Source organism: Schistocerca gregaria, chromosome 5, assembly GCF_023897955.1.
Source record: "Schistocerca gregaria isolate iqSchGreg1 chromosome 5, iqSchGreg1.2, whole genome shotgun sequence".
NCBI classification, from domain to species: domain Eukaryota; kingdom Metazoa; phylum Arthropoda; class Insecta; order Orthoptera; family Acrididae; genus Schistocerca; species Schistocerca gregaria.
The window spans coordinates 453893866-454038044 of record NC_064924.1 but is presented as its reverse complement, the minus strand read 5'-3'; the positions used below and the strand labels follow the sequence as shown (position 1 = coordinate 454038044).

The window sequence follows — 144179 nt, the reverse complement described above, 5'->3', positions numbered from 1 at the left end:
CGGTCTGTGTAGTCAAAGACGGAAATTGTGCATATTACAACTATCTTTGTGACAAATTCTCGAAGTCCATCTCTGCAAGACATAGTACCATGACAAAACTGCTATTTCCAATACACGGAAAAGACAGTGTGTCAGCAGGAAAAGCGAACTGTCATGGGAAATCAAAAGCGTGACAGTTACGTTATGAGGGTTGCATGAAATCAGGCGAAATCTCGATGTGGGAAAACACACTTGGCAGGAAAAAGTGCTGTTGCAGGCATCTTTATTTGCTCACTGTGTGCTCCGAAATCAAAGGAGCGATGTGACGCGATCGACAGAAATACTAGAAACACTACCCAACACATCTGTGCGGAGCTTCATCGTATTTTCACAGTTGGTTTCCATCTCGCAACCTACTGGACCTTACTTTTAAAATAGTCCTCGAGTAAATAAATATCACATGCAAGAAAAGTGTTAAAAGATTTGCGTAATATTATGAAATTTTTGAAATTAGTGTTTGTGGAGTGGAAGATGCTTAACCTAAAAGAACTTGTCCAGAGATGGTACATGAAGTGGCCATTCTCTGTTTACAACTTGTTAAATGCTGTAAGAATATAGGTCGCTGGTCTGTATTAATTGATTTTGACAGAACAGGATTCTTCCATCACTTGTAAATATACCATTAAATTCAGTAATATATTGCTGCAAACGAGAGCAAACACTTGACTTTATTTTTGCCATTACATGACACCAAGTCAGAAGCTGATGTGAACCACATCTTGTTTCTGTGTTCCAAATTTGACAATGAACGAACGGAATTTCTGAGGATTTTGATGAGTGTATAATACATTCTCCTTCAATGAGCGTCTTCTCCTTTGGTTTTTAAAGACATTCTTGAGAGCATAGGGAAAAATCTATAGGACTCTTATTTTCATTTGTCAGTATAATTTATTATTAAATTTGAGAAATAATGTGAACATATAACGTAAATATGTCTAATTTACTTATCATTGTAAATTGATAACGTGAATATGTCTAGTTTAGTTATTCTGTTTGCTAAACATTTATTATGGAAAAAGTTGATCGCTTGAGATTTCAGTTCCGTAAATAAGCAGTTTTGTATTTTCTCTGTACGATTATGTGTTCTACAAAACATGTGTTCTCTATGGCTAAATAGCGTATAAACTCTGGAGGCCAATAACACAAACAAGGTATCGACAGTCCCTTCAAGTAAGATACTGTATTAACTGTGTGCTTTAAATAAGGCGAGGACAAAGAAGACACAGCGTCAGCTATTCATATCATAAGGGATTCCCATTTCAGAAAGGAGGTCACTCACTGTGCAGTACGTTTACAAATGATGTTAATTAAAATTTTGTTCTCATAATATGACAATGCACAAGAGTTTTTGTTAAATTTGAAAATCACAACAAAGATAAGTGATAAATCACGAGTTTTTAGCAAAGCTGTTTAAAATATTTATTCACATAAAATATTACAAAACATGTATTTTTATGTGAGACAGAATTTCGTATACGATTAAAGTGTGCTGTTTCGGGAATTTCTGTCTCAGTTGCAATTATTTATCTATAAGCAAAGAAGAAAATATTTATTAGCTCAAAAATCTATTCCGCAGTTATCAACATATACTGAGGTGAAAAAAAAAATCATGGGACAGCAGTATGCCCTTTAACAGATGGCAGTAGTTCGTGTACGCACGGCATGAAAGGGAGTACATTGTCGGAACCGTCATCTGTGAACAGGTGATTCATGTGAAAGGGTTTCCGACGTGATTGTGGTCACACGACGGGAAATACTGACTTTGAACGCGGAATGGTAGTTGGAGCTAGACGCATGGGACATTCCACCTCGGAAATCGTTAGGAAATTCAATATTCCGAGATCCACTGTGTCAACAGTGTGCCGAGAATGCCAAATTTCAGTCATTACATCTCACCACGGACAATTCAATGGCCTTTACATGACGACCGAGGGTAGCGGAGTTTGCGTAGCGTCATCAGTGCTAACAGACAAGCAACGCCGTGTGAAATAACCACAGAAATCAATGTGGAATGTGCGATGAAAGTATCTATTATGACAGTGAGATGAAATCAGGCGTTAATTGGCTATGGTATTAGACGGCCGATGCGAGTGCTCTTACTCACAGCACGACATCGCCTAAACTACTGGAAAACTTGGGCCTCGTCACGTGAGACCCGATTCCAGTTGGTAAGAGGTGATGGTAGGTTTCGAGTGTGTCGCAGACCCTACGAAGCCATGGAGCCAAGGTGTCAAAAAGGTGCTGTGCAAACTGGCGGTGGCTTCAAAATGATGTGCGCGGTGATTACGTGGAATGGACTGCGTCCTCTGCTCAAACTGAACCGATTGACTAGAAATGGTTACATTCGTCTACTTCTATACCATTTGTAACCATTCATGGATTTCTGTTCCCAAACAACAATGGTATTTTTATGCACAAGAATGCGCCATGTCGACGGGCAACAATTGTTCGACATTGGTTGAAGAACATTGTGGACAATTCGGGCGAATCATTTGGCCATCCTTATCGTCCGACATGAATCCCATGTGTTGGAAAAAATGATTCAAATAGCTCTGACACTATGGGACTTATCATCTGAGGTCATCATTGCCCTAGAACGTAGAACAACTTAAACCTAACCTACCTAAGGACATCACACACATCCATGCCCGAGGCAGGATTCCAACCTGCGACCGCAATGGTCGCGCGATTCCGGACGGAAGTGCCTAGAACCGCTCGGCCACAGTGCTGGCTGCTGTTGTAACTTTACTGTTTTACAGCAGTAAAAATACACATGAATCACATATTGACACTGCTACTTACAAGCGAGTTGTAGTAAATCTAATGTAGTGCATATAAACGGGCAAAGGGACCTGTTGCTGTTTCATTACACTACTGATGACATGTCACTAGAAACAGTAACAATCACAAAATACCTCAAGTAATCATCCGGAGTAACCCAAAATGGAATGTAGGAAACGCAGATGCCAGGCCCATATTCATTAGGGGAATCGTAAGAAAATGTACTCCATCCACGACAGAAGCGGCTTACAAAGCAATCGTCTGACCGATCTTTTTTGACATTGCGCTTCATTCTTGGTTCCTTAACAGATATGCTAAAAAAACTCCACTAGTAGACGTTTAGACGGTACAAGAGAAGCACTGTGCGTCATGGAGAGGTTTACTGTTAAAACAATAAGGTAATAAGTTTTGGGCAACATTTTACTTACCCCACATACGTCCCGCGAAACGATCAGAACGAAAAACCGAAAAATTAGAGTCAACACAGTTTACCGACCATCATACTTTCAAAACGCCGCCTGCATGTGGAACAGGGACAGGGCTTCAATGATAGATTTATGAAAGAGAAGGAAGTCCCCACATGCACTCTACCTAAGTGCCAGGATGTACTGTATATGCCATACCTAACAGAAAAAAAAACGGTATCAGAGTCTTCGATAGCGAACATTCCATTCTCGACTTGCGGAGATAGAATCAAATGATGGAAGTATTCTCCAACATACATCATAACTTGGAATGTGGGTGTTATGCATCTGATTTTCGGCGCAGTCTACTTATAGACGACCTCCGTTTTCACTTTGGCCTCCAATTCGCGACCGATCGGACCTTAATGAACGAATAGTCCTCCTACATTCTCAATACATAATGATGTGGATCCAAAATAATTCTTCAGGGAATAAAAGTAGATTCTTCGAAATAGTTTTGAAGACTGTGTCGAAATGGGGGTTATCGTTTCTCTTCCATGACAGGCAATCTAAAAGGAATTGAAGGTGAAACTTCTTAAAACAGTGTTGACATATCATACACGTTAAGGTCGTTGAGTCCTGCTAGGGAATCGATATCAGCATCCTGAATATCGATATCAGCGGGTTATGCAGTATGAGGAACGTCTCACCTCATGGCATTCATACAACAGAACTGCCGGACCCCGAAACAATACAGTCGAGAATGAGCTTATGCGAAATGTATTCCGTCACGAAGCTCGTAATGCATGCGCAGTCACCGTGTATTCGGTACGTACCTGGCGTTCATCTGCATAAATATACAGGTGCCGTAGACAATCGGACGCTTTACCTCTCGATCAGAAGGATCGCGTGAGGGGCGGGGGAGGGGTGTGGGAGGGATGGGCCAAATGGCAGGGAGCACGCCTGCGCAACGGCGCCCACGGCTCCCGTGATGCATCGCGGCGGAGCGCGACGCTAAGAGCGCGCCCGTGTTTCGTAATCGTCGCAGATACGGGAAGGCGCGGGCTGGACTCAGCAGGAAGGGGCGGGCGTGACCAGCAGCAGGTGGCTGCATACGAGGAACTCCAGTCACGTCCAGAATACGAGCTCCGTCATGTTCCCAGGGATACCGGGCTGCTTGTCTCCGCTGTCACACTCGTTCGTCACTCGTGCGCACAAGGCTCACGAGGTGTCTAAGAACTGTACCCGGTGCTTACCTTTTTCTCCTCAAATAACTTTTGACAGGTGAAAGATAGGTATACCTTTTTTTACCTGGACGAATATTGACCAGTGGTCGTGAAACAAAGACCAATCCTTAAAAAAATGCCAAATGGAAGTTTACGACCCTAGTAAATGTTCGTAAAAGGGGCAATCACAAAGTTACGGTCTGAGGGCGTTGCTGCAGTGCATATACACTCCTGGAAACTGAAATAAGAACACCGTGAATTCATTGTTCCAGGAAGGCGAAACTTTATTGACACATTCCTGGGGTCAGATACATCACATGATCACACTTACAGGACCACAGGCACATAGACACAGGCAACAGAGCATGCACAATGTCGGCACTAGTACAGTGTATATCCACCTTTCGCAGCAATGCAGGCTGCTATTCTCCCATGGAGACGATCGTAGATGTGCTGGATGTAGTCCTGTGGAACGGCTTGCCATGCCATTTCCACCTGGCGCCTCACTTGAACCAGCGTTCGTGCTGGACGTGCAGACCGCGTGAGACGACGTTTCATCCAGTCCCAAACATGCTCAATGGGGGACAGATCCGGAGATCTTGCTGGCCAGGGTAGTTGACTTACACCTTCTAGAGCACGTTGGGTGGTACGGGATACATGCGGACTTGCATGTCCTGTTGGAACAGCAAGTTCCCTTGACGGTCTAGGAATGGTAGAACGATGGGTTCGATGACGGTTTGGATGTACCGTGCACTATTCAGTTTCCCCTCGACGATCACCAGAGGTGTACGGCCAGTGTAGGAGATCGCTCCCCACACCATGATGCCGGGTGTTGGCCCTGTGTGCCTCGGTCGTATGCAGTCCTGATTGTGGCGCTCACCTGCACGGCGCCAAACACGCATACGACCATCATTGGCACCAAGGCAGAAGCGACTCTCATCGCTGAGGACGACACGTCTCCATTCGTCCCTCCATTCACGCCTGTCGCGACACCACTGGAGGCGGGCTGCACGATGTTGGGGCGTGAGCGGAAGACGTCCTAACGGTGTACGGGACCGTAGCCCAGCTTCATGGAGACGGTTGCGAATGGTCCTCGCCGATACCCCAGGAGCAACAGTGTCCCTAATTTGCTGGGAAGTGGCGGTGCGGTCCCCTACGGCACTGCGTAGGATCCTACGGTCTTGGCGTGCATCCGTGCGTCGCTGCGGTCCGGTCCCAGGTCGACGGGCACGTGCACCTTCCGCCGACCACTGGCGACAACATCGATGTACTGTGGAGACCTCACGCCGCACGTGTTGAGCAATTCGGCGGTACGTCCACCCGGCCTCCAACATGCCCACTATACGCCCTCGCTCAAAGTCCGTCAACTGCACATACGGTTCACGTCCACGCTGTCGCGGCATGCTACCAGTGTTAAAGACTGCGATGGAGCTCCGTATGCCACGGCAAACTGGCTGACACTGACGGCGGCGGTGCACAAATGCTGCGCAGCTAGCGCCATTCGACGGCCAACACCGCGGTTCCTGGTGTGTCCGCTGTGCCGTGCGTGTGATCATTGCTTGTACAGCCCTCTCGCAGTGTCCGGAGCAAGTATGGTGGGTCTGACACACCGGTGTCAATGTGTTCTTTTTTCCATTTCCAGGAGTGTAGAAGATAGCGCGACACCGATGCGTGAGTATAACCACCGACATGTAGGCAACGGATTAATGTAGTATCATGTCTTTCTAACGTGTGTGCCGTAGATGCACAAACGTGACGTATGGCAACGTTATTGTCGAATGCACCCATGCGGTAGACATCCGTGGGACAATGAAGAAAGTGCATGCAATCAAGGTGAAACGTCCGGGAAAACTGCGACGTTGAGTGCTGCTGCTTCATGATGAAGCATGTCCTCTTATCGAAAGAGTCGTAAGAACAGAAGTTAGCCGACTCAAGTGGGAGAAACTCGAGCAGCCACCCTGAAGGCCCGACCTTTCCCTCGTGCGGTTATCACGTCTTTTGCCCCTTAGAAAGGGCCTTGAAGAGTCGACGATTCATGTTGTACGAGGTTGAGCAAGCAGTTACAGACTACTTAAGCGGCAGGACGCGATGTTTTGCCTGACTGGGCATTTTCAATCTGGTGCGTCGATGGGATGATTACCTCAGCGTGCAAGACGATTTCGCCTGATTGGAGTACCGATTCTGGACTGTACAGCCTTCGAACGGAAACTTTTTGATCGCCACTTATAAACCAGTTTATTACGTCACAGCCGCTAAGTATACACTGATGTATAAAACGTATGGACGAAAGTAATTTTCGCATGATGCTTCATTGCCAAGTGACATAGTTCGATGGAGCTTGGAATATACAGTGTGACAATTATTGAACTATATGAAATAAAATCGTCATAACTTCTGAATGGTTGGTGTTAGGACGTTCAAACTGCACGGTTGGTCGAGGGGCGTTGTGAGAATTAGTATGCGCTGTGTGGTTTGGTTTGGCGACGAAGCCCCCTTTCATTTGGATGGGTTCATCAACAAGCAAAATTGGCACATTTGAGGAATTGAAAACCGGCATTTCGCGATCGAGAAGTCACTTCACCCTCAACGTGTGTGCAGTTTCCAGTCAAGGAACAACCGGTGCAATATTCCTCGATGGAACGTTGTCTACGGAATGGTCGTGAAGGTTTTGGAAGATGATGTCATCCCCATTAACCTAAGTGACACTGATTTCGATAAGCTGTAGTTCACGCAAGACGGAGCTCGACCCAGTCGAAGCAGGAGAGTGTTTGGTGTCCTGGAGGAGTACTTCGGGGACGGCATTTTGGCTCCAGAGGCCACTGGGATCGACCTAGATTGGCCGCCGTGTTCTCCGGATCTGAACACATGCCACTCCTTTTTATGGGGCTATATTAAAGACAAGGTGTGCAGCAATTACCCCAGAGTTATTGCTGAGCTGCAAACAGCCATTCAGGATATCATCGGCTGTATCGATGTTCCTACGCAACTTCATGCACAATTTCGTTGTTCGTCTGTGCCACATCATAGCCAACGATGGCAGGCGTATCGAACATGTGATACCCTAAATCGTTTACGTTTGAATAAAGTGTGTGCATGTCGTGGTTTGTTAACTAATTTCCTTTTTTTCATGTAGTTCAGCAACTATCACCCTGTACGTAGAAAGAACGGCTACACTATAACACAGAAGGTCGTTGAAAGAAATACGCAATGAAACTAAAAGAAAGTAAATTTTTAAAGACAATACTTACACAGAAGTTACGGCTACCTGCGATGGTCCCTGCCGTCGACAAAGGCGGCTTGATAGAGTGTGTGATCGCCTGGGCAGCTGTGCGTGCTCTGCAAATTCCTCTCAAGCTGGCCCCAAGTCGGGGGTACGAGCAGGACAGTGCGTTTGGCGAATAACCTCTCGTTCGAAGAGCTCCTGCACCTGCAGTGTTCTATACCACCGCGCTTTGTCATCCATCAAACTCAAGTCGGACCGAATGCACCCTTGAAAAGACGCACTGGTGTGTTTATTTATTTATTCGTAAGGCTAGGGCCCCCCATCGGGCAGACGGTACACCGGGCGCCGCTCTTTCAATTAGACGCAACTTCGGCGACCTGCAGTCGATGAGGATGATAGGATGATGATGGGGACAGCACAACACCCAGTCCCTGGGCGGGGAAAATTCCAACGGCCCAAACGGGAATCGAGCCTAGGCCCAGAGGATTGACAATCCGCCACGCTAACCATTCAGTTACCGGCGGTGGACACGCATGTGGTGAAGGAGTATAGTCTCACAATAACGTTGGCCGACAAACGTGCAATGTTCAAAGATTTGAAGATCAGTACATCCACCGAACACTATGCCTCCACATACCATAACACCGGGATCACCGAAACGATCATCTTCGACAATGATCCTGGGTGCATAAAGTGTTCACACCGCTCGCCACATGAGGGCACCTCCAGATTCACTGCTCAGACTGCTCTCATCCCAGAAGAGCACGCTATACCACTTCTCTTTGCCCAGTCACTATGCTTTTGGCACGGTCTCCTGTGCGGTTGTCAGTGGAACACAACGCGCTGGTCTGTGGGCAAAGAGACTACCCCCATGCAGTCGCAGTCTCTGTGCCATTGTGGGAGGGTAGGATTGTGTGCCTTGCAGTCTTGTTACAGGTTGTTCCAATTCCACCTTCTGTTTGACGTGGGTCCCTTGTTGTCTGCTGCACAACCTAGCGGCCGTCTGCTGCTGTAGTTGACCGTGGTCGACCAACTCATCTTCCTCGGACAGCAATGCCTGTGGTTCGTAACACTCTCCACGCACGTGAAATAATGCTGCGAGTAATACCACACTCGCCGGCCGCTGTGGCCGAACGGTTCTAAGCGCTTCAGTCCGGAACCGCGCTGCTGCTACGGTCGCAGGTTCGAATCCTGCCTCAGGCATGGATGCTTGTCATGTCCATATATTAGTTAGGGTTAAGTAGCTCTAAGTCTAAGGGGACTGATGACCATGGTGCTCAGAGCCATTTTGAACCAACACCACACTCCTTGACTAGGCTCGTTAACATCTTCCAGTTCCCCGATGATTCTTCAAATGGTTCAAATGGTTCTAAGCACTATGGGATTTAACATCTGAGGTCATCAGTCCCCTAGACTTAGAGCTACTTAAACCTAACTAACCTATGGACATGACACACATACATGCCCGAGGTAGGATTCGAACCTGCGACCGTAGCAGCAGCGTGGTACCGGGCAGAAGCGCCTAGAACCGCTCTCCCACAGCGGCCGGCGATGATTCTTCCCTGCTTGAAGTAATCCTACTGTGTCTCCGGGCTATGCTTTGATGAAGAACAGCACCACAGTTCACCGTGACTGTTCGCCGACTGACGCAAACGTGCTGTCTTCCCCTGTTGCTTCAGCTGCCTCGTGCTGCAGAGCCAACTCCATTTGGCGGGATAGTCATGCTGACTTCCAGCCATGTGCTGTTCAATCTTCTATGCACTTCTGAGAGTTCTTTGAAGACAACTCGTGCTCTTTCACTCATTTCCACCGAATGATCTCCTGCTTAAGATTGACAGAGCAGCGTATATAAAATATTGTGAATATTTTACACATTTTTAAGCGATCGTGACGCAATACGTTATTATAGAGATACCCAAACATTTCTACGAATCGACTAATCGCAAAGATGAAAGCAGTAATTCATTTTTATGCATATATTTGTACACCGAAATAGCATAACTGCATTAGAGAATTTCAGTTTTTTTACCAGCTTTTACACCTGTCAAGAAATTATGGAATAAAAACTAATAGGAATGTAAGAAATGTTCTGCTTTTCTTACGTGCTCCTCAACAGTGTTGCGAATGTATTATTTACACCACCGATCAAAGGAACTAGCTCCACCGAGGCAAGCGATACGTGATGTTTAAACATCGCTCGACAGAGAGGAGAACGTGGCGTCAGAAGGTGAAAAAAGGCAACAAATATCTTTAACGTATCAAAAGTTTTTTGGAAGAGAAAGCACTGGGCTTCACACCTTCAATATAAAAAGTGTGTGTGTGTGTGTGTGTGTGTGTGTGTGTGTGTGTGTGTGTGTGTGTGGGTGGGTGGGTGGGTGTGTGTGTCTGTGGGACAGTGCAAGTTAGATAACCCTTGTATCCCTGATTGTGTACCGAGCGAGATGGTGCAGTGGTTGGCACACTGGACTCGAATTCGGGAGAACGCAGTATCAATCCCGCGTCCGGCCATCCTGATTTAGGTTTTCCGTGATTTCCCTAAATCGCTCCAGGCAAATGCCAGGATGGTTCCTTAGAAAGGGCACGGCCGATTTCCTTCCCCGTCCTTCCCTAATACGATGAGACGGCTGACCTCGCTGTTTGGACTCTTCTCCCAAAGAAACCAACCCCAACCCTGATCGTATGAGTCGTGTTGGGCAAACAGTGACATATAGGAAAGGAGGAAATGTAAAAATGCAGTAAATGTCTCAAAAATGAGATCGACAGGCAGTGCAAAATGGCTAAGCAGGGATGGCTAGAGGAAAAATGTAAGGATTTAGAGGCTTATCTCACTAGGGGTAAGATAGATACTGCCTACAGGAAAATTAAAGAGACCTTTGGAGATAAGAAAACCACTTGTATAAACATCAAGAGCTTAGATGGAAACCCAGTTCTAAGCAAAGAGGGGAAAGCAGAAAGATGGAAGGAGTATATTGAGGGTCTATACAAGGGCGATGTACTTGAGGACAATATTATGGAAATGGAAGAGGATGTAGCTGAAGATGAAATGGGAGATACGATACTGCGTTAAGAGTTTGACAGAGCACTGAAAGACCTGAGTCGAAACAAGACCCCCGGAGTAGAGACCATTCCATTGGAACTACTGACAGCCTTGGGAGAGCCAGTCCTGACAAAACTCGAGCATCTGGTGAGCAAGATGTATGAAACGGGGAAATACCCTCAGACTTCAAGAAGAATATAATAATTCCAATCCCAAAGAGAGCAGGTGTTGACAGATGTGAAAATTACCGAACAATCAGTTTAATAAACCACAGCTGCAAAATACTAACACAAATTCTTTACAGACGAATGGAAAAACTAGTAAAGCCGACCTAGGGGAAGATCAGTTTGGATTCCGTAGAAATACTGGAACACGTGAGGCAATACTGACCTTGCGACTTAACTTAGAAGAAAGATTAAGAAAAGGCAAACCTAAGTTTCTAGCATTTGTAGACTTAGAGAAAGCTTTTGACTGTGTTGACTGGAATACTCTCTTTCAAATTCTAAAGGTGGCAGGGGTAATACACAGGGAGCGAAAGGCTATTTACAATTTGTACAAAAACCAGATGGCAGTTATAAGAGTCGAGGGACATGAAAGGGAAGCAGTGGTTGGGAAGGGAGTAAGACAGGGTTGTAGCCTCTCCCCGATGTTATTCAATCTGTATATTGAGCAAGCAGTAAAGGAAACAAAAGAAAAATTCGGAGTAGGTATTAAAATCCATGGAGAAGAAATAAAAACTTTGAGGTTCGCCGATGACATTGTATGTCTGTCAGAGACGATAAAGGACTTGGAAGAGCAGTTGAAAGGAATGGATAGTGTCTTGAAAGGAGGATATAAGATGAACATCAACAAAAGCAAAACGAGGATAATGGAATGTAGTCTAATTAAGCCGAGTGATGCTGAGGGAATTAGATTAGGAAGTGAGACACTTAAAGTAGTAAAGGAGTTTTGCTATTTGGGGAGCAAAATAACTGATGATGGTCGAAGTAGAGAGGATATAAAATGAAGACTGGCAATGGCAAAGAAAGCGTTTCTTAATAATAGAAATTTGTTAATATCGAGTATAGATTTAAGTGTCAGGAAGTCATTTCTGAAAGTATTTGTATGGAGTGTAGCCATGTATGGAAGTGAAACATGGACGATAAATTGTTTAGACAAGAAGAGAATAGAAGCTTTCGAAATGTGGTGCTACAGAAGAATGCTGAAGATTAGATAGGTAGACCACATAACTAATGAGGAGGTACTGAATAGAATTGGAGAGAAGAGAAGTATGTGGCACAACTTGACAAGAAGAAGGGATCGGTTGATAGGACATGTTCTGAGGCATCAAGGGATCACCAATTCAGTATTGAAGGGTAGCGTGGAGGGTAAAAATCGTAGAGGGAGACCAAGAGATGAATATACTAAGCAGATTCAGAAGGATGTAGGTTGCAGTAAGTACTGGGAGATGAAAAAGCTTGCACAGTATAGAGTAGCATGGAGAGCCGCATCAAGCCAGTCTCAGGACTGAAGACCACAACAACAACAATAGGCATAAATGTGGAACGCCTGTAGCAGTTTCAATCAAATTTGGTACGAAAGTGATTTTGCTCTCATCATGATACAAACATGATTTTAAGGATCAAGATAACTGTTAATAATAGAAAAGTGCATATGCGATTTACCTTCTGGAAGAATGTACCGCTAAGTTAAGAAACGTCAAGCACCGTTTGAGGTAGAGTGGTGTGAGAAATGGCGACACGTATATATATATATATATATATATATATATATATATATATATATATATATATATATATATATAAACCTTTATCAGTCTTGAATCCGCTATTCGCTGGAACGTTAGGCAATTCGAGATAATCTCAATGCTTGTACGTGCCAAAGTTCGGTAGAATTGAACAAATAGGGCTGAGCAGAAACTTTTGGAAAGTTTTAGAAACGAATATAGCTTTGTAGAACACCGGCGAATGATAGCCACACGTTTTCAAGACGAATTTTTTTTAGCGGGTGTGAGAAAGGTAAGTATGAAGGAAACTAGGAGAGGACGTCTTGCGTGAGAGGTGTCATATTTATTCATGCTAACTATTGGAGATCGGAGAAGGAACATGCACGGCCAAGTCTTCTTACAAGCTCAAATGCCGGTCTAGTTTTTTTTTTTTAAGTGGTGACGTCCATCGCGAAGTTGGTTGACCCAGTCTTATATTTTGGTTTACAAAACTATCAGAAACGGTTGCGTGAAAGGAGTATTTTTGTACCTAAAAATGAAGACGTCCTCGATATTAACAATCATATACTTGCCACGTTACCAAAGTAGTGAATAAATGTAGGATGTCCCAGGAGGAATGGTCAGTATTCAGGGATATGACAAGAGTGATCCTCCGAAGGAAAATGTATAATAAACATGAACTCTAAACTGAAGAGCTTTGGGCACTTCACCTTCGATACTATGAAACATATCTCCTCTTCTGTAAGAAGAGATTTCCAAACTTTGGAAGGAAAGTTTTCCAAACTTTGGGAGGAGGTAGTACATACCAAAGTAAGACAAAAGTAAACATGGTCTCAAAAATGCATGCCTTAAGAGCTATGAGCACTTGTTCAGTAGGAGATATGTGCTTCACAATAGCGAAAAGAGATTGATTAGAAGAGATTTGTTTCACAATATGTAAGATGATGAACTGCTCTTAGCTCTTAAGGCATGGATTTTAGAGACCCTTTTTACTATATTTCTTTACTTCGAATGATGATTCCTATCGTTCGACGTTGAAAATTCTGCGTGGACCACTCTGTATAAATCAGTAAATACCTTAGGAGAGCTGAACGACCTCTTCAGTTTCCCAGCAGAGTTCCTAAGCTAGATTAACCCAGTTTAGTTGACACCAAAGGGGATTTTACTTTTAGTTTGTTCTCCAATAAGGTACGTGTACCAAACAAGGACCACCTAACGTTTAGGAATTTCGTATTCAGTATGTGTAAGTGCTAAGATTCGGAGATTAAAGAAAATATTTAACTCTTGCAATTGGGCCCTATCAGGAGACCTTGTTCCTAATATGGCCCATAGCAGCATCTTGATCATATTAACAATCTGGGGCATGTAAATTTAATCAGAAATTTAAATTGTTCTGACAGCAGTAAGTAACAGGAACAATAAATCTAATCATTAAATTTTCAATGAACACATGAATAATGATTCATGAAACTGGTTTGGCGCATTTAAATCATATTTTACAGTTGGGGCACAGGAAATTTCGCACTTTGTCTTTGGGTGTCAAACCTACACAGTCTTCATCCACATATTTCATACAATTTTTTGCAAAGTCTCATGTCGAATATTCTGTCTTCACAGCGCACGTGACAAAACCAGCCAACCTCTTGCAACACTTTCTTAGAGGTAGAGCTGCTGCTTGCTTCAGGGCGTCTTTATTATTGCATTCTTTCTTCTGAATATCCTTGACTGACAGTGAATTATTTTGCGACGTGTACCTTCCATAGACTCAATGGTTTCGTTAGCACCATTATCCTTTTGATTCTGCGTGAACAGTGACTTACATACTACTGGCGCCTTGTGATTTAATGCCTCCTTCTGTTGTGTGTGTGTGTGTTTTTTTTTTTCAGCTTTGGGGTTTGCAAAATTTCCTTGACAGTACAATCGAGATCTTCAGATGCATCACTGTCTTCAAGACTGAAGTCAATTGAACTATCCCTTACTGAATATGCCTCAGTTTCTGATGAACTGGTATAAATGGAATGGCGTCTCTTTTTTCGGGATGCTTTTGGGAATGAGTGAGCCTCTGGCACTTTCCCTGTTTCAGGGGCAATTGTCATGTCTTCTCAGGGTCAGGACGCTCTGATAGGAGAGAGGGAGCGAATGCAGTGTCTAGAATATCTTCTGGGTCAAAAGGATAAATCCTTGTTGTACGGAATTCAGACATGACATTTTTCCAAGCACACGTCTATTAATTGGTCTGTTTTCTTCCCTTTCATGTGTAGACCATTACAGCTGAACTTCGTCGTCCCAGTAAGACTCAAACTGCTTGAAAACTGATTTATTCATGTGTTGCAGCTCAGGTGTTGTGTTGGTGAGTAAACAATAAAGCCTGACATTGTGCTCTTCAGCAACGTCGCAAATTTCAGGGTCCAAATGTGACGATGCTCAATCAAATATCAAAATAACATCTTTTGCACGCTAGTATCTGGCAAAATGATGTACCCATTTGACGAATGTCGCAGTATTCATTGAGCTCTTATCTGTCATTTCTATTGGTGCCCCAGGTGGCCCTATTCTGGCTTTGATCGCTTTCCTTTGAAAAGTATCTTAAGAGGAATAGCCTGTCTAATTGCATTCCCACGTGAGACAATGGTAACATTTTATTCATTTTCTGGGGCAACAAAGTACAAGCGTTTCTCACCTTTCTTCCCTAAAACTTCACGAGGTTTGTGGAGTGAGAGGTGACAGCCCTTTTCGACCATATTGTGGATAAGGTGAGGTTTGTCAAATAACTCCAATTCGGACAAGACCGTTTTCAGTTTCTGAAAATGATCATTTACAAGAATCCTCTTTAGCTTTGGAGCTCTTCTTGATTCAAGTGTTGTGCCTTCCTTCTCACAACGTCCGGGTGTCTTTGTAGGAAGGGTCTGAGCCACTTGCGTCCAGCCAATCACTTTGTCTCATTAAAAGGATACTGCGCACTATTCTTTTCACAATCTACATATACACATTTTTGAGCACCTTTGCTGTAATTGGATACGCAACTTAAGCGAATCGAAAATTTCTTTGGCAAAGTTCTCTTTTCTGAGCTTCATCAAAACGTGTTTTTCGTCCCAAACTTTTGGTTGTTGGTCCAGAACTTATGTGGTTGCGTAACGTACGTCGAGGAAAGCTGTATGTTTTGAATGAGGCTCTGACAGGCATCCCTTCAGCAAGAACTTCCATAGCTCGTTTTAAATTATCTGTATCCAAAGTTTGCTCTTTTCTTCTGTGGCTCGATCCAAAAACAAACATTTATAGTAAGCCTGACGTTGCTGAATTGGGCTTTAAAACTGCGATTTTATATTTCTTTAAAGTACCGTGCTTCAGTCATAGCTACTAAAAATTATTGATCTATATGTAGAAGGCCCTGTCACAAAGATTATCAAGAAAGAATTTAAGATGTTTTCTTGTGACATTTCTTGCAATGAGCAACTAATAGGTCAGTAAAAATGTATAAAATAGTTTAGATTTCATTTAGAGATAGTAAATACGTTTTGCAGAATACGCTAAAATTAAATATGCATTGTCATTACGCACAGCTCTATAGAACAGAATGCCTAATGAGGCCCGCCCGGGCCTTTTTTGGAGCGCCACGGATGGGCCCTATTGGGACCACCCAGTTTAAAACGAGTGTGCGTTATTATATTAAGAAGATAATGCCACTATATTAATACAGCAAAATTTTCTGTTGATAAGTACATATTTAGTAATAAAAATGCTTCATAACCCAAACGATTGCTTTGGATGAAACGTACCGTGAGAATAAGAAGCAGCTCTCCTTCGTTGAAAGCCGTAGCACAACTGAAAGTAAAATGGCCGGCACGAGAGAGGGTGCTGCCTTGGCCACTAAATGTCACAAACTATCACTAACGAAGATATTTAGCGCCGTTTTAAAACTTTCTTTGCTAGAAAATGAGAGTGGGCGTTATCAGGAACCGGCCTTTACATGCTGGCCAACAAGTACCAGCCAACAATTGCATTAACTGATGCTCTATCCCCATATGATGCCGTAATTTCAGAAAGTCTTCTACAAAAATTAAAGTCTTACAACTACATGCCTTCATTTTTCGATAACAATAACAAAAAAAATAGTTCAAATGGCTCTGAGCACTATGGGACTTAACATCTATGATCATCAGTCCCCTAGAACTTAGAACTACTTAAACCTAACTAACATAAGGACAGCATACAGCACCTAGCCATCACGAGGCAGAGAAAATCCCTGACCCCGCCGGGAATCGAACCCGGGAACCCGGGCGTGGGAAGCGAGAACGCTACCGCACGACCACGAGAAGCGGGCTCGATAACAACAGCATAATTAAATTATTTGTCAATAGTAGAAAGAAAATGAAATCTTAGCCAGAGTGTGGCGTGTATAAAATAATCTGCAAGAACTGTGGGGATGTATCTGTTGGTGAGTCAGATCTACGGCAGTTTTGTTAGTGGAATGTGAGATAATCTGAAGGTCACGAAACCCAGATTCAGCCCTTGCGGAAAGTCTTTCAACAGAAAACCACCTATACGACGTAGATTGTGGCGTGTTACACACTGTCAAGAAAAGCAAAAACATGAAACTACTGAAAAAACGTCAGGTTAATAAGCATATGATATGAGTTTTAAACGACAGGACACGAATTCTCCAATACCCTTTTGGTTGATATTGGAATTCACCCAGCTTCCTTACTTTGGTTAGCAAGCGACTCCTCAATATTCCCTATCTTTCACATAGGTTTTTCTCATTTTCTAGAAAGAGAAACTGGCTGTCCATTGACTGATGATGCAGTAAAGATGTCTGACGACTGGCTGGCCAGTGGATGCCTCTTGTCAGACGCTACATTTCAGCGACTGACCTGCGAGTGGGACGAATAACTTGCCAAGAGACTGCCAGGCTAAGGTGAGGCTTCCTGGCAAATTTTCTCACGTGTGTAGAGACCTTGACTTCTCACTGAAAGGCCGTACGTACGCGTGGAACGTAATTGCATGCAGATAAGGAGGCGATCGACTCTGTCTGATTTGTACTGCAAGGATGAAAAGCAGAGCCGCAGGGGGAGGTGCGTCACAGCCGACTGCGAACTAAATGAGGAGCCACACTTATCTCGATGGTAGGCGTAAGGACAGGCGTCTAGGTCGGTCGTAATGTGTGGCAGAAGCGGGCTGAGAGGGTGAACTGCGCGGAATGCACCGCAGGCGCTACCAGAACACACACACAGAGATAACAGACGCAGAATGTAGGTTTTGTGCGGAGTCGCGCACGACCGCATACGTTAGGCCGCGCCGTGAAAAGGTTAATTGATGCTCGCGGATGCTCTGGGAGCGACCCGCAAGGTAAGTGAACGGCCGGGATCAAGATCCGCAGCGGGGACGGGCTCGGCTGCTCGGCGTTATTTACGATCGCTCGGCTGCCCGCGAGTATCCCACGCCACGACCCAGCGCCGCGCTATTCCAGAATCCGGGATCTGCAGTTCCATTCATGTACAGTAGTACAACACCACTGATGTATGTTACACGTTTGACATGAAGTACAGGTCGGTTAAATGAAGGATGCATGTGTTGTGTCCACCTTGGCGTGGGAACCAATGCTCGAGAGGCAGATTCCGCTCGTCGGTGACGTATTGGCCTTTTCCTCGGACTCTTGCAAATGACGTATCGGCTTTAGCCGAACTCGACGAGTTAGAGACTACTTTACAAAGGACTCCGAGAAAATTGCAGCGCTATTTAGAACCTCAAACTGATGCGTCACAAGCATCGGCTCACCAACACATGAACAAGTTCAGTTTGAAATGTTAGAAAATTACGTTAGTTTATTGGCTGACCAATTCCGGTATGATGTTCGACGTCGGTACTGCAACAGGCTGTTGCAGTATACGCGTAGTGGAAAGGCTGATCCTGATTTATTTTTTATTTTTTGTGAAGCATGGATGCATTTATTGCTGTACATGACCTCTAGAACAGTCGACGCTGGAGTTCTGGATCTCCTCATCATTTGTTTGGGTCAAGCACGAATGTGGCCTGTTATTTGTGCAACACTATTCACTGGACCAATCTGTTTTCCCCAAAGCATAACTTATGATAGGTACGTGAAAAGTATACAGCAACCTTTGTTCATACGGTTAACAACTAGTGGAAAGACCTTCAGGTATTTCATGCAGGGCATTGGAAAAGCACACACCACCAGTATCTCAGTTGTTACTGTTGTGGTCTTCATTCTAAAGGCTGGTTTGATGCAGCTCGCGATCCTAGTCTATTTTATGCAAGCCTTTTCATCTCTGCATAGTTACTGCAACTCCTATATTTTTGTACCTAATCACTGTATTCAAGCCTTTGTTTCCCTCTACAATTTGGACACCACCCTCCTCCCCACTGCGAGCGCTAGTACCCCTTCTCTCTTAATTCAAACTTTTCTCCTTTCCTACTCGGAAAACAAAGTGAACTGTTGTAGTACTTCCAGCAAAATCGAAGTGGAGCAAATTGATTCCCAGTGTGGAATATTAGAATGGGATTTTAGTTCCGACAGTCGCTGGGCGACCAGGGAAAACCTTATCAGAAGTGGGGGACAGCAATTAGTTTCAATTTGCTCCAGCACAATCAATAATACTCAAATTTTACTTCCGTATATGCTTCGAGACTTTCAACACATCTGGTCGTCAGTCTCAGGTACACATAAAAGTAATACTACGCTTCTTTCTGCATTTCCAAGGGGTGTTCAATAAGTAATGTAACACATTTTCGGTTGAAAAAAATTTGTTGTGGGACATGAACTTCCTATGGGTGACGGAGCTATACACGGTTTTCAAAATGGCATCAGTTACGGAGGTGCGTTCCAGGCAGGTTGATGGAAAACCAGAGCATCGTAGATATTCATAGGCGCTTGCATAAAGTCAACGGAGAGCTGCAGTGAACAACAACACGGCGAGCCATTGGACGAGGAGCCTGTCATCATGGCAACAATCTCGCGCAAACTTTTCCAGTCTACAGTGTGCTGATCAGCAGGGCACAGCTGTGATTCTTGGAAAGCTGGAAAGAGCGAACACTGTCACTCGAGGTGACCGACGGATCATAACCAAAGTTCTCGCTGCACAACTGGACGTGTCTGTTGAGAACGCTGACACACTGCTCCACCAGTTGGGATACTCAGATGTGCACAGTCCGCCTCTCGCATTTTCCTACTTCCATCCGTCCGTCTGTTGGCCCAATGAATGATGCTCCTCACGGAAAACAGTACTTGGCTGATTGGGAGGCTATTGATGCAGCCTGATGTTGCCTCCGACGTTGACCAGTAGAGTGGTACCATGCAGGCACACAGATTCTCTCATTAAGTTGGGGTAAGGCCGTTGCATTGAACGCAGATTATGCTTGAAAATTGGGTTTTGCAGCCAAAGCAGTGGGGAATAATATAATGTATTGGAGCCCTGAATAAAACAAACCTGCTTTCCGATAAAAAAAGTGTTGTATTACTCATTGAACGCCCTTCGTATTTTAGACACTGTGTGTTATGGGACCGTGGGGATTAGTACTTCAGCTGTGAGATTGTTGCAGTGGCTCTAGTCTTAATCCACGTGGGTGAACTGGGAGGTTGGATGATGGTCTAAATACGTAAGGTGACTACGTGACGCAGTGCTAAGTGACTGGAAGTCAGACTACCCTGTTCTCCACAAGCACATTGTAGGAGCTGCAAGTTAAGCCTGTGACACGTGTGGTCGCATAGATACACTAGTAAGAAGTACAACTTAAAAAAAAGGAAGACTTGACTCAAGTAAAATCTTGAACCCAACCAATAGATTTGCAGAATTTTTGTATTAAGGATCCATCAGTAAGTAATACAATAAAAAAAAGAAAGATGTTGGCCTAGGCGCGGTGCAAACCCTAGAGTCAGGCAACATGTTCTTTCGGCCTAAAGAGTTAAGTACCACCCAAAAGGTAGGTTCAAAAAATGAGATGAAACGCCCATATTACTTTGGAACGAACCACACAACTTATTTAAGAGAGACCTTAAGCCCTGAAACCGTAGATGCAAGTAAATTTCCACTTATTTTTCTCTGTGTGGTTGTAATTCCCGAGATCACATATGTATAACGCATCTTTGTTCGAATTAACAAATTTGAGGAAAATGTACAACTGAATAACAATAAATAACGTTTTGTAGTTTGTCGAACATTTTCTGAGCCTACTGATTCGCTATGCAATATTCACCTACCTGTCGCATGATCGATGAATAATCTTTTGTGACCATTAATATAAGATGGAGTCTTGAAGCGCTGGATCGATATTCCCAGTGTCCCAGCGACATGGCCGATTACGCTGTGGCGCCGCTTGGACATGTCTTGCTTCATTTATTACACGCTTTATGTGGCCTGATTCGTCTCGGGTGGTTTCACCAGAAGTATCCGGTTCTAGTGAAGCTTCAGTACTTACGGATTGTACAGCTGCACATAGTTCTGTCTCAAGTTTTCCGGTAATCAGAGAATATTTTTCGTTTTTTCCCCTGTTGAACTCTTCCGAAATTTGTGCTCCCGAAGCTATCATTGAGCCGCGCCGCTTCTTCCTTTGCGACACAGTTAAGGTTAGTGTCTATTTGAACGACCTGCTCCTGCACTAATCGATCCAAATTATCGTTGATCATGGTGGCTAATTTATTAAACAGGTCGGTAAACGAAACAGTAGTTTTACTAGTTTGCAGAACTTCCTCACTATATTGGGATTTCACATCCGATTCATGTTCAGAAGTGGCTGGGTTTCTGCCCAAATTGGCTGGTTCGCAGCACTGCCGCCATCGACACTAAATTCAGCTTCTACAACATTCATCTCATCCATCTTTACTAATTTTGCAAACTTAGTCATACCACATAAAAACAAATGTTATTAAAACAGTTATTTTTAAACACTTGAAACAATTTAACAAAATTACGTGCACTATAATAAAGTTAATACGCATATTTACAAGGTGGCTGCAATTACAAAAAAGAGAATGACATCTTACCCATCTTGTCCTCGCTCCATGCAAAACCGGCAATATTAAAGACGATTTTTCACAAAAGTGAAATTTGCTAACTGAAGACTTGTAATGAATGAATATGAGTCAAGGACCATTCAATGCAATGATTGAAAAGTCGTGACATACAAATGCAAGCGATTGAATGATAGCTTTCTTACGGTTCTTGCTGATGTAATTGTGCTTCATTCACTATTAAAAATTTCTGTATTATCTCCAGTAAAACATTTCCTTTTACTTCTGCCCTTGTAATAGTTCATCCAGACAATATCTTTTAATTTCTCTCCTAGATTGGTCAACGAACATGCAACAGAAAATCACAGATTGTAATTACAGACGATAAAATTTTATTTTTCGTGCCACACGTTGGGTGCCAGATGAAAGGTGCCTTTCTCGTATGTTGAAATGTTTAGATGAAAAGTTTCTCAATAAATGACTATGCATAATATTGTGAATGATATAAAACTTTGCATAAGTTAATTACCGTGACGAGAATACACGTTCCAGTAATGATGGTAAATATTCTTTTTATGGAATCACAGTGAAGCGCAAGTGCAGGAGCAGCTGCGGACAGTTCTTAAGCTGAAAAATACCTAAAATAAAGAAAACGATCTAACGACCGGCAAATTAATTTCAGAGGGAGGGAGATTCTGTCTTCAAATTAAAAAAGGAATTTACGATACAAACCCAATAGTGTCCGGTCGTTTCATCATAGAATAATCTTCTTTGAATTTCTTGTCGAAGACCACTGGAATTCATTTATATTCAATGGCAATTAGATTCATGACAAAGGAAGTTAGGAGAGTTTTTGATTTTGAAATAATTAAACGCGACTAAGTATAACAATAAGGTAAATTTTGGCACAAAGCAGGAATGCAATAAGCTTATGTCTGACGTCTATCAGCTCACACAGGAAGAGGCACAAAAGTGTTTAGACGACAGTTGAACACATATATATTCGTTTGCCATAAACTACATAGAGTAGAAATTCTGCAAGCTTTATGGAATTTGGATTCTTCGACAAATATTCACCTAGATTACAAAGGAAAAAATAGTTCTTTGGCTTTTATATTTTTCTCTCACACACATCACTTAGAAAATGTGATGCTTCAGCCACCAAGCGCAACTACAAATTCCGATGAAAACTATTATCTTGTAAACTAACCTAAAGAGCAAAATGCAATGCCTATACAATATTTCCTTGTACTAAAAATTTCAGGTACTACCAGTACAACGATTTACACAGATTTCGTAAACTTGGGTTGCAGATCACATATCTTCACAGTTGAATTTTTCTTTGAACGTACGTAGTAGAGCCAGAACGACAGTTACCACAACTTCTGCCAACACAGTCCGATATAGACCATCTTATTCATGTGTGACATGTATGTCAGTTTTTTCTGTACTGCCCTATCACAGCACAACCTAATGGGCAATTCAGAGTTTCTTCGTGGTTCTGGCATAAATATGGCTCTGAGCACTATGGGACTTAACTTCTGAGGTCATCAGTCCCCTAGAACTTAGAACTACTTAAACCTAACTAACCTAAGGACATCACATACACACATGCCCGAGGCAGGATTCGAACCTGCGACCGTAGCAGCAGCGCGGTTCCGGACTGTAGCGCCTAGAACTGCTCGTTCACCCGGCCGGCGGTTCTGGCTTATTCTACAATTTATGGATCTGAGTATATTTAGAATCTGCTTCCACTTGATTTCTGCTCGTATCTCGTCTTGTTTACAATAGGATGCGACGTGTAGTTGGGTCCGCAAAATGCTATGAGTTTGCCTTTACTACTCGTATGTACGTGCTACATTTTATTCCAACACTTCCTCTACGGTGTTGCAATGTTGATAAGTAAGAAAACATTACGACAAACTAAAAACTACAAAGGTAGCCTCACTTTGTAGATTGATTTCATAACGTTGTGCAAAATAATGCTATATTGTCGCGTTTAATTATGGATTGTAATTTTCATCATTTGTATGATAGTAATTTCGCTTTTAATGACAAACTTTCGTTGTTCTTATTATGCAACATTGACGATGAATGGAGATGTTCTTTGGGGACGAACTAAAGATGGGGATGTGTAAACGAACCTTAAATTCTAGTCTGTTGACGTCTCGGCACATCACTTCATTTTGAATGATACCTCGGCCATACTCCCTGCATTGCGCCTTTATATACCCAACTCTTAGCCTTAGAGAAAATGAAGAATTATTGAGTAAAAGGTACGATCGTACCTCAAGGCAGTGCAGTAGTTGCCTGAGGGATTGTTTTACGTTTCAACCTGCAACAGAGGTTTACTCTTATTTAGCCCATAATCTGTATATTGTTCGACTGCCATTCACCAGTTTATTTAATTTGTATTTTAAGTAATAGACCCACCCTTCACTAAGGAAAGAGCGTGTCACAAACTATTAAAAACTGGTGGCTGTAGCTTTTTCACGATAAATAACTAAAATTTACAACGTAGCACAATGGACATAAGATTTAATGAAAATTTAATTGAGTTTAAAATCTCTAATTTTAATACCAATGAAAGTTATCTTAAGTTCGAGGGAAATGTTCAGGAACTGTATTTATGCTACTAAAAGACATGGCCAACTAGACTGGCATACCGAAATGCGCGTTCGTAAGGTACAACTGGAACACAAACTAATAGCTACTGAACTATAATAATGCTACTAGAATAACTCAGTCGTATCTCGGTTATGTAACACGATAAGCATGATCTTGTGTCAGATTATAAAATGGTTTTGAGAAATTCTGTCCCATATAGGGCCAACGTTACTGCCGGCCACGGTGGCCGAGCGGTTTTTGGCGCTCCAGTCCGGAACCGCGCGACTGCTACTGTCGCAGGTTCGAATCCTGCCTTGGGCATGGATGTGTGTGATGTCCTTAGGTTAGTTAGGTTTAAGTGGTTCTTAGTTCTAGGGGACTGATGACCTCAGATGTTAAGTCCCATAGTGCTCAGAGCCATTTGAACCATGTGAACCGACTTTACTGAGTTTCTCTCCGTCTATATTTGTCATGTTACATCGTATTTCACAGAACTGAATTAGTGCTTCTATACGTTTATCTGCTGCAGCACCTGTGATTATAGACATAATCTTCTAAGAAGCTCGTTTTCATAGACGAAACTATTCAATCCAATCAGACAGTTGGTCTGATATTCCGTACGCTCTTATTTTGTCCGTAAGGCAGCTATGTGAAAGTGTGTCAAACGCCTTTTGTAATTCAAGGAACACATCAGCCTGGGCCCCAGTATCACATACCTTCTGGCTCTCATGGACGGACATAGAGTTTTAAGTCCAATACTTCTCAGGAGGTTCTGACAGGTCGGTAGATAGAAATAGACTTGTGAATTTGTTGAACACTGCACGCATGACTTTTTGTGGGATGCTTTTGTATGAAACAACGTAGAATCTTAACAACGGATGTACATCTTGACATATAACTGCTTAGTTTTGGTCGGAACGCTGTACATCAGTTATGACAAACTATATGAGGAACTCCTACGATACGGCTGTTGTTGGTACAGCAAGCTGCCTGTAATTTCTGCCTGTAATTTCACAGCAACGTTAATAATACGGCCAACACCATCTTGATAACACTCCGCAGTAGCTTTTTGTATATATTGTTCACAATTGTGATGTTGTTTTCCGTACTAGTAGCGAAGAAAACCACTCGGAATCTATTTCATGTTTCTTCCAGTTTTACATTTATGGCCCATTTAGTTTTTGGACGCTGACTGCTATAACAGTGGTCACTAAGCCTGTCTTCCGATGTTGGGACGTATGCTTAAAGGGGAGGTTTACTATCTTTTGATCCAAAAAATCAATTTTTTTAAAATCGCATTTTTGGATCCATAAAAGTGTTTAGAACCCCCCTTGAAATGGTTTTCCGAATACGGAACGGAAATGTTTGTTTATCGCGGTTGAACAAAAATATGCACCTGCCTGAAATCGTACTTTTTCACGCACCAGTTATTTTCTTTCGGAGGACGAGTTATTGTACCGGTGCTTGGGACGAAACACACAAAATTCAAATGAAAGTTTGAACGCTTGTGTTTGGAAGTTAGTCCTCAAGCATTTGCATTCTGGTGGGAAGACTGTGGAGATTGCTACTTTCCTGGCAGTGAGCAGCTTCAACGAAGGGTATTCAGCAATTCTGAAGACCGCCACAACGATGGACGTCACCCTGGGACTCAATTCGACGTAGTTGGCCAAGCATTCGGACGACCACCGGATTCAAGCGGCCGACAACAGCTTGTCACTGGCCGTACGAGCGGCTCTGGAGCAGCGCAGGATGGCCCAGATCGAGCAGAACGCCCTCTATGAGGAAAAGAAAGGACTAGTTTATGGACCCGGGATACCACATTGAACGTACGTTGCATACTATTGCATTTATATGTAGTCAAAACTTCAAACGCGTTTTTCTCGAAACGACTTTTTTTTTATCGCGTGGTATGGCAACGACGAAGTTAACTAAATTGTCTAGGAGTTGTACCACTTTTATTCCGATCCATCAACTACAAATAATTTTACTTGGCCGACGAAGTCGAAAATCGATGAAAAAAAAACATTTTTTTTCAAATGGCCGCCATTTTGTTTACTATGGTCCAAATATCTTAAGCGAGGTACAACTCCTAAAGAATCTTATATACTTCGCTAACGTAAACTCAGTTTTGATTTTAAACGAGCTATCTGACCTGTGACATACCTCGCGTGGAGGTCTACATCGACATTTTGTTTCGTCCCGAGGCACTTCAGCATTTGCTCTTCGACATTTCCGGTCGAAGAAATTCCAGTTCGTGGAGGAAAAATCAGTTAATACTTTTACCAAATTTGACTTTGATATCTATAACACATCCAGAGAAAACAATTCTCAAAGAACATGCCTTTTTCGGGCCAAAGGTAGTAAACCTCCCCGTAAGTCTCCCATAAATGCAGTAGTGATGAGGCAATGTTAGACAGTCAGTAAACGAGAACAGAAACGCGTGAAGTGTCTTAAGGTACGGCGCTGTGAATATAATATCACAACAAAAGAATAAGTTCTCACGGGAAAATTGTTTTCCACTCGTCTACATCTACGTCTACATCTATACTCTACAAACCATTTTATGGTGCGTAGTGGAGAGTACATTGTGTACCAGTGTTATTTCCTCCTTTCCTGTTTAATATGGTTCAAATGGTTCTGAGCACTATGGGACTCAACTGCTGCGGTCATTAGTCCCCTAGAACTTAGAACTACTTAAACCTAACTAACCGAAGGACATCACACACATCCATGCCCGAGGCAGGATTCGAACCTGCGACCGTAGCAGTCGCACGGTTCCGGACTGCGCGCCTAGAACCGCGAGACCACCGCGGCCAGCTTCCTGTTTCAGCTGTGAATGGTTCTTATGAAGAGAGATTGCCTCCATGTGACTCGAATTTCCCTAATTGTACCTTCACGGTCTTCTCGCGAGATGTATGTAGGAGGAAGAAACGTGTTATGACTCTTTTAGGAAGTACACCCAGGGCACTTTTAACAGTAAAACCGCTTTATGATCCAGAACGGCTCTCTTGCAGTGTCTGCCACTGAAGTTGGTTGAGTATCTCCGTGACGCTTTCCTGCTTGTTAAATGAAGCCGTAATGAAACGCGCTGCTCTTCTTCTGATCTTCCCTATTTCCCCCATCAATCCTATATGGTAAATTTCCCAGGCTGACGAGCAGTATTCAAGTATTGGTCGAAAGAGAATTTTGTAAACTACCTCCTGTGGTGAGAGACTTCCTTTCCTGAGAATTCTCCCACTGAATCTCAAACTGCTATAGGCCTTACCTGCAATTAATTTTATGTTGTAGTTTCACTTCAAGCGCTCAGTAGATAATTTGTGGAAGTAACTGCTTCTAGTCATTGTTCTGCAGTCGTGTAATATATAGGTGCTCTTGCATATTTCTTGCTGTGTAGCAGCACCTTTGTGGAACAGCTACCAAATATTTAGCCGTCACTCAGGTATCGCCCGTCCTGGCTGATATTGCTCCATAAGATCTAAGGAGGAAAGCGGCTAAGCTAAACTTGCTCAAGATCACATAAAAACTCTCCCTTGTACGATGTCCTATAAGATACGGTAACAACCCGATAGAAATCACGCAAACCACCTTGGGTTTTTCAGGAATTATCAGTTCTTTCGAAGTGATCTCGAAGTGCCAACAATTCTGTAACGAACTTCAAGAGAGGTGTGGCTACACTTGAATAAATGATGTTTCCTTTCATATGCTGACTGCGACTGCGGATTCAAGGAGCAAACAATAGAACACTTTGTTAAGGACTGCCCATGATTATCTGAGGACTCTACAGCAACTGACCCAAAATGCTCTGGACATCTGGATATTTCCATTTCATTGCAAATACTGTAGTGTATTTGCAAAACCATATGCTAAGGAAATAAAATCGGGTTATCAGACAATAAAGGGATTTTCTACAAGGTGTACAACTTTGCTTCCGCCGTTTTTTCCCCAAAATTTGAGGCTTTAATGAAACAAATTGGATACACATGTATCGTTCAAAGTATTTTTCATCGCTGGCGACTACTTTCTCACATCTTTCGGGCAGTGTACTAATCCCGCGTCGAAACGATTGTACATGTTTTGAAGCGATCCACCATTCAATCCAATTTGTGACTTTTTCATGAGATCGAAGTGTTGGTCAGCCACGCCATGGGCCATTGATCTAAACAGGTGATAGTCAGTGGGAGCAATTTCTGGAGAATACGGCGGGTGAGGTAGGAATTCCAATTTCAACGTTTCCAAGTACGTTTTGATCTCTTCTGCAACGTGGGGTCGAGCTTTGTCGTGCTGCAAAATCATTGTATTGCCTCTCGCTGTATTGCGGCTGCCGGCCGGAGCGGCCGAGCAGTTCTAGGCGCTACAGTGTGGAATCGTGCGACCGCTATGGTCGCAGATTCGAATCCTGCCTCGGGCATGGATGTGTGTGGTGTCCTTAGGTTAGTTAGGTTTAAGTAGTTCTAAGTTCTAGGGGACTGAAGACCGCAGCAATTAAGTCCCATCGTTCTCAGAGCCATTTGAACCATTTTTTTTTGTATTGCGGCTATTTGTCTTTTAATACTCTGCTCAAACGCATTAATTGCGCTCGATAACGAGCACCTGCGATTGTTTCACTTGGTTTTAATACCCCATAGAACACGACGCCGAACTGGTCTCACCAAAAACAGAGCATGATCTTGGAGCCGTGAATATTCGGTTTGGCCGTCAATGTGGAATCATGGCCAGGATATCCCCATGATTTTTTTGGTTTAGGGTTATCGTAATGAACATATTTTTCGTCCCCAGTCACAATGCGATTCATAAATCCCTTCCATTTTTGCCTCTGAAGCAACTGTTCCAAACACGCAAACGCCGTTCAACGTCTCTTGGTTTAGTCTCACACGGGACCTCAAGCTCATTTTTGCTGAATCATGCCCATAGCCTTGAGACGTCTGAAATGGCTTGCTGTCTTACTACCACTAATCGTACCAATTCTTCTTAGCAGTGTCTCCAGTTCTGCATCTTCGAAGGCATTCTCTTTTCCATGATTATGCCGGTCTACGACGTTAAAATCAGCGTACTTGAAGCGTTGAAACCACTCACGACACGTTCTTTCACTAATAGCGTCCTTACCATACGTACTTTAGAGCATTCATTGAGACTCAGCCGCTGTTTCCTTTATATTGAAACAAAACAGTAACACCTCCCTCAAATGACGAAAATTAGTCTCGTAAACTGACATTTTCAATCAAGAACAACTTTATGATGTAGACACAAATCGACTAATGTTTGAATGAGTTTATGTTGACCGAGGTCCAAGTTAACTGCCTGACGTCTGCGATCTGTTTCTTTGGACCGCTACTTACCGCTGTCACCACCTATCGGCAAACGGTGGAAGCAAAGTTGAACATCTTGTATATATTCGTTATACGTCACATATGTTTATGTTGAGGATTAGCAGCCACTCGCAGCACCAAGCGTCAATACTCTGCAGGTCTACCTGCGTTTCGCTACTATTTTCTAGCTTTGTGATCTCTCTCTGTACAACAGCAACATCCAAAAAAAGCGTCACAGAACTTCCGACATTATCTGCTAGGTCTGGGGACAGATTATGTAAGATGGGTTGCCTGTCTTAACATGAACCCACAACTGGGCAGATGATGTCAGTTGGGTTGCATATCTTAACGTGAATCCTCAACTGGGGCAGATAATGTAATATGAGTTTCTTAGCTTGACGTGTAACCATAACTGGGGAAGATTATTTAAGCTGAATTGCCTATCCTAAGGTGTCTCTGTGATTGGGGCAGATGATGTAAATTGGGTTGCCTATCTGGAGAGGTGTGAAATATTTCCCAAGCCAGTTTCGTTTTTCTCTTCCTATTTGTGTTGGGAATTACTAGGACAAACAGAAAAACGAACAAACGTTCAAGGAACAAAGTGGAGAACAAAACATGATTATGAGCGAAATGAAAATGAAATTTGGAAGAACATGTAGCCACAGGAATGGGTGGTGGGTTCATCAGGAAGGTAGTTTCCTGAATTACAAACGTTCCGAAAGTATTCTGAAACAACGTAATGGTGATGCTGAGAGGATGGGGTGGGTAGGATGAAGGAGACCATTAAGACAGCAGAAAGCAGACAGGAACATCACTGACATCTGTCAGTGTGCCAGAAGAACACAGCACATGGAGATTATATCAGAAGAGGTTTCGACGGAATGGGGACGAAACATTACTGTGTAGTTTTATGCATCCACAACGTTGCCGCAGCCTTGATGTTCTAAGTGAAGCAAACAACGACCGTGAAAATCCACTTTGTATTAAAAGAATAAGTTTGAAAATTTGGCTTAAATGCATTACAGTAAGACTAAATAAATTGTAGGCAACATACAGAAAAGAAATAAATTAGCATTACCGTTATGGAATAAGTCGATGAGTGTTTGAAACTATGGCTACTGTAAATATTAACTCGAGAGGAAACATGAGGAAGCAACAGAAGAGTAAAAATGGCTTAGAATGGTTTCACTAACCAAATAAGATTTTCAGAACTAAACTTCCCTCATGTCTGGACACAAACGTCCACAAACAGTGTATATTTCTTATTTTGAGTTATGGAAATGAGATTTCTGTTTCCTCTATAGACATGGAATCTTAATGCGAAAAGTTGAAATGTGATTGACTCATTTGCAATGATAATTCTGATTATGTTATGGGCCACATATATGAGTTAATTTGTAAAGCTGATAAATGCTCTGAAGCCTTGTAATATCGCTTTAACTATGCCTATATAATTATACACTTTGGAACAATGTTTGGCTCTAGAGATGTTGGTCGAAGAGGTTAGCTTTACTTTGTCAGATCAGAGGCAGATTGTGCGTGTGGTGTTGTACTTGGTTTAAAATGGACGGGTGCTCGCCTGACCTGCCCAGGAGTTGTGGCAGCATTATTTGGAGCATATTTTGTAATATGATGTTTAAAGTCAGACATTAAACAGAAGGATTATATCATTATATGAATGAGAAAATGTAGCATTTAAAGTTAACGTGGATTGTTATATTTGTAATTACTTATTATGCTGACTGTTATCAGAGTGATTATGATTTAGAATTTCTTTAAGATTTTTTTCATGAAGTTGTATGCGCCTGTCTTTCACCGCAGTGATAAATGCTAAAGGGACATTTTGCCAATTACTTCACATGTGTGTGGTGTGGAAACTTATATTGTTACTATAAATTAATGAAGCTCAGTAAAAACTTAAAGTTTAGTTCCAGTTATTTCTTTGTCGGTGGAATTAGTACCCGATTTTTCATTTGCATTCATGATTTTATTTGATTGCAAGTCTCATTGTAAACCACGATTTGTGTGCTGAGTAACATTTTTTAGGGCTGATGAAATAAAGTCTCGCATTGCATTTCCCGAGTGCGTTGAATGCAACTTAATTTTGGCAGTTAGATCACTATCTTATAAAAAAAAAACTGCAGAGCACACGAGCCGTCCATTGCGCATACCTAAGCCATAAATTTCTTTATCGTTGTACTTCATATTCAGAGTCAGGCACAGTGATTGTCAGAGAGCATTGACGAGAATAATATCAGTATAAATTCAGAATTTTAATGCGAGTGAAATATTTTATGAAAGTGCTACATTGTGTTTTCAAATAGATTTAACGGATAAAGTCAAATGTGTTTTATTGTTGTGCAATGACACTGATAATTCTGGAAAAGCAATTGTTTTCTAAGCTAACAAAGATTCAGAACTTTCAGGGCCAACATTTAATAGAAAGTCATATTGTCACAGTGTCAGTTAGCGTATGTAAATTTTACTGAGAACATATATCTTTCTCGCAATCGTATTGTGTGATCGACCAGTAAGTCGATTTCACATCGTGTAGCGTGAGCTTCACATATTTCCATCTCAAATAAGCTTCAGATATTTTCAGTCAACATTTCTCAGTTACTCAGGCTTGCATATTCACCGCCTGGCTCTACAATTATACGAGTATTAAAACCTTTTGAAGGATACTTTCAAAGTACTGAAAAACTGAGGCCTAATCGGCGGACAACGGCGAGATGGTTGCCTGTTGGGGTTTACACAGCTGGCCACTAAAGTTTCAGTGCCACATTGGCGATATGCAACAGACGTCAAACAGGCGTCAAGTGTATCATTTGTGTGAAAATAAAAATGATTACCATTTTATCGTTATTGCACTATGTAGGTAGCAGTAACACCATCTATATTGTATGTATAAGGAAGGATTACACGGCTGGTTTATCATTCAGAAACCGCATTTCAATGTTGTTTTCTTTGTGAGAATACCATTTTATTCATCGTGTAAGAACGGGATGCGTCTGCCATCGCGTGTTGGAATTCGTCAGCGGCGGAGTGATGATTTATCGTTCGACGAGATTGCTGCTCACGTTGGTAGGGATACTGTGACAGCCATGCGAATATGGAATCCATAGTTTACCGAGGGACACATTGAAAGCCGTCCACAATCTCTACGGCCCAAGGCGAGCAACGCCTGAGAGCACACAGATATTGATTGCTCGGCCGTACATGACCGTACAGCCACGTCACGAACCTTTAGTCGGAAAGTGGGCTTGTTTGCAGAGATACTGGTAACTTCACGGCGTCTGGAGTACAAGGGGCTTTCATTACGGCGATCATTGATGAAGCTTTCGTTGACGCGAGAGCAGAGAGAGGTGCACCGACAGTGATGCGCCGAACGACAGTACTGGGACTGTACCCCATCACGGTGACATGTTCCAACGAGATAACGCAAGACCACAAGATTCCCGTGCTCTGCTCGCATACCTTGATTCAGAAGGTGTTCTACTGTCGCCTTGACAGCACGTTTCCGAGATCCCTCACCCGTTATATTCCTCTAGCGGTGGTTTACCGAAGGGCTGTCAAGCCATTGCTCCTAAGCGACTAGGATTACTGAACCCTGTGAAACGAAGTACCCGTATCTGTCAGGAAAATGCAGTTCGTGTCTTATGTATAGCCCGGTTACAGCACCGAGCTACGTGGTGCAGTGGCCAACACACTGGAGTCACATTCGAGAGGACGGTTCAAATCTGCGTCCGGCTATCCAGATTTAGGTCTTCCGGGATTTCCCGAAATCAGTCAATGTAAATTCCACGATGATTCCTTCGAAAGGACATGGCCGATTTTCTTCCCCATCCTCGGGACACTCCGGGCTTGTGCTCCAACAAACTTGATGCTGACGGAACGTTAAACTCTAATTTTCCTTCCTTCCATCCTACCTTCCGGGTTACAGACATTGGTACTGCCAGAGTTGTAAGCTTATATGCGCTACATTTCGCTTCGTATACTGGGTGTTTGACTATTATAAGTACAAACGAAAAGAGTGAGTATAGGACATTGTTTAACTTTGTGTACTGCCTTACGGCAGGTCTTGTCATGGGGGAAGCGTCGTCAGAGAGGTCCACCGCATGAGCGTCTAGGGAAGTGATTCCAGTGGTGGTTTCTCATTGTCTTCCACTGATGACGATGAAATTATAATGAGGACAACACAACACCCAGTCCCTGAGTGGAGAACATCTCCGACCCAGCTGGGAATCGAACCCGGCCCCTTGGCGTGACAGACTGCCGCGCCGACCACTCAGCTATCGGGACGGACTATAGGACACTGCAAGAGGCAAAAAATCCTAAAAAATCATAGGCCCGTAAATTAACAGTTTCCATATTACGATATATGCATTAGTCCAATCACACCGATGTTACAACAGTGTTAATGTCTAAGACTACATTTATTTGGGCACACGGAAAGTGAGGTGTAAATTTTAACAAGCCTAAACGCTGGTAAATAGCGTTTCGACGACAAGGGCTGTGGCCTCGTAGGCCCGCCTACTTGAAACCGTTCTATATTTATTATATTTAAAAGCTTCGGCGTATTCCAGCCTTGCTGATAGTGTCGGTGAATCCCGGGAATGTGTTGTAGGTGATTGTCAGTGCATTTGGAACATACTTGGGATCTTTGAATGTGTACGAGCATCGATGAGGAAACGTAATGAAGCCTGCTTTCATGCCATGTGCAGCAGTTGTTGTAGCACATTGATCCTCAAGCACATATCTACAGTCAGAATCCTCGGGGCCTTTGTCGTAAGGTGTTCATGTACTCAGTCCTAATACGTTGTTTTGGGAAAATCATTGATTTCTGGACCTGTGCTTATTAGGATTATTTGCTTGTTTCATTGTGCTGTACTCGCCCTTTCCATTTGTACCTACAATGGTCAAACAACCTGCTTAAAGCCGAATCACATACAACTAGAGATGCGCTACTGAAACTACGGTTAAGCTGTTTTGGCACATCCGGAACCGTGCGACTGCTACGGTCGCAGGTTCGAATCCTGCCTCGGGCATGGATGTGTGTGATGTCCTTAGGTTAGTTAGGTTTAAGTGGTTCTAAGTTCTAGGGGACTGATGACCACAGCAGTTGAGTTCCATAGTGCTCAGACCATTTTTTTTTTTGTTTTTTTGTTTTAGCTCACTGCACAAATGACGTAGTAAATGGTAGAATTAGTGGTGTATTGGTAGAACTGGTAGAGGAAGGAACATAAATGAATGTATAAGAGAGTCGACGGCTCCTGTTTAATTTTATTGTTAGCTTGGTTGTTTGTTTTGTACACAATTAGAACCACACACCATTCAGTGTTAGTCCATTGTGTATTTTGTGTCCTCACAGAATATACATCGCGTTTTATACGTAATACAAATTTGTTGATTGCGTAACGTCGGCTCTTTTATGTAACCAGAATCAATTACTTTTGATGCAAGTACTGTTTACATGCACAAACATAAAAAATTATATGTAATTACTGTTGTTATTTTGTACTCAATAAAAAGCTTTCGTCACTACAAATGAAAGAATTTCGTGCCTTATTATTGATTAATGTGGAATTTGTTTATGAGTGACAGAAACATGTTTTATATAAGTTCGACGAAATATTGATGCAATGTTTGATGTATTTTTCTTTTGCGCCCTTTTTATTTTATTTTTGTGTTGTTGATGAAATTCCCTTTTCTAGCACTAAAACGTAGAGGTAACCCGGATATGACCGTAATTGACCAAAGCTACTAGGAAAACTGCTGTAATCTGCGCTTAATTATTGTAGTCTATGGTAGTTTTATAGCTCTAACTACAACATTAATCATGTATTATTCCTGCAATAAATAAAATTTACTATTTGCTGTCCTTCTTGGAGTTGCAATTTTAATGGTACTAGTGTACTAGAAGAAAGACGAATAAGTAGACCAATGAATAGACTGGAGTGAAAGACCTAATAATGACTGTGATGAAAATACACAGAAAGCGGGTAGAACGTGTAATGAGGTGAATGGATGGCAGACGGACCGGAGAGTTTCTTTGCTGTAGCCCGAGATCGGGACGACGCCCTAATGGAAAATGGGTAAACGACTTTAGAAAACATGCAGGGACAATAATAACACGCAAAGTTGAACAGCATGATGTCTGGTAATGTCAAATGACTGATGACGATGGTACCGTAAACAGGCATACTGTTTACATATTGTTTTATGTTATCTCCTAGATTTATGTATTCAGTAGTATCATCATGTGACCACCGCACAAACTCACGAAAGGGTCGTACGGAGGTGAACAAGCGATGTCCATTCAATCGCTCAGCCAAGAGCGAGCTAAAGTAGTTGTTACGCGTGTTGCAGTCGCGTTAATTTCCTCCATGTCGGTGTACTCACAAAGAATCCGGTGGGACGGAGTAAGCAGCTGGCAGAGTTACGGACCCAGACGGCACGCCGATACTCCACCTGCTCCAGTGCTCGCCACGGCGCGGTCTCCGGTCGGAGGGCGAAGCACGGAGGAGCGAGGCTCGTGACCTGTGTTGTGAAACGTCACGCCACGCCGTGTGTGTGTGTGTGTGTGTGTGCACCCACAGCAAGCTAAGGAGATACAGTACAGAACTACCTACACCATCTGCAGATATGACGCCAGCGTCACCCAGACCACATGATATCTGATGACTGATGGTCACGGAATGTTTAATGCAATGTTTCACTTCCTATGTACTTCAGAAACTAAAGTCGTTAAGATCGCAGTATTGCGTCACCAAATCCTTACAGGCTACGACTATCTTACACTGTATTAGTTTGAACTTATACATTACACGTTCTTATGACTATGAAATCGTAAAAGACGGAGACTGTAGATGTGTCGATAGAATTAAAAGTTCGAGTCCGCTAACTATCACAGCGTACTTGGTAAACTGCCTAGTGTTGTTGTCACGGTAACTGTCCTGCGAAGAAAGGCCTGTCACCAGATAAGAGACAAGAATCAGGTATCGTGATAGTTAATTTAAATGGTCAGCTAGTCTCATGGGGCTAGTAATAATAAAATTTAACAAAATAAAAAATTTTGGGATAAAATACTGTATTCGAATTTTAAGATAAATTATAGCTTCGAAACGACGAATTCATTTTGTGTGGCGTACCAGCACGCTTGCGAGGCACGTTTATGGGATGAATACTGTAGGCGCTGCAACTTTAAAATGACGGGCACAGCTCAGCGCAGGCACTTACGTTTTCTGTGTGTCTCTACTTTTTTTTAAAAAAAAGAAAAACATCTACAAATTCCAGTCGATTTGTTTGGATCTGATTGCCTCTTCCCGTATCTCCACTTAATATTTCAACAGCTCTTGAAGAAATGATAAATGTAGGAACTAAAATTTCTCACTCTCGATTATGGTATTCGTAGCTGCAGTTTTCGGATGTGCTGAATGTAGTTCACTAAATTTTATTGCTTCTTTTGATAAGTTCTGCGTAGAGTCAAGACACTGTGGAGTGACCAGCGATGGCGTGATGCATCGCCAACAACACATCAGTAAATTGTAGCTGTGATTTCATTACCGTCGCTAAAAATTTCTCTTTGTTATTGATTGCTGGTGTCACAACGTAGACTAGATTCCTATGGTCACAAATTTAGCCGTTTCATTACAGTTTATCGTATTCCGTATTGGTTCGAGTCCTTAGCAGATGCTTGTGGTACGCACGTGTATTGAACGCTGACATGTACTGTATTTTGGTGTAGGTTTTTTTTTTCAATATTAGATTGAATCTAGGCTCAGTGGATTGACGGAGTGCCATTATTAGATTCCGCAAAAGTGATTTTTCAATTAAGGAGTTGAAAGTTAAAAATGAATCTTTCACTAAAAAATTGTTAAGAGTGCTACATAAACAAAAGAAATAAACTGACAGTAACAAACAGGACAGTACTGATAACTTTAAATACTTCGTGTAATGCTATATGGGGTACTAAGTGGAGAAAAATGAGGAAACCAGTAGCAGGCAACGCATCTACAAATTATTAGTTAAATATGAGAATTTGTCTTATATCGGGACACAAACCTGGATTTCCCAACTTAACCTCTTTGGTGATTTGCACACGCCTCCCAGACCGATCCAAATCTTCGTATGTCACAGTGTCAACGTCCCATACTGTCAAATATTCTGTGATTCCCGCACAGTCAGAACATTGTTAATTTTGTCATTTTGCCTTACTGTGGTATGAAATACAGGTTGGCAAAAAGTCTGAATTTTTCAGTGTCTATATAGTCTAATGCAATAACGGTAGACAGTGCCGACGATCAGCAGCCGTATAAATGAACGAAATCTATTCGCAAATGACGAAAACGATTGTGCATCACCTGTAAGAACTGTTAGTGACAGCTGAAAATTTGTATCGGATCACGAAGCACTAGACGCTACAGACACTGGACAATACAGACTTTGTGAACCTGTAATTCGTGATTGAGCAATCCAAAACGACGAGAATAACAGTGTTCCTACCTATGCGGGAATCACAGGAATATGTATGAAAATGGGACGTAGACATTGTGATATTATGGAAGTCTGGACCAGTCAGTGGGGTAGGCGTGCACGGATAGCCGAAGCTGTGAAGGCGACGCTGGTGTTAAGTGGAAAATACAGGTTCGAGTCCCAGTCATCTGATTCGTTTAATGCGGCCCACCACGAAATCTTTTCCTGTGTAGACCTTTTCACCTCATAGTAGCTATTGCAACCTACGTCATCATTTATGGCGCACGTATGAAGGTGAACCGGTACAGACTGCTAACAGTGTAAAATGGCATCCAACTCCAACCCGCCAATATTACCCAAGGTGGAAATGTCGAACAGGGTATATACCTTAACCTCCTAAGATCATCTGATCTCAGTTCTCTAGTACTAACTGTCTGGGGTCATATCAAAACTGAAATGCACAACACCCACGGGAATACAGAAGAAGAACTGGAGCAGTAAACCGCACACTCTCGTGAAGTTTACGAAATTATACCGGAGTGTTTGAAAGAATTCATAACTCACTGTAGAGACGACACATAAACACGCCCTTTAACAGGTGGGAGCGTACAGTGTATTGTAATATATAATGTGCATTTCTCGTTAAGGTGGGCCATGGACGAAAATCGAACCCAGTTAAATGGAGGCTTAATAGAAAAGCTTACTTTTAAAATACATTTGTACTAACTAGGATAATATCTGATGATGATGTTAGTGGCTAATCGTAACCACACATTCGAGATTAGTTTACTGGTTAGTTTCGGCTTCTATAACTGCAGGTTTTCACCCTCACATTTTGCATTATTAATAGTCTAAGTAAGATAACAGTGATTGAGGCACGTGCAGACAGTCGTAGTTCTGTTCTCCCATACATGGGTAAAAGGAACAGGAGGTATCTAACGATTGTATGAAGCCCCTCCTCCGCTAACCGTGAATTATTTTGAAGAGAATGCGTGCAACATATAATGAGTCACATTTTAGGCTATACCAGTTTTCTCGATACCATTGATTGGCTATTTGTACGACATTACTATTTTCGTTGGATTCTTTATCTCTTGAACTGCATACTCTCTCGAAAGATTTTGACTAAATTTATTTTCGTTTAATTTATAATTTTGTTGCACCGTTCCATGCGAAACAAAGGATCACGTAAAATGTCGACAGACAGGCGCGTCTGGAAGAGTGAGTTCGTGTCGCACACGTGTCCCGAGGAAGGGCCAAGGTGAGTCCGAGGCTCCATTCCAGACATGCCAGGAGGAAGGGGTGCAGGAGGGGGTGCGTAAGCTGAGCCGCGGGCAGTGTCGCAACGCGCTCGCCGCCCCCGCTCCGCCCCCACCGTCGCCCTATTCGTGACCTATCGCCCCCACCTTTCCGCCGGCGTGTGAGCAGATCACATCGCTGCCGCAGTCGTGAAGGGCCGGCACAAAAAATGCGTAACCTACAGGGCGACGTAATCCACTTGCGGCGGGCGCATCCTCGCCCACATCTCTCCACACTCGGTCCCCCCTCCCCAACCCCCAGGCCAGCGGTGAAGACGCTCCGACACAGCAAGCGATTCGGTATAAAAGGGGTCCCCATCGAAGAGTCGGTCACCAGTTCACTCGACCTCAGCACACAGGGTAGCAGGTGCAGTGGACTTGGAGCAGGACACCTCACAGGAAAGGAAACGACATGGCTTCTATCAAGGTAAGCTCCAGAATATATATCCTTCAATCATGATGTATAAGTACTGATCCATCCGAGATCACCTACGCCCACGATTTTAGCCGCACACCAACACTTACATTTCCGTTGGAATACCTGTGATCAGCCTTTGTTGAGGAACAATGCACCTTTAAGTTCTCCATCGAATCTTACCGATACGTCAGTTTTCTGTAGCAAACACTTTTTTAATGGTTTCATTCCTTTTTCCTCCAGATTTTGCATTTCTGGGTGAAGATGTGGTAGAATCTTTATACTTTATGCCCTGCCATTTCTCCAACAATTTTAATGTAACATTATTTCGAATCAGCGTCATCATGATTATCACTTTCTTCAAGCATTGTACACATTCAGCTGCTGGGAACGTCATTACTGCTAGTCTTTTTATAGAGTCTTTTGTCTGCCACCGCCGGCTGCGGTGGCAGTGCGGTTCTAGGCGCTCCAGTCCGGAGCCGCGCTGCTGCTACGGTCGCAGGTTCGAATCCTGCCTCGGGCTTGGGTGTGTGTGATGTCCTTAGATTAGTTAGGTTTAAGTAGTTCTAAGTTCTAGGGGACTGATGACCACAGCAGTTGAGTCCCATAGTGCTCAGAGCCGTTTTGTCTGCCACCCCGCAAATGTTCATCACCTGATATATACATTCCACTATTTATCTGTTTTGATGTAGATAACATACAATCCAAACACACACACACACACACACACACACACACACACACACACACACACACACACATATATATATATATATATATATATATATATATATATATATATATATATATATATTAATTAAAGGCGAAAGTAGAGATGTTCGTTTTTGCTAGGTCTTCCGAGGTAAACGAGGTGGACACTGCAAGAAGTACCCTCAGTCCCACCTTCGGAAACCACAGACTCAACAATGAGACCTTATCTGCAGTGATTAGTCTTACTCCTTACGTGGAAAATAATCAGAAATTCACCTCTAGTGTCACTTTAAAATCAGACCCACTGCAGCTTCTCTTCCATGTTACTGGTTGCTGTGACGCTTATCATTTCGATTTCTACTGGGGAATCTGTGAACACCACAGGTTTCTGGCTGAACGCTCGTCTACTCTGGCTGTACCCGACACACAGGCTCGTGCATAGCATTTATGAGACCATATATGTTTGATAATAATTTGCCTGGTTGTAAATTATTGCTTCCCTCAGGCACGTGAACACCTTACCTCTTGATTTAGTTTTAATGTGTTTCATTCTCCAGTCCGATGGGCAGAGAAGGCAGATTGAGGTTCGGACATTGCTTCGATCAATAAATCCCAGCGAAGTAGGGGAGGGAGAAAGGGTTCCCTGTACAGTATTTAGCAAGCAATTTCAAGGTCTGGCATTTGGCTCGAAGTTACGAGAAACTTCTGAAAACTTTGGTGGAAGCCGGGAGATTAGAGCTATTTCTAATCTACATTTGGGATAGTTTATCCCAGACAAAAATATGCCGCATTGTTCTGTGCATTCTTTTCCTGTAAAGAAGAAGGTAACGCCCATGACTCCCTCGTCATTTTACGCAGTTTACCTCTCTTTTTTTGTTTATTTTCGTAACATCTTTTGGGAGGCTGGGAGTGGGCCAAAGATGTTCCAAACTGGGAAAATATTGCGTCGTATTTTAAGGGCACATTTTTATTATAAATAACTGTGAGAGGCGTAGATTACGACATAGCAACCTGGAGCCATTGAAAGATAGTGTCCCATGTTACCCAGAGAAGTTATATGTCCAAATCGTCTATGTTTCATTTCTAACGGATTACAGAGGTATGATCTTCCAAGATTCGCAGTAGTAAGATAATTAAAATGACTGATTACAGCTAACCGCGAGTTTAATTTCATAACGAGACATGTGTCGTCTGTTAGATATAGTGAACGGGAAGAAATGAGCTCGAATTCCATGTGATTATGTGCCCCGCGTTCGGCCATTATGCCAGAGGTACTGCTCAGTAGTCTTCTCTGCTGTCAGTGACGAAAGGATGAAATGTCAGGGAGGCACCGAATCCAACCGCAAGTAGAGGCAAGGCAGATGTAAGGAAACAACTGTTTAGTTATGTCTGTTGACTCAAAATGACACTATCTTTGCTATTTATTTAGCAAGATTTGTATTACAACTCAGTTACGAAAGTTAGTGACAGAACGATCCTTTACGACGCAAGGAAACTTACTTTCGTGATTACGTCAATGCCCCTAATTCAGCCCAGAGAGACGAATGCGTGACATTGAAAGTGCCACAAAAGACTCGTTAGTCGGGCTATGATTCTATATTTTGAGTAAGGAATCACAGCGGTTAATATTGCACTCAGATGGGTGAAAGTGAAACTGATGAAAGGTGAATGTCTAGCGACCAGTATTTATCTAATTGTGTTGTGAAAATTCAATGGAAGTGACGTCGAGGTTGATTTGTTGTTTATGTATTGGACGATGGCTTACTAACACATTTTTGTACCACATTTTTGTTAGGAGGCATCTATCCGCTTTCTCTATTGTCATGATACTTCTGCTCTTTCTAGAATGGCCACTGTATAGCGGTTCGATGCAAGTTAACTGTGCTTGCGAGATTGGTCTGCTGAAAGTGTCAACCTGAACAGTAAGCAACCAAATTTTGGAACGTCAGTTAGGGGGCCAATTAATTCGTTCACAGACTTGTCAAACACTGCACATGATGGTAGAGGGAAATGAGAAGAAATCGTGCTTCCAATTAATGAGAATAAACGATGTAACTGCAGCACGAGGTGATGCAAGCTGTCAGTTACGTGGCACATCTTTGCATCGATCTGCAACCGTTGTTCAGAGATTTCCGACCACATATTTCTTATGTTAGTGTCACATAAAAGCCCGGTTTATCTGTCAGGTACGGCTGTATCGGTTTTCACTGCAAACCCACACGCTGTGGTAAACTGTAGAGGTTCGCATTTTCAGTTGTGACAAAGAACGAGATGCCAGGTTGTTGTTTACTTTAAAAACCATGAGAAAATTAGTAAGATATTCAACTGGCTGTAAGCACTATAGGACCTAATATCGGAGGTCATCAGTCCCCTAGACTAAGAACTACTTAAACCTAGCTAACCTGAGGACATCACACACATCCATGCCCGAGGCAGGATTCGAACCTGCGACCGTAACAGCAGCACTGTTCCGGACTGAATGCCTAGAACCGCTCGATCATAGCGGCCGGCAAAACTAGAAAGAAGAAATATGAGTAGTGGTGTGCGGAATGGCGCCAGAAAGGAGGCAAAAAGGCGACAGCTACCTGTTAAGTAAGCTGACAATTGAACCAAATATTTGTAATATTTTTTTTCCTTTCAGGTGTATGAAGCTACTCCCAGTTACCGCACCCTTTATCGAAATAAAAAAGGATATCAAGGTGAAAAAATCATATCCGCTCAGGAGAAAATGAGAGCAAACTCGGGCTCTTCCCAATTGACTACTTAGTGCGAGTGTGTATAGTTCCTCGTCCAGGGGAAGTGCTTCGATCTTGCAGAGAACCAGATCCACAATACTGTAGTACCACATCGACGGCTCGCGAACGTGGTCCGGAGATATTTCAAATTTCAGTGGGCCTTCCTAAATCGCTTATATTGTAACGACAGCGTCCTCTTCACCGTCTGCCTCGGACTTTAAATTTTTCTCCCAATTTTGTGGGAGCAGCTCCCTGCTTTCCTCCACTGTGTTATAACTTTTTACATTCAGAAACAAGATTCCGATTTATGCACTTCAAAGAATTCGTCAGCACCGTTCTTTTTACGACTCTACATGTTGGTGAACGAACACATTGTTTCAGAAACAAACTCTATTACAACTAGCAACATTAGTCCGCCCCTGGTAGCTGAGTGGTAAGCGCGACGGGATGTCATACCTAACGGCCCCGGTTCGATTCCCGGCTGGGTCGGTCATTTTCTCCGCTCAGAGACTGAGTGTTGTGTTGTTCTTATCATCATCATTTCATCCCCATCGACACCCAAATCCCCGACGTGGCGTCAATTCGAAAGACTTGCACCAGGCGAACGGTCTACAGATTGGAGGCCCTAGCCACACGACATTTCCATTAGTAAGCTGGTTTGAATTTGTCACTAATTGCTGCGACGAAATAGGGCGATCTGCGAGGTGTAGACATCAAACCTGTGCAGGCAGCACGCGCACACACTTCGGTTTCTACAACTGAACACGAAAAAAGATGTCAATTGGATTATTTTGTCTGTTTGTTTTGTTCTATTTTAGGGCTAAAAAAATTCGATTATTCTCCGGTCGTCTATACAGGGCGTAAACGGCAACTGTTTACAAAGTACCACGGTGGTGTATGTGAAGTCGAGACGAACAAAATGATAATTGAATTTCATGTTATTTTTACCTAAAAAATATAGAATTTTAACAGTATAAAAGTAAAAAAAAACTTTCTGTTTTTCTGTTCTTCTTACTACGAGCTACAACGCTTGGAAGGCTTAAGCTAGGATGTAATAATAAACGTAATTGGTTTTTGCATAACGCTTACAAAATTATAACGGGAAAGTTTCATTTAATAACGTTAACGAAATAGTCGACTAAGATGGTAGCGTAAGATAGAGAGAGAACAGTGAAAGTCTCTCAGAGTGCGCATGCGTCGCAGCTTAGACGGTTTTGTAGGCCAGTTTGAGATTGTTTCTCGATATGATTGCCGCAAATGTTCCACATCACCAGTGTGATATGATCCAAATAGTTACCGTTTAGGGCGTATTCACCCGGAAAATTTTGTTGGCACTAACATTCCGCTTCAACCACTACGGGTACAGTTGAGGAATTTCGAAACGTAGATTTTACTTTCAGAAGTGAAGGTCGGCACGCACTATATGGTGACTTCTTTACCAAATAAATGTACGAGTAGGTGCAGATCACGAACGATCGGGGGGAGAGGGGGGGGGGGGGTTGTAGATGAAGGTAAGATCGCTCTAGCGTCTCTAGATTCACTGACAACTTACAGTGTACACGACGTATTACGTTTTCAGGCTACCTGCCAGACCCCGAGAAGCACCTGCAACGATTAGCTTTTACAGTGGTGCGAGTTCTCCCTAGTAAGGAGGAAGTTGTCGTGAGTACGGACACGTGCTGTAAAGTGCGTGCCTGCCGAGTGCTGAGCCACGAGAGGTCTCCCTCTCTGCGGCGACAGTGACGAATAATTGGACACGGGCGACGACTCCACTGGGCCGGCGTGTAATGCAATGCGTGGGGTGTGGGGCGCGGATACCGGCTTTCTCTGGCACAAGAGCGGAAGGCGCGCCCAAGGTCGCCGCCCGTCTCGTGCTCATGGGAGCTGCTCACGACGCAGGCCCGCTAAGAGCAGCGACACATCTCTCTCTTAATGCTCCCAGCAGATAGAGCCAGCCGCAGGAGAAGTAAACAAAGGCAACGGGCCATTTCGAAATAAGCCGGCCTCAGAAAACAGCGCGTGTTTTCTTTGACTGTGCGACTTAAAACGTGTGGCGGATGGAATCCATAGGGGAACAAACAGAGCTGCTGCTTATCGGAGTCATATAGCTTGAAGCTAAAATCGTGACAAGGAAACAGAAAAACAAAACACGCTCCTTAACTGAGAGAATAGTCAGACAAGCAACTTCAAGGTACGGCAAGGGACTTAAACGACGACTGTTCGCAAAGTAAGATCCGATCGATCGCGAAATGGAAACCGCAGCGAAAATCCAAGGAAGCTTTCCATAGATGTGTTGGACGGTGTTACTAGTACGCCCGTCCACTGCGCCACGTCGCTCTCTTCACTTTTGTGCGCACAATGAGCACGTTAGGATACCTAGAAGAATAGTATCTGTGAGAGATTTCGCCTCATTTCATGTACATCCCACACAACGTACCTCTCGTGCTTCTCCTTCTTCATGACAATTCTCGGCCGTACACTGCTGGGGCAATGAAAACGCTCCTGCAGCCTTTCCGATGGGAACTGTTTGATCACTAATCGTAAAGCCGAACTTGGCGCCGGCCAGAGTGGCCGTGCGGTTCTAGGCGCTACAGTCTGGAGCCGAGCGACCGATACGGTCGCAGGTTCGAATCCTGCCTCGGGCATGGATGTGTGTCATGGCCTTATGTTAGTTAGGTTTAATTAATTCTAAGTTCTAGGCGACTGATGACCTCAGAAGTTAAGTCGCATAGTGCTCAGAGCCATTTGAACCATTTGAACCGAACTTGGCTCCCTTCGATTTTCATCTCTGCTCACATGAACCACTGGCTAGCAAGACATTATTTTGACACAGGCAACAAGTTGCCGATCGGCGCAGAGAACTGGCGGAAAGCACAGGAGGCTGCATTCTGTGACGGGGTATTGTAAAGCTGATACAATCCTACGACAAATGTCTTTCATATTCTGATGCTAGCACAAATAAAATAGAGGAGCGAATGATTATTTACAACTTTTACAGAAACGAGACAGCCGTTGTAAGAGTCGAATGACAGGATAGGGAAGGAGTTGTTGAGAACAAATTAGACAGGGTTGTGGCCTATACGTGATGTTAATCAATCTGTACATTGATCATGCAGTAAAGGAGACCGAGGAGTAAATTGTAAAGGAAAGTAAAGTTCAAGGAGAACAAATAATAATTTAAAGGTTTGCCCGTGGCACAGTAGTTCTGTCAGAGAAGGCAAAGAAGTTGGAAGAGCAGTTGAACAGAATGGATAGAGTGTTGAAAAGAGATTATAAAATGAATATTAACACAATTGAACAAGGGTAACTGACTCAAATTGCTTCAAGAGACATAGAGGGAATTAGATTAGTATCTGAGAAACCAGAAGTTTTAGATCAGTTTTGGTATTTGGGGAGTAAAGTAACTAATGAACAATAACAAGGAAAATATTTCTGAAAAAAGAGGAATTTCTTAATGTTTCAGATAAATTTCAGTTTTAGTAAATATTTTATGAAAGTATATGTCTGCAGTATATCCTTGTACAGAAGTGAATCGTGGACCATAAGTAGTTCAGAAAAGAAAAGAACAGAAGCTTGCGCTTGTGGCACGCAGAAGAATGCTGAAGATTGGATGGGTAGATCAATTAAGAAATGAGAAAGTAACGAGCGGACAAGGAAAAAAGGTAATTTATAGCACAAATTGACTAAATGAAGGCCGGCCGCTGTGGCCGAGTGGTTCTTTGTACTTCAACCGGAACGGCGCTGCTGCTACGGTTGCAGGTTCCAATCCTTCCTCGGGCGTGCCTGAGTGTGATGTCCTTAGAGTAGTTAGGTTTAAGTAGTTCTAAGTCTAGGGGACTGACGACATCAGATGTTAAGTCCCATAGTGCTTAGAGCCATTTGAACTAAATGAAGGGATCGGTTGATAAAACACATCCTGAGGTATCAAGGAACTGACAGTATGAAAAGGAAAGGAAGTGTGGGGAGCAAGAACTGTAGATGGAGGCCAAGAGATGAACTCAGTAGGCGGGTTCAGATGAACGTAGATTGCGGTAGTTATCCAGAGATGAAGAGGCTCTCAGAAGACACATAATCACGGACAGTTCTCAAACGAGTCTTCGGACTAAGGACCACAGCAATGCTCAGTGTAACTATAAAAGGATGACGCTTTTATCTGTGGCGATGTTGTAGAGCTAAAACCTGTAGCGAAATGCAGAAAAACTCGCAAAGGGTTCACGCATGCTGTAAGTATTGGCGTTGGCCTCCCAACAGATACAAATGTAACATACTGCACATAGTAAATTATGACCAACAGCTGAACATTTGCCTTACGTGCATAAAGGGCTCACGATAAATGTTACAGGAGAAGAATTTCCTTTAGCAACATACTCCTTTTGGGATTTGATATCGGTAGCTGAAACCGAGGCAGTAAAAACAGTTTACTTCTCACTTTCCGCTTGGTGAGTTAAAGGTATCTCAAACATTTTTTGACTTCTTTAAATGTTATTTCATTACGATAAGAATTTCACTCAGCTGACGTAAATACGCTCAGGTGACGAAAGTCATGGGATATTTCGTAATAGTGTCGGACCTCCATTTGCCCGGCGTAATGCGTCAACTCGACGTGGCAGGGACTCAATAAGTCGTTGGAAGTCCCCTGCAGAAATATTTAGCCACGTTTCCTCTCTTGCTGTCCGTAACTCCGAAAGTGTCGCCGGCGCAGGATTTTGTGGGATTCATGTCGGTCGATCTGGGAGGCTGATTCGTTCGTTCGCCTTGTCCACAACGTTCTTCAAAACAATTGCGAACAAATGTGGCCCGATGACATGGCGCATTCTCATCCATAATAATTCCTTCTATGAATGGCTGCAGATGGTCTCCAACTGCCCGAACATAAGAATTTCCAGTCAAGTACCGGTTACACAGCCCACACCATTATGGAGCCACAACCAGCTTGCACAGTGCCTTATTGACAACTTTCATGACTTCGCTTGGTCTGCGCTACACTCGGATCCTACCATCAACTCTTACCAACTGAAATTGGGACTCATCTGACCATCGTCTAGGTTCTAACCTAAATGGTCACGAGCCCAGGAAAGGCGCTGCAGGTGATGTCATGCTGTTAACAGGGACACTCGAGTCGCTCGTCTGCTGCCCTACCTCATTAAAGTCAAATACTGGTACGTTCGTCGCAGGAGCCACATTTATTTCTGCGGTTAGTTCACGCCGTGTTGCTTGTCTGTTAGCACTAACAACTCTGCGTGAAAACCAATACTCTCGTCCGTTAAGTGAAGGCCGTCAGTCACTGCGTTGTCAATTTTGAGAGGTAATGCCTGAAATTTGGTATTCTCTGGACGCTCTTGACACTGTGGCTCTCGGAATATTGAATTCCCTAACGATTTCCGAAATGGAATGTCCGATGCGTCTAGCGCCAACTAACATTCAAAGTCTATTAACCCCCGTCGTGCGGCCATAATCACGTCGGAAACCGTTCACATGAATCACCTGAGTACCAATGACAGCTCCGCCTATGCACCGACCTCTTATATCTCGTGTACGCGATACTACCGCCATCTGTGTACGCTCATATCACTATCCCATGACCTTGTCACCTTAGTGTAGTAAGCACTTTGTTGTGAAGTTTAATACTCGAAGTGGTCATACTGTCCATAAGATTTTAATTCCCGACTCTACTGTTAGAAAATTATAATTTATATAGTCATTGTTCTGTATTGTTGAGTTCGTGGTCCCTGACTCTTAACCAGCAACTTTATTTCCTTCTTTCGTTATGCAGTTTTAGGCAAGGGAACAACGATAGATACACGTAGTTCTGGTCTCCCAAGCACTGATGCTTCACATAGACGTAAGAAGTTCGATTCCCGGTATTGGTAGAAGTATTTTCTGCGGAATTTTATCGATAATTGGGGTGTAGTACTTCAGAATCATTCCTGGGTACTACGCTATAGGTATATTTTACGAGATAGGTGCAATACCTCCGTGCAGTACGCTATGGAAAGAGGATGGGACATTGTTGCACATAGCCTCAACAAACATTTGCTTCGATACATATCTCCGTTATCAACCCAATCAGATCTATCCAAAAATAAAAACAAAGGATTCATTCTCTCTCTCTCTCTCTCTCTCTCTCTCTCTCTCTCTCTATATATATATATATATATATATATATATATATATATATATGCAGGTACAGAAACACATACACACAAACACACACACACACACATGTGAAATACATAATAGTTTAGTTAAGTACCAGTTCCATTCGTACATTGGTTTCTATTACTGTATAATAGTTCTCTAAATGTTGTTTCAGTCACCTGCCCTAAGGATGCATTACTCCATTCCAGCCTCTTGCCTGCTATTCTCATCATGTCAATGTACCTGATCGGAAACGATCTTGTTACTGACTCTTTAAAAATAGTGTTTCAGTTTTATATATTTCTATGGTTGCAGAACACTGCATCATCAATTGGTACTGAAGGACAAGGCCTTGAATCAAACGTCTAACGGTGACATATCGTATCATGGGGAACAACTTTTGTTAGAGACAAAATGTTTGTTGATGCTTTGCAGCGACCCGAGGAGTCTTTTAGAATTGATTATACCCCTGCGAGGTGGCAGGATGTAGGCAGCCTGCAGCGTTCATGTGCAGTTTGTGTTGCCTACAAAGCTCCGATTAGAGACACTCGTTCTTAAGGTTTTCTTGTTGGAGATTACCAATTTGCTGGGTAGGTAGTACGCAGGTTCAGCACACCTGTTTAGTGGACTCTGCTACTTTGGTGAAATATCATCGACAAAGGGCCGTTGAATTCAACGACAGCCGCCGCTGTGGCCGAGCGGCTCTAGGCGCTTCAGTCCGGAACCGCGTGACTGCTATGGTCGTAGGTTCTAATCCTCCCTCGGGCATGGGTGTGTGTGATGCCCTTAGTTAGGTATAAGTAGTTCTAAGTTCTAGGGAACTGATGACCTCAGATGTTAAGTCCCATAGTGCTCAGAGCCATTTGAACCATTTTTGAATCCATCGACAAGACTCCTAGAGTCGCCGGGTAACACAAGCGAATATTGTGTCTGTAACGGAAGTGCTTCCTAGTACCACTTGATACCTAGACTTTGAAACACCCTGTATGTTTATGAGCGAGTGTGTGTGTTTTCCACATCAGGAAATTAGGCAGTGAAATTGTCAAGTATTCACTGGAAGTCGTTGCCTACCGTACTGTAAACACGGGGCAGACCAGAGTCTGAGTCAGCAGCTGTTTGTTTGGGCGGCAGGTGGCGCTGGCTGTGTGCTGTCTGGTGGCGGCTACTTCGGTGCGCGCGGCGCTGCTGCCCTCAGGCAACACGGGCTTCAGCCGAGGCAGCACCACCGGCGGCGGCAACGGCTACGGCGGCGCAGCGCCCCCAGCCGGCGGCTTCGGCGGACCCAGCGGCGGTGACAACGGCGCTGTGAGTACTCGCTGCCACGTACCTCGCCAGAAACGCTACTTGTCCACTAACCGAAGACTGTCAGACGACCTAGCTCGGGAAGAGAACGGAAAGGAACGAAGGGCGCTATGGCATTGTCAGCTAGGAGCTCCAAAGAGGTTGTTCAACCCCCTTAATTGGAAGGTTTCCTTCCTCCAATGGTTCTTCTTCATGAGAATTGTCTCTCAAGTGCATCTCTTGAGTATATGTAACTAATGCGTGTGCTTACAGTGTGAGGTCGCGTTTGGGTTGTATGACGATGAGAGAAGGGAGAGGGTAAGACCTGGTGCCGACACAGAGCAGACTCCTCTGAAATGGCAACAGTGTGGGCACCAGGCTTAGCATCCAAGTCCGGCAGAGGTATCAGCACTTACCGTATACCTCACTTCCTGAGACACGTTGGAGAGGTTTCGAATTTCAGCCAGGAAATTGGGGTGATACCTGTAGATCAAGAAGTTGACGCTGTCACGTCTGCTTCTTTTTTCGATCAAATATTGGTAGTGGGCATTCCTTTCAGAACCACCACCATATTTGGTATTCGAACTGTCTACAAGCGAGTTAATCGCCACCGCATAGTCTTCGGTTATTGACCTCAGATACGGACCCGCAAAAAGGCTGCATTTCAAATGCCGGGGAACAACCCTTTAGCAAATGACATTTGTATGTTGCTCGACAAAACAAAACTGACCATTCGTATTGTTCTTCTTTGTATGCGTACAATATTCTGTGTCAGTGCTATTTGGTGTGTTGCATTGTATTGTATTGTATGTTTACTGGGGGCCTAGAAACGACGGAGAGGCTCCGTCCCCGCCACAGCGCAAGGCGACTACCGCAGTCCACTTCACCCCTCCGCCGCCCCACACCGAACCACTCTTTCAGGTTTATTGTGCGGTTTGGTCCCCGGTGGACTCCCCCCCTCTCCCCCCCTTCCCGGGGAACGTCTCATACCAGACGAGTGTAGCCCCTATGTTTGCGTGGTAGAGTAATGGTGGTGTACGTGTACGTGGAGAACTTATTTGCTCAGCAATCGCCGACGTGGTGTAGTTGAGGCAGAATAAGAGGAACCAGCCAGCATTCGCCGAGGCAGATGGAAAACTGCCTAAAAACCATCCAAAGACTGTCTGGCTCACCGGACCTCGACACAAGTCCGCCGGGCGATTCCTGCCGGGGCCAGACGCTTCTTCTTTCCCACTCCTGAAAGCCGTGCGTTAAACCGTCCGGCTAACCGGGCGGTTCAGTCTGGAACCGCGCGACCGCTACGGTCGCAGACTCGAATCCTGCCTCGGGCATGGATCTGTGTGATGTCCTTAGATTCGTTACGTTTATGTAGTTCTAAATTCTAGGGGACTGATGACCTCCGATGTTAAGTCCCATAGTGCTCAGAGCCACTTGAACCATTTAACAGGGCGGGCGCTATTTGGTGTAGGGCCCACTACCTTATGCAATATTGTAGGTTGGGAAGCACGACTGTTTTGTAAGCCATCGCCTTTGTAGAGTGATTTCATTTGTCCAACATCGTATGTCACCCCAATAACCTACAACACAGTCGATGTGAACATTCCATTCCACATCCTCACAAATTGGTACAGGCAGTTATTTCGATGTGTTGACATATAATAAGGGGAAAAAACAGTCAATGATAGTATATAACTCGTGGTTGTCACTCATGAAGACTGTTGTAGATTGTGAATTAGAATTACAGTAAAGCTGTCCTCAAGCCGGAAGTCAGACTGAACTCCACAGCACTTTACTAGGAATGGTGCTGTTGGAGAGGATACATTCCTGCCTCCCTCAGGTCAATGACGTGATTTACCCATCGAGTTACAGAAAGATTGCAAGATTGACTACGATGCAGATAGGCATTTCCCACGTACGCAAATCATTGCCAGAGATGCAAGTATGAGCACTGTGAGAAATTGAATCCCGAGCTTGTTGGAAGGCTTCTTGACACTTGACCAATTTTTCACCGAGGCACACAAATCAGAAGTCGGGAACCTAATGATGGCTATCTGATGAAATCAGTCCCTTCGTTTGCTATTTCTTAAAGGAATGGTCACAGGCTACTCAGTCATATTTTTTGCCATTATTGTAACATATATAAAAAAGTCTGGACACAAGTTAAAAGCCAGATTTCGGGAAATGTACAGCGTTTAACAGTGATGTAGTGGGGGAAAACAGAAATGTAGGGAAGATTTACTTTAGTGACAAAGGTACAAAGATGCAAGACTTTCAATCCATATTTTCGAGACTGGATGTAGTAGAGCAAGAAGGGCGCTTACAGCGCGTCTATTTGTTTATTCCCGATGCTTTTTTCCAATAAGATAGGTGATAGGTTCAAATAGCGAGAACTAACTTGGCCACGGAACGAGGTGGAGCCACCCTTCAGTGTAACGTAGAAGGCACGGAAAGTGATCGGGGAAAATGCCTTCGTGCGTAGTCGTGATTTCTTACTGTTACTGTCATGAATTTATTGACGATTAGAAGAAAGGATGGGGGGGGGGGGGGCAGTGGTCACGGAAAAGGTAACGGGATGTGCGGACAACATGTTTCAGGTGCGTATGCAAATCGCAGAAAGAAGCACAAGATTCTGAGTGGAATGGATCTCAAGCTACTATCACGAAAGAAGAAAAAGTAGAAACGGGATCGAACCCACCCTCTCTGCGAGGCAGTCACCCTCCGATCTCCAGATGACGACGTCGAACAGAATTTAGCAAACGATGTTTACCTATTCAAATCTGACAGGGGCGTGCAGCTATTCGCCCTGACGTGAGACTTTTAATTAACTGATTGACAAATTTCCCTTCTAGTAATGAGGCAAATGTTTCTACACCATTTTTTTTGTTTTTAAAGCGTTGTTGGTCATCTTCGTCGAACACTAAAGCCTAAAAATATGCTAAGGATTACAAATCAGTCTTTTGGCAGCGATGCCGATACCATTACGCTATGAACGGAAGCACTTACAGTATGCCACTAATTTAAGTCAGATAGAATATCTTTAACTGGTGTCATCTACATCTACATCTACAAGACTACTCTGCAATTCACATTTAAGTGCTTGGCAGAGGGTTCATCGAACCACAATCATACTATCTCTCTACTATTCCACTCCCGAACAGCGAGCGGGAAAAGCGAACACCTAAACCTTTCTGTTCGAGCTCTGATTTCTCTTATTTCATTTTGATGATCATTCCTACCTATGTAGGTTGGGCTCAACAAAATATTTTCGCATTCGGGAGAGAAAGTTGGTGACTGAAATTTCGTAAAAAGATCTCGCCGCGACGAAAAACGTCTATGCTGTAATGACTTCCATCCCAACTCGTGTATCATATCTGCCACACTCTCTCCCCTATAACGCGATAATACAAAACGAGCTGCCCTGTTTCGCACCCTTTCGATGTCCTCCGTCAATCCCACCTGGTAAGGATCCCACAACGCGCAGCAATATTCTAACAGAGGACAAACGAGTGTAGTGTAAGCTGTCTCTTTAGTGGACTTGTTGCATCTTCTAAGTGTCCTGCCAATGAAACGCAACCTTTGGCTCGCCTTCCCGACAATATTATCTATGTGGTCCTTCCAACTGAAGTTGTTCGTAATTTTAACACCCAGGTACTTAGTTGAATTGACAGCCTTGAGAATTGTACTATTTATCGAGTAATCGAATTCCAACGGATTTCTTTTGTAACTCATGTGGATCATCTCACACTTTTCGTTATTTAGCGTCAACTGCCACCTGACACACCATACAGCAATCTTTTCTAAATCGCTTTGCAGCTGATACTGGTCTTCGGATGACCTTACTAGACGGTAAATTACAGCATCATCTGCGAACAGTCTAAGAGAACTGCTCAGATTGTCACCCAGGTCATTTATATAGATCAGGAACAGTAGAGGTCCCAGGACGCTTCCTGGGGAACACCTGATATCACTTCAGTTTTACTCGATGATTTGCCGTCTATTACTACGAACTGCGACCTTCCTGACAGGAAATCACGAATCCAGTCGCACAACTGTGTCTAGCAGATATGCTACCACTCTAAGCTCCATTTTGAGATATGCAGTGTGCTTTAGAAACCACCTGAGTAACGTTTATCTTTATTTTGTGGGTCTCTTCCAGATATGGATAAGGTGGAACTCGTATTTAGAGGAAGCACTATAATAAAGATAATCTACTTCACTGATATAAGAAAAATTCTCAGTTGCTTTAACTGCACTCGAGCTACGTGAATTTGACCCATTTTTGGGTAATTCCTCCAAAATACATTCCCTTGGAGAGCCAGAATGAGAAGAAGGTAGCATAAGTTCTGTCGTTATTTATGTATCCGTGATAGTTCATTCGAAGCGGTTGATTTTTTGTGTCTTAATTGTTTCATTTCAGGGTATCATTAACAACTAACTACTCAGTTTCCCGTCGAATTTCGAGACTGATTCTGCTGTCCTGGACACAATGATTTTACAATAAACATTAGATTTCCTTTCTACATTCCCATGCAAGATTATTCAAGGAACCTAATGTGATTCGTCAGGTTTCCAGGTAGCAAATAAATCCTGCATGGCAGCTGTTAGATGATATTTGTCCTGTAGAATTCGTTCACTGTCTACAAGACTAACTTCACAACACTCACTACAATAAGACAGACAAAATTACTACGGTACGACCGCCTCCAGCGGGGCGGAGTGTTAAGCTTGATCGAAGTACGGTAGCAAGCACGATTTCGTCAGCTTTCCTACCCACTCTCTGCCTCTTGTGTAGACAGTAGCGGCTGGCCAAGTTCCGTGAGACTCTGAAGGGCGGATTACTCTTACACTATCGTCAGGCATAACGAATAGCTAGCAAAAGGCGTACGCAACGAGGTCTGCAGAGGCCATTCAGCACCTTTCACCTGGCCGGCTGATCAAACACCAGAAATGTCATGGCGGCCGCCGCGTTGGGCCAGCGCGGACCCTCTGGGAAGCGGGCCTCATCAGATAACATTGTTCCTGAGGATCCGACAGGCGGGGTTGCGCTGAGCAGCCGATCACTCGCGCGGGATGTTCCGCCACCGGGAGGATGCGACGCGAGCCAAAGGTCGGATCGCTTTCACCCTGAGTCACCAGGCGTTCACAGTCGCATTCACAGCGGCGCGTCGCGTCCGTCCGTGAGCAATACGCCGCAGACCCAGCTCTGTGGCGGCCTACTTCCCGTGGAACGCCAGAAACTCCTCTTTGCTCACTGTCTCGATAGCCGTGCGGTCAGCGCGGCGGATTCCAAACCAAAGGGACCGAGTTCGATTCCCAGCGGACTCGGAGATTTGCTCCCCTCACGGACTGTGTGTTGTGTTGTCCTTACGTTCGTATCGTTGTAACTGGCATAACACTACCCAGATGACTGTATGGGTACGTCCCGTAAGCCAATAAGTTTAAAAAGAGTTTCAGATACTCAAACTGGTGGACCGTAAAATATTTTTATACTGCCGGCTAATTAAATAGCAACATCAGCACCGATAACAAGTAACGAAAATTTACTTACTGTGTCTGTACAGCGGAGAAGGAAGAATACAGGATTTAACTAGTAGGTGACCTGACGGTGCGCAAGGGACGAAATTGAATAGACAGCCTTTTCACCTCTGGTAGCAACAACAGCTGCAACCTGAATGGGCTCGAGTCGAACTGAGCTTCGATGACGGAAGCGGGCACGTCATTCCAAGCTGCGTTATTTAAATTCCAGAGTTCATCAGTCATAGTGGATGGTGACTCGTGACCAGATGCTTTCAGTAAATGTGAGATCTCGAGAACGTGCTGACAGGGGCAACAGCTGAACACGTGGCTGGGCCCGTATGACTGTGACGGACTTAATGTGGAAAGCTTCACTATCCCTGGAGCACGCAAATACGAATACGTCCGACGTGATGGCGTACGTGGAACTGGGTCTCGTCTGAAAAGACGACGTTGCGCCGCTCCAGTGTGCAGTGTTGTTGGGCTCACTATTATCGGCGCATCTCTCTCTGCTGTTGCTCCAAGAGAAGCTGCTTCAATGATCTCTGTACTGACAATCAGTAGTGCTGTAAATATCTTCGTACTGTCTGTGCGGATATCTGTCTTCCTGTAATCAAGCTCATTCCCTGGCTGAAGGTATGTGACGTGGCTGAACGGTCTTGCATATCTGACCGAACAATATGTTAGTCCTTTTGGGTACTATTCCCCTGTTCGCGCAGGACAGTTGAAATTCTGTATCTCGCCTCCAGAAACCATTGATTCCATATTCGAGTGACTGTCTTGGGGTACCGACTAAGGCGAGCAGCAATATCGCTATAAACTGCCGTCTCTTCATCATGATCTCGCAGCTGTATAACTGCAACATGTGGTCGTGGCAACGTTTCGTCATTATGAAGACAAGATCCAAATGCGATTTCTGAATGAGAAACCCACTTCCCTGTCTTTCCTTAAATACAGAATATAGATTGTGCCACTCATACTTACCACTGATTGCTGAAGTGCTAATCTTTTGCATAGACATTTTGAAGCATGTAGTAAGCTTCATGCCACTTTCGCGTTGTTCTATTCTGCCTACATGATGCTGGAGTATTAATGGCTAGCACCGTAACTGGAAAAGTGCTGTCACTTAAAGTTTTACACTAATAAGCTTTTATTGTCAGACCCATTTTCGTTGACGATGCTCTGCTCTTCAAGAATACATAGTCGTTGAACGACCAAAGGAAAATGCGAACGACTTGTGCAACGTTTCTTTTCGACGTAACTGAAATCTCCTTAAATTTGGATGTACGCAAGGTAAAGTATATAATAAAAAGGAAGAACCCTACGCTACTCGACTACAAGTATGGTTATGAAGACCTGGAGCTCAGCACATACTGTAAGTATTTAGGGGTAACGCTGAGAAGGGATACCATGTGGGTGGAAGAAGTAAATCACTACCAGAAGATCTGAATTAAACACTCAGACTTGTTGGAAGGGCTTTTGGGAAAGCACACAGTACCTGTAAAAGATACCCCACATAAAACGTAGTGCGACCAAATACAGACAAGCATCCCAGCGTTTGGAGAATGTACGCACCACACAGGCATGAGAGTGGAAATTGAACGAACTCAGAGTCGCGCAGCCAGCACCATAACGGGTCTGTCTAGGTTATACGAAAGAGTAACACAAAAACTCAGGGAATGGCACTGGTATCATAGGACGAAAAGCGACGTTTTTCTGATAGGTATGTATAGACGACCGGTATTACAGGAATACTGCATGACAACTCTGCTCCTGTCATCGTATATCTCGTGTGGGGACCATGAGAATAAAGAAGGAAAATGCTGCACTCACATAGGGATATACAGAGTTATTTTCACAAGTTGTAACATAGTCACGAAAAAATTTTCAGCGATCCAGGAAAATATTTCTTTCATTATAACTCCAATCTTGGATCACAATGTGTATTTGTAATCAGGTTATTAATTTTGATCTTAAGACGGTTATTACCAACCGAAATTAATAACCTGATAACAAATAAACGTAGTGATCCAAGACTGGAATAATAATAAAACAAAAGTTATTTTTATGACTCGCTCAGTACGTTGAGTACGATAGAAATTCGTTGATGTTGGCACGGGGTACCTCTTGCCAGGCACTATACAGGGCTTTGCTGAATATAAAAAAGTTCCGTGTTCTGACCCAGACGGTGTCTTCCCCTGCGGTATGGAATATTACTGGATCAGCGCATTGCCTCCTGGCCGTTCTCGACTTTCTTGACCATGGAGCATCTACTTCTCAATCAAGTAGCTGCTCGGTTGGCCTCACGAAACTGAGTGTAGTACCGGGACTGGAACCTGGATCCACCGTACAGCAGCCAATCACTCTGAACACCAATCTAGGGTGGCCGCCTTGGTAAATGTGCGGAGTGTATTATAAATAGCAGCGAATACTGACACTGGTGAAGGTATTCGATTTTAGCAGCTAAAACGTACCAGTAAACATGGACTCACAAACGGAAACGCGAGGTTATGAGCTACCACTGATTTTAGTATGACACACTGCCCTCATTAATCCAAATATACGTATCTGAAAAGCGAACTTTTAAGTCGTGACCTGCACGTGGGATCTAGCCTTGTGTGAGCTGAGGAATCAACAAAATATTTTCGCATTTGGAGGAGAAAGTTGGTGACTGAAATTTCCTTAGAAGATCCCGCTGCAAAGAGGAACGCCTTTGATTTAATTATGTCCATCTCAAATCCTGTGTCATGTACCTGACACGTTGTCCCCTATCTCTCGATAATACAAAACATGCTGCCTTTCTTTGAACTTTCTCGATGTACTCCGTTAATCCCATTTCGTAAGGATCCCACACCGCGCATCAGTAATCCAAGAGGACGGAGAAGCGTATGTAGGCAGCCTCTTTAGTAGATCTGTTCCATTTTATAAATGTCCTGCCAATAAAACTCAGTCTTCATTTCGCCTGCCCCCCCCACCCCCCCATAATATTTTCTGTGTGTTCGTCCCAATTAAAGTTGTTCGTATTTGTAATTCCTATGTATTTAGTTCAATTTACAGCCTTCGGCTTTGATTGATTTATCGTGTAACTGAAGTTTAACGGATTCCTTTTAGCACTCATGTGGATGACCTCACACTTTTCATTATTTACGGTCAGTTGCGTATTTTCGTACCATACTGATATCTTATCTAAGTCGTTTTGCAATTGGTTTTGATTTTCTGGAGACTTTACTAGACTATGAACAACAGTATCTTCTGCAAACCACCTAAGATGGCTGCTCAGATTGTTGCCTAAATCGTTTATATAGATGAGGAACAGCAGAGGGCGTAGAACACTATGTTGGGGAACACCATAAATCACTTCTGGCTTACTCGATCATTTTCTGTCAGGTGCTACGAACTGTGACTTCTCTTACAGGAAATCACGAATCCATTCGCGTAACTGAGACAGTATTCCTCCTAAGCAAGCAATTTGATTACAAGCTACTTGTGACGTACGGTGTCAAAAGCCTTCTGGAAATCCAGAAATCCGTAATCAGTTTGAAATTCTTTTTCTCTAGCACTCAAAACTTCGTATGAGTAAAGAGGTATTTGTGTTTCATAAATCCATGTTAACTATGTGTCAACAGACCGTTCTTTTCGAGGTAATTCATATGTTCTAACACAATACAGGGCTAGAATGAGATTTTCACTCTGCAGCGGAGTGTGCTCTGATATGAAACTACCTAGCAGATAAAAACTGTGTACCAGACCGAGACTCGAACTCGGGACCTTTGGCTTTCGCGGGCAAGTACTCTACCAATTGAGCTACCCAAACACGACTCACGCCCCCTCGTCACAGCCCTATTTCTGCCAGTACCTCGTCTCCTACCTTCCAAACTGTACAGTGGTCCAATTAAAACATTCATATTTCTTTACGTATTACATCAATATGTAATAAAAATGGAGGTTCCTATTTTAAAAAACGTTGTTGATATCCGTTTGACCTATGGCAGCGCCATCTAGCGGGCCAACCATAGCGCCATCTGGTTTCCCGCTTCAAGCTAGACGAGTTTCGTTCTTTGTAGTTTTTTTGTTTGATGCTTACTTCGTGAGATATTTGGCCCGGTCACTATCAATGGACCACCCTGTATGATTGTTGAGCAGCATTAGGATACTGTGAAAGGAACCTAATTGGTATATTATCTGAACTGGAAGACACGCTACTAGTAGTGATTTAAGTTTCTTCACAACTCCGAGGATATCTACTTGTAAGTTGCTCATACTGGTCGCTGCTCTTGAGGTTCAGTAGTCGTTAGCAACCGCTGTGCTTGGTACGTTGCAGCCGCAGCCGTACAACTTCCAGTACGAGGTTCGCGACCCGGAGAGCGGCAACGACTACAGCCAGCAGGAGAGCAGCGACGGCCAGACGGTGACGGGCCAGTTCCAGGTGCTGCTGCCCGACGGCCGCAACCAGATCGTGCGCTACTCGGCCAGCGACGCCACCGGCTTCGTGGCCGACGTGCAGTACGACGGCGGCAGCCCCGGTGGCGCCTCCCTCGGGGGCGGCCAGCGACCCGGGGGCGGCGCCGGCCCCCAGGCCCCCGGAGGCGTCTACCTGCCCCCCGGTCGCAAGTAGGCCGACCCGCCGCTCCGCCCACCGCCTAGCGCTGTGACACGCGCCGTCGCAGCCTCTCCCGCCACGGCCAGTCTCGATACGCCTATCTGCCAGGCAACTCAAGTGTCGTCCCGTCTAGTTTGTGCTTAATGTCTACGGCAATACTTCGCTATAGCTCGCATTTGTATGTATTACTTAGTACAAACACCTCTTCGCAGTAAATCCCTGCCCTTCTCTAATGTCTGTCTGTAACGAGTGATTGGGGCAGATAAGGTATCTGTGGAGAGATTGAGTTTGTGTTTGTATTTAAAGGCAGGGTGCTGGAGGTAATATATGTTTTCTAGTAAATAAATGAGCAGAAAGTGCTGCAAACAATTTGTTGAATTTCTTTCTATTTATATATTCACACTTCACCGTTTCCACATTTCCATCAACAACCGCATGCCAGTTATGATACCTCAACATATCGTATCGGCTCAACTTTTGTCCGACGTAGTGCTCATTTCGGTGTAGCACAGACTCAGAAGTCGTTGGAAGCCGCTGCAGAAAGACTGACCCATGCTGCCTATATAGCAGCCCATAATTGCGAACACATGAGGCAATACTGACCCTACGACTTATCTTATAAAATAGATTAAGGAAACGCAAACGAATTTTTCTGGCATTTGTAGACTTAGAGAAAGATTTATTTTTGACAATGTTGACTGGAATACTCTCTTTCAAATTCCGAATATGGCAGGGGTAAAATACAGGGAGCGAAAGACTATTTACAATTTGTACAGGAACCAGATGGCAGTTATAAGAGTCGAGGGACATGAAAGGGAAGCAGTGATTGGGAAGGGAGTGAGACAGGGTTGTAGCCTTTCCCCGATGATATTCAATCCGTATATTGAGCAAGCAGTAAAGGAAAAAAAAGAAAAATTCGGAGTTGGATTTAAAATCCATGGAGAAGAAACAAAAACTTTGAGGTCCGCCGATGACATTGTAATTCTGTCAGAGACAGCAAAGGACCTGAAAAAGCAGCTAAATGGAATGTACAGTGTCTTGAAAGGAGGATATAAGATGAACATCAACAAAAGCAAAACGAGGATAATGGAATGTAGACGAATTAAATCGGATGATGCTGCGAGAATTAGATTAGGAAATGAGACGCCTACAGTAGTAAATGACTTTTGCTATTTGGGTAACAAAATAACTGATGATGGTCGAAGTAGAGAGGATACAAAGTGTAGACTGGCAATGAAGAGAAGTTTGTTAACATCGAGTATAGATTCAAGTGTCAGGAAGTCGTTTCTGAAAGTATTTGTATGGAGTGTAGCCATGTATGGAAGTGAAACATGGACGATAAATAGTTTGGACAAGAAGAGAATATAAGCTTTCGAAATGTGGTGCTACAGAAGAATGCTGATTATTAGATGGGTAGATCACATAACTAATGAGGAGGTACTGAATAGAATTGGAGAGAAGGGAAATTTGTTGCACAACTTGACTAGAAGAAGGGATCGGTTGGTAGGGCATATTCTGAGGCATCAATTGATTACCAGTTTACTATTGGAAGGCAGCGTGGAGAGTAAAAATTGTAGAGACAGACCAAGAGATGAATACACTAAACAGATTCAGAAGGATGTAGGTTGCAGTAGGTACTGGTATATGAAGAACCTTGCACAGGACAGAGTAGCATGGAGAGCTGCATCAAACCAGTATATTGACTGAAGACCACAACAACAACAACAACAACAACAACTATTGCGAAAGTGTTGCCGGTGGCGGATTTTGTGCACGAACTGATCTCTCGACTATGTCCCATAAATGTTCTATGAGATACGTGTCGGGTGAATGGTCCAGATGGTTCTTCAAGCCAATACCGAAAAATTGTGACCTGCTGACATGGCGCATTGTCATCCTTAAAAATTCCATGGCTGCAACTCCAAGTAGCCAAAAATGCAGAGGACCCAGTCCATTCCATGTAAACACAGCCCACACCGTTATGTAACCACGACCACCTCGCACAGTATCTTGTTGGCACTTTAAATCCATGGCTTCGTGGGGTCTGCGCCATAATCGAAGCCGACCACCACCTCTTACCATCTAAAATTGGGGCTCATCTGACCAGTCACGGTTGTCCAGTCGTCTAGGATCCAAACCATGTGATCACGAGCCTAGGAGAGAAAATGCAGGCGATGTCGTACTGTTACCAAGGGCTCTTGGGGTCGGTCGTCTGCTGTCATAGCCCATTAACGCCAGATTTCGTCGTACTGTCTTAAAGTCTACGTTCGTCGTACGTCCGACATTGATTTGTTGCTTGTGTGTTAGCACTGACAACTTTACCCAAAAGTTGTTGCTCTCGGTTGTTATGTGAAAGCCGTCGCCCACTGCGTTGTCCGTGGTGAGAGGTTATACCCGAAACGTCGTATTCTCAGCACACCCTTGACAATGTGGATTACGGAATATTGAATTTTCTAACAAATTCCGAAATGAAATATCCAATGCGTGTAGCCCCAACTGCAATTCGGAGTTCGAAGTCTGTTAATTCCCGTCGTGCGGCCATAATGAGGTCGCAAACCTTTTCACGTGAATCACCTGAGTCCAAATGACAGCTCTGCAAATGCACTATCCTTCTATACCTTGTGTACGCCATACTATCGCCATCTGTATATATGGGTCTCACTGTCCCATGACTTCTGTCACTCAGTGCAGATGCATCTTAGCTTCTTGCGAAGGGCATAGCACTTGCAAAGTGTTGCTAAAAATATAAATCTTCGTTTAGCTTGTCCAAACGAACTGTGTTTCTGGCAACGTGTCATAATGTTTCTGTTTTGTTCTTTCTGTTTTATGCTAATATAAAATGCAGCACTTGGTATTATTCTGTTTTGTGGAAGTGGAATATAAATTTATAATCATATAATTTAACTGAAAGGTATAAACATTACTAGACTTCCCCACAGGGATCACGTAGCTGTACACGGACAAAGCTGACCAAGACATTGCAGTATGTTTACAAAATTCTTATGATACCAGGTCTATGTTTTAGTGATGGAGAGACAAAATTTCTGGTTATAAGTAAGAACAAGCTAACCATCCTGTGTGTAGACGGATTAACCTTCAAGAGACATGACCAGTTCAAATGTGAAGACACTGTATACCCAATCAAAAGGACGGTAGTTTAGTTGCAGCTGTAGTTGCTCTAAGATAGAAATAAACGAAAGCCGGAGCTCCCAGGCTACTGAATTCATCCAATGCTAAAAGAACAAAATTACTAAAAAGGTGACAAGAGCATGAACGAAAAATAAAACAGTATACTGTGGAAATAAGTAGGGCCTATAGGATTTTCCATAGGCATGCTTCATTTACTTCTGCTAAGGGAGACGGGACATTAATACACACTAGACTCTCACTTTGATTGTTCTAAATATGACTAGTTCTTTAGATTCACGAATTGAATGATTTTCCTATGGGCAAGTGATACAACAGTGCCTATAAAAGACATATCGAGTAGCCGTTACTTCATGTGAGGTCAATGGTCTCTCCTCAGTTCATTAATGGTTGCAGCCTTATAACATCCACGTCTGAAAATACGGATGAAGAACAGAGAAGACATTGTCGAATGCCAGTGTAACTTTGTACACGCTCGCAGCCTAGGCAGATATGCTAATAATCAGATTTGCAATTCTCTGTGATGGGTAGAACGGCCACCAGAATCTATTAATGTTGTCTCCAGGAGTGGTAGGGTATATAAGGGGCGTGAGTAGCGTCAGATGTAGAGTAATGACTGTGCAACACAAAGCCTTCCCACGTACTGGTGTGAGACAGCGTTTTCAGCACCTCACATAGTTTGAAAGGGGCTCCGTTGCGGGTCTATTTGTCTGGCTTGTCAAACTGCCCAATATCCAAATTTAGAGGCTTTTGGATGAGACAGTGGCCTGTTGTGGGACTGCATGGGAGTGTGAAGGCAGGTATACTCGTCTTCAAGATCCGATCGACCATGGACAACCACCTACACGGTCATCGTACTGTACATAAAGCACATTGATAACCTCTTCAAAACTGCGCTTACCATCCGAGAACAACTAATGACCTTTCTGTCACATTCGTGGGTCATCCCGCGCTGTTGGATGGGGATTCGTAGCAGCCGGACTCGGGAATTACCATCCCATAAACAGGCTGCCATTAACACCACAACAACGACGGCTGCGTTGCGATGGCGCCATGACTAGGAAGCAGGGACTGCTGAATGGCGTCTCTCTGTGTTCAGCGATGCACTGCTCCGTGTGGCCATCGTCGGAGAGTACAGCGGCGAAATGGGAAGGGGTCCCATTCTTGCGGTATTTGGGAGACACAGGTGTTACTTCAGACAGCGGCCGGCAGTGACTGAGAGAATTCTGTCACCGCAACAGAACGTCACTGACATACTACACTCTTGGAATTTGAAATAAGAACACCGTGAATTCATTGTCCCAGAAAGGGGAAACTTTATTGACACATTCCTGGGGTCAGATACATCACATGATCACACTGATAGAACAACAGGCACATAGACACAGGCAACAGAGCATGCACAATGTCGGCACTAGTACAGTGTATATCCACCTTTCGCAGCAATGCAGGCTGCTATTCTCCCATGGAGACGATCGTAGAGATGCTGGATGTAGTCCTGTGGAACGGCTTGCCATGCCATTTCCACCTGGCGCCTCAGTTGGACCAGCGTTCGTGCTGGACGTGCAGACCGCGTGAGACGACGCTTCATCCAGTCCCAAACATGCTCAATGGGGGGCAGATCCGGAGATCTTGCTGGCCCGGGTAGTTGACTTACACCTTCTAGAGCACGTTGGGTGGTACGGGATACATGCGGACGTGCATTGTCCTGTTGGAACAGCAAGTTCCCTTGCAGGTCTAGGAATGGTAGAACGATGGGTTCGATGACGGTTTGGATGTACCGTGCACTATTCAGTGTCCCCTCGACGATCACCAGAGGTGTACGGCCAATGTAGGAGATCACTCCCCACACCATGATGCCGGGTGTTGGCCCTGTGTGCCTCGGTCGTATGCAGTCCTGATTGTGGCGCTCACCTGCACGGCGCCAAACACGCATACGACCATCATTGGCACCAAGGCAGAAGCGACTCTCATCGCTGAAGACGACACGTCTCCATTCGTCCCTCCATTCACGCCTGTCGCGACACCACTGGAGGCGGGCTGCACGATGTTGGGGCGTGAGCGGAAGACGTCCTACGGTGTGCGGGACCGTAGCCCAGCTTCATGGAGACGGTTGCGAATGGTCCTTGCCGATACCCCAGGAGCAACAGTGTCCCTAATTTGCTGGCAAGTGGCGGTGCGGTCCCCTACGGCACTGCGTAGGATCCTACGGTCTTGGCGTGCATCCGTGCGTCGCTGCGGTCCGGTCTCAGGTCGACGGGCACGTGCACCTTCCACCGACCACTGGCGACAACATCGATGTACTGTGGAGACCTCACGCCCCACATGTTGAGCAATTCGGTGGTACGTCCACCCGGCCTCCCGCATGCCCACTATACGCCCTCGCTCAAAGTCCGTCAACTGCACATACGGTTCACGTCCACGCTGTCGCGGCATGCTACCAGTGTTAAAGACTGCGATGGAGCTCCGTATGCCACGGCAAACTGGCTGACACTGACGGCGGTGGTGCACAAATGCTGCGCAGCTAGCGCCATTCGACGGCCAACACCGCGGTTCCTGGTGTGTCCGCTGTGCCGTGCGTGTGATCATTGCTTGTACAGCCCTCTCGCAGTGTCCGGAGCAAGTATGGTGGGTGTGACACACCGGTGTCAATGTGTTCTTTTTTCCATTTCCAGGAGTGTATATCCTCGTGTGTTACCTCTTATGTGACAGTACACTGTTGCCATTTTTCGACATAGCAGTGCTTGGTTACACGTTTCACGTCTCTCTATGAATTAATGCGTGATGTCGAGTTACTGCTGTGGCCAGCAAGTTCTCTAGAAGTGTACAAAACAGGTGTGGGACCAGTTAGGATGTCCTAGTGCATCTAAGATACAACATGTGATCAAAAATATCCGGACACCCCCAAAAACATACGTTTTTAATATTAAGTGCATTGTGATGGCACCTACTGCCAGTTACTCAATATCAGCTACGTCAGCAGTCATCAGACACCGTGAGAGAGCAGAATAGGGTGCTCTGCGGAACTCACGGAATTCGAACGTGGTCTGGTGATTGGATGTCACTTATGTCATACGTGTGTACGCGGGATTTCCACACTCCTAAACATCCCTAGGTTCTCTGTTTTCGATGTGATAGTGAAGCGGAAACGTGAAGGGACATGTACAGCGCAAAAGCGCACAGGCCGACCTCGTCTGTTGACTGACAGAGACCTCCGACAGTTGAAGAGTGTCGTAATGTGTAATAGGCAGACATCTATCCAGACCATGAGGAATTCCAGACTGCATCAGGCAGTTGAAAAACGTTGTGTGGAGTGACGAGTCATTGTACACAATGTGACGATCCGATGGCAGGGTGTGGATATGGCGAGTGCCTGGTGAACGTCATCTGCCAGCGTTTGTAGTGCTAACAGTAAAATTCGGAGGCGGTGATGTTGTGGTGTGGTCGTGTTTTTCATGGAAGGAACTTGCAACCCTTGTTATTTTGCATGGCACTATAACAGCACTGGCCTACACTGATGTTTTAAGCATCTTATTGCTTCCTACTGTTTAAGAATAATTCGAGGATGGCGATTGCATCCTTGAACCAATCGAGCACCTGTGCATAATGCACGGCCTGTGGCGGAGTCGTTACACAATAATAACATCCCTGTAATGGACTGGCCTGCACAGAGTGCTGTCCTGAATCCCATAAAATACTTTTGGGACGTTTTGGAACGTCGACTTCGCTCCAGGCTTCAGCGACCGACATCGCTACCTCTTCTCAGCACAGCACTCCGTGAAGAATGGCCTTCCAGTCCCCAAGAAACCTTCTAGCACCTGACTGAACGTATGCCTGCGAGAGTGGAAGGTGTCATCCTTAGGATGGGCCAACACCCATATTGAATTCCAGCATTACCGATGGAGGGCGCCACGGACTTGTAAATCTTTTTCAGACAGGTGTCCGGATACTTTGGATCACATAGTGTATCAAGGACCAATTACAACAGTTATAGGCCAGTTAGAACCAGCAGAGGATACAACGGCTTTATGACACCCTTCTCAACCAACTCAGCGCATGCATCCATGCCAGAGAGTGTGCAATGTTACACTGCTTAATGGACTCATACCGTCAAGTCGGTCGTAAATTTGAATTGTTTTTCTAATCATTCAAATGACACCACGTATACTCTCAATCCGCGAAATTTCATTTTGTTTACGTCTTCATATCTGGGTGCTTCGCTGTTTTCCTCAGGCTCTGTACTTGTTGTATATATTGGTAGATACGATATTTACACTAAATTTCCACGAGACTTAATGGTTCAAATGGCTCTGAGCACTATGGGACTCAACATCTTAGGTCATAAGCCGCCTAGAACTTAGAACTACTTAAACCTAACTAACGTAAGGACATCACACACACCCATGCCCGAGGCAGGATTTGAACCTGCGACCGTAGCAGCCCCGCGGTTCCGGACTGCAGCGCCAGAACCGCACGGCCACCGCGGCCGGCACGAGACTTAATGAATTAAACGAAACTGTACTGCACAACGAGTCATGTTTTTCTGAGGATCGCTACCAGTCTTATAGAACCGATAGTGAAGCACTTCAACAATTTATACTCATGAGAAGCAGAATTAGAAGCAGCTATAGTGTATGCCATAGAGCGCTATTTCCGCAGCAGCGATTAGAACAGTTCGGCTTGTTAAGTGATTGGGATGAAATCGTACCGTGCACTACCTGGTAGCGTGACAATAGAGAGCAAAGTAAGTGAAACACTCGCTCGATACGGTTCAGACCATGGATGGCAGATGCATGGTATATTCGTAAGTTGAGCAAGCGTTGGAATTTTCAAGTGCTGCTGCGACGAAGGGGTTCCACGAGCACCTCGGTTCGAAGAAACGGGATGCCACCAGGAGAAAATGCCGATTTTAACGCGCTGATGACAGTAGGCTTCAATTGTCGCGGATCGTAACAGCGCGTAGAAGGGTTACAGAACAACAAAAAGCAATTGAATAGACATGCAGAACCACCTCTTCGTCGTGGGAAACGGAGGCCATCACAACACACTAAAACTTCTGTTCAGTGTGCCAAAAGGCACATACATTAAGATAGGAACGGGAATACCCTCACTTAATGCTCAGAGCATACAGAGAGGTCTCAATAGACGAAGTAGAAGTTGCCACACGCCGATACTTATTGAACCCAAGAAAACCTTGTGTAAACCCCACGCACATGCCGCTACCTGGATAGCAAAGTATGATGTGCAGTGCACCCCTAACCCACTTCTGTTTGACCCTGAAGACCTCAACTACTATGATGTCGCAGCACTGCTTGTCACACATTCTTTGAAGTATTTGGTTTTCATCCATTCACAGCACAGAAACATCACACACAAAAATCTTAGGGAAAAGGTAACAAACGATCTGCATAAAAAGTACTGGATGATCAAAAAGTCAGTATATTTTTGAAAACTGAATAAATTACGGAATGATGTAGATAGAGCGGTACAAATTGACACACATGCTTGGAATGACATGGGGTTTTATTAGAACCAAAAAAATGCAAAAGTTCAAAAAATATCCGACAGATCTGATCAGAATAGCAATAATTAGCATAACAAATTGAGATAAAGCAAAGATGATGTTCTTTACAGGAAATGCTCAATATGGCCACCATCATTCCTCAACAATAGCTGTAGTCGAGGAATATTGTTGTGAACAGCACTGCAAAGCATATCTGGAGTTATGGTGAGGCATCGGCGTCGGATGTTGTCTTTCAGCATCCCTAGAGATGTCGGTCGATCAGGATACACTTGCAACTTCAGGTAACCCCAAATCCAATAATCGCGCGGACTGAGGACTGGGGATCTGGGAGGCCAAGCATGACGAAAGTGGCGGCTGCGCACACGATCATCACCAAACGACGAGCGCAAGAGATCTTTCATGCGTCTAGCAACATGGGATGGAGAGCCATCCTGCATAAACATCGTACGTTCCAGCAGGTGTTTACCAGCCAAGCTGGAGATGATGCGATTCTGTACCGTATCGGCATACCTCTCACCCGTCACGGTAGCAGTTACAAACGCTCATTTCCTCGAAGAAAAAAGGCCCGATAACGGATAGATGTGGTAAATACAACCGATATCGTCACTTTCTCGTCGTGCAATGGAGTTTCCACGACAGTTCTAGGATTTTCGGTAGCCCAAATTCTGCAGCTGTGTGCGTTGGCAGGCCCTTGAAGCGTGAAATGAGCTTTGTCGGTCCACAACACGTTACTCAACCAATCGTCATCTTCCGCCATCTTTTGAAACGCTCACACCGCAAATGCCCTCCGCTTCGCTAAATCGCCAGATAACAGTTCATGATGCCGATGGATTTTGCACGGATAGCATCGGAGGGTACGCCTCACTGCCAACCAAACAGTAGTGTATGGAATGCCGGCGTGACCTGCGACTGCACGAGCGCTGACTTTCCCGTGCATAGACGAACCCGCTACAGTCTCCATTTCTTCCTGAACTGTATCAGCAGCATTACGCCTTGTGCTCGGTCGGCCACTACGTGGTCTATCGTCTAAACAACCAGTGGCTTCGAACTTCGGAATGATTCTCGCCACAGCTGCGTTTGGCAGCGGACCTTTACCCGTCCGAGTCCCCTTCCTATGGCGATAGGATCGTAACGCTGAACTAGCACATTCCCCATTCTCATAATACAGCTTCACTAAAAGTGCCTTTTCAGGTAACGTCAACATGCAGCGACTGCTGGCGCATCTGTTTCTCTCTCTCATTACAGCTCCTTTTATACACGACTGCCATACGCAGTCACTGACGTTTTGCTATCCAGCGCCATCTGTCCGACATTTTGTAAACTTTTTTTGTTCTAGTAAAACCCCATGTCATTCCAAGCATGTGTGTCAAGTTTTACCTCTCTATTTACATTATTTCGTGGTTTATTAAGTTTTGAAATTTTTACTGACTTTTTGATCACCCGGTATATACGTATGACAATCTCTCATTTACTACATATAGCCTACTTTGATCTTTACTTGGCGTAGTGTATCAGTCTACATTGTCTCTGGGCAGACTTAATTCCACCTATCCATTTAGAATGACGAGCCTGATTAGATCACCAAAATACTTACATTGTATTTGTAAGAAAATAGAACGCCCAAACCTGCCCTTAGCATTTTATTTATTTAGTTGCAACCAGTTTCGTCGCTTCAGTCCATTTGTTTGCACTGAGTTTTAGCTATAAATTACCACATAAAACAATAATATCCATTTCACGTGCTCGAAGGTACCCACGGTTCTCCTAGAGGAATGCAATTTAAAGCATTGTCAGAAATCTGAGAGAAAAAGGGAGGAAAAAACCCCACGATCCGGCCCTGAAGACCACGCGTTGGTCGACCGACCGCCACATCATTCTCAGTCATACGTCATCGGACGCTGAATGGAGTTGTGGTCAGCGCACCGCACTCCCTATCGATGTCGACGTTTCGACCTTGGAGCCGCGTTCTCTTAATCACGTAGCTTCTCAACTGGCATCACAAGGCTGAGTGCACCGCGGTTCAGCCCTCCCGCCTTATAAAAATCCTTACCAATACCAGGAATCGAACCCAATTCCCCGCATGAAGGTTTGTCTCATTAACCACTGGATTATAGACTTTGACGAGAGCGACGAGGTCACTATTACATCGGTTGCTTTTAAGTTAGTTCAATTCTGCAAAACTGCTCATCCAGTCACCTCAAACGCTGCATGGTACCTACGTTTCTAACACCTAGTACTCGTTTATAGCGGATTGCCGACGTTTAAGTACACGTGGTTGCCAGCGTCGAGCTGAGGTGTTATTCATAGAAATATACGAGATTAGTACTATTTTGAAATCAGTTAAGTGTTCTGCACTCTTTTTCTGACACTACAAAAACTATCCCATAGACGTTAGCTTTATCCAAATGTGAATAACTGATCCTATGTGCAACATGGTACCATATCAAGGAACAAATATTCTGTTGAAATTTATAAGTGTTGCAATCGAGAAACATCTTGTCATAACTGTATTTAATAGTCTACATGCTACGCTAATACTCTGCTACACATTAAAAATGAGCAAGTGACATCACATTAAGGTTGGAAGAGCTTTGCTTTCAAAATGCTATAGGCTAATATGATTGCCTTTATTTATCACAATGAAGTTCAAAAGAAACACTAATATCGTTTGCTCAGCAGTTCGGCTTCAGTTCATATTCTAGCGTTGGCAACGAAATATAAAACACGTGAAAGCTACCATGTATATGACCTGCGTTGCATTTACACAAACTAGACTTCCGCCAGAGCACAAAGACAAGTGGTTTCAATTACCATTAAAATGTATAGCACTTTCTATAATACATTTGAGCAAAGCACTTTTACAGAATTTAAAGGTAGTCTACAAACTGAGTCACATAGTGGCACACCACGGTACACGAGCAACAAAAATACCCAAAAATAAAATTTTAAAAAAATAAAAATTTGTATTCTTCACAAAATGAACAGCTGTGTTAATACATGCTCATTACCGGCATATGCAATTAACAGCATAGTGCATGGAACTCAAAGCAGTGCGTTACACTTACCAGAGCCACACAGTTATTCCCAATAACCATGTGAGTGACTCGGTACATGATCCACAACGGCTAACCGCCCAAAATCCACTCGCTCAGCCCGATGTGAACAACTATCATTGGGTTGCTGTACTTGCATTCATATGGTAACTCAATTCCTGGCGCCTAGAAGAGAGATCATTTCATGACTATCCACTGTCTGTAACGAAGACTGCCCTATCACACATCCCAGAGCTCTCCGCACACGCCCTTTATGACCCCCAGTGTGGCACTCAGTCAAAGATATCGATAACTGACGGCAACAAAAATCGATAGGAGCCCTTACGACCCATCCTACCCCTCTGTAAGCTCGAGAAATTCCACCACCTTGAGCAAGGATCTGCGAACAGCTATAGTTGGATGCCAACTTTGATCTGGGTGACGTACGCCCTTGATTTCTTGGCTATAACGAAACTGCAGACAAAGACACAGACTGTGTTCGGTACTTTTCTACCTTGCAAGCGCCAGTAAAACGAGGTGACAACTTTCCCGAAATGGCACCATCGGCTTGTCGTCGTACACCGGAGTTCCGGATGAAAACTTGGTCACCAGCTTTTATCTTAAATGCAAGCTGAGGCTTTTATAACGCTTTGCCCATATCTGGTGTGCAAGATCATTATTGGTCTTGTTTCATCTCCAATTTTGTTGGATAATTTCAGAGGTGATTTCGTCTGGTAGGAGATCACTCACAGACCACAAATTGATGAAGGAAGAATTGAGCAGTTAGCTGAAAACCAAGGTTGCGGGCATTGCCCTGATGACTTCATGATGGTATGGGTCAAATGACAGGTTCAACCAGGGGGTGGATATATCCCTTTTGTTCTGAGTGCATACGTGGAATAATATCATCGCAGATTCGAGATTACATTTTACCCTCTCCACAAATGGGAGTTGGGAAGGGTATGGACGCGTTACGAAATGTCTCGCCGCGGTTTCAGAACAGGACCTCACGAAGCTTTAGAATAAAAATGACGGAACATTTTCACTAACCAAAATTAGCGGATGGCCAAAGGTGGAAAAGTTTTTGGACAAATGGCAGGTTGAATAAGCAGCAATAACTCTGCAACTCGGAATGAGCCACAAACACCTGGAGAGGCCTCCACAGCAACGAAAATATGGCAGCTCCAATTTCGGGTTCGTGGCAATGACCCAATGTATGCAATAAATAACTTCTCCATGGGACAACTGTAAAGCATAGACTGAAGGAGCTCCTTCCAAGAGTTAAGATCTGACTCAACAGTCTTGCTCTTCTCACACTCCCACAATAATCTGTGGATATCCTTACTTAAGGTCGACCATGTCAGGTGCTCTTTGACATTCACGGTTATTTTATGGACATCGAGATATTCCCAATTAACGACTGATGAAAACATCTAAAGATCACAGTAACAAATTCTCCAGCTAAACAAATCTCGAACTTCTTGTTACTCCTGGTCATAGAGGCCTTTATTTAAACTATACCCTGGCACCTGCTCCATGGCAAGGGGTTCTGTTTGATTTACTGAATTAAAGGATCCTGGCTCTGTTTCTCTTTCATATTACCAGAAATTTGGGAGTCCTCTGTTAACATGGCCGAAACCCAATTTGTATCTTCAATCCCATCATTCCCCCAGAATTCATTGTTATTCTCGTCAAACATGGAGCAAAACGCATCAGTTATTTGTTTTTCTGAATCCTTAATGTGCTGCGATAAGAAACAAAATGAAACGATGTGTACGGTTCTCTGTGCAATTCTTCCTGATTTTCAAGGATGGGCGAGGACCAAGCTTAAGGCCTAATTGTTGGCTTCAAGTATGAATTGGCGCCATTCCAAATAAACTTTTCCACTACCAGGGCCACTCATTCATAGACCGAGTACTTCACCTCAGCAGAGGGATAGGGTCCTAGAGGCGTAAGCAACCAGCTGACGATCACAATCTTGCTCTTACAAGGGCAGCAACAGCAGTAACCCCAGAACTCAAAATGTCTGTTTGTACACCGAAAAGGTGCTCGAAATTTGGAATGGCCAAGACAGATGGATTACTGAGGGCCATCCTAATGGCGTCAAATGAGCACTGGTGATTCACTCCCCACTGAAAGCTGAAAAGTTTCGCCCTCTTTACGCAAATTATTGAATTGGGTGGCCAGCTATGCAAAATTACTGATGATCTTCCTGAAAAAGTTCGCCATACCCATAAAACAGGCGACTGTTCTTATTCTTGGGAGGGGGAATCTGTGCAAATCGTGTATTCTTTCGTTATCTGTTCTAATAGCGTCGGTTGATGCCATCCATCTCCAAAAAGGAAAGTTCTTTGCGGGAAAGATTCATCCTGGATGGCTTTACAGTTTAATTAGTGGCATTGAGGCAGATCGAGATCTGACCCAGATGCTGTATGTGGTCTTGGAATGCCTGCTGTAGGCAGTCGCATCGTCTAAGTAGCTGTGTACAGCTTTAAACTTTACATTGCCCAATATTGCGCCTAAAAGTCGTGACGAAACAGCAACCCCTGTGTATAACCTGAAAACAACCCTATAAACTCGTAGAGATTTCAGCCGGCGCAAAATGCGGTTATGTGTTTGGAATCTTTGGTGAGCAGGTTTTGATGAAATGCCCTATTTCATTCTAAGACAGTGAACCAGCTTTCATCAGCAAATCAAGTAAAAAAAAAATCTTACGTCCGCTAGTGGCACTGACTCTAAAATCACCTTCTGATTAAGAGCTCTATAGTTCATTACCAGATGATAACGCATCCCCTAACGTTTAGGGACTAAAGACATCGCTAGGGACATGGGGAAGTAGATGGCCATATAACATAATCGCGGAACATGTTATCCACAAGTTGCCACAAGGATTTTGTCATGACAGCCTTTACAGTAACTGTCAGACAGAAATATCGTGGTCAACCCTATTTTATATTTAATCTATTTATAACCCCCAATATGTCGGCTAAGACAACTGGGATTGACTGAGCATCTCTAGTAATCCCTTAGCTTGACTTATACCTAAGTGACTTGTTTCAAACCCCACATCTAGCGACACAGGATTGTTGACCCTTTACACCCACTGACAGAAACGCAAATGAAACTCTCTATCAGGGCAAAATTTAAAGGAAAAACATCTAGGAGCATTATTCAGAACCAGTCCCATTAGTTGGAGACAGTCACATCCTGAAACCAGATTAAAATATACATCCTTAACTACAATCGCCTCTGTTAACGGTGAAAAAATCTTGAACTCCAACACTCCTTCACAGACAGCCTATTGAAGGCAGAACCTGACCATTGGCAGTATGAAACTCTGGGCTGTAGTTCGTAATGAAGGTGCCTTACATACATCACAGTACATCAAGTAAGAGTCGTGATCATCAAATGAGAGACTCTTTCCAGAATGAAGCAGGGAACATAAAGGTTTGTGATTTCACTCTGCACAACGGAAAGAAAAGGACTTATTCATTAGTGTCCTAATGCATTTAAATTGCTTTTGTGGTAACGGAGCCTAGCACATTTCACGTTACTCTGGTGTCAGCTGTTTGGATGCCCCTCGCACCATACTGGATATTCACGTACAAAATGTCCTGGCTCGCCACACTGGAAACAACTCCTCTCACTGGATGACACAGAACCAGTTTCCTTGTTACCTTGCTTTTTACCATCTCCTGTAGCAAAAACGTATTTTGCCAAGCTACACTTATCATTTACATACTGTATACCTTAAATATTAGAGACCAATCTATCTAATTCCAGAAACGTGATGGGTTTCTGGGAAAACGTCACACATGAGCGATCATCTGGCTTCATTGCTTCTAAAATATTGCCCGCTGCATCACCATAAGCTACTTTCAAATTTAACATGGAGATAGCAATGCGAATTTCCTCAGTTCGCTGCTCAAGGGGCTGGGTGCAGGACTCAACAGGCAAAAAATACTTGTTCATGAGCTCACAGCTAATCCTCTGTATCAATTTTCGCTGAACTTTTTTCTTAGGTTCCACAACATTCCCTCCTTGTGCAATATCTTAGTCACACCCTTTCATAATGACTCCTGATTTAAAGGGAAAAGTAGCTGAAGGATCAAATGATGCAAAATTCCAAATGCATCAGCGTGAAACTCGAAGCGGGCAGATAGCCATAAAATCTCCACCTCTTGTCCAAGATAATTCACCAATAGAATCGCAATTCCTTGATGCAAGTGCATAATGCAATTTGGAAATCTACCGAATGATTGTATGAGAACCTGATTCTTTCACCTCTCTCAGAATGAGACTAACCTCTTGATCTACCATCTCTTTATCGGCCTAACCCAACAACTTAAGCCTAATTTGTAATTCAATGGCTTATATCAGTAATTGCTCAATACCAAAACACTGTTCCTTGACAGGCTTAAACGTTTTCAAATGTAGCAAGTTGTTCATCCAGTGATTAATTTCAGCTTGAACTCTGATGCTTGATTCCTAGTGGGATTATTGGCTTCCAAGAGGTGAAAGTTCTCAAGCATGCCAGAGGAAGCTATAGAGTAAATGTCAAAAGCTAGACCTACCTCGCCAATCTTGTCGAAGTTCCTCTTTTTAAGGGATGCTAAACCAACGCCACCTAGAGAGAGGACATGTGCACTCAGCAACCCACATACCAAGAGTAGTCTTACAAGTCATGTCACTCGAAGAACGGTTTCTACTGGCAGACATTTCTAGAAACGTTTTTATCTGATTAAATATTATATTTCTAGTGGCATACAACCCTATTTTAACAAAATTAGCCTTATATCAAATATATCTTGTACAATTAAACTTACCTCTTCTGATACAGAAAATCCGAAACTTACTTTAAACTTAACGATTCTGATACAGAAAATCCGAAACTTACTCAGTTACTGATGGCTTCATTAGACCTATAAACATGTTTTTCATTATACACAAATTGCCATGTTTAATAATAAAATCATCAAGATCATTCCATATGAAATCGAACAATAAAAAATTTAATTTGAAGGTCAATGATTTAGAAGTTTTAAATTACTTGTTTTTATTCTACCTATCATAGAATTCATTAAGAATTCTAATTTTTAAAGCGACCAAAAACTGGAAATTTTGTATTATTTGATGTATTAAAACAGCCACATCCCCAAAACAAGTGACGTTATGGATCTGAAATTTGAACAACTTTTTCATTTTCTTCTAAGGTTCAAAAGTGTTTGCTACTTTACTAGATTCAGAAAAATGTTGACTATTCCACAATCAATTATTTAATTCTTAAACTTTCAAAATTAGAATGTTTTTGTTTTGAAAAATAAAATGTAACTTCTACAGTATCTATAATCTGTGTGCTAGATCTGATGATAGTATTCCAGCACGAACATACTGAAATAAATTTAATTTTAGTGAAATTTGCTTTGGCAACTATATCACAACTTTTACAGACTGGTTCATAAAACTATGGTTCATAAAACTAAAGTTAAAATGATACTAACAAGTTTCTTGTGGTGCCATTTTTGTAGCAGCTATATATAAATTGCAGTAGCTTAAAAGAAAAATCCCTTCTGCTAGCTGCACATTAATTACTTTTTATTTTACTTGTGCACCCAGACCTATTTCAACTGATTTACAAGGTGTCTTCAATAGATGTTAGATCAGTGTCTAAAGCTGTTTGTCGTACTATTAATGAATTACAACTAACATAACAGAAAATGAGTACTACCAATAAATAGTAATTAAAAAAAATCATTTCAATTTTATTGATGCAATAATGAATCGGTTTCTGAAACAAAATTATGAAAGCACTGAAGATTGAATAGGGGACAAGTTGGTGCAATACAACATGTGACACATGAGTCAAGATTAATGTAGATACTTTTCTAAAAAGTAGCAGTGCACTTTACAGAGAAAGCAATTAGATTCAGTACAATCTGACGACTCTAGCACTAAACTTCACTAGCATGCATTATTAGGTTTGTGTAATGGTATTTAAAAAAGGTGTTGATTTTGGTACACTCACAATTAATGTATTAATAGAATTTGTACTAATGAAATTTACATTTTTATACCTCTTACAGATTTTATCTTTTTTCTGTTAGTGATTTATCTTTTTTGATTTCTTAAGAACACACACTGTGGATAAAAAGTGGTCAAAGTGTTCTTGCACTCCCTTGAAAAGAAGCTCACAAAGGGTATCTTGGAAATTTCTTGGAAGATTGATCTGAATTTTGGTACTGAAGAAAGAATGAAAATCTGCACTTTATGTAGAGAGAAATTATCGATGAAAGAAAACCTGAACCACTGATAACTGAAACCAAATTATCTTATAGACAAGAACAATTGACTTGTAGAATATCTGATGACCCTGAATGTGTGAATGCTGAAGAAAGTTTGCATTTGTTGAACACCTCTTTAGCATCAGTAAGGAAATCCTCAATAATGAAGAACTTTATCAGATCAAATAAATACTTCACAGATAAAGTTGATGAAATTGCATTGAAATTAACTGAAACTTTCTTTCAAATAGAAATGGGTGAACATGAGAAAATATGTGGCAGTGATGATACACAAGCAGAAATGAACTACTAGTGTAAAGAAAAGGTTTACATTTTAAGTAAAAGTGAAAAATTTGTAGTGTTGACTTCCCTGATCAATGTCGGCAGTGCACTCATATAGAAAGAGTCTGGAGTAAGCAAATACATCGTAAGAAAAGAAAAAAATAGTGGAAGAAAACGACATACCAGCACTCTCTGCTCCTGATTCTAGGCCTGGACAGTCCGTGACTGCTAAAACAGTTCTGTTAGTGCAAGAGTTTTATTGTAATGATAATACTAGCAGGTGAATACCTGACTAACAGGATTATATTTCTATGCGAAACGATGGTGATGGCAAGGATATGTATGTTCAAAATGGGTTACGTTTACGAAACCTAAGAGAAGTGTACAAACTTTTCAGATCAAATTGGATTCTCAAATTTCACTATATTAAGGCCAAACCGTTGTATTATATGTGGAGCTAACGGGGGTCACAATGTTTGCGTTTGTACAGCTCATGAAAATGTGAAGGTAATAACAGTTGGAGCAAGTAGCACAATGAGCACAATGAAAAAAAAAGAAACTATCAAAATCTAAGGCGTCAAGAACTAGACTGTTGGTTGATTTCACAAGGAAAGATCTATTACTCAATCCTTTTTTAAGCAATAGCTTTATTGTTCTTAATAGTTACAATGAAAACAGGTTAATAATGAATTACAATACTGATATAGCTTATTCATATAGTGTGATTGCAACCATATTCCTCCACACAAATTCTGCACACTGTATAAAGTTAAAGCTTAATTCAGGCTTCTCTTACTTTTGTTAAATATGTTTTTCTTTGTAGGGTCGACATCCTTCAAAATGCTTTGATTCTTTTTGCTAGTGAAATTGTTAAGAAAAAACATTTGTTCTGCAAATATCTTGAGGAGTCATTAAAACTGAATTTCATGTCAGATTTGAAACCAGTTCTCTTTCATTTGGTACTAAGAACTTCAGTTTAAAATTTACCACACAGTTTCTTTATTGACAGGTAAGTAGTGACAAACACACTGCTAACTTGAGAGCAAGGTGTAAGTAGTTTTGCTCTACTCACATTCTGCTTTAGGGAATACATTTCTTGATCACCTAAAATCTCACATAACACCAGAATACCTTTAAAAAAACTCACATTTTGTATGTTTCAGAACAGAGTAATAACAGTAACCTGCATATGTCAAAACAGGTAAATCATTATTGCAATTTGCTCGCATTTCTGATGAATTAAGTACTGTTTTATCATGCAGGGAACAAATATCAAAGTCAGTATTTGGTACCACAGAGAAAATATCCTGAATGGATTGTACGCTGATCTCTACGAAAACAATTGATTTTGAAACTAGCTTGATTACAGGGGGCAAGTGTACATTCTTTTCTACCTACACATCTGCCTGATGATGATGTACTGACCTGCACATAATGGCCTATGCTTTACAAATCCCTCTTCAAGCAAATCAGTCTTATCTTACACCATTGACAAACAAACAAATATAATTTGCTGTTCCTACACAGTGAGATAAGGCGTGTTTTGTATGCAGGGTTTTGAAGGGCATCAGTTGTGACATCACTGAAAACTTTCACAGTTAATTTAGTGTTTTGTTTTTCAAAGTTATTGTTTCTCATTGTTTTCAAAGTCATACCACAACAACGTTTTGCTAATGTTCATGTTCAACATCATTTACATTCAGTAAGGTGTCAAAACAGGCGTAATGCCTGCTAGAAACATTGTTTTTAAATGTGGGATAAATCGTAAAAAATGTTGTTTGTTATCCCAGATGCACTTCATAATGCGTACAGAGTCAATTAACAAAAGCAAGGGTCTCATTGAACTTTAGGGTGGTTACATATATAAGAGAATGCAGTGGGATTTGAAAATGATGACACTGATTTTCTATTAACACAATTATTGTCTGAAATGACAGACAATTCTCTGTATCCTGTATTTTCAAGACCAAATAGAATTCTTTTAATCCACTGATGCAAATTATCACCTGTTAATTTCTTGACAAGCAAAATATGAACAACATCTTTAAAATTACTCTGTATATTGTGGGTAATGAAAAAAATGCTGATATTGCTGTCTAATATTCACCATTTACCATATCAACAACATTTCCTCCTTTGACTTCTTTTAGATATGTTTCATCTATAAGAAGGTTGACATAATATGTGGTTTAAGAAATTTACATTTAACTCTTGCATATGACAAAAATTATTTTCACGTGATTCTTTCTGGATACCTGAGGTAATACTAGAACACACTCTTTGAATTGTTGATGGATGAGGGCCTACAAAAAAAATCCATATTAAATCCATAAGCACATGGAGAAATACTGTAATATAAACAAGAAAGTATCATATCTGATGGAGTATGCAAAAGTTTCTTTGATCATAGTAACTTCAGCTATTCAATGATAAAGTGAATGCTTTTGCTCTTTTCATACTCAGATAACTAAAATGTCTGCAGAATGTCACACTCAAAACTCTTAATCTTCTCAGTATTATTTGCTATGTTAATCTACATGTCTGCTTTTTCCACTCTGTCTAACAGATTATCTGATTTGACAATGCTTGAAAACTTTCGCAGAAACTCATCCCTATTTAGGCCTAACTTGTTTGTTCACTTGTTCAAAACAAATACTATTCATCATTGGTTTCACTAACAAGAACAGAACATTTTGTCACAGGAGCAGGACCTGTTTGAATGTTAGTAAATAATACAGATGTAGTTTTTGTAATACTCCACAAATCAGACAGTTTTGACATTGACAGTTTGACCTTCAGCTCACACTGTGATGCAATGGACCGAACTTTTAAACATACTTCCCTTTCCTTCAGACTCTCTTCAACAGGTGAGTGAATATTTTGCTCTTCACGTTTCTGCTTCTTTACCTCAGGACCAACCCTGTAGCCTCAAGGTTTGCTCAAACAGTGAGGGCAATTACAGAAACAGATGGAACTGCTTCTAGTCTCTTGCAATTCTTTTATAATTTCATGAGGGCAAAAATGTTGTTCGTACACTTATAACCAATAACCCATAAGACAATTATGAAGGACCATTTATCATGATCACAATAAAAAAGAACTAACATTACTGAAGGTCTACTTTATAATAGTATAGTAGAAACTATCATATTTGTAAATGGATTACTGTTACTTAAATGAAAAACGAACTGGGGTGGAAGGATGCCTTGACAAGTAGAATGTGACACCATCAAATTATGAATATCAGACTATGTTGACATATGACTCAAAACTGAAAACACACTACTCATAATACATACATAATTCTCTATGAAGAGAACACTTAAAAATGAGAAATGACTTTAAACAGAGTTGTCCAATATACAAACCAGTGAGAAATATCTTAATGAATGCTTCTTCACATTCCTTTCCATCATCAAGCAGACACTACGTACTAACAGCCCTCTTGTTTCTAAAAGGTGAAGCACTGGCAGCGGTCACAATCTACAACATACAAAAAATGGTACACATCGAAACACAGTAAAATTAGTGTATTTTACTCATGATGAAGGACGTAACTGTTGATAATTGTGAGAACAAGACAAACTCTATAGACTTCAAAAAAACTTCATATCTAAAATTATATGAAGAGCACATTTTAAATTGTAAAACCAATGTAAACCAGTGTGGAATGTGGGAAAAAGTGAAATAAACATGGGAAAGGAGGAAATCATTATCTCAACTAGCTGTAGGACTCTCAACGAATGTTCTGTGAAATACGAACTTTCCCTTGTATCACAAAGTGCTGATATGTCTGATCTTCAAGTCTTCCATTTGCAGTCACAGAGTAAAACAGGTGAAAGGTTCACTTGGAGAATAATTACTGCTACAAATCTTACCTACTCGGTAAACAAGCTGAGCAGATCCAGGGCAGAGGGCTACAATGGCCTCAATAACTGTGTTCAAAACTGTACAATTATGGAAATCAGGACGCCTATGCTCTATCCAGTAAATCAAATTATTAATGATAGTACTTTCCCTGAATATCCTGAAAATACAGTTACATGTCCAATATACAAAATGGTGACAGAGACATACAAGATAACCATAGACCACAATCAATTTTCTCTATACCATCTAAAATCCCAGAAAGTTGCACAAATATATAACTTTAAATGATGAAGCCAACTGCATGGAAAACAAACTGAAAAGCTACCATACCCGAATAACTTAACGTGTTAAACACAACTTTTTGTTGGATTTCTAAGAGCAGCTTGGTTCACATTGTAATAAAACCCACATATGTAGTATTCTAAATCAGCAATGTGCTTTCAAAACATTGACACAGTATGTGCTTGGGGATGTATAAATTTAAGCTTATGCTTCACATTATCACCTTCATTTTACAGGATAATCATAATTGAACATTTTGACTTACTTTTGTTATTTTTTTTATTATTAAATTTTGTCTGGTGATAGCTCATTTTAATTTTTCTAATAATTTTTCTTCATTCGGAAACTGAAGAACTTGCACTTTGGGCCTATAAGGTAATTGCCTTTTCTACTGGTCACACAACATCGGTATGGTATTTCATCTCTTAGTAGCGCAAATTAGCGCTGTGTATCACATAATAAAACTAAAAACATTATAAAAGAGTTACACCATGTAGCATTCATGCATCACTGTGCTCAGCACAACACGAGTCGCTTCCTTTGGTTATAACTACTCTCGGTATACCTATCATGCTGTTTGCAGGCAATGCTTATTTTAGTTTTTAAACATAAAATATTTCGTTTGCTTGGAACCAGAAAACTGAAATGCTTTGAGGTATTAATCTTTGGCATGGGAGAAAAGTCATGTAAACATTAAAATATTTGAATTTACTGAGTTCGCCCTGACATAAACGGCTGTAACAAACTAAAAGTGAAATTTTTGAAACTTAATACATATAAGAAAATTTTAGTACATTTGGAGGAGTGTTCTAGTTTGATTGGTTGATTTGGGGGAGGGGACCAATCACCTAGGTTATTAGTTCCATCAGATTAGGGAAGGATGTGGAAGGAAGTCGGCTGTGCCCTTCCCAAGGAATCATCCTGGCATTTGCCTGAATTGATTTAGGGAAATCACAGAAAACCTAGATCAGGTAGGCTGGATGTGTGTTGAACTGTCTAGTTTGAGCAATATTAGTAATAATGAATGTAGTACAAAGAATTAAAAACGATCTAACACAATAGTAAATATCTCTTTGAGGTTTAATACTAAGAAGGTATTCAGAACGGCAACGGCCATCTATGCAGTAAAAATTATACTGAATTAGTGAGCCACAAATCAGTGAGAAATGCCATATCAGTCTTTTAGTGGCAAGCTACCATTTGTGCGATAAACTACCTAGTGCAACAGGTATTAAACGCTTAGAACAATGCGCCATAACGACTCAAAATCTAATTTAGACTGTACAGCAGCTGTACAACTTCACAAGCACATAAACTTTTCTACGGTAACAAGGTCTGCTAATCAATCTGCCCAATATGTGGAAGGCACATAATTCTTACAACTACCGATGAACGACGGTTGGAAGAGCTTTACTTTCCAAAATGATACTGGCCAATGAAGTATAAAACAAACACTAATGAAGTTCACTCATCAGCTTGGCTTCAGTTCATATTCTAGTGTTGGCCACAAAATACATGCTTTGAATTTATACAAACTGAAAACTTCCGCTAGAGTGCAAAGACGAATGGATTCAATCACCATTTAAATTTACAGTACAACTAACAGTTGTACAACACATTCTAAAGAATTTAAAATCAGTCTAAAAACTGTGTCACACGGTAGCACACCACTTAGTACTGGAAGAGCACGGCACACAAGCAACAGAAACGACCAAAATAAAGAAAAATATAAAAAAAATGTATTCTTCACAAAATGGCCAGGTGGGTTACTACATGCACATTCCTGGCACAAGCAATTAACATCAAAGTGCATGGAACACATAGGATGACATTACATCTAAGAGAACCACACGGTACATCTTAGTAACCACATAGGTGTGTCGTTGCACGATCAACGATGGCTAACCGTCCAAAATCCACTCTCCCAGAACAGCGTGAACAATTGTCCCTGACTCGCTGCACTTGCACTCATGTGGTGGCTTACTTCCTGGCACCTAGAGGAGCCATCAGTTCTTGATTACCCACTGGCTGGACGAAGACTACCTGACCAAACACCCCAGAGCTCTTCACGCATGTCTTGTATGAGCGCCGGTGTGGCGCTCAGGCAAAAATCATGACTACTGATGGCAACCAAAATCGATAGGAGGCTGCACAAATCATCCGCCCCCACTGTGAGCTCGAGAAGCTCCACCTCCTTGGGGAAGGAGTTGGAAACAGCTATAGCTGCATGACACATTTCACCTGAGTGATGTGCATCCTTGATGTCTTGGCTACAACGTGATAGCAGACAAGGATGCTTACTGGCTTTAACGCTTTGCTCACCTTACAAGGTAATATAAATCGAGGTGACAACTTGCGCAATATTTCCACACCACCTGCCCTCTGCATCGAAGTTACGGATGAAGACTTGGTCACAAACTTTTATCGTAAATGCACGTTGACCATTGTTATAACTCAACGCCTGTCTCCCGTGTGTGAGATCAGAATTGGTCCTGGTTCATCTCCAGTTTTATTGGATAAATTTCAGAAGTGATTTTGTCTGGAAGGAGATCGTTCGCGGACTACAAATCCGTCAAGAGAGAGTTCAGCAGGTAGCTGAAAACCATGGACATGAGCAATGCCCTGATGACATTTCATTTCATTATTACTTCGTGATGGGCTGAATTGAACGCTAGATTCAGTCATGGGATTGATTCGTCTCTTTTGTTCCGAGTGTCTGCATGCAGTATCATCAGCGCAAATTTGAGGTTAGAGTTGAGCCTCTCCACAAATGAGGGCTGGAAATAGTATGGAATCATCGTGAAATTTTGAAACATTTCTGCTAAAACTTGAAGGCGTCTTTCTAAGTGTCAAGTTAGTATCTGAGAAATGTGAAAGCTTATTTTCATGTCGACATACGTAAATCTTGGTCCAGGGCAACATAACCATGTGAAAATTTAATTCTGAACGAAAATATATCGAGCTGTCGCTACACGATGCGAAATGCAGACTAGCCGCTACATCAAACAGTTCGTCTGCGAGAAGGGAATCTGTTTTCAATGGAATTTGTGCATGCTGTCTGGCTGTGAAACAAATTATTCAGATTAAACAGTTGGCCCTGAATATAGCTAACATTTATCTTGGTCTTGTAAACAATCACGGGTAAATGAACAAAAACATTTACGCATCTGACTTGCTGATAAAATTGCTTGAAAATTGACAAGCGCTTTACCGAAATCTTCTACTGGCATTAAGCCCCTGAACTGCTTTGGTATTATTTTCACAATTACACTCAGTTCAAACAATTGTAAAATAACAACCACCCAGATTACCTTGCAAAAAAACTAGTGTGAAATTAAAAGGTAGCAGTGACGGCACAGCACATTTGTGCGACCTCCCGTGAATGGTTCAAAATTTATTAATTTACATATTTTCGGATTCAGCGAATCCGAACCAATTCTTAAAGATTAAAATAAACGGATAGTAGAATCTTATAATAGAAATAAATCAGTATTAAAACTGACATGTGTATAAAATAACATTTCTCGAACATTGTTTAGTCCTATGACTACAAAATGGTTTTTTTGTATTGTAAAAACAATACTACTTGTCACAACTAAAATTTAATTTTCTGAGAGCATTTTACAGTAAATACAATAGCAATGTTAACAGGAGCTTTCATCTTACGCCATACAGCATCAATCGCTAAAGAGTAGCTAATAAAGTTTTATAGGTCAGTGAGGAAGACGAGTGTACGTCGCGGTACATACAGCTAAATAATTATGCTATATTTATCCCGCGTAAAATTCGAATCTCAGGGGAAAGCTATACAACGATGCACAACATTTACGGTATATAGTTAATACTGTATGATACTGAAATGTAGTGAGTCACTATATATCGAAACCTGGGCGGGTGAAAAATGTATTTACAAGTGCTCAGTGAATAAACTGAGAAGCAATTTTTGAAAAAAATCTGTTTCTTCATTTAATATTTCTGAATAAAATGTTTTGATCTCAAAAACTCTCAATTCCTTGAGCATAATCAAAATTACCCCTTTATGTGCGTTGTAGTATTTTAAAACTGTGTTGAATTTCACCTAGTGTGTGGTTATTTTGTACAAGATGCCTTGTAATACTGCCTTCTTTACTGCCATGTGTGTGTTGTATGAATCATTTTTTAAAGGAAGTTCCAGTCTGCGTTTGTGCCACATAAAACTTGTCGCAATCACCACAATTGACACTGCTTTTGTGACTTTTGCATTTTTGCAAACCGTAGCCGATCTCGTAGTGCTGAAGACTCCGTTTAATATTTAAAAAAAAGGCCAACAAACATAGACTACGACATCAAGACAAGGTCTGTTTTTCCATGGATTGTGGGAATCAATATCGTACCGTACCACCGCGCCGTGCCTGACATCATTGGCACAAGAGAGGTTTAACCCCAAAATGTAAGTCCGCAAATCGACCTTTATTTGCGTCCCTTGTAGTTCTTTTGATACTTTTTGTGTGCTTGCTGTCCGTTTTACAACTCTCGCTACATAACTTGGAAGGCTGTAATGTAGAGACAAAGAAGGAATAGGACGAGGCTGGTGTTTGACGACCCGTCGACAACGAGATTATTGGAGACGGAGCGCAAGCTCGGATTAGGAAAGGACAGAGATGGAACGCGGTCGTGCCCTTTCGAAGGAACCATCCCGGCATTTGCCTTTAGCGATTTAGGGAAACCACGGAAAACCTACGGCCAGACGCGGGTTTGAAACATAGTCCTCCAGAATGCGTGTCCAGTGTACTAACCACTGCGCTACCCCCGTCTTTAATGTAGAGACAAGGGTACATGTCACTCTTGCATACACGCTAACACAGTGTGTCATAATATAATTTGCCATTAATAAAGCTATTCTCTGTTTTATGTTACATAATTCTATTGTTCCGACTATCCTGAATTAATTTACGGTGCTATTCCGTTTCCTAAAACCTAAATCACACTTAATAAATGAGTGGAGTTCCATGTGCCGCAGTAATCTGCTGTATACGTGTCTTTGTAGAACTTTTGCAATTTTATTAATCAGAGTCACTCAGAATGGATTATAATTTGTTAGGATTATCCGGATACTTATTACTGACATTCTTCATTATTACAGATTTTGCTAATTTCCAGCTGGCAGGTCCCTACTCAGTATTAGTGAACTGTTGATCAGTTAGGTTATGGATGGAAATATCTGCACTTTACGTCTTTGAGAACCTCGGGATGAATATCACCTACTTTATGTAATAGACGTTACGTTTTGCGCTACCTTTTAGCAATATCTGAAGATGGTAACTTATTTTTACCGAAACCGGTTATCTACAATAAAAAGTTTTATAGTGATATCGCCTAAAAAGTTCTTCTTCTAAGTAATGACCACAGATAGCCGCTTGGAGTTCAACATGAGTAGACTTACGTTTTTCGATTTTATTATGTGTAGGATTAGTTCTTCTTCACGAAACGGTGTAGTGATCCAAATCTTAGGATATTCACAGTGTAGCTAGTATCTTTACTTCCCGTGCCGTGGGGGAGGAGTGTGCCAAGCAGGTATTCTGTTGATTGTCTCCAAGAACGAATCATCGAGCCATCTTCAGTTTTTAGTGTTGGTATAACGACTGTTTTTCGTTTTTTTCGTCAGTATTTTCTACTAAACCCCACGTCTCGACCCTTAACTGGTTCGTGATGTACCTTCTGGTTGTGTTGAACGAACAGTTCTTGTTAATGAGTTTTAAATTTTCCGTATTGTGCCACTCTGTCTAAGGGATGGAGTGGGAGGACCTGTGACATGCTTTTTGGGTCGGTTCCTACGATATCGAGTACCTGTCAGGTGATAAAGCCATCTTCTTTAACGGACTGATGAAAATTTTGGATTCTAGGCGCGCTGTCTGGAACCGTGCGACTGCTACGGTCGTAGGTTCGAATCCTGCCTCGGACATGGATGTGTGTGATATCCTTAGGTTAGTTAGGTTTAAGAATCCAGAATGAGATTTTCACTCTGCAGCGGAGTGTGCGCTGATATGAAACTTCCTGGCAGATTAAAACTGTGTGCCTGACTGAGACTCGAACTCGGGACCTTTGCCTTTCGGAGGCAAGTGCTCTACCAACTGAGCTACCGAAGCACGACTCACGCCCGGTACTCACAGCTTTACTTCTGCCAGTATCCGTCTCCTACCTTCCAAACTTTACAGAAGCTCTTCTGCGAAACATGCAGAACTAGCACTCCTGAAAGAAAGGATACTGTGGAGACATGGCTTAGCCACAGCCTGGGGGATGTTTCCAGAATGAGATTTTCACTCTGCAGCGGAGTGTGCGCTGATATGAAACTTCCTGGCAGATTAAAACTGTGTGCCCGACCGAGACTCGAACTCGGGACCTTTGCCTTTCGCGGGCAAGTGCTCTACCAACTGAGCTACCGAAGTTCGACTCACGCCCGGTACTCACAGCTTTACTTCTGCCAGTATCCGTCTCCTACCTTCCAAACTTTACAGAAGCTCTTCTGCGAAACATGCAGAACTAGCACTCCTGAAAGAAAGGATACTGTGGAGACATGGCTTAGCCACAGCCTGGGGGATGTTTCCAGAATGAGATTTTCACTCTGCAGCGGAGTGTGCGCTGATATGAAACTTCCTGGCAGATTAAAACTGTGTGCCCGACCGAGACTCGACCTCGGGACCTTTGCCTTTCGCGGGCAAGTGCTCTACCAACTGAGATACCGAAGCACAGATCTACCTACCACTGGCAGTCGCCCAACTTCCAAAGCGCCCTATAGGCTGTCACGAGTGGAGAAATATTTCCTGTGAATCTCGTTTTCATCGTCCAGGACGAGCCTGCGCTATAACTCCCACGAGAACGCTCACCACCATAAGACAATATCAGGCGTCGCTGCGATGGTAATCTCCGCTTTCTCTGCGGTGTGCCGCCGTGCTTTCCCGTCTGCAAACACCGGCCGTCGGGCCGCCCCCGCAGCTGTCGGCGCTTTGTGCAAGACGCGGGCATCCGGAAGCTGCGGGCACGGACCGCTTCGTTAACAGTGCTCTGCAGATTGCCGCGGGCCCGCCGACGTCATTAGACCGGCTTAGCAGGTGCTAACTGCGCAGCGAGAGGGACGATGCGAGCCTGTCCAGTTTCGGGAGCCGCTTGTCTACCGGCGTAGGCTGCCGACATAGTGGCTCCGACGTCGGTGGGTTCCGTTGACGACCGACATAGGCCGCATACGAGCGATCTTTTCTAATCAGTACGCCAGTATGGGCGCGGTCACACTATAGCCGATCATATCTCCCGAACGCACAGACTTCGCACGAAAGTCAGAGAAACGGAAACCACTTTGTTCTCTTCGGTCAAATCGACCGATGTTCTCGCACACGATATATGGAGCGTGAGAAATTGATAAGTTTAGCCCAAGAAAGAGTGAGTTAGTGTTTCTTTAATTTACGTTTAAGGTCACAACATTTCTGTTACCAGATTACCGGTTTCGGTCTATAATGACCATCATCAGATCTGATTTACAACAACTAAGTCCTAATGTACTTCAACCATAGTGGCATCGTTAAAAGTTAAATGCAGCACCAGTATCGTCAAATATATGTAAATAACATCATACGCACGAGTCATGTTGTAAAAAAAAAAGTTCAAATGTGTGTGAAATGTTTTGGGACTTAACTAAGGTCATCAGTCCCTAAACTTACACACTACTTAACGTAAATTATCCTAAGGACAAACACATACATCCATGCCCGAGGTATGACTCGAACCTCCGCCGGGACCAGCCGCACAGTCCATGACTGCAGCGCCCTAGACCGCTCGGCTAATCCCACGAGGAGAGTGATGTTGTACATTAGGTCTTTGTTTTTATAAAACAGATTTGATGATGGTCATTATGGACCGAAACCAGTAATCTGTTAAGGACACGTCTGTGACCACAGACGCAAATTAAAGGAAATTTGTTGTATATATGAGTCGCTGCTTTATTCGCGACAGTGTCACAGCTTGTGAAAAGAGTTTGTTTGAAGCATCCTGAGGACGAAAATATTGTAAATGAGTTATAGATCCGAATCTATGGAGTGCACTCTCAGGTTTATTCGAAATCTCAAATGCGCAAAATCTTTATTGGAAATTTTAGGCATAGACTATAGCTTCAAAAAGTAATGTGTTCAAGTGAAATGGGAGGCGTACCTTATATGCTTATAGCTACTGTGGTGGATCTTTTTTCTCGTAGATTGTCACTAGTTGTCTACAAATTATTATTATTTCTTACTGGCGTTTTATGCCAGTAGGATAGTGGTTTCGTTAGTTTGAAGTAGTTTGCAAATGTCGTAGTCGGCATGTATTTCCACTTTCATGTGCTTTAGCTTTTCCGAGTACCTTACGCTACGTTTTATGCTTGTCTTTCACTCATGTACTAAACGACAGTCATTGAAGGTTAATCGGCGTACGTCTGCAAAGCTTCAAATAGATACAACGAAACAGAGTGACTATAACTTGCTTTTCAAGATCACCACGAATTATCTCGAGTATGTAACAAAACGTTTCTCCTATCATCTCATATATTTGTAAAACTTGTCTGGTTATTTCGATAACTGAGGACAGAGTATATAGTAATCGCCCCATTCTGTACGGTACACGAAAGCTCATTCACATGCTTATGGCGCCTCTTTAATAGCAGAAGCCACTGTCTAGCACTCGTATGCAAGAACACAGGCGTCGTGGTATCCAATCCACCCTCAGAGGTTAAGATCTAGCCTACCTCAAACATAAAAAAGATTCTAACCTAACTTTCTTGACCTTTATTTTATCGTAGTGATCGTTCCTCCCTATGTAGGTCGGTGTCAACAAAATATTTTCGCATTCGGAGGAGAAAGTTGGTGACTGGAATTTCGTGAGAAGATTTCGTCGCAACGAAAAACGCCTTTCTTTTAATGATGTCCAGCGCAAATCCTGTATCATTTCTGTGACACTCTCTCCCATATTTCGCGATAATACAAAATGTGCTGCCCTTCTTTCAACATTTTCGATTTACTCCGTCTGTCATGTGTGGTATGGATCCCACACCGCGCAGCAGTATTCTAAAAAGACGGACACGCGTAGGGCAGGCAATCTCCTTAGTAGGCCTGTTACATTTTCTAAGTGCCCTTCCAATAAAACGCAGTCTTTGGTTAGCCTTTCCCAAACATTTTCTATGTGTTGCTTCCAATTTAAGTTGTTCATAATTGTAAGACCAAGGTATTTAATTGAATTTACGGCTTTCAGATTAGACCGATTTATCGTGTAACCGAAATTTGACAAGTTCCTTTTAGCACTCAAGTGGATGACCTCACACTTTTCGTTATTTAGGGCCAACTACCAGTTTTAGCATCATTCAATATTTTTTCTAAATCGTTTTGCACTTTGTTTTGATCTTCTGATGACTTTATAAGGCGATAAACGAAACGACAGCGTCATCTGCAAATAACCGAAGACGGCTGCTCAGATTGTCTCCCAAATCGTTTATATACATAAGGAACAGCAAAGGGCCTATAACACTACCTTGGGGAACGCTAAAAATCACTTCTGTTTTACTCGATGACTGTCCGTCAATTACTAAGAACTGTGACCTCTCTGACAGGAAATCACAAATCCAGTCACATAACAGAGACGTTATTCCATAAGCATGCAGTTTCACTACGAGCCGCTTCTGTGGTACAGTGCCAAAAGCCTTTCGGAAATCGAGAAATACGGAATCGATCTGAAATCCCTTGTGAATAGCACTCAACACTTCATGTGAATAAAGAGCTAGTTGTGTTTCACATGAACGATGTTTTGTAAATCCATGTTGACTGTGTGTCAATAGACCGTATTCTTCGAGGTAATTCATAATGTTCGAACACAACACATGTTCTAAAATCGTGCTACTTATCGACATTAACGATGTTGTTGTTGTGGTCTTCAGTCCAGAGACTGGTTTAATGCAGCTATCCATCCTACTCTATCCTGTTCAAGCTTCTTCATCTCCCAGTACCTACTGCAACCTACATCCTTCTGAATCTGTTTAGTGCATTCATCTATTGGTCTCCCTCTACGATTTTTACCCTCCACGCTGCCCGCCAATACTAAACTGGTGAGCCGTTGATGCCTCAGAATATGCCCTACCAACCGATCCCATCTTCTAGTCGAGTTGTGCCACAAATTTCTCTTCTCTCCAATTCTATTCAATACCTCCTCATTAGTTATGTGATCTACCCATCTAATCTTCAACTTACTTCTGTAGCACCACATTTCGAAAGCTTCTATTCTCTTCTTGTCTAAACTATTTATCGTCCACGTTTCACTTCAATACATGGCTACACTCCATACAAATACTTTCAGAAACGACTCCCTGACACTTAAACCTATACTCGATGTTAACAAATTTCTCTTCTTCAGAAACGCTTTCTTTGCCATTGCCAGTCTACATTTTATATCCCCTCTACTTCGACCATCAGCAGTTATTTTGGTCCCCAAATAGGAAAATTCACTAGTCTCATTTCCTAATCTAATTCCCTCAACATCACCCGATTTATTTCGACTACATTCCATTATCCTCGTTTTGCTTTTGTTGATGTTCATCTTATATCCTTCTTTCAAGACACTATCCATTCCGTTCAGCAGCTCTTCTAGGTCATTGGCTGTCTCTGACAGAATTACAATCTCATCGGCGAACCTCAAAGTTTTTATTTCTTCTCCATGGACTTTAATACCTACTCCGAAAATTTCTTTTGTTTACTTTACTGCTGGCTCAACATGCAGATTGAATAACATCTGGGATAGGCTACAACCCTGTCTCAGTCCCTTCCCAACCACTGCTTCCCTTTCATGCACCTCGACTCTTACAACTGTCATCTGGTTTACATACAAATTGTAAATAGCCTTTCACTCCGTGTATTTTACCCCTTCCACCTTCACAATTTGAAACAGAGTATTTCAGTCTTTGTCAAAAGCTTTCTCTAAGTCTACAAATGGTAGAAACATCGGTTTGCCTTTCCTTAATGAATTTTTTTAAGATAAGGCATAAGGTCAGTATTGCCTCACGCGTTCCAACATTTCTACGGAATCCAAACTGATCATCCCCGAGGTCGGCTTCTACCAGTTTTTCCATTCGTCTGTAAAGAATTCCTGTTAGTATTTTGCAGCCGTGGCTTATCAAACTGATAGTTCAGCAATTTACACATCTGTCAGCACCTACTTTCTTTGGGATTGGAATTATTATACTCTTATAGTAGTATGAGGGCGTTTCGCTTTTCTCATACATTTTGCTCACCAGACGGTAGGGCTGGCTCTCCCAAGGCTATCAGTAGTTCTAATGGAACGCTGTCTACTCCCGGTGTGTCGTTTCGACTTAGGTCTTTCAGTGCTCTGTCAAACTCTTCACGCAGGATCATATCTCCCATTTCATCTTCATCTATATCCTCTTCCATTTCCATTATATTGTCCTCAAGAACATCGCCCTTGTATAGACCCTCTATATACTCCTTCCACCTTTCTGCTTTCCCTTCTTTGTAGCTTAGAACTGGGTTTCCATCTGACCTCTTGATATTCAGGCAAGTGGTTCTCTTTTCTCCAATGGTTTCTTTAATTTTCCTGTAGGCAGTATCTATCTTACTCCTAGTGATATACGCCTCTACATCCTTACATTTGACCTCTAGCCATCCCTGGATAGCTATTTTGCGCTTCCTGTGGATCTCATTTTTGAGACCTTTTCATTCCTTTTTGTCTGCTTCATTTACTGCATTGATACTATGCCGTTAAAGTAAGTGAAATGAACCCATTCGTTCTGTTCCATTCATTTCCGTCCGTATGTTTACAGATCAGCTGAAGAGCAATTTCAATGACCTCAGTTTTCTGTTCAGTACTGAGTAACAATAAAGAACGCATTTAAAACTTCTTGTGGTACGTGATGTCAGTTTTTCTACCCACACTGTTCGTGATCTTCGCTATCGAGGCGAAGGATCGAACGCAGATCCCTGGATTCTACGAGCAGTGCTCTACCAGATGCATTGCACGAACACGCCAAATAAAACAAAACAAGGCTTCAACTTACCACAGACTCCTACTCTATTGCTCTTAAAAACAGATTTCATTTGTCATCCAAAGTTAACAGAATTACGTCAATGAGACCTAGAAAGAAATGAACACAAAACCAGGGAAAGCAGACACCAGGCCGAGCTCAATTGGAAGACTCCTAAGAATATGTTATGTTGATCTCTCTATTGGTAAAAGATTCCGGAATAGTCCCCAGCTCGGATCTCCTCGAGGAGACTGCGAAGGGGGAGGTTACCATGAGAAAAAGATTGAATAATCAACGAACGTATAACGTTCTTCGAGACGGGGCGTGGAATGTCAGAAGCTTGAAAGATGAAGGAATTCGTTGCGAGCCGCATCAAACCACTCAGAAGACTGATGACCTAAAAAAAAAAAGTGTTCTCTGGCTAACATTATGTGGTGATCTACGTAGATGTCGTTGTACGAAGGGTGTTGAATAAACAATGCAATGTTTTTTCTGAAAGCATGTTGGTTTTATTCAGGATTCCTGTATGTCATATTATTCCCCATTGTTTTGGAAACAAAATGCTATTTTTCAAAATAATCCGCGTTCAATGCGACGCCCTTACGACACCTTGCTGGGAGGGCCTGTATGCTAGCATGGTACCGCTCTAGGGGAAGGTGGGGGAATGACACGCATGTGGGTAATCCCACGCAGACTGATTTACGCAATTTGAATAGCGCAAGCTGTTCCCAGTTGGTGCGACACCCTGCCGGCTGGAGTAACAACTATCACGCACCTTACGCCAGCCATTTTCCAGTGGCATTGTTGTAGCAGTCAAGTATTGTTTATTTTAGGCGTGTTTCATATAGTTTTCGTCGGCTGTATTTTGCAAGGTAAGTGCCACTGTCAGTTGCTTTAATGTAATTCTTGCGTATTAACTACTAATCCTAGATGAAACCTTTAATTTAATTGTAGATTTGTCCCGCTATTTGAATTAGGTGCCGAGTTATGCTTAGGGTAGTCTTCGATCATACAGTGGGGTAATGCCACGCAGATGTTGAAGTGCGTGGTATTCCCCCTTCCAGGTTAAATTTTCGATACTAACGAGTTTTTTTAAAAAATTTCAGATGGGTAGATATTATAAAAGAAAAACACAGAAAGCAAAATGGACGCAAGAGGAACTTTGTAAGGCTTTTGATGCCATCAAATCTGGAAGAAAAATACGAGAAGTATCAAGAGCTTTCGGAATTCATGAAGCTACTCTGCGAACGCGAATGAACGTAAAAATACCGAGGGTCCAAAACTTGGAAGAAACCCAACATTTTCGACATAACAGGAAAATGAGATTAGGGATCATGTTATTACAATGGCCAAGCTCCTCTATGGCATTACATGCATCCAGCTGCGAAAGATTGCATTTGAGTATGCAGAGGCTAAAAACATTGTAAACAATTTTGATAAGTCATCTAGGTTAGCTGGAAATGATTGGCTTGCTCTATTTTTAAAAAGAAACCCAAGTATTAGCATGGGAAAACCTGAATGAACTAGCATTAACAGAATACAGGCATTTAATGAAGAAGAGGTTAACGCTTATTTTAAAAACTTAGAACATTTCTTTGAAAAATATAAAGAGAGGAGAGTGTTCAACACCGATGAAACGGGCATAAATACTGTACAAAAGCCAGAGAGAATTTTGGCTCCTAAAGGTGTTAAACAAAGAGGTAAGGCCACGTCTCGGGAAAGGGGGAAAAACGTGACTGTGATATGTTTTTTCAGTGCTGCTGGTGCCTACATCCCCCCTATATTTATCTTCCCCAGGAAGAGGATGTCATATCTCTTAAGTAAAGATGGACCAGTTGGAGCAATATATGGTTGTTCTGTCAAAGGCTGGTCCAATGAGTCATTATTTTTCAAATGGATCCAATATTTTCAGAACAATGTAAAGTCAACTATTGATTACCCTGTGCGGCTAATTTTAAATAATCACAGCAGCCACATTTCACTTGAAATTTTAAAATTTTGTAAAAAAATTCTTTTGCATGCTAACCATACCTCCACAAGCTTGAACCACTAGATGTTACATTATTTCCTTCTTTGAAATCAGCTTTCAATAGTGAATGTGACATGTATATGAAGTCACAGGTGTATCAAAAAATTACATCATATGAGTTAGCAGAACTTTTTAATAAGGCATATATTAAGGTCACTACCATGGACAAAGGGCAGTCAGAGTTTAAGGCAGGTGGGATTTCCTCTTTCAATCCAAACAAATTTCACCATGACGACTTACAACAATGTGAGATCTTAAGAGATGTTTCCTTGAAGATGAAGAGGTTCCGAATGCAACAAATGGAAATGAAGCGGTTGCATCTACAAACGAGCCACATATCCCCAAAAGGAATCAAGAACATATTCCTGGATCTCCAGCAGAAGATGTTCCACTTCTAGTAGGCCTATAAAAGGTCACAACAACATCAACTAAAAGCGCATGTGTCAAGCACGTTAATGTATTTAACATCTCTTATTCCAAAACAAAAACAATTTCTTCCTAAGACGAAACAAGCCAAGAGAAAGCCTAAGGGAAAGTCAGTGATCCTTACAGCTACTCCAGAGAAGAATAAACTGCTAACAGAGTTATCAATAAAGAAACAAAAAGAATCCATGGAAAAGAAAGCTGAAGGAAACAAGAAAATGAAGTCTTAATGACAAAGCAGATAAGTGGAGAAATCTTCAACTTCAAAAAGTCTCGAAGAAGATACAGACATTATATAAAAAGAAACACCACCAAAAAAGTTAAATTAGCAGCGAGGATGACCTAAATATGGACTTGCAGAACATTTGTGATGACGTGAAATGGATGATACTGATCCATTGGCGATTTCAGAAGAAGTCTGTTTAGTTTCTGGAGACTTTGGGAAAGATGGAGAACTATGGTGTCGATGTATGTCTTGTAGCGGATGGAGTCATGAAGAGTGTAGTGGTTGGAACACTCCAAAAGGTTACAAGTGCGATTTTGGCTGTATGAGAAAATGAACTCTTTTCACATCAATAGAAATGTAAAAAACGAAACTTATAAAAGATGTTTGTAGAATTACATTATTTCGTTCTTAAATATACTGCTTACTATTTGTAGTAACTAATAAGCAAATAAAAATAGAGAGTATTGTACATTTTTATGGTTTGTTTGTTTTGCGTGCTGTTATCCAGTACTTTGCGTGTCATTACCCTCAGGGGTGGGAAATACCACTCATTTGCACTTTTTTTATTTTAATGTTCAAAATTAAGGTATTGTTTATAACCATTTACAGACGATAGGAATATGTGGAGAAATGTCCACTGTATGGTATGTACTTATATTCGTAGGCTTTAATGACGTAACGAATGGTTCACATCGATTTTTCCTTAGGTGCGTGTATTTCCCCCACTCTCCCCTACTTGTCAAAGTCGAAGCCAACGTCATGATGCATCAATAACCTCCCTATCACCCATGTACCGCTTCCCACGGAGCGCATGCTTAATTGGGCCAAACAAATGGAAGTCAGAAGGTACGCGGTCCGGGAGGTGGGACGTGAGGAAGAACAGTCCGATGCGGTTTTGTGAGCTCCTCTCGGTTGCGCAAACTTCAGTGAACGCTTGCGTTGTCATGAGGCAGCGAAGTGTTTGATTGTGATGTGTCGGTCACCTCGAGTAAGAGTGTCCCTAAGTTCCAATATTGCAGAAGTCACAGCTGTGTGCGGCCGCCCGGCACGCCGGACATTGGGCAGGTTTGCGTGACCTTGTTTCGATGATGACAGACCCCTCGGCAACGACTCACCGTGTTTTTCTTCACTGCCAGGCCTCCGTAGACATTCTGAAAGCGCCTATGAATATCTGCGAAGCCCTGTTTCTCCGCCAAAAGAAACTCAATGACAGCTCTCTGCCTGGGACCTTCATCCGTTACAGGCGCTACTTTGAGGACTACGTGTAGCATCGCCGCCCATATGAATTCATGAAACTTTAGCGGTTGAAGCGGGAATATTCCACGATGCCCCTCTACGAATTTCGAATCTTTTCGACCGAACTGGCCGAGAAGCAAAAGTGTTTCAGTACTGATTGAACGCCCTGTAGATATACTCATCACACATACGTTTCCAGAATTTGTGCAAAATTTCATCTCTAGAAGAACTTGTGAACCTTAGAGATGCCAAAAGTCTACGCAATAGCCCTCCTCCCCGAGGAGATTCTCCCAGAGTTTAGGGTTCCGCGAGATAAGTGCAATCGCTAGCTCGCTTCCCTGATATGGCAAGCATCCGATTCTCTTTTCTAACATTTAACAGATATTGTCATACAATATATTAGCACGCAAGGAAAGGAACACGCTAAGATCAGTCAGATTTACTAAACACTGTGTAGTGCGGAGTTCCCTGTCCTGTACATACGTGCGTCGAGCGAGTTGGAAAGGGCGATTAATATGCCTCTGTACGAACGCAAATCTCTCTTTATTTCTTACCATGGTTGTATCACTGCAGTCACACGTGGGCTTTGAATACAGATTATCTAAATTTACCTAACTGGGTTTCTGATAAAACTACTTGTTGCCAGCTATCCTATTTAAGGTACCCAGTTATATCTGATACACTTCTGTACGAGTTGTAGCGCTCTGTTACCATTCTAGCATGATATCTGCTATCATGCCTACTTAACAAGGTATCCAAACGCTGGACGAAGTAGATCCTAACCAGCCGCGGCCTTTCCCCATGAATAACGTACCTTGCCGTGATGAGGTCGCTTACGATGCAGGTAGGCACACCGTAGGTGGCTCTACAGCGTTGAGGTATCTGTGCGGAGGCCAACAAACATGTAAGTAAGCCACTGTGAACTGCACTGAGATCGTTTTATCGTAGTCAAGATAAATAAAAATTATTTCTGGGCCAATGTGGATTCTGGTCCTAGTTTATCAGTACTCTGTATGAACGCAAATCTCTCTTTATTTCTTACCATGGTTGTATCATTGCAGTCGCACGTGGGCTTTGAATACAGATTATCTAAATTTACCTAATTGGTTAAAACTAAAGAACTTTGATGAACTTGGGGATTAAGCAAATGGGACCTGGGTAAGTTGAAAATATCACAGTTTATTAATACTCTCAAAGGTAGCACTACGCATATTTTGACTGAAATGTGTGAAAACAATGCGACTGAAGGAAGGAAAGAAACTTGAAGTCGATATTATGGGAAGGGAAGAGGAAATGGTTGAAGTTAGAGTGGGGGTTGCGATATTGTGAGAAGAATTAGGCGCGGCGCAAGTAGACTTAAGTCGAGACAAGACGTCTGAGGTAGACTACATTTCCTCCTCTTTACTGAGATCCTTGGGTGAACATTACAACATCAAAACTATTTTACCTGTTGTGCAAGACATTTGTGACACGGACAAAAACCCTCAGACTTCAGGTAATACGTGATAATTCCAAGATACTGTCAGATGTGAATTCTATTACCCGTTTTATTTTCTGTTAGATCTTTATCCTGTAAAAGTTACTGTATGTTTCAAGCATGGCGCTTCTTAAAAATGCACGAGTCGTTACAAGCGTACACGTTTGGTGTGGCGTGAGTCATTGCACCTTGATAAGTGCAGGTATTTTCAGACTTGAAAACTTCGCTTGTACTTGCTCTCTGAGTGAAAAAATAAAATAAAATAAAAAACGATCCACCACAAAAGAATTACCTGAATTGGTCGGAAATAGGTAGATGTGATGTATATGCACAAACAAACAAATTATTACAATTTCAGGAAAATTTTATGATATACTTAATAGAAAGAGCTTCAAAAATTGAGCAAGTCAATAACTCGTTAGTCCACCGTTGGCCCTTATACATGTAGTTATACGGCTTGGTATTGATTGACAGAATTGTTGGAAGTCCTCCTGAGGAATATCGAGTCAAATTCTGTCCACTTTGCACGTTAGACCGTCAAAATCCGTAGCTGGTTGGGGACGCTGCTCATAATGCTGGAAACGTTCTCAATTGTGGATAGACCCGGGGACCTTACTGACCAAGGTAGGCTCTGTCAATCTGGAAGGCAAGCAGTAGAAACTTTCACAGTGTGCAGGCGGGCATTACCTTGCTGAAACGTAAGCTTAGAATGGCTTGCCATGACGGGCAACAAAACTGGAAGTAAAATATAGTCGATGTACTGTTGTGCTGTAATGGTCCCGCGAATTACAACCAAATGGTCGCGCTTTGAAAAGAAATGGTACCCCAGACCATAACTCCAGGTTGTCGGGCTGTATGGCGGGTGACAGACAGGTTGGTATTCTACCGCTGTCCAGAGCGTCTCCAGACATGTCTTCGATCTGGAATTCCATTGACTGGAGTGGAATTGTCCTCAGTGATGAGTTCCTCTTCGAATTGAGTCCCTATCACCAGTGAGGCATTCAGGGCAGCGCCGATTGGGCCAAATTTGGCACGACATCGCTCAGAAGGACATTCAAAACTCTATCAACAATACCACGCCGAATAACCACTTGCGTAAGGGCAAGAGTTGGCCATCGCGTTGTTGACTTGAGTTGCTCAATTTCTGGAGCTCTTTCTCTTAAATAATTTATCAATCATAACATCACATCTACCGATTTCGGCACCATTCGGATAATCCCTTCGTGGTGCATATATATATATATATATATATATATATATATATATATATATATATATATATATATATATATATATATATATATATATTAAGTGCGAGGTTACAATTCGCAGACCAGGAATCAAGCAAAAATAAGAAATTTTGACCAATTATTGGCCAACAGCAGTGCTCATACCATAGTTGTAGTTCTCTTACGTCCATTTTCCCACTCTTGCTTGCTATGACTTAAAAGTTCCCTACTGCCCACGTAAGATAACACACACGTGAGAAATAATCGTAGGTGGCAGAGCACCGCCAACTTCTCCCAGAACAATAAACAGCTCTCCAGCCAATTTACTATCAAGATTAACAGTCGACACAATTGTATACGAATGCGTTAAGGTACTGACGTTAGTTGATCTTGATACAATTCTCTTGGTACATCTAATTTCAGGAGTTCGTTTCTTACGATTTCCTCTTCAAATGCCGATTGGTCGGAGGTGAAAACAAATTCCTTGCTCAAGGATATGATAGTTTTGTTTATCTCATCTGCAAATTTTCTGACTGATTCAACAATCTGCTGGCGCTTTATTTGAAATTTCGTTACCTTAATCCTTTCAGTTCTGTAGCACTGATTGGAGTAATGCTGCCACCCACTGCTTCCCTTGAAATCACCATGACGCGCGCAGTTTTATTTGCATAACGTTGTAGGTCACTATCCAACAAATCTTGTAAATTGTATGGAGGATCCTTAAAACGCGCAAACACCAGATTTTGTAACAAGTGCACCTTGTCCTCCTTTTAATATCCGCAGTTTTTCTTGTGTACTACACAGTCAAATTGCTATGCACCTATTCGAAATATATTCATAATTGCTATTTTACTATGCTGAAGATTATCTTCCATGTACGTAATTATGTTTAGTACGCGCTCCTTGGAAAACGATTCCCATTTATTACGTTTCACTGCAGACGGGGTTGGTAGCTCCCTCTGCGACAAGGATGATAAGCTACGGGACTTGACAGCTATTAGAATGTCACCTTTACTTGTTGAGCACCTATCAACACCATCGTACCCCTCATGTACATTTTCCGCATAATCGAGCTTATACAACACTACATATTTCCACTGGCTCATCTTGCAGAAACGTTAATATTTCATCTGCTACTTGTTTCTCACTTTGCGAAACTTCTTGGTTTCCTTCCTGAAGAAACGCCAACGTCGGCAACTGTTGTAGATGTAATGCAGTGTTTGCTTAGTTTATCGTTGCGTTCCCCTGCTCTATATCAACACTACTAGCATTGTAGCACTGTTGTGAGTTACTCGCCGACGAAGCAGTTCAACTACGCTCCCTAACCTCACGCTGTGCTCACCATTGGGTATCTCCAGTCATGTCCGCTGTGGTCATTAGCAGACAACATCGTGGTTGCATTGTAGACAATATGTGTGACGTCGAATGCAATAAAAATCTTTTGGTCTTTTGGGACCCTGCACTCTAGTCAGAGTGTACTTCTTTTTAATGAGTACAATGTGTCCTCTGTCTCACTAGCGACAGAGCGCCTGCCCATTCTGAATAGTGGTAGTTGTCCGAACACAGTAGGAAAATGTAACATAAGATAATCAAACAGAAGACACCAATTAGCTACTAAACTGTGCTGCGAGGATGTCTACACACTGGATTCGCAGAAGGTAGATGCAAGTTAAAAATCTCCGATCGGTTATTCGAATTTATGTTTTCTATAGTTATCTGAATTCGACTAAGGCGTATGCCGAGAAGGTTTATTTGAAAAGGACAGAACCTCAAAATGGTTCAAATGGCTCTAAGCACTATGGGACTTAAGATCTGAGGTCATCAGCCCCTAGACTTAGAACTAACTAATGTTAATTAACCTAAGGACATCACACACATCCATGCCCGAGGCAGGATTCGAACCCGCGACCGTAGCAGCAGCTCGCTTCCGGACTGAAGCGCCTAGAACCCCTCGGTCATATCGGTCGGAGACAGAACCTCCTCCGTCAACTGTATCCAAAGTGGTATGGCGTATCAGCTCCACTGATTCGTAGTCAGTGCGACCTTCCTTCCTGAACTGAGCAGTACTTAAACTTCCTTCCTAATCAGTAGCGGATTTACCAGCAGGCTGAGTAGGGTGAGGTCTAGGGCAGCAGATTTTAGGGGCTCCAGGTTTGAGGCACATTTTTTTATCTTACAGAAATTTAAAAAATACATACTTGTACACCTAAATGTTATTAGGTCCACACAAAAAATTCTGCGTGTAATAAGTTTCACCACTTAGTTTTTTCTACAGTTTGCGTAGTCGCGTTTGGCTGCTGCACGGGAACGGAGAATTGACCGTTCGCTAAGTGCGTACGATCGCATTGGCTGCACGAACGCGGCACGGCTGCCGCGGGGGCCGAAGCTGGGTCGTGCTGTGGTGGGCATACACCGAGTGGTGGCGTTGAGTTCGAGAGAGACAGGTACAGAGCGGCGATACAAACGAAGGTCTCGTTTCGTATCTACTTCAAAAACAAAACAAAAGTTGCCTCGGCTGGTTGCGTCCTGCCATTTCTAATACTATACTATACTATACTGCTGGGAACGACCTCACCCCAACTTCAAAGATGTCGAGGGAAGAGGAGTGGTCAGAGAAGCGTAGCGCTTCTACTTACGACAGTGCTAGCACCATTACCCTTAACAATGTTACAGTACCACTTCGTGTCTACGAGCAGCGCTCGGAGGCATATGAATATTTTTAAATTAGTGCCGATTTTCTTTGCCTGTGCCATCACAAGCGCCATCGTCAAGTTACCGAGACCAGATAATATAATGATTATTTCTCTGGAACAGTTTTCTGGTTGTGAGTTGTAATTTTTCGAAGTATTTTGTGGACTGTGTAGATAATTTCCTAACGTAACATCACCAGTGGGTACAAACTTAAAATATGTAAGTAATCATAATGTATCACAACAAAATCATCCGTAGAGAATCTGGAAGACGTAATTTAACTTGGTAAATGGCTGTTTCGGAAGCTATGAAAAGAAATTTCGACTTTTTTGTTATTTCACAGTTAAATAAATTTCTTGAGATCCCGCTCGATGATTATTCTATGTCCGAAGTCTGAACAAAGAACACTGTTAATTACGTATAAGAAACAAATTCCCAGTGTAATCCCTTTTATTTCAGTTTTTGGATAAAAATTGTTAGAACGAGTGATGGGAGAAAGAGACTTAGTGGAGTTGAGTATAAAACTAAGCCCAAAATTAAAAAAGAAGAACAAGTAAAGATTATCCGTAAAATGAGAAAAATTGCCAGTTTTTTAAAAGTGGGATTAGAACTAGTGTTTTAAGGCCAGGAACTTCAACAACATGCACTGACGCAATACAATCTGGATTTGAACTCTGCCGCTCAACAACAACAGCCATCTGTTGAACAATTGTTGTTGTTGTGGTCTTCAGTCCTGAGACTGGTTTGATGCAGCTCTCTATGCTACTCTATCCTGTGAAAGCTTCTTCATCTCCCATTACTTACTGCAACCTACATCCTTCTGAATATGCTTAGTATATTCATCTCTTGGTGTCCCTCTACGATTTTTACCCTCCGCGCTGCCCTCCAATGCTAAATTTGTGTTCCCTAGAGGCCTCAAAACATGTCCTACCAACCGGTCCCTTCTTTTTGTCAAGTTGTGCCACAAACTCCTCTTCTCCCCAATTCTATTCAATACCTCCTCATTAGTTATGTGATCTACCCATATAATCTCCAGCATTCTTCTGTAGCACCACATTTCGAAAGCTTCTATTCTCTTTTTGTCCAAACTAGTTATCTTCAGAAACGACTTCCTGACACTTAAATCTATACTCGATGTTAACAAATTTCTCTTCTTCAGAAACGCTTTCCTTGCCATTGCCAGTCTACATTTTATATCCTCTCTACTTCGACCATCATCAGTTATTTTACTCCCTAAATAGCAAAACTCCTTTACTACTTTAAGTGTCTCATTTCCTAATCTAATTTTCTCAGCATCACCCGATTTAACTTGACTGCATTGCATTATCCTCGTTTTGCTTTTGTTGATGTTCATCTTATATCCTCCTTTCAAGACACTGTCCATTCCGTTCAACTGCTCTTCCAAGTCCTTTGCTGTCTCCGACAGAATTACAATGTCATCGGCGAACCTCAAACTTTTCATTTCTTCTCCATGAATTTTAATACCTGTTCCGAATTTTTCTTTTGTTTCCTTTACTGCTTGTGCAATATACAGATTGAATAACATCGGGGAGAGGCTAAAACCCTGTCTCACTCCCTTCCCAACCACTGCTTTCCTTTCATGTCCCTCGACTCTTATAACTGTCATCTGGTTTCTGTACGAATTGTAAGTAGCCTTACGCTCCCTGTATTGTACCCCTGCCACCTTCAGAATTTGAAAGAGAGTATTCCAGTCAACATCGTCAAAAGCTTTCTCTAAGTCTACAAATGCTAGAAACGTAGGTTTGCCTTTTCCTAATCTTTCTTCTATGATAAGTCGTAAGGTTAGTACTGCCTCACGTGTTCCAACATTTCTACGGAATCCAAACTGATCTTCCCCGAGGTCCGCTTCTACCAGTTTTTCCATTTGTCTGCAAAGAATTCTCATTAGTATTTTGCAGCTGTGACTTATTAAACTGATAGTTCGGTAATTTTCACATCTGTCAACACCTGCTTTCTTTGGGATTGGAATTATTATATTCTTCCTTAAGTCTAAGGGTATTTCGCCTGTCTCATACATCTTACTCACCAGATGGTAGAGTTTTGTGAGGACTGGCTCTTCCAAGGCCGTCAGCAGTTCTAATGGAATGTTGTCTACTCCGGGGGCCTTGTTTCGACTCAGGTCTCTTAGTGCCCGGTCAAACTCTTCACGCAGTATCTTATCTCCCATTTCGTCTTCATCTACATCCTCTTCCATTTCCATAATATTGTCCTCAAGTACATCGCCCATGTATAAACCCTCTATATACTCCTTCCACCTTTCCGTCTTCCCTTCTTTGCTTAAAACTGGGTTTCCATCTGAGCTCTTGATATTCATACAAGTGGTTCTCTTCTCTACAAAGGTCTCTTTAATTTTCCTGTAGGCAGTATCTATCTTACCCCTAGTGAGATAAGTCTCTACATCCTTACATTTGTCCTCTAGCCATCCCTGCTTAGCCATGCATCTGAAGAATACTGGTATTTACGTTTTTGATGAAGAGACAGTAGAAGAAAAATCAATAAGCGCAACAACTGAAGATGCGCCTCAGAATCAGACGTCAAGTAATTACCAAGTGAATAGCTCCGATGCAAAAGCCGCTAGCTGCATGATAAGCCAAACTGAGATAATCGCGAAAAACTCGTCCCATCCAAACTACTTAAGTTAAGACCTCATTTATTTTCTAAAAATAAGTACAAAAAAATTAATAACACAGTGTTAATGGCTGAAACCCGCGATTACGTTTTATACGTTAAAATCTTAAGTAAAAGTTTGACTCAGCGGTTTTTGCACCCGATTTCTGCAGTTAGCGGCTTTTACAAATGCATCGATCGAATTACAAAACAAACATCCGGTTGCAAAATCTGCTATTTGGTAATATGTTAGGAATGGCACAAACGTGAAATTTTATAATTGTGAATATAAACAGAGTACGTTTTATTTCAAAGAGAAGTCCGAAAATTCTACAAAATTGCCATACAAAAATACGAAGATGACATTACTTTACCAGGAAAAATTAACTTACTTAACCCCTAAACGATGACAATTATGAATGTTCAACATTTGGTTAATTTTTTAATAATACACCATCAAGTTTTTACATCACAAGACGCTGTAGAAAATAAAGTAAGCTCCAGATTGCATCTTAGTAAAACAGCGACAGATTTTGAGAAAATAATAAAATTGGTGGAAAGTTGAATCTTTGTTAAAATAGCGACAAAAATTCTAGAAAATGGAAATAGTTGAAAATTCCTTTTAAGTGACATGGACCTCAACACTGCCCATCAATCAAAATCTATTCCAGCTTCTTTTGATGGTTGGCAATGGTACAAGCGACTCTAGGAGTGCGTTCCTTCTCGTCTAACACCTCGCCGCAAAATTTGAGTTTGTCGTTGGTCGCCCAGTCTTCACCAAAGTGAAGCTCGAAAAGCTTTTTGACATCTCCAAGTTTGGCTTCTGAAAGTCCTACACCAGCTGTGATTGGTATTAGATCATCCTTTGCTGATGTTTTGTCCTCTCTTCAGGATGCTCTTCCGCTTTCGAGCTTCAAAGTTGTAGAAGGGCTCTCCACGAAACAGACAAATCATCTTGTTTTTGCTTTTTGTGAACTCGATTTTTTTGGCTTTCTGAATCTAGAAATGCCAGTTACCAGTAACTTCCACTAATCCTTCCAAGTATGTCATAACAATTAGTGTCAACACAGTTTTCATTGCATAACATGGCTTTAGTAATACTCTTCATGTTTTTACCTTACTGTTTTGGAAACATTTGTTTTCCATTGATCAGGACGCCTCTCCCTTTTCCGGGAGGGATTGTCGCACTTGGCCTCGTTCTGGACATTTGCAGCTATAACGATGGGTTCGACTTCCTGCAGAGTTGCTAATATTTCAATTACAACCACTATGTTTGTATGACTACTATCTTCTGCAATTAAACCGTCCGAAGATCACCATTTTCTTCAAAACACCTACGCAAAAACATCAACAAACATTCTAGCAATCAGCTGAACTGTGCTTGCTAGAGTACATTTCGAAAACGCATCGGCAGTGAGATCTTCATTGTTGCGTATGCGTTCGCTACAGCGTAGCCAACCTAAATCTTAATAAGAAAAATATCCCTTGTAATCGTAACAAACTGAAAGGTAGCTTTGAATGTCTAGACTGGTAGGTTTGATGTCAGTTGGCGTGCATTGCATCCGGACATGGAACGGCGACCGACAGCTATACCTGTTTAACTTGGCGGGTTTGAAAACGTTGGATATTTAGCAAGCATTGCACCAGAAGACAACGAGTAGTTAGCAATTTTTGCAACCATACACGATTTTTTACAACCATTGTCAACAGTTTATTACTTGTTTTGCACCCTGAAAGCTATTCCATGATATAGGTGCTGGAAAAATCTATACGGTAGTGTGCTCAACTAAAACAAGACAAAAAATGCATTTAGAAACTTTTGCATCTGGGCTACTCAAGTGCAAACAACAGTAAATCTAAACAAAGAGCTAGCTTTGTGGGAAATGAACGATACCTTAAGGAGATTATGGCCAGTTAGGACTTCGATCAAAACAAGTCTTGCGACTTCTCTAAAAGTGAAAATATAATGTTGATCAGTGTAATTTCCTGTCAGTGAGACCGTCATATTGAGCGATGTATGGAAGTGAAACATGGACGATAAATAGTTTAGACAGGAAGAGAATAGAAGTTTTCGAAACGTAGTGCTACAGAAGAATGTTGAAGATTAGATGGGTAACTAATGAGGAAGTTTTGAATAGAATTGGGGAGAAGAGAAATTTGTGGCACAACTTGACTAGAAGAAGGGATGGGTTGGTAGGACATGTTCTGAGTCATCAAGGGATCACAAATTTAATACTGGAGGGCAGCGTGGAGGGTAAAACTCGTAGAGGGAGACCAAGAGATGAATACACTAAGCAGATTCAGAAGGATGTAGGTTGCAGTAGGTACTGGGAGATGAAGAAACTTGCACAGAATAGAGTATCATGGAGATCTGGATCAAACCAGTCTCTGGCCTGAAGACCACAGCAACAACATTGAAAGATTTTGGAATTAAAGATCTGGAAGTACCAGTGGCTTATCAAAGACCGTTTACGATGATTTTATTCACTTGGTGGGTCATAAAGACTTAAAACAGATTGGAGACGAGATAAGAAGGGTGAAATATTTTTCCTTAATCATCGATCCAACAGCAGATGCAGCACATATGGGCCAACGTACCCAAGTCATTAGGTATGTTTTGTAAACAGGCCAACCGTGTGAAAGATTTCTTAAATTTTCACCCTTAGTGGAAAATACACCTGAGGAAGTGTTTTAGCCATTATTTCGGAACTCGAAACATTGGGCATAAATATTAATGAGTGTCGTGGACGATCATATGAGAATGCTGCGAACATGTCTGGTGCGTTCAGTGGCATACTGGCAAAAATTCAAATCCGAGCACTTTTTGCTCTGTCCATTCTTAAATTTAGTGGCAACTACGGCCGATGAATCTTGCACAGAAGCTTGATGCTTCAAGAAATCTTCTCTTTTTTTGTCATTTCGACATAATGCTAGCAAAAATTGATGACTGAAATCGAGAAAGGGAAAACGCCACAGAGATTATATCTGATACGTTGGTCAGCTAGAGAGGACACTTGTGGAAGTTTGATTGGTTCTTGGCACGAAGTACTTAAAACTTCGGAATCAATGAAGGACGTTAGTACTAAAAAGCCTGTAATGCGAAACGAAGCGACGGGAATACTTTTGAATTTAGAATACTTGGAAATAGCGGTAATGGTTGTTGTATGGAATGTTTTATAGAAAGAATAAACAAAGTTAATGTTCAAAGTCAGACTTCTACCGTAGATTTGGTCACTGTTACCTATCTTTACGAATCTCTGTGAAAGTTTTTCGTAGCTGAACGAGACATTTTAAAGTATTTCGAAGAAAAGGCATGGGATTAAGTGTGCCGAAGTAGTACACAAAAGACTTGGGAAAAAGACAACCGAAAAAAAGAAATTTATGATGAAACGCCCGATGAAGAAATGACAATGAGTATCAACGATACATTCAGGGTAAATACATTTATCGTTGTCATTGATACACTCGTATTTGAATTTAAAATATGGCAGGAGCCTTCAAAGATTCAATGGAAAGCTTTCATTTCTGACCAAAATGAGTGAACTGTAACCATTAAAACTTGCGGAAAATGCCATTTTCTTGGAAGAAATGCTTCCTAATGATTTAGAGACTGATTTAGTTTAAGAACTCGGACATTTTTAATGCCGTCTTTCTTCCGAAAGAATTTTGGTACACCAGATTTCGGATCACTGAAAAGCCTATACTCCTTCCTGCGGAAACATAATTTGCAAAACGTTTATCCAAACTTGGATATAGCATTTCGCTTGGTTCTACGTACACAAGTGAGAAAATGTTGGATATAGCATTTCGCTTGGTTCTACGTACGCAAGCGACAAAATGTTCTGGCGAGAGAAGCTTTTCTTGCTTAAAACGAAGGAAAGTTATCTGAGATCTACCTAAAGACAAGAAAAGCTAAATGCCTTAGCTTTGTGCATAGAGTCAGAACCAATGAACAAGATTTCAAATGGCAGTATGATTGATGATTCTGCGAAGAGAAAATAACGCAAAAAGGAATTGTAAAACTTTCTTAACTTAATTAATTGAATTTTATCGTCATCATCAGGCGAATTAGTGCCAAATAACTGAATGTATTGTGTTGAAACTGTAAGTAAGCCCAATACAAATTATTTAATTGTGTTTACCGAATGTACATTATTGAGTAAGTAGTATTAAGGCATAGCTTTTTCCGCCTTATTAGTAGTACATGATTGAGCTTGTATTAGCTCAGGAATATACCGAAGAAATACCTCTTGTGCAATCTTTACTAAATCGTTGGGTTGTAAAAATAATCTAGGAACTGACGCATCGATCCCCCAGTTTACAAGAATACTAATTACTGGTAAAAGGACGGCAGTGCACAAATCATCAAGTTACAATTTCATTGTAAAAAAATTGTAATTTATGTTATAGTCAGGTAGGGTATCGAACTGCAGAGGTCAGCAGCGGTGGCAAAACTTGATTAACCTCTATACATTCATGGTGGTGTCTGTTCTATATCGTGTCTCCCTACCACTTTCACACAACGACGCTCTGAGCGTGTTTTTTAGGGAATTAACTAGTTTGAACCTGGGACCTGTTGCTGGTAAGGAGACGCCAAACCACACATGACATGTAGAATTCAGAAGAGTTCAGTGAGACTAGCGATGATATAACCAAATACTAAATGATCTCAGCGTCAGCTCCTCTGCACTCCCTGTAAAAGAATCTTAATACTAACTAAATTTAGTGGAAGGGGTTCAAGGCTTTCCTTTTTAGTTAGCTGATAAAATAACGTCGAAAAAGCAGTTAAGTTTACCATTGGAAATTTTATTCTACTCACAAAACATTGTTTATAAATTGCACTATTGATAAAAGGAGATGTTTTAATACAGGATGGTAAAAACCAACTGCGTTCAACCAAAATGTGAACGAATGTTCCCTGAATGGGTTTCCAAGTTCTACAATAGATCGAAGGATGACCTATGCCATATCACATCTATAATCTAGGTTTAATTTAAGTTTCACAAAAGAGAAAACTATCAAAATGGTCTTCAGTGACCGTCAATTATCTTTAATTACTTATCTAACTTGTCGTAAATTACAGTGGCTGATGTGATTTCTCAATAAATATATAAAAGAAAAATCATCGCGTTTCAGAGCTGTTCTTCAAGTGGCAAATGTGAACACCATGAGTTTTAATTAACGATCGACACTAGTATTACGCAAAAAGGGGGTGTAACAGATGAGTCTTCTGCAGTTCTGAGGGAAGCTTTATGCGCTGTTATTCGGCATCACGTGCGTTCATTACCTTGTCGGTGTTTGTCAGGTGGTGGCGGCCGGCGCAGCTGCCATCCAGCTCGCCGTCTCGGAACTAACTAACTTCTCCTTACTACCATTTACCGAAGTTGGTTTAAAAAAACTATTTGGCTATGTTTTCATCTGACCAATCAGGGTGTCAATGTTAACCTTAAACTCCGCCTACAAAAATTATGTCTATCCAATGAGAAACGTTATACTTTTCGCGGTGCGGCAATGTTTTTAAAGTTTGCAACGTAACAGAGACGCGAAAAAGTCTCACGCTAAAACGTGCAGGTGGTAGTCTTAGAGGTAGCCTGGCGACGTGGGTGTCCAGTCCGTCCCTTATCGTAGGGCTTTCTAGCTTAACACGGTTCTGCTCTCGGCTTCTGTTCTCGTTTCTCCCCTTGGAACTGCGTCGGTTTCACGGTGGGAAGGTACGACATGCATTTAGGCATTCTTGTGTTAGTCTGTGGTATTCCATTTGCTCACTCGTTACTCGTATTACTTTGGTTAATTTAATGTCACGATTTATTCGGAACTATATGACATACTACTGAATTTGCTTATCATGTCAGGGTTTTCATGGAAGGTGTTGGATTTGCCTGACACCTTACAAACCTACTGGCGGAAAATGTGTAAATCCGCCTCTGGGGCCAATCTCTCAGGTCTCACGCAGTTGTTTACAATTCATCAAAACTGTAAACTGTCAACATATGACGTGCAACTGTTTTGAAGGAGACTGTAAATATCGAAATCTATAGTTTCCATATTACCATTGGAGCTCGTACCTGGGGAGCAACTGCCAATCGTACAGGGATATGTGAAACATTTCAATGAGTAGAAAGATTTGGAGTGGACTCCTTTTTACAAGAACTGTTCGGAAACAACCGCTCTGAAGAGCGTTGCTTTTGAATGGAAAAAAATATGACCAAGTAGTGTTCATTTCCTGAAGCCAAGAGTATGCATCAAAATTGATTCAAATGGCTCTAAGCACTATGGGACGTAACAGACGAGGTCATCAGTTCCCTAGACTTAGAACTATTTATACATAACTAACCTAAGGACATCACACACACCCGTGCCCGAGGCAGGATTCGAACCTGCGACGTAGTAGTCGCAGAGTATTCTTCTTGAGAAGTCTTACGCCGATGCATATTGTCGCTTATGGAACGATAGAGACTGCTCTGAAATATGAGCATGGGCATCGATCTATAAGAACAACGCAACGGACAGCAGTGTTTATAAATATTATAAAATAATCTGTGCAAATATATCGAATCAAAGTTTGATAATAGTTTCATTACCAAAAATATGGTACTTCCCAGAAAATATATACAGCGGCGGCGTTTTCTTTCTATGATGTGAAGTTTTGTCTTACATTTCGGCCTTGCATCTCATCATAACTTGAAAGAGAAATCTTGCGCCGTTAGTTTGACCATTGCGAGCAAATATATTCCTCGGGTCAACATATTGTCCAAGAAGATAAAAGATGTAATGGCGTTACATAGAGCCGAAAACTGTTATACTAACACCGCCATCTTAGCAGTGTAGGAACAGGAACTGGACCACAAAGCAAAACTGCTCACATTACGCGGCCTATGTAATCGCAAGAGGTAAGTGGGAAAATATGTTCAGTACAGAAAAGTACGTAATATTTTCGTTTTACTACTTGCAGAATAAACGCATCTGCCATATCAGTGTATTTGTATGAAATAAATGACTAAACTGAAGATTCTTAAAGTGGCGGGGAGAAGTAATATAACACATTAAACCTGATGTTAAGTAGTTTTGCAAACACTACGGAATTCCTCACGGCAGAATTTTTATTACCACTTATTAATTTAATCAGGAGAAAGAAAACTGGCGTTCTACGGATCGGAGCGTGGAATGTCAAATCCCTTAATCGGGCATATAGGTTAGAAAATTTAAAAAGGGAAATGGATAGGTTAAAGTTAGATGTAGTGGGAATTAGTGAAGTTCGGTGGGAGGAGGAACAAGACTTCTGGTCAGGTGACTACAGGGTTATAAACAGAAAATCAAATAGGGGTAATGCAGGAGTAGGTTTAATAATGAATAGGAAAATAGGAATGCGGGTAAGCTACTACAAAAATCATAGTGAACGCATTATTGTGGCCAAGATAGATACGAAACCCACACCTACTACAGTAGTACAAGTTTATATGCCAACTAGCTCTGCAGATGACGAAGAAATTGAAGAATTGTATCATGAAATAAAAGAAATTAATCAGATAGTGAAGGGAGACGAAAATTTAATAGTCATGGGTTACTGGAATTCCAGTGTAGGAAAAGGGAGAGGAGGAAACGTAGTAGCTGAATATGGATTGGGGCTAAGAAATGAAAGAGGAAGCCGCCTGGTAGAATTTTGCACAGAGCACAACTTAATCATACCTAACACTTGGTTTAAGAATCATGAAAGAAGGTTGTATACATGGAAGAACCCTGGAGATACTAAAAGGTATCAGACAGATTATATAATGGTAAGACAGAGATTTAGGAACCAGGTTTTAAATTGTAAGACATTTCCAGGGGCAGATGTGGACTCTGACCACAATCTATTGGTTATGACCTGTAGATTAAAACTGAAGAAACTGCAAAAAGGTGGAAATTTAAGGAGATTGGACCTGGATAAACTGAAAGAACCAGAACAGAGTTTCAGGGAGAGCATAAGAGAAAATTTGACAGCAATGGGGAAAGAAATACTGTAGAAGGAGAATGGGTAGCTTTGAAGGATGAAGTAGTGAAGGCAGCAGAGGATCAAGTAGGTAAAAAGGCGAGGGCCAGTAGAAATCCTTGCGTAACAGAAGAAATATTAAATTTAATTGATGAAAGGAGAAAATATAAAAATGCAGTAAATGAAGCAGTCAAAAAGGAATACAAACGTCTCAAAAATGAGATCGACAGGAAATGCAAAATGGATAAGCAGGGATGGCTAGAGGACAAATGTAAGGATGTACAGGCTTATCTCACTAGGGGTAAGATAGATACTGCCTACAGGAAAATTAAAGAGACTTTTGGAGAAAAGAGAACCACTTTTATGAACATCAAGAGCTCAGATGGAAACTCAGTTCTAAGCAAAGAAGGGAAAGCAGAAAGGTGGAAGGAGTATATAGAGGGTCTATACAAGGGCGATGTACCTGACGACAAGCAAGATGTATGAAACAGGCGAAATACCCTCAGACTTCAAGAAGAATATAATAATTCCAATCCCAAAGAAAGCAGGTGTTGACAGATATGAAAATTAGCGAACAATAAGTTTAATAAGCCACATATGCAAAATACTAACACGAATTCTTTGCAGACGAATGGAAAAACTAATAGAAGCCGACCTCGGGGAAGATCAGTTAGGATTCCGTAGAAATACTGGAATACGTGAGGCAATGCTGACCTTACGACTTATCTTAGAAGAACGATTAAGGAAAGGCAAACCTACGACATTTGTAGGCTCAGAGAAAGCTTTCGACAATGTTGACTGGAATACTCTCTTTCAAATTCTAAAGGTGGCAGGGGCAAAATACAGGGGGCGAAAGGCTATTTACAATTTGTACAGAAACCAGATGGCAGTTATAAGAGTCGAGGGGCATGAAAGGGAAGCAGTGGTTGGGAAGGGAGTGAGACAGGGTTGTAGCCTCTTCCCGATGTTATTCAATCTGTATATTCAGCAAGCAGTAAAGGAAACAAAAGAAAAATTCGGAGTAGGTATTAAAGTCCATGGAGAAGAAATAAAAACTTTGAGGTTCGCCGATGACATTGTAATTCTGTCAGAAACAGCAAAGGACTTGGAAGAGCAGTTTAATGCAATGGACAGTGTCTTGAAAGGAGGATATAAGATGAACATCAACAAACGCAAAACGAGGATAACGGAATGTATTCGAATCAAGCCGGGTGATGCTGAAGGAATTAGATTAGGAAATGAGACACTTAAAGTAGTAAAGGAGTTTTGCTATTTGGGGAGCAAAATAACTGATGATGGTCGAAGTAGACAGGATATAAAATGTAGACTGGCAATGGCAAGGAAAGCGTTTCTGAAGAAGAGAAATTTGTTAACATCGAGTCTAGATTTAAGTGTGAGGAAGTCATTTCTGAAAGTATTTGTATGGAGTGTAGCCATGTATGGAAGTGAAAACATGGACGATAAATAGTTTGGACAAGAAGGGAATAGAAGCTTTCGAAATGTGGTGCTACAGAAGAATGCTGAAGATTAGATGGGTAGATCACATAACTAATGAGGAAGTATTGAATAGGATTGGGGAGAACAGAAGTTTCTGGCACTACTTGATCAGAAGAAGGGATCGGTTGGTTGGACATGTTCTGAGGCATGAAGGGATCAACAATCTAGTATTGGAGGGCAGCGTGGAGGGTAAAAATCGTAGAGGGAGACCAAGAGATGAATACACTAAGCAGATTCACAAGGATTTAGGTTGCAGTAGGTGTTGGGAGATGAAGAAGCTTGCACAGGATAGAGTGGCATGGAGAGCTGCATCAAACTAGTCCCAGGACTGAAGACCACAACAACAACAACAATTAATTTAATTCGTAAACACGAACGAACCTAAACACACACACAAACACACACACACACACACACACACACACACACACACACACACACACACATACACACACAAACTTTCAGGTTGTGCCTCATACAGTGGACAACATTGGCCCCCAAACAAATTTCAATATATCATATCCCCCAGTGGGCACAAGGTTATCGGTCGGTTTCCCTTGTTCATCATGCGAAGCCAAGAAATGGAAATCACCACGACCAGATTCCCAGCTTGGATTTCCTCTGCCCCATTCACAGCCTCAGGATTTTTATTTGAGAAGGGCAGTGTCCTATAACAGCTCACAATGCTCTCACGAGGTGAGAATGAAAAAAGAAAATGTAGCAACTTCCTCTTAAATGTGTAGAACTGAGATCTTTTCCTCTTTGCTCCATGGCCAGCTCACCTTGTGTAATGCATACCCAACTGACAGGTTAATTTCGCTATAGTGCTGCTGTATGTAATCCCAGCGGGAGAATGTTTTTACCAAGAGGTAGTATGGTGGTATTCCCTGTTGAACAAGTTGAGTTAACGGCTTCGCTGCTACTTTTTCATTTCTGGAGAATTGTTTGCGTATTTGGTTCATGATAGATTCCTGCCCATCAGCACACCGAACGTCCAGAAGAATACTTCAAGCATTTGTCACAATTTGAAAAAGGTGTACGGAGTGCAGTGTCTCGCACGATGCTTAATATTCCGTTAGTTTCAGCGTTATGAGGCGAGATGTGTCATCGAGAAGACACTCCTTTAAAAATTTCGATGGGAGTTCCTGGAACATCCTCCTTGCATCCCCTATATGTCCCATTGTGACTCGCTTATCTTCGGCCCCTTAAATAATCTCTCAAACATTAGAGTTTCATCGTGACAAGCGAGTGCAGGACACTGTGGAAAACTGGATCTGTCAGCAGTCCAGGATTTTCTACATCGAAACCATTCACTCCCTACTTCCACTCTGGGATCGGTGTATCATCAGCAGATATGGACAGTTCTACTGCTCCACATAATCTGCAATTATAATGTGATAATACTTTCTTTACATATAACTGTACGCTCCTTTCCACTTTTCATACCAAAGAATCGAGATTTCTTAACGAGCGAGACTTGGACCGTTCACTCTGTCTCTTGAAGTAGAGAATGAAATTTAAAGCAATCAAGTTGTAACGATAAGACTACTACATTTATGTAAGTAAGTTAACTGTCAATGTGATACATGGAAGCCATCCTGCGAAACTGGTGAAAAAAAATTTTGACGTTCAAGAACATCCATTAAATCTAGCTCAGAAGATTAATTTTACGCTTGATATTCTATCAAGTCCTTTGTGTGCACGATTAATACCCACAGTGTGAATAAATCGCACGCACGATACTGGTCGCAGATCCCGTTACACTGGGTTTAATTGGGCCGGAGCGTTGCATATCGTATGTGGAAACTGCGTTTGACCTACGCAGAGCGTATTTTAATTATATGTCGTTCTGTATTTCATGTAACTATTTTGTATGCTCTACAACTGTTTTCTATAAAACAGCATGGAATTAAATGATAGAGCGATTTAATTATAGTCATGAGGAACATAGGAGCTGCATATATGTGGAGAAACATCTGATCTAGCAAGTGATTTAGTTTCAATTGAACGGGCGCAACTAGTACCTTGTTGTCATCGTACTAGGCTATAATATGCATTTTTAAAGAAATTTAGACGAAGTATTGTTCTTAAGAGTCTATTAGGAGAGTTCCTAACAGCTGCGTGTACGATCATCAGAAGATTGCCTACACAAAGTTACTCTTTAAAAGTATGGACCTTCGGGTGTTACCTAAATATGCAATGGATGAAGAAAATAAATTACCTAATTTCGGACTGCTTGCACTAATTCATCCTTATGTGTGTCTCAGAAGTTGGAGATGGAGAGTAGGTTTTGTCTAAAACTAGCATCAGGTAACAAGTTTAGTTACCATGTCATACCATAATTAACTGAAATATGTTCCCTTAGGATGAACAGGTCCAGTCATAGTTGTATAGGCAAGAACTGGATATTCTTCCTGTGACAGCCTCATCTGTAACATTCAGTAAGATTGTAGGTGGGAGTCTTTTTATCTAAGGGCCAGAGGCTTAAATATCGTCCGGTGATACAGAACATTGGAATGTAAGGACCTGGTGCGCTTGATGGAGGATCTGCAGGTATTACAAATTTAATCTCTTTTTAATATCATCTTTCTAAATCCTGTCCACAATACTATCAACGTTAAATACTATTTAAATTGTTATTATTATTATTGTTAACACTGGCTTAACGCCCGTTCCTTCCCTCGCGTAGACTGTATGACCTGCATATTATTGTTTTTTGTTTGTTTTTCTTTAATCGTATTTTTATGTTGTTCACAAATTGCAACACCTTCTAAACTTTTTATCCTAACTAAGGCCATATAAGTAAGATGTACTTCTGAACAAGAAACAATTCTGGTAGCTGGAGACCAAGGTCTTTGCTACTCTTACCTTTTGCATTCTTATGGAAATATTTCCACAAAAAATGTCATCCCCTAACACACATTTCTTTATATCTGACGGGTAACTGAAATACTAGTTTTCAAAGATTTAGCTTTAAAGTTTTTTTAATGTAAATAAATAAGTTCCTAAAAAATTTCTTCTTTTTCGCCATCTCGGCGGTATCTTCTGACCGCTTTGTTTAGGGGGAAACCACGGAAACAGTGGTCGGAAAAAGTGTTCCGAGGAGAGGAGAGACTTATAGCAACTCCGAATAACAGTGACCTAGAAGCGGCAAATAAAGAGAGACAAGGAAAAGAAAATAAAAATTTTAAAAAAACCGAAAGCAGCCGAAGAGGAGGTAGTACAACGAAGAGTGTGATGACTAGAAATTGACTGGTGGAGCTCTTTTTGACAACGATAAAGACAGAGAGTGCTGCGAAGAAAAATGTTCAGATTCAGAGCCGGAAGAGCAATGGATTTACTGCCAGTTGTGCTTCTTCAGGGACCATGAACAATGAACAGAAGTTGAGGAACACAGTTTGACTTTCATTTGCAGTTAGTGTAAATAGTTTACTTCGAGTCATGTTCCACAAGGAAATATATTTATTTCTTTGCTGCAAAAGTTTTCATCCCTTATTTTTCAACTGAAAACTAAGTGCCCTCTTCGCCATTCCGTTAAAATGGGACTGTTTAAAGAATTTAATTTGATCTAAAGCTAACTAAACTATTCGATAATATACTTCAGTTGCTGCAGATTATAATCATTCATTTCTGTGCATTTCCGTCTATTGCTACTACACTTAAAACATACTAATACGTTAGCTGTTTATTTTGATCGCCTCGCCCCTACTGAACACCAAGAATGGATCACTATATTGCCATATGATGGCGTCTGCGGCCTATATTCAACCTATGCCTCAGAGCGATTTAAAAAAAAAAAATGAAAAAAAAAAATCTGGAAGTTCTCCAAATTAGTGATTCCGGTTAGCTATTAAAAGGAATCATGTAAATTAAGGATTTTACGCGAGTACATACAAAAAATTGCAAAAAATAATTACGGACAAAATAGCTGTCGTAAATGTTGATTCAAAGAAGTGTGATTATTGCTTCAAACGGTGAACTATAGCTGTCTGGACTCAGAGAATAAGAATGTGTGGCATATCTCTACATATCTTCTTTATACAGATATATTAAACTTTGTAAATATTTAATTTCCTCCTTAATTGAATCATGTTGGAATATTTGACAGAAACAAAGTAAATGTTAAATATTAATGTGCACGGAATTAAGTACTCTGAGCACGAGTGCATGGTTGAAAGACGGACGGAAGAAGAACAGGAAGGAAGAAAATTTCAAGTGGTTCCACTGCAAGTGTCGAAACATCACAGACGAAAAAAGCATGTGAATCATTTACAATCTGTCACAAACACAGAAATTTACCATTTATGCTACATTAAAAATTTTTGAGACAAATATGTTATGCTGCAGTATATGACCGACATTTATGCTATTTTCGTTCTAAAGAGAAGCTAGCTACACTTTTAGTTGACGCACACTTAAAACAAGTCAGAAACATGATGTCTCAAGCAGGTGAACAGTTCATAAAATTCGAGATTGTCATTTACGCGAACGACATTAAATGCTTACTGCAATCGGATGTTAGTAACGAAATCCATGCACACAAACCGCACAGTATACGAGGTGCATTCAAGTTCTAAGGCCTCCGGTTTTTTTTCTCTGGACTGGAAAGAGATAGAAACATGCGCATTGTTTTAAAATGAGGCCGCGTTCATCGTCAATGCGTTACAGAGATGGCAGCACCGTACGTCAGATGGAATTTTACCGCCAGCGGCGGGAATTAGAACTGTTCTAAATACTTAAAATGGTGACTTTTTCCTTACTTGAACAGCGTGCAATCATTCGTTTTGTGAATTTGCGTCGTGTGAAACCAATTGAAATTCATCGACAGTTGAAGGAGACATGTGGTGATGGAGTTATGGATGTGTCGGAAGTGCGTTCGTGGGTGCGACAGTTTAATGAAGGCAGAACATCGTGTGACAACAAACCGAAACAACCTCGGGCTCCCACAAGCCGGTCTGATCGAGAAAGTGGAGAGAATTGTTTTGGGGGATCGCCGAATGATTGTTGAACAGATGGCCTCCAGAGTTGGTATTTCTGTGGGTTCTGTGCACACAATCCTGCATGACGACCTGAAAATGCGAAAAGTGTCATTCAGGTGTGTGCCACGAATTTTGACGGACGACCGCATGGCTGCCCGTGTGGCATGTTGCCAAGCAATGTTGACGCGCAACGACAGCATAATGGGAGTTTCTTTTCGTCGGTTGTGACAATGGATGAGACGTGGATGCCATTTTTCAATCCCGAAACAAAGCGCCAGTCAGCTCAATGGAAGCACACATATTCACCGCCACCAAAAAAATTTCGATTAAGCGCCAGTGCTGAAAAATTGATGGCGTTCATATTCTGAGACAGCGAGGGCGTAATCCTTACCCATTGCGTTCCAAAGGGCACTACGGTAACAGGTGCATCCTACGAAAATGTTTTGAAGAACAAATTCCTTCCTGCACTGCAACGAAAGCGTCTGGGAAGGGCTGCGCGTGTGCTGTTTCACCAAGGCAACGCATCCGCACATCGAGCTAACGTTACGCAACAGTTTCTTAGTGATAACAACTTTGAAGTGATTCCTCATGCTCCCTACTCACCTGACCTGGCTCCTAGTGACTTTTGGCTTTTTCCAAAAATGAAAGACACTCTCCATGTCCGCACATTCACCAGCCGTGCTGCTATTGCCTCAGCGATTTTCTAATGGTCAAAATAGACTCCTAAAGAAGCCTTCGCCGCTGCCATGGAATCATGACGTCAGCGTTGTGAAAAATGTGTACGTCTGCAGGGCGATTACGTCGAAAAGTAACGCCAGTTTCATCGATTTCGGGTGAGTAGTTAATTAGAAAAAAAAAATCGAAGACCTTAGAACTTGAATGCACCTCGTAGCTTTGTATGTGCACTGAAGGTGCAGTGACGAACAGAGTTTAAGCTATGCTGTGGTGCAGATTGTATGAAATTGTTTATCAAATGATTGTGCCTGACCGCTGAGCGAATAAAAGATTACCTGCTGCAGAACAAACAGGTGATCGCTATGGGGGAAGAGGAAGAAGCGTTCGGGACAGCAGAAATTTGCCACACCCGCAGGGAATGCTTTACGAAAACGGATAAGAAACACAGGTATCATTGCCATTTTACATGAACATTTCATAGAACCGCGTGTGAGTAATTTAAATTATAGACCAAATTTTACAGTACTTATTGTGTTTCATAATCTAACGAATTATGATGCACATTTAATAATAATGAAAATCTGGGGACGAAAGGAAGAAACGGCTAAAATAAATGCAGACCATTTTTCTGTGAGTGCAGAAAATATGGAAAAATTCAAATGATTCACTGAATGCATTGCAGTGGGATATTGTAGCAACTTAAATTTTCGCTTTATAGATTTCTTGAATTTTGTGGCGGCTCATTGGAAAAATGTGTCTCATATGTAAAACCCAAAAGTTGACAATAATAAACAGGCTATTTCTCAGACAGCAAGCAAAGTGTGGAGCTTATTTGATTACAAGAATCTGTGAGTTTACTGTGACTAGCATTTAGAAAGCAACGTCTTGCTTCTTGCCGATGAATTTGAAAACTTTTGCACGCTCTTACTTAAACATACAAACCAGATCCACATATTATGTGACCTCATATGTCTTGGATTGGGACACATTGATGAAAACCACTAAAGAAACATTGCAACTTATTACCAATACACAGCAAAAACAATTTGTTGAGTGAGGCATCATATGTGGTATTGCTCAGGCTCCAATAGAGGCGTAGTTGCAAACATCAGGTTCATGATGAAACTAAGGATAAGTCTTACACTACACTGAAGCACCAAAGAAACTGTTATGGCCATGCGTATTCAAATACAGAGATATGGAAACAGGCATAATGCGGCGCTGCGGTCGGCAACACAAGTGTCTGGGGCAGTTGTTAGATTGGTTATTGCTGCTACAATGGTAGGTTATCAAGATTTAAGTGAGTTTGAACGTGCACGAGCGATAGCGCACAGCATTTCCGAGGTAGCGATAAAGAGGGGATTTTCCTGTACGACATTTTCCCGAGTGTACCGCGAATATCACGAATCCGGTAAAACATCAAATCTCCGACATCGCTGCAGTCGGAAAAAGATTCTGCAAGAAGGGACCAACGACTGAAGAAATCATTCGACATGACAGAACTGCAACCCTTCCGGAAATTACTGCAGACTTCAGTGGTGGACCATCAACAAGTGACAGCGTGCGAACCATTCAACGAAACATCGTCGATATGGGTTTTCGGAGCCGAACGTCCACTCGTGTACCCTTGATGACTGCACGACATAAAGTTTTACGCCTCGCCTGGGCCCGTCAGCACCGACATTGGATTGTTGATAACTGGAAACATGTCGCCTAGTCGGATTGCACTTCAGCAGGAGGCTCTTCAAAGTGGTGGATGCTTTGTAATGATGTGGGACGAGTGCAGTTGGAGTGATATGGGACCCCTCAAACGTTGAGATAGAACTCCGACAGGTGACGCGTATGTAAGCATTCTGTCTGATCAGCTGCATCCATTCATGTCCATTGTGCATTCCTACGGACTTGGGGGATTCCAGCAGGACACTGCGACACCCCATACGTCCAGAATTGTTACAGAGTGACTACAGGAAACCTGTTCTGAGTTTAAACACTTCCGCTGCCAGCAGACTCCCCAGACATGAACATTATTGAGTATATTTGAGATGCCTTGCAATCTGCTGTTCATAAAAGATCTCCACCCCCATCGTACTCTTATGGATTTGTGGACAGCCATGCAGGATTCATGATGTCAGTTCCCTCCAGCACTACTTTAGCCATTAGTCGAGTCCATGCCAAATCACGTCGTGTTGCGGCAGTGCTGCGTGCTCAAGGGGACCCTACACGATATTAGGCCGGTGTACCAGTTTCTTCGGCTCTTCAGTGTACATACCTAGAAGTTAACAATCTTTACAACTGGGCATGATGCAACGCCTATCGCACTCTGCCTGTGAAGTGTTCTGATGTAATGAGTGTACCTGACGATTCAAAACTCGACGGTATTTTAGTGGCAGATGTTGGGTACCTGATCTACCATTCTTTTGAAAGAAAACTGTACCACCACTTAGCATCAACAAGTTGGGCATTTCAAAAAAGCTTATTTCCATCTTATATGATAAGTAAAATTATTTAATACGCTATTGAAACTGAAAGCAATATTTCAATAAAAATCTGCGCAATATGCATCGGACATCAGCACTGCTTTAATCATACTGGATGAAATCGTAGATGGATATTAATGCCAAGAAACATCAGAATGCAGAGAACGATTTCCAATAAAATTTCTTCAAACTAATGGCTAATAGTGTATTCGGCCATACTATTCGAAATGTAAGGAAAATGAGTCACGTGAAACTGGTAGCGGGTTGGAAAGGTACATATGGAGCTGCTGCTCTGGTTGCAAGGACAAGTTTCAAGCGCAATGCGTTATTTAATAAAAATTTATTTGAAGCTGAAGTGAGAAGACTCAACATTGTTTTTAACACATGTATGGCTATTCTAGATATTTAAAAGACACTCTCACAGATTTTCATTATGGTTTTATGTTAAGGAAATGTGAACCAAAAAATGTTGAAATGTGTTACACCTACACAGATAGTATAATATATCACAAAAGCACTTTAAATATTTATTATGTTATTAAAAATAGTGTGCATAGGTGGTTTGACACTTTGCATTACGATGCCAACAACATTTATAACAAACTACGTGGCCACAAAAACAAAGTGGGTTCAATGACAAACGGCTTATCAGACTACATCATTATTGCTGATTTCATAGCGAGAATAAAAATGTACACTCTGGAAACTGAGACACTACGCATAACTTATAGAGTAAAAGAGACGGAACACTCATTAGGTAAAGAACTTGTTAATTAATAATCTTCGTTAACTTAAACGCTCATAAATAATATTCGATAAACAAAACAATTCAGAAAAACATAAACCATGACCAACTATCAAAGAAAAATGAACCTATAGCGATAATTTTTACGGACAATGTTTATTAAATGATACTGAAAAACTGACTGTGCAGAACGTGACAAAATCCAAGAAACATTTTGTTTCTGTTATTAGACAACATAATTATGCTTGATCCGCACAAGATGATAAACGTTTCGTACTTCTTGATAATCCAATACTGTGACATGGACTCACTATCATACACTATCATATGAAAAGTAATAGTGATAAGGATTGCAAATTATGTAAAAATCTAGAAAAATACAAATATTGTAAAACTGTAAAAAATGATGATACCTGTAAATTGTATCCTGAGGTGAGTGCAGCTTTACCCTAATGGACATTTAGTAACACACTAAGTCTCGTTGCTGTTGTTGAATATGTAATACCTGTAAAATATACATAAAAGTGTAAACAGCTGTAAAATGTAAACAATGTAAATACCTGTGAAAACGTAAGTAATGTACCGTGAAAACTGTAAATAAGGTATACAAATAAAAAAACGGTTATTCTAAAGACATTGTATGAAATTAACTTTTATAATAAATTTTATATAAATCGTACTTTTTCCCTTTCCGTTCTTGTGTGATTTGTTTATATTAGGCAGCATAATATTAGTAGGTGTCCCTCTACGTTAACAGAACCGGCTTAGCAGCATGTCTTATTAGTATAGCTGATACGTGCACAGATATTTCTCACTCTGGCTCTCTGCGTCTCGCAGCTGCGACTGTGTAACTGTGCTGACACTCCTTAACGAGTATTGTATGCCTGTATGTGAGTTACTGCCAATAAACCCGAGACTAGTCGTATTTATGTCTTTTCTGGATATGGCATAAAAAGTTGAGGTAATTTTTTATCTCCTGAGATACAGAATCATATGCGTATTTGAGGAGTACAGTATGTTATGAGTGAAATACAGAGAGAAATGATTACTTTGCATGAGTGAGATCATGTGTGCAAGGAGTACAGCATTTGACTCATGAAATACTGTCATATGTGTGTACATAATTCAGTTAGTCATTTTTCGTAAATAATACATCGTTTTATGTAAATAAAGCACATAGGCACAATTTTTATGCATCATTATAATGCTGTCAGAAATATGTACTTGTAAGTATCATTGACTTCCAAGTGAAGTAATGTAGATTTGCGCCATTTTTTCGTATCATTTTAATGTTACGCCTATTAACTATACACGTACGTATCTTTCCAAAATAATGAATACCATTCTCTTTCACGTAAATAATACGCATCTTTGACTTTCACGTGAATGTCACGTACGTTTATTAGTGTAAATGTGGCGTCATTTTTACTCATCATCTTATCACCACACCCTGATTGACAGGAGAGAAGTGGAAAGGGGAGTGCTTTTTAATGGTGGAGAGGAAATGAGGGATAGGTGTAAAAAGCTCAACTCCGCTAGTTAGATCTTTTAATTGATTTTGTTTATTTATTAAAAATATATTCTAACTGGCTGTCTCACTGTAATGCTTTTGTTGGAAAGAGGGGGAGAGTGTGGACTATAAACCACAATAGAGCTGTTTGCAATATTTTGAATTTTTTGACTGGCTCTTTCATTTTTTAATATTTCTCTGTGACTGGTTGGATATGATGATCGGGGTGGTACCAGAGGGGTAGTGGGGAGGGGAGGGACGAAGGACATGACTACTTCCTGAAGTCAAGGTCAAGACTGCTGACACCTGGTCCTGAATGTTAGCCTGCCAAAGGTCAAACGTCAGTTTGTAGCCAGGAAGTACTTTACCTTGTTACTGTTGACTACCGAGTTTACAGAGATGAAACTGAGTATCGTTTCTAATGTTTGACGCCCGTTCCACTTTGGTTTGTTGTAGGTCACGTAACTCATATAGGTTTGCTCTTTTATTAAAATTTAGGAAAACTGTTCACTTATTCACGGCGAATTATATAAATTACACAGAAGAATTCAGCAGTTACGTCAAATCAATTATGGTACGCATCGTGCTTGTATGGCAGACTTTGTACTGTGCCATTTATGGATAGACAAATCACTCGCTAACCACATAAGCAACGCCGTACTCAAACGTCAAGTAAATAAATGTGAACAACTTTATACCACTGGATTGTTAACAATTCACTATGAACACCTGCTGTCCTCCGTTTCAAGGTTACAGTATTAATGAATTAACAAGTATGCATGAACACATACACTAAAAAGCTCGGTACATCGTATTCCGTTAGGTACACTCCTGGAAATTGAAATAAGAACACCGTGAATTCATTGTCCCAGGAAGGGGAAACTTTATTGACACATTCCTGGGGTCAGATACATCACATGATCACACTGACAGAACCACAGGCACATAGACACAGGCAACAGAGCATGCACAATGTCGGCACTAGTACAGTGTATATCCACCTTTCGCAGCAATGCGGGCTGCTATTCTCACATGGAGACGATCGTAGAGATGCTGGATGTAGTCCTGTGGAACGGCTTGCCATGCCATTTCCACCTGGCGCCTCAGTTGGACCAGCGTTCGTGCTGGACGTGTAGACCGCGTGAGACGTCGCTTCATCCAGTCCCAAACATGCTCAATGGGGGACTGAACCGGAGATCTTGCTGGCCAGGGTAGTTGACTTACACCTTCTAGAGCACGTTGGGTGGCACGGGATACGTGCGGACGTGCATTGTCCTGTTGGAACAGCAAGTTCCCTTGCCGGTCAAGGAATGGTGGAACGATGGGTTCGATGACGGTTTGGATGTACCGTGCTCTATTCAGTGTCCCCTCGACGATCACCAGAGGTGTACGGCCAGTGTAGGAGATCGCTCCCCACATCATGATGCCGGGTGTTGGCCCTGTGTGCCTCGGTCGTATGCAGTCCTGCTTGTGGCGCTCACCTGCACGGCGCCAAACACGCATACGTCCATCATTGGCACCAAGGCAGAAGCGACTCTCATCGCTGAAGACGACACGTCTCCATTCGTCCCTCCATTCACGCCTGTCGCGACACCACTGGAGGCGGGCTGCACGATGTTGGGGCGTGAGCGGAAGACGGCCTAACGGTGTGGGGGACCGTAGCCCAGCTTCATGGAGACGGTTGCGAATGGTCCTCGCCGATACTCCAGGAGCAACAGTGTCCCTAATTTGCTGGGAAGTGGCTATGCAGTCCCCTACGGCACTGCGTAGGATCCTACGGTCTTGGCGTGCATCCGTGCGTCGCTGCGGTCCGGTCCCAGGTCGACGGGCAATGTACACCTTCTGCCGACCACTAGCGACAACATCGATGTACTGTGGAGACCTCACGCCCCACGTGTTGAGCAATTCGGTGGTACGTCCACCCGGCCTCCCGCATACCCACTATACGCCCTCGCTCAAAGTCCGTCAATTGCACATACGGTTCACGTCGACGCTGTCGCGGCATGCTACCAGTGTTCAAGACTGCGATGGAGCTCCGTATGCCACGGCAAACTGGCTGACACTGACGGCGGCGGTGCACAAATGCTGCGCAGCTAGCGCCATTCGACGGCCAACACCGCGGTTCCTGGTGTGTCCGCTGTGCCGTGCGTGTCATCATTGCTTGTACAGCCCTCTCGCAGTGTCCGGAGCAAGTATGGTGGATCTGACACACCGGTGTCAATGTGTTCTTTTTTCCATTTCCAGGAGTGTATATTCAAATGTCGATAAACACTTCTGCAGCGTGTAGTACGATGTGAAGTTCACTGCTCTTATCACAAGCACCATTCTAAAAAAGAATCTAGTGAACAAATCGTCTACTCTGGATGTAGCATTTTGCGGACACTCCTGATGTTAGCTCGTGTTGAACCTTGTTTTACTCGTGTTATTGTTTTTCACACACATGAATAAATCACGTTTAGCAACGGCAGATAAAACTCTTCAGGACTGATATGAGGTTTATTCGATTCCAGAATCGTGTTAACTGACGCAGCTGCACGCCTACAACACTGCACTAGCGTACCAGTTACTCCAACTTCAAACGTAGAGTGATTTTGTACTGTCACTGTAAGAAAAACACGCCAAACCTTTACTGACTACTTTTCTATTAGAAGATGGCAGAACCTTGCAATATAATTGTGCCAACAGTCCTAATATTTCAGTACCTACGGTAACTTTGACGTTAGCTTCACTTATGCATAACCTTCTAGATTTTATTTAACACGCTTATAGCGATCTTCCGTATACCCAGTTCGTTCGAAGACCTGGAAAAATAGTATCCGACAATGATAATTTTCAAGAAAAAATCAACCAGCTCATAAAAAATTCGTTTCTTTATAACGAAAATCCTTCGTGAAATACCTCTTGAGTAATTACTAATGCCAAACAAATGACGTACCAATTTAACAATATGGTAATCTGTTTAAACATCTTTCCGTCATCACAACGTAAAATCTATTATGGGGAAGTAATATTGGATTTTATACAGAACACCCGTATCGGGACTAAAACTCGAAATAACAATTAAATCTTTTCCATTTAGAATGTAGTATTAGTCGTACTAAATGGCTTTCTGTCGCGTACTTTTTTAACGACGCAGAAATATATAGCTAATTTCTTGAAACTTTACCGAAACACGAATTATATACTTACAAAGTCCAGTTCCCTTACAGCAATGGTCTTTAAATAAGCGATACTAATATTTTATTACAGTATTATGCGACGATTCTATGCTAATTATTCTCGATTAGAGAGTAAACTGTGAATCTTTCCTCTACCGTCAGGGATGAACGTAACTACATGTCAGCGATATAACCATTACTGACGTCCTGACAATCAATATTCTCTTTCTTTGACACCAAAGACAATGTTTCGTAATATTAACTGTTCCTAAAACATTTCTTTATCCTATAACTAAATATTCCGGAACTTTTGCTTTACAGAATATTAAATATTATCTTTTAATTTCTCGTGAGTACTATAATTACTTTTTTTGAATCAGTAATAAACTTAAAATGTTTTTACCTGCTACCCCAACGTTGTAGATTATAACTAAGTTGCAGTTCTCTCTGGATTGCTTTACGTAAGTCTGTTTCCTGAAACTGCTTATTTTTATTTAGATATTTCTTTCTCTCTTTCTTTCTTTTGGCAATGAGTATGTGGTGTTCAGTTTACTGATAAGTCAGGAAACTTTCTTTTCCACATTGTAGAAAACAATACTTTATTTGCCTCTACAGTACGGTTCATGGTTATGTTACGAGGACAGACAACTCCTTACTGAGCGGACTGAATATAAAAACAAATCAAACGTAAATCACTAACGGCCACCGCTACTTATCCTTCGACATTTAAACAAAGTGAACTACAGAGTTGAATCAGATGCTGGATAGATGTACCGCGTGAACTAAAGGCCTTACGTTTGCCACTCATAACTTTCCTTTTTCAGTAGATTAGACTGCTTTATTGTTGCAAACGTCTAAAGTTAAGCCCACACGTATGTTGTGACTGCCGAAAAGGATCTAACAATGGAGGTACTTTCTCCCACATTGCCCGCAAATATTCAAAAGCTACGACTCATGTAGCCTCGAGCGAGAACGACCTGCACATTACTTAAATAAACTGCAGAGCAGTCGGATATCCGATCCAAACAAAATATCATAAAACCATGCAAATTTACCTCTCCTCGGACAAACAAGGTCAACAATAGTTGCAATACCTCCAGTAGCTCAACTTTCACTTTAACCTTCAATATGTTCAGATCTTAACACACAATCACGTAAACAGTCTCACGGGAAAAACCTTTAGGCCATCCTACAGTAGTTGGGAAGAAAATCGTTGGCACGTTAGCACAAATCCAGTGGGCAACTCGCGACTGCCCTCTACTATCGCATGCTCTTCGATCGAATTAAGACAGAACAAACTGCAGTTCGTGTCCAAATAATATCGACTTCGCGTCAAAATTATACGATTTCCACTCGAATTAAAATGATACTGTCTATCTGCTCATGCTAAATTAATCGGAATCATTTGTTTAAGCATATGAGCAGAGTTCCACTCCACCATTAACAATCAAATTGTTATTCTTTGCCACTTCCCGCAGATTCTGGCGTGGACAGTGGCGCGGTCCTTTACACCGTGTGGTACTTGGTCCTGTATTGCCACCAATCGCCTCCTCCCCACTGTAGTACTGCAATACATGTATCTCCACCACTACAATGTAAAATAGAAACAAATATAAGAAACACAGAACATACTTCTTCACATATAACACATTCATTAGACTTTACCTTGAATACAGTTGATTACCTGTGCGGTTGAGGCAAACAAAATTTAACTTAAAATTTGTAATAGAAAATTTGGACATCTTATATCTCCCCAGTGCAATGTTGCTGATGTTAGATGACTGGTTTTTCTTATTTTGACGTGAGCCAGAAGTTTCCGTACAAAGTAGAATCCTCTGCCGAGTTGCTCCCTTGTTATTTTTAGACCTACTGATTTAATCCGGTACTATGTGCCTGTGAAACGTTGTCGAAAGTCTTTCAGTGATCCAGTAGAGATTAAATTTATAATTATAGTTTTTGTCTTCACATGTGGTGTCTCTACATCATTTACAGAACTAATTAGGGGTCCCAGCTGCGCCTGACACATTGTAACGACATCCGAAGGGAGCCTCGTTCCTACGTCACGCGAGCAGCCGCTTTCTCCTCCTGCCCGACGTGTGTCCGCCTCCATCCTTTCCGGGATCAATTGTTCATCCCTAGAAAAGCACGACCTTACTGAATCCATTTCCTGGTTACCCTTCACGACGTGATTTAATGGCCCCATTCCTTGTATTTCCCCTCTAGGCTTCTATGTTTCTGTCACGTAGGCGTGATTGTCTCTGCTAAGCGATGCTAGAAAGCTGTGTTGCTTAACGAAGCGTTCGAGACACAATCCTAACAGTTGAACGTTTTACTTTCACTTGCATTTGAGATGTATGTATTTTATTAGAAACAAATGTAAGCGGCTCATTTTTTGTCTGTTCCTGTGTGAATTTGTCCGCTAGTTACGTGTTCGATGTGCTTCTCCTAATGTCCTCCCGATTGACTAAGCTTCTTCATTAGGCTTCCTCATAATTAGTTACCAGGTATCTACGTCCTTTTAAATCTGTGGTTCATTTTTGTAGATTAAATTCTGCTTGACAGTCAATCTTGGTAGCACGTACGAAATGGCGTTGTGAGTTAAGAGTATAGGAAATTGTCGTAAGTACAAGTCAAATACATATGAGCAAGAAAGAAAATGTAGGACACTCGTAACCAGGACACAAGAAATGATAGCGGTGTCTTTATAAAAGCCAACATTTCGTATGTGTTTAGAAAAGTGTGATTCACGAATATACGCAGTGAGAGAGCACCGTGCACTGAGGGAAAAAAAATCACGACACAAAACGGAGTCCTGCGACGTAAATGACAGTTGTGGACCTGCAGCAAACCTGTCTGTTTGCTAGCAACACTGGACATACACCTAGAGTTACGGTCTGGGGTGTAATTTTACAGGACAGCAGAAACACTCTCCTAGTTATCCCAAGCACCCTGACCGCAAATTTGCACGTCAGTCTAGTGATTCTATCTGTCGTGCGCCCTACATGAACAGCATTCCAGAGGGTGTTTTCCAACAGGATAACGCTTACTACATACCGCTGTTAAAACCCAACATGCTCTTCAGTATGTCAACATGTTACCTTCGCCTGACCGATCACCTGATATATCTTCAATCAAGCACATGTAGGACATTATCGGACGACAACTCCAGCGCCATCCCTGTGTTGATCGACCAGACATGGAATTCCATCCCGCAAACTGACATCCGTTACCTGTACAACACAGTGCATGCACGTTTGCATTCAAAATTCTGTCTGTTACACCGGACATTAATGTACCAGCATTTCATATTTGCAATGGCCTATTTCGTACTTACTTTATCCTGTGATCTTACAATGTTAATCACTTAAATATGTCACCTAGACAAACGCATTCCGGAATTTTCATTGCTTTATATTCATTATTTTTTGATGTTGCGATATATTTCCGTTAGTGTATTTTATAATACACTGATAAAGCCAAAACATTATGACCATTGCAAATCGCGTCGTTGGGTGCTGTCGGGTGGAGTTGGGGCACGTGACGCAATAACAAAAGTATGGAAGCGTAACAGACAAGAACGGGGATCACCGCAGCGAAGATATGGCCTGCAAATGGGGAAGTCCATTGACATAACTTTGATCAAAGGCAGATTATTATAACGCATAGCCTGGCAAAGCTGGTCGAATGTTCACGTGCTACTGTTGTGAGCATCTACGGAAAGAGGTAGGACGGTGAAATTACCAATAGGTGCTAAATGTTTGTACGTCCACATAAGGTTCTCTATAAAGTAGGACAGATGGTGATCTGTGGCATCTCTGCCGAAAGATCATAATGTTGCTGCACCCACAAATGTTTCGGAGTACACCTTTCATTGTACATTGTTGAACATCGAGCTCCACAGAAGACCATCCACATGTATTCACATGTAGACCTAACGATATCGTCAGTCAGGATTGCAGTGGGCACAGGACCATCGGGATTCGACCAACGATCAATGGAAACATATCAGCTCTTCGGGTGAATCACATTTTTGCTACAGTAGGTTGATGATCGCCTCCAAAAGCGCCGTCATCGAGAGGAAGGTCACCAAGGACGTAGGCTGGTGGGAGCAGTATCACCGTGTGGGAGACATTCCCCTGGGCTTGCATGGGACGTGGTAGTAATCGAAGACACGCTGACAGCAGCGAACCAACTGCATCGTGATTGGTGTCTTCCCCGACGGCGATGTCATCTTTCAGCAGTACAATTTTCCACGTCTCGGAGCCAGAACAGTGCTACAGTGGTTTGAGGATGTAAATTCTATGGAACCCATCTGGGTCACTATCGGGTGCTATAACCGAGTGCTGCCACATGGGGACTGATGACGTTAAGTACTGCACATCCGAGGTACTTTGTGTTGATACAGCACCGATCATTATGTTGGAATGTTACGGTACTCCTTACGTACACATAAGCGGCAAATGCATGAAAGATGTGGCAAATAAACAGCAGTTAATATTCAGTAATTGTCCATTGAACACATAAGTAATAAACGTTTAATAGACTCCACAGTGCGAATTTTCTATTGTGATGCTTCTGACAAGCTGTAAAAACGGTTGATATTCCACCTAGGCTAGAGTATGCAGATAACCATTGTGATTTAGATGTTACGGAAGAGATATGTCGCACTAAAAGAATTCCATGAATCCAAATATTTTTACAATGGAATTCTCATGCAAACACTTTTTGCACTTCTAAAGGGTCAAATTTTATCAGGGAGATCAGCAACGCATTCAAAACTTCAATAAATTAACCAAAAGACGCTGATATTATTGGAAAATACTTTGAAAGTTTATCACTTTTACAAAAACTTACGAATGGAGATCTGGTTCCGTCAAGGTAGCATTCGAGTAATATTACGTTCATTTTTATTCCCCCAATTGACGATGTGTTTTGAACATAAAAAACTCTGTATGGATCTACGACTTTTGTTGCATTTTTCTCCTTGGTTTTGTAAAGGCAGGACATTTCAAAAAACATTTTGGCTTGAAAACATATGGCGTGAAGCAAGCAGGCTATATTTGTCTTCGTTTCCAGTGTTGTATATCTTCCAATTACGCACCGCTGTCGAAAATGCAGTGTAACTTTTACATATTTACAATATACATAAACAGTTTCGTTTTTGATAAACTGGTAGTAGAGCAGTGGTTTACAACCTGCAGTAATTACATCATTATGGGTACGATGTGATTTTATGAAGCTTAAAAACAAAATGGCTCAATTCGGTTTCAGTCACTAAAGTAAATGATTTTTCTTTTCAAAAACCAGCAGTAATGCGTGTCACAGTATGGTGAAGGTTACAGCTTGTGAGATGAACGAATGAACACCATCGCTATCACATAGTCCATCCACTATACATATATATGGTTTAATAAACCTGTCATTGGAAAACTGAGACATAAACAACACACAAAAATGCCCGCTCATATGTTGCCAAGGCCGTTTCGACTATGATGCAGAAGTTTCACTGGGAAGCCCTTAACGTCGTCTAACCAGGCTCCATATCTTCCCATGCGATTTCCAAATTTTGGAGCTCTGGAAAGAGACTTCCGTGGCCGTCGATTTACTACGGACGAAGAGGTGCATGCTGGGTGCAATCATGGTTCCGAAGGTAAGCACAAACATTTTTCCATGAAGGCATTAACTGTCTTGTTTCACAGTGGGATAAATGTATTATGGGCTATGGATATGGATGGATATGCATATGGTGTTATGGGCCCTCATCAGTGTAGTCCTTAGCGCCCGAAAGGCTATGGCGATACTTTTGAAATAATAAACAGTTTGAAACTTCTTGGCAGATTAAAACTATGTGCCAGACCGAGACTCGAACTCAGGACCTTTCCCTTTCGCGGGCAAGTGTTCTACCACCTGAGATACCCAATCATGACTCACGTCCCGTTCTCACAGCTTTATTTCTTCCAGTATCTCGTCTCCTACCTTCCAAACTTTACAGACGCTCTCCTGCGAACCTTGCAGGACTAGCACTCCTGAAAGAAATGATATTGCGGTGACATGGCTTAGCCACAGCCTGGGGTTTCTTTCCAGAATGAGATTTTCAATCTACAGCAGAGTGTGCGCTGATATGAAATTTCCTGGCAGATTAAAACTGTGTGCCGGATCGAGATTTGAACTCGGTACCTTTGCCTTTAGCGGCCAAGAGCTCTACCATCTGAGCTCCCCAAGCACGACTCACGTCCCGTCCTTACAGCTTTACTTCTGCCAGGATCTCGTCTCCTACCTTCCAAACTTTAAAGAAGCTCTCCTGTGAACCTTGCAGAACTAGCACTTCTTGACAAGTTTGTTGTTGCCTTTTTAATGAAAACGCGTGTAACATTTCTTTGACTCATTCATATTCCATATTCATTAAGACAGTTTCACTTAGAATTCGTGGAAGAGAAGTATATCTAACCTATTATACGAAGTGGTATAATGTGGTACGGACGACACAAATATTGTTTATTATGTGGAGATGTATGACAGATGATGCTGGGAGTGAGTAAGAAAGTGTGGGCGAATATTATGTCCGTTATCACTGACATTCGTAGAAACTAGAAATACACAGATGAAGCCATTTTATTGTACACTGAAGTGCCAGAGAAACTGGTACGTCTGCCTAATATCGTCTAGGGCCCACGCGATCACGCAAAAGTGTCGCAGCACGACGTAACATGGACTCGACTAATGTCTGAGGTAGTGCTGGAGGGAACTGACGCCTTGAATAGTGCAGGGCTGACCACAAGAGAGTGATGGGATGGAGATCCCTTCTAAACAGCACGTTGAAAAGCATCCCAGATACGCTCAGTAATGTTCATTTCTGAGGAGTTTGATGGGAAGCGGAAGTGTTTAAACTCAGAAAAGTGTTCCTGGAGCCACTCTGTAGCAATTCAGAATTGCCATGCTGGAACTGCGCAAATCCGTTGGAATGCAAAATGGAGATGAATGGATGCAGGTGATTAGGCAGGATGCTTACGCCCGTGTCACCTGTTAGAGTAGTATCACCCCAACTGTCTACATCCTACACCATTACAGAACATCCACGAGCTTGAACAGTCTCCGGCTGACATGTGGGGTCCATGGATTCATGAGGTTGTCTCTATATCCGTACACGTCCATTAGCTCGATACAATTTGAAATGAAACTCGTCCGACCAGGCAACATGTTTCCAGTCATGAACAGTCCAATGTTGGTGTTGACGGGCCCAGGCGAGGCATAAAGCTTCGTGTCGTGCAGTCATGAAAGGTACATGAGTGGGCCTTCGGCTCTGAAAGCCCATACGAAGATGTTTCGTTGAATGGTTCGCACGCTGACTCTTGTTGATGGTCCAGCATTGAAAACTGCAGGAATCTGCTGAAGGGTTGCACTTCTGTCACGTTTAACGATTCTCTCCAGTCGTCGTGGGTCCCGTTCTTGCCAGGTCTTTTTGCTCGGTACACTCGTGAAATGATCACCAGGGAAAATCCCCACTTCATCGTTGCCTCGAAGATGCTGTGTCCCATCGCTCGTGCGCCGACTACTGTAAAACCACCTTCACACTCACTTGAATGTTGATAACCTGCTATCATAGCAGCAGTAAAAGATCTAACGACTGTGCCAGACACTTGTTGTCTTATATAGGCATTGCCGACCGTAGCGCCGTATTCTGCCTGTTTACATGTCTCTATATTTGAATATGCATGCCTTTTCCAGTTTCTTTAGCACTTCAGTGTAGAATGGAAACGGAAAGAAAGGGAGTGAGATACAACAGAGTTTATCTGGAATATATTTCGGATTTGTTAGTCTGGCAGCAGACGAAAGTTAAAACATATGGGTTTGGAATAAGATGGTAGGAGGACAAACTGAACTGTCTGTCACATAACCACCAAGAAGCTGCAAATTTCTCGCGAGAATAATAAAATGATTTTCAGGCAGAGAGATTCTTCTTGCACTTATTTTCATTGACAGCAAATACCTGGTTTGTCCCTGTTAGACAGATCTTGGAGGTCTCCAGTTGATGATCGTACAACAGTTGAATGTTAAAAAACCCTCCACCTTTAAATATTACCACTGTGTCGACGGTACTGGCCTCATCTGTACTGTACAGTGTCGATTAGACCGCAGTGAGAGTGCACCACGAGTTCCTGCTGCTAATAACGGGGTATGCCTTTCATTTATTACCAATTTTTACGAGTTTGAAACAGGAGCGATTTCAATAATGGATAGGAATTGTGATTTCTGAGTACAGTTGCGAGCTGACTTGTTGACCCTTCGCTCACAGCTCTGTCACTCAGCTTGAGGATGCTGCCTAGGGGCATCACTATTGGGGTGGGGGGGGGGGGGGGGTAGTCGGACGCAGGTGTGCGAGGGACGTCATGCACGTTCCATGTGACCTCTGATCAATCCACTGCTGTGGCTGCCCCAGATACTGCCTGCCCTGAGGTTAATCCCTCACCTTTGGTTGAGTGGGAAATTGTCCCAAAGTCTGGCAGGCAGCGAAAGACTTTCCTTGGGGTCGATCCTAGGGCCTCCCTGATTCGTTTGACGAACAGGTTTCGGGCGTTGTCTGTGGCTGACGAAATCTCTGAGCCAGATGCCGTCGTCCACCCTGTTCCAGAGAAAGTTTCTCGGCCCACAAGGTCTGGTCATTCACAGAGGGTGGGTTTTCTGGTGGTTGGGAGCTTCAACATTAGGTGGGTAGTGGGGCCCCTTAGGAACATGGCTGCCCAGGAGGGGAAGGAAGCCAGTTTGCACTTCGTGTTGCTTTGGATCGGAGGAGATTCTTTCGGTTTTGGGCGGTTAGCGCAAATGGTAAAGACTGCCAGTCTTGCTTGCGAGATTAAGGCGGAGCCTTCCATCTGCAGCATCGTCGACAGAACCGATTGTGGCCCTTTGGTGCAGAGCTGTTTGAAGGGTCTGAATTAGAGGCTCAGTCGGTTCTGTCACCGTGTAGGCTGCAGATCCCTTGACTTGCTCGATCAGGTGGTGGGTTTCCGGTTTAAGCTTAATAGGTCTGGAGTCCACTCACACAGGAAGCGGCTACACGGGTAGTGGGGGCTGTCTGGAATGGATTGGGCTGTTTTTTTATGTTAGAGGGTCACAGGAAACCACAGTAAGGGCGTCCACCTATAAGGGGGCAGGTAAAATACAGTAAGGTAGTCGCACAAAGGATCGGTATTGTAGCTGAAAATTGCGTAGCTGTTTTGGGAAAAAAACCAGAGCTCCAAGCCCTAATAGAAAGCACTGAGGCTCAAATAGTTATGGGTACGGAAATCTGGCTGAAGCCGGAAATAAGTTCAACCGAAATTTTCTCAAACGACCTAACAGTGTTCACAAAGCATAGATTAAATGCAGTTGGTGGTGGAGTATTTATTCCTGTCAGAAGTAGTTTACCTTGTAGTGAAATTGAAGTAGACAGTTCCTGCGAAACAGTGTAGCTAGATGTTACACTTGACAATCGGACTAAACGATTAATTGGATCGTTTTACCCATCGCCCGACTCAGAAAATACAATTGCTGAACAGTTAAAGAAAACTTGAGTCTCATTTCAAATAGGTACCCCAATCACACAATTATAGTCGGTAGTAACTTCAATCTACCCTCGGTATATTGGAAAAAGTATACTTTTAAAGCTGGCGGCAGGCATAAAACGTCGTCCGAAATTGTACTCAATGCTTTCCCAGAAAATTATTTTGAACAATTAGTTCATGAGCTCACTCGAAGCGTAAGTGGCTGCCAAAGCATACGTGACCTCTTAGCAACAATAATGCTGGACAAATAGGGAGTATCGTGACGAATACAGGGATTAGTGACCACAAGTCAGTTGCTGCTACGCTGCATACCGTAACACCTACAACCATCAAAAAGAAACGCAAAGTACATCTATTTAAAGAAGCTGATAAAAATTCTCTTAGTGCCTTTCTAAGAGATAGTCTCCTCTCCTTCCGATCTGGTTGCATAATGGTATAAAAGATGTGGAATGATTTCAGATAGATAGTATTGACGGCAGTTGAGAGATATATACCACATAAATTAATAAGTGATTGTACTGATCCCCTATGGTACCAAAAACGGGTCACATCGCTGTTGCAAAGGCAACGAAAAAAGCATGCCAAAATTAAAAGAATGCAAAATCCCCAAGATTGGCAAAGTTTTGCAGATGTTCGAAATATAGCGCGTACTTCAATGCGAGATACTTTTAATAATTTCCACAACGACATTCTGTCTTGGAATCTGGCAGGAAACTCAAAGAGATTCTGGTACTACAAAAAGCACACCAATGGCGGTACGCAATCAATACTTTCACTGCGCGATAACAACAGAGAAGTCGGTAATGACAGAGCCACTGAAGCAAAGTTATTAAACACGGTTTTCCAAAACTCCTTCACCAAGGAAGATGAAGTAAATATTCCTGAATTCCAATCACGAACAACTGCCAAGATGAGAAATATAGAAGTAGATATCCTCGGTGTAGCAAAGCAGCTTAAATCACTTAATAAAGGCAAGACCTCCGGTCCAAATTGTACACCAGTCAGGTTCCTTTCAGAGTATGCTGATACAACAGCTCCATATTTACCAATTATATACAACCACTCGCTCATAGAAAGTTCCGTACCTAAGGACTAGATAATTGCTCAAGTCACACCAAGACACAAAACTGGAAATAGATGTAATCCGCCATATTACAGGCCCATATCCCTAACGTCGATTTGCAGTAGGATTTTGGAACATATACTGTATTCGAACATTATGAATTACCTCGAAGAAAACGATTTATTGGCACATAGTCAGCACGGATTAAGGAAATATCGTTCTTGTGAAACACAACTAGCTCTTTATACTCATGAAGTAATGAGTCCTATCGACAGGGGATGTCATATTGATTCCATATTTTTAGATTTTCAGAAGGCTTTCGACACCGTTCCTCACAAGCGTCTTCTAACCAAACTGCGTCCCTATGGAATATTGCCTGTTTTGCTACTGGATTCGTGATTTCCTGTCAGAAATGTCACAGTTCTTAGTAATAGACGGAAAGTCATCGAGTAAAACAGAAGTAAATTCCGGGGTTCTCCAAGGAAGAAGAATAAAGAAAAGTGTGAAGTAATTAACATGAGTACTAAAAGAAATCCGCTGAATGTCGATTTCGCGATAAGTCTCAGAAATCTGAAGACTGTAAATTCACCTACATGCTTAGGGATTATAGTTACAAATAACCGATCACATAGATAGTGTTGTAGATAGAGCAAACCAAAGACTGCGATTCATTGGCAGAACACTTGGAAGGTGCAACACGTCTACTAAAGAGACAGCTTGCACCATGCTTTCCCGCCTTATTCTGGATTCTTACTGTGCAATGTGGGACCCGCATCAGGTGGAACTGACGGGTGACATCGAAAAAGTTCAGAGGAGGTCGGCTCGTTTAGCACTATCGCGAAGTAGGGGAGATAGTGCCACGGACATGATCCATGAATTGGAGTGGCAATCATTAAAACAAAGACATTTTTCGTTGCGACGGTATCTCTTCCTGAAATTTCAATCACCAGTTTTCTCCTCCGACTGCGAAAACATTCTGTTGGAACCCACGTACATAGGAAGAAATGAACATCACGGTAAGATAAGAGAAATCTGAGCTCGCACACAAAAATTTAAGTGCTCGTTTCTCCCGTGCATGCTTAGAGAATGGAACGGTAAAGAGATGCTTCGTTGAACCCTCTACCAGGCACTTTATTGTGAATAGGAGGTCGCAGGTGGATCTTAACGCATCGGGAAGCATCACAGACCTGTGTAAGTTGTACTGACCTCGGCTCTTCTCTGAAATGGATAATACTATACTTGACACGCATATTAATGGTTAGGCAGACTGTCAGGTGATCTAGTTTGTGCCTTACCAAAGATGTCTGTCATTTTATTCATGACGTTGGCATCTGTGAAAACAATGAAATCATAATCAGAAGGTCGTGTGTTCACGAAGATTTAAGATCTTCAACCAGACGAAATACACTACTGGCCATTAAAATTGCTACACCAAGAAGAAATGCAGGTGATAAATTGGTATTCATTGGACAGATATATCATACTAGAACTCACATGTGAATACATTTTCATGCAGTTTGGGTGCATAGATCCTGAGAAATCAGTACCCGAAACAACCACCTCTGGGCATAATAATGGCCTTGATACGCCTGGGCATTGAGTCAAACAGAGCTTGGATGGCGTGTACAGGTACAGCTGCCCATGCAGCTTCAACACGATACCACGGTTCATCAAGAGTAGTGACTGGTGTATTGTAACGAGCCAGTTGCTCGGCCACCATTGACCAGACGTTTTCAATTGATGGGAGATCTGGAGAATGTACTTGTCAGGGCAGCAGTCGAACATTTTCTGTATCCGGAAAGGCCCGTACAGGTCCTGCAACATGCGGTCGTGCATTATCCTGCTGAAATGTAGGGTTTCGTAGGGATCGAATGAAGAGTAGAGCCATGGGTCGTAACACATCTGACATATAACGTGAACTGTTCAAAGTGCCGTCAATGCGAGCAAGAGGTGACCGAGACGTGTAACCAATCGCACCCCATACCATCACGCCGGATGATACATCAGTATGGCGATGACGAATACACGCTTCCAGTGTGCGTTCACCGCGATGTCGCCAAACACGGATACGACCATCATGATGCTATAAACAGAACCTGGATTCATCCGAAAAAATGACGTTTTGCCATTCGTGGACCCAGGTTCGTCATTTAGTACACCATCGCAGGCGCTCCTGTCTCTGAGGCAGCGACAAGGATAACCGCAGTCATGGTCTCTGAGCTGTTAGTCCATGCTGCTGCAAACGTCGTCGAACTGTTCCTGCAGATGGTTCATGTCTAGCAAACGTCCCCATCTGTTAACTCAGGGTTCGAGACGTGGCAGCACGATCCGTTACAGCCTTGCGGATAAGATTCCTGTCATATCGACTGCTAGTGATACGAGGCCTGTGGGATCCAGCACAGCGTTCCGTATTACCCTCCTGAACCAACCAATTCCATATTCTGCTAACAGTCATTGGATCTCGACCAACGCGAGCAGCAATGTCGCGATACGATAAACCGCAATCGCAATAGGCTACAATCCGACCTTTATCAAAGTCGGAAACGTGATGGTACGCATTTATCCTCCTTACACGACGCATCACAACAACGTTTCACCAGGCAACGCCGGTCAACTGCTGTTTGTCTATAAGAAATCGGTTGGAAACTTTCCTCATGTCAGCACGTTGTAGGTGTCACCACCGGCGCCGACCTTGTGTGAATGCTCTGACAAGCTAATCATTTGCATATCATAGCATCTTCTTCCTGTCGGTAAAATTTCGCGTCTGTAGCACGTCATCTTCGTGGTGTAGCAATTTTAATGGCCAGTAGTGTATATTCCATATACACTAGAAGAATACTTTTCATGTAGATGATTCTCCTGAAAAATATGAATCTGCATTGTTCCCAAACTTGCGCCAATATGCAATCCACTACTGCCGGTAACACTGCTACCCAGGCTCCTGATTGCTTCCTGCTTGGCGTGTGCATACCGGCTCTCACCGCCTGCATGTCACCCGTCTGTACATTATTCTTTGGTGTCTTCTTTAATTCGCAAGTCATAATGAAGTTATCGCTTTTGGTGCGCAAGCCGTACCCTAGTAGCCAGTCGAGGTGTGGAATGCTGCGCTGGTTCCACGTCAGTTGAAAATAGAAGCTCTCCGAACTGTAGGGCCTGGTGCTAACCTACACGTGGCAGTTTCTCTCGGTTCCTAAAAATCGATGAATACGTTGGTGCTACATCAGTTGCCTTTTCTAACACGCAATGTTCTTATGATGTCAGTGAAACAATCATGGGTGCAAGAGTCAGAAATACACTCCTGGAAATGGAAAAAAGAACACATTGACACCGGTGTGTCAGACCCACCATACTTGCTCCGGACACTGCGAGAGGGCTGCACAAGCAATGATCACACGCACGGCACAGCGGACACACCAGGAACCACGGTGTTCGCCGTCGAATGGCGCTAGCTGCGCAGCATTTGTGCACCGCCGCCGTCAGTGTCAGCCAGTTTGCCGTGGCATACGGAGCTCCATCGCAGTCTTTAACACTGGTAGCATACCGCGACAGCGTGGACATGATCCGTATGTGCAGTTGACGGACTTTGAGCGAGGGCGTATAGTGGGCATGCGGGAGGCCGGGTGGACGTACCGCTGAATTGCTCTACACGTGGGGCGTGAGGTCTCCACAGTACATCGATGTTGTCGCCAGTGGTCGGCGGA

At 42.2% G+C, this 144179-nt stretch overlaps 1 protein-coding gene and 1 long non-coding RNA gene across 2 annotated transcripts; one reads left to right on the top strand and one right to left on the bottom strand.

The window, feature by feature from the left end:
- The first annotated feature begins 39409 nt into the window (after positions 1–39409).
- Positions 39410–60850, top strand: LOC126273097 (pro-resilin-like). Its single transcript, XM_049976522.1, has 3 exons — positions 39410–39514; positions 50218–50391; positions 60203–60850. The coding sequence occupies exons 1-3, from the start codon at positions 39500–39502 to the stop codon at positions 60494–60496; spliced, it is 483 nt and encodes a 160-aa protein (XP_049832479.1). The 5' UTR covers positions 39410–39499; the 3' UTR covers positions 60497–60850.
- Positions 60851–77929: 17079 nt separating this feature from the next.
- Positions 77930–130074, bottom strand: LOC126272846 (uncharacterized). Its single transcript, XR_007549271.1, has 3 exons — positions 129905–130074; positions 125619–125710; positions 77930–82230 (listed from the first exon to the last, which is right to left on the bottom strand). It is a non-coding gene; the product is annotated as an uncharacterized LOC126272846 (long non-coding RNA).
- Between the last annotated feature and the right edge of the window lie 14105 nt (positions 130075–144179).

Coding starts and splice junctions, on each gene's coding strand:
- LOC126273097 (XM_049976522.1), top strand. Junction 50,392..60,202: donor GCGGCGGTGACAACGGCGCT/GTGAGTACTCGC, acceptor GGTACGTTGCAG/CCGCAGCCGTACAACTTCCA.